The following is a 128,123-nucleotide window of genomic DNA, read 5'->3' as shown; positions in this document are numbered from 1 at the left end:
GGAGTAAAATTTAGACTAGCCATATCTATTCTATTCCAATTTAGAAAGGCCATGAAATGCAAGGTAATGGACAAATTTATGTCATTATGAAGGTCATACAAATTTTTTTTCTTCAAGAAGATAGATGCATGTAAACCACTGTGTGTTAATTGTGCTGGTTTAGTATCTCACATGTAATTTTCTAAATATCAGGAAGCTTTTCTTCCTAATCACTTGAAGCTAGACTATGGACCTCTCCTGCAGCAGTTCTTCCTTGACACTGCTTTCAAGGAAGCAATAATAATTTAGAGCAACCAGGGATGCTTGCACAGACACAGAAAATGGCTTGCAAAACAGCAGTGCTCGACTCTTGCTACTAGTCCTACTTTCATCATGAATACCATATAACATAGCACAGAGTTAATCCAAACTTCAGAAAGGCATCCCTGGAGTGTCTATTTGGAGACTGTCAAATTGTGGTTCTGCTGCTTTAAATTGTGGTCAAAAGTCAGGTTTTAAACCTATGGACTCTCCAATGATGACTCCAGCTTTTAGTTATCAAGGATCTTTATTCAACTATCCCCACTCTTCTTTCTCAGTGCATTTGTTCTTGATTGAGATAGATTTGTCCTGATTTATCTTACCACAATTCATAAATTTTTCCAAGGAATCCCAAACTGAATTTGATGCATGTCCTCTGCATCAGGACTTTGGGTACACCAGCACTTTCCTTATCAAAATTAGGAAGAGCAGCACACTGAAAAGTTGCAACATACATTTATCTTTACATAAAGAAAGTCTTTCATTTACACTGGCTCCAGCTATATTATTATTCATTCCAGATGCTGTGAGAGTAGTCCCTGGAGTCAGTGAAAATAGTCTTACCTGTGAGTGGCTTGACTTGCTTGAGATTCTTGTTTAGCTGTGGCTGGTGTATTCTTCAGCATAAATGAAAAGTTTTGTTACATGTCTGTCTTGCTCTGTTTTGATTTTTTAAAATTCTTTGTTTTGTTTTGTTCTTTTTCCCCAGAAATGTTTCTGCAGCATTTAAAAGAGCTACAAACAAACAGCAGGGATTGGAGGCAAAATAGTCTTTGTATACAGATCATGGCAGAACTTTCTTTGGTTCTTCAGTCTCCATTTCTGATCTTTTTCACCTTATTGTAGACGTATGCATGACAATAAACACTACACTCCTCCAGCGACTGTCTCTAGAAGGAAATTTGGACTCCTTCTATCACTAGATGAAAAGACACTTTGATGCTAACAGTTGCTATAACAGTCACTATAGGAACCAAACTCTTCCTTGTCCTCGGTATGCGAGACTGATTTTTCCCACACTGTAGGGAAAAGAAGTCTTTAGCTAATAATGTTATGCTAGTCCTATTTTAGAGGCATCTTTTTGCAGTTTCTTGCACTTTTATCAGAGGCAGTCTTGGTAAAAATTAAAATTAAATTTCAACACCTTCTCTCTTCTTTTTCCCCTCTTCAAAACAGTATTGAGAAATGTTCACACATTGCTACTCTTCTCTCTGTTGTATCTCAGAAACAATATGCTGAAGATAGAGAACTAACTACACAGTAATGATATCTCCTGACTTTAGGTCTCTAAAATATGCTTTCAGAAGGAAAACCTTTAGTAAATCTTAATTACCAATGAATTAATAACTTTGACATATAGATTAATTTTTTTTTTTAAGCTGCAAATGCATTTGGATGAATGCATCTTGTATAATCAATAATGAATACATTGCTGTGTAGAGAGAGGTCATGGATTTCATATACTACTCTGTAGTCCCTGAACACCTGTAAAACAGGGAAACTACAATAAAATCTGTCACACCAGGGAAAATGAGGAACAGGGTTAGAAAGCAGACTGAAGGTTTAGGCAGCTCTTCTTGGTGCTGCTCTAGAATAAGGGCTTTCTGTAGATGGGGTAAGGATTTTCAGAAAATGCATCAGCAGAAGCTGCTGGAATATTTTTCACTGTTCCCAGGTTTCTCTTCACCTCAGTGTAGTTTTGTTCAAACCCAGTATTTTCAAGTGCCATCCTACTTTTCTTCTAAACCAAAAGATCTAATCACGTCCCCTTCAATGTCAAGGGGAGAATTTTTGATCAAGGGTAATGGAATAGTAGATGAGCAATAAATAAATTTGAGAGGGTTAGTAGACTGAGTGCAGGTGTCAGTAGAATTACTGTCAGAGCTGACAGGCACCAGCTGACACACACCTCAATAAGGAGAACAAAAGGGCTGCTGAGAAATGGTGCAGAGGGATGGGCCACAGCAGTGATACATACAGCTAATTGTTGTAGAATAGCTTGTATCTACCCAGGAAAAAGTCTTTGAAGCCTTCAACTGTTCTGTATGTCAAGGGAGAAACAAGTTTCTTCTGATCTTTCTCTACATGTCAGCCAATAAACCCCTTCTTCCTGTTAGCCAGTGTCTGCTAAAACGCTTGTATAATCCTAAAACAAGATTGAAAGTTAAGGGTATTTTTGAAAAGGAAGAAGATGAGTCTTCTTGGGAAATCTGTTTTGTCATTACATCGCCTCAGACGTGGTGCAAAGTTGACTCTGTGTTATTCCACCTTGCTGGCAGCAGAAAGAACACAACCGAGCTGTCTGCAGCTCCATTTTGCAGGAAGAAGTCAAGGTCTGTGCCTGAACATGCCATGAGACCCATGTTGAGGTGCTCGTGGGATGAAATCCATAGCATGGCCAGGCATTTCTGTGCCTTTAGTTTAAACCTCGGGAGAGAAGCAGGATGAAAAGCTTGGAGGAAATATTTTAAGAATGTCTTAAGAATTCATGGGAAGGTTAGAGATACCAATTTGCTTAATGAGGACTAAAGCTATTAACCATTCATAGTGAGTTTCCCTCAAAATGATCCCCCCACACCTTGTAAAATAGACTTGGAAAGCCAACATACTCAGATTTCTGAGCATGTAAAACTTAAACTGTAAAACTCCAGAAATTCCAGCCTGATTGCATATTTTTGGTGTATTTGCAGGGTTTCACTGGGACCATGAGGGAAGACTCCCTCATAGTCTCACCATAGCCCTGTAGGGAGCCATGCTGGGGCATGGGTTGCTTCAAAGCTGTTCTTGAGCTCTGTCAGGACAGCCCTATGTGTGCAGGCAGCTGCTGAAAATCCAGGAATGGCTGTTGCCATGGACTGCAGAATAACTGCATGCAGCACTCTCATGGGATTTGAGAGACTAGGCTCTAAGCAAGTCCCAGACTCACACTGCCCTTTGCAGGGTAGATGCTCCAAATGCTAGACTATTACTAGACAAGTGGGTGGTAGCAATCTCACCTCCTGTTCTTCCCACTCAGAAAAAAAAAAAAAAAAAAGTATCATGATTTAAGGCATCAGGTGCTGAGTCCTGGTCTCACAAAGACGCCTGCCTACACCCATGTTCACATGAGAGGAACATCCCCATCTTCAGCATTTCTTAGCAACCAGCAGAAGTGCATCCACACTGAGTTTCCCTGAGGATCATGCTTTCAGTCCTCATTCCCAGGCTGGGGCCTTGCATGACCTGAAGATTTGATATGATGAAGTCCAGCTGCACACTCAGGGCTTGGGCTCTTGAGATATGAAGAGACATTGTGACTAAGCACATTGGCTAGAGATATGCAAAAGAAAACATCAGGCAAAGACAACTTGGTTGAGCCTAGGGTAAACAGCAAACTGAGGAAATTCCACAGCAAAAACTGTCACCTGAAAATATATTAAAATAGAAGGGAAAAACAAGGGCTCAGGAAAGCAAAGTGAAGGCTCAGCCCTTCACAAGGTGGAATGGATGCCTGTCCTTGGCCTGCTAAGAGTCATCCAGTGCTTTACTGGGGTGGTGGCTCAACAACTCCCCAGACTTAGCAATTAGACAATATTAGACAATAGTGAACTGTTTTGCAATTAGTCTGTGTGTGGGATATTCTGTGTAAACCCTGCTATTAGTTTCCATCTGCTTATGGTAAAAGCTGTCTGAACAAAGTGAGGGAGTCTGGGCTGCACAGTTAATGGGTCTTTTCTCCCTTTTCCATTCATCAGAGCTCAAGAAGCTTCAGAAACTCAGTCCCTCTAGACCCAAGTCTGCAGTGCAGTGTAGGATTTGCAGGACTGAACTGCTGAGGTTTTATTTGCAGCTGGGACTAATGAAAGGTGAGGGCAACATATGGAGATGCAGAATTTTCAGAGAGAAATGGAACATGATAAAGATGAACAGAAGTAGACTGAAGCAGACTTGAGTGATGTAGATTTGAAAAGATATTTTAAGTCATGCTTTATATTATATGACTCATCAATATATTGCTCAACATGTAGAATTTACATGACACATTTCCACACACTTTGAGATATAAATCAAACCTTAATCCAAAAATGCTGCCAATTCCAGGGCTCTAAATTTAGCCTACAGATGTCAGAAGGGCAGTATACGGAATAATTTATCATTTAGCACAAACTAACAAAACCTCTCTGCCAACATAATCCTTTGCAATGTTCATTACTTTGATAAACTTCCCTACGTAAAGAGTTTGGAGAAGGTTAACAGTATTCAACAGGGAGAGGAAGAAGTTGTCTATGCTATTATTGAATCATCCCACGATGCAATTGAACATGATCTGCTTTCTATACTGATTATCATTTTTCTAACTAAGATACACATTTAGCTTTGGTACAGTATGAAAACTGTTTTAGAAAAAATTAAAAAGAGAGGAAGATAACTTTCCCAAAAGCTTTCACAGGGAGTGAAAATTGAAGGATGAATGAGTGTTAAGAGTGTCAAACCTACTGCCTGATTCCCAAAACCTAATCAGTTGGTCTCTTTTGTAATCTGAAATGATCAAGAGACAGCCCTTGGTAGAGGACCAGGTGGAATTGCTTACACTTTTCATGGATTTTTAATTGCAGTCACAAGGAGCTACAAAGCTTCTTTGAAGTTCTGGGGCTTCAAGGCCTGTCCCAGTTGCTATCAAAGTCAATGAAAACTTCTTTTGTCTTACATATGCTTTGGTTTATAATCTCATTCTCTGAGGCAGATGATGCATTTTTCCATGTGTTTTGGCTCTGTGCAGCACAAATCCACCTTACTGTAACATAGGCTTTGGTACTACCCAGCTTTAATGCAGTTGACTTTGCAAATATGATGAACAGTTTTGCTTTGAAGTTTCTCTGCAGCTGATACTTTTGTCTTTAATGTGAGTTTAAAGACATATATTTTTCTTAGTGAGCCAGTGTCACTAAGTAAAAGTGAAATCTGCTCCTTTTGGAAGAAGTACAGACCTAATTCCTCTAATGGTATCACATCCTAGAGAGAGGAAATTAAAGAACATGACCAGGGTTTAAGATTGTTGAGAAAAATCAAATTCCTTTTGCAAGCCTTACACAAATTGTTAAGGATGGTTCTAACTCCCCTCTCTGCAGCCCTCTGAATAGAAACTGGGCTCTATTTAGACAAATGGATGGGAGGACACTCCTAAAGCAAATGACAGCAATTGCCTGTGGTGTGTGTGCCGTGAACTTTGAAGCTAACATTTTTAAATGGTGAGTCAAAGTCATCACCAAGAAAAGTCACCAATTCAAAGTGAAAGGCAGGTGGATGTTGCCTAGTGCCCAAGAGACCAGAGGATGAAAGGGAAGAAAGAGGAGAAGTTGGGATGCATATCAGGTGAGGCTATGGTATCTAGTTCAGGATAGTTCAGGCAGATGCCACAATGAATATTTAAAGAGATGTAGCAGGTGAACTGTAATGGAAGGAGATGTAAAGCTGATGTCAACATGAAACCAGGCAAATTTTGTAGAAGACCACCAGTTCAGAAGTTTTAAATTTTTAAAATATTTTTCACTACCCAAGGATCTCCAGCACAGCTTTGATGCCATGATTTTTACATTGGTGATCCATCACATGTGTTACACCACTGCATTTATAAATTCCAGATACTTTGTATATCCCTTGTAAGGTAGTCATAGGGCAGTCCCAATATATTACTGTAATATCTTAATAAATCAGGTCATGACTACAAATAAATCAGATTATGACTATACTGGAACATCAGAAATGAGAGGAACATACTAGGAACAGCCCTGTTTAATCCTGAGAGATGCTGTGCATGACTTACTACAGAAAAAGGAAAGGCAGCTGACCCAGAACTGGTACAATTCCAGAATGGACAAGACAACAAAAGGCAGCAAGCTGATCACCAGTGTTATTTTTCCTATCCCTACAGAGATCCTTCTGAAGTGCATAATTAACTTTATTAGGAAAATCTTCTTACCGGTCTTTGGTAATTCATCTGCCTATAGAGAAATTGAAAAGTTGAATGATTAGAAAGATTTTATTAGCTATCTGAAATTGTGTGAATTTGATCTGAGGTTTACTGATGGCAGTGAGACTCTTGAGGCTACCTTGTCCATAATCCAGTGATTTTTTTGAGTATTGTGCAGGTGAGAACACAAGGCATGTGCTGATAAGAACTACTGATGTGAGTATATTTAGTGCACTGGTCAGCAGGTAACAGAGGAGAGCATACTAATGACAGGCTAAACTAGAGAAAATAAGTTCACTTTGGAAAAAACCCTTTGCTCTGAAAGGAGCAGGTTATATATTCATTAATGCTAGTAGCTAAAACTGCAGAAGTATCAATTGAGGGAAGATGTGAACATTTGGTTTCAACCTGAATTTTACTGAGCACTGAGAAATATAAAATAAAACTAAGACCCTGGGAACAATGACAATGCCTGCACAGTGCTTCTTCCCCACCCATTTCTGCTTTAATTGTGAAGTTAAAAGGTCACTAAATGAAAAATGGATTTACGTGAGAATAAAAACATATCATATGAAAGATGCGTCACCAGAATATTTTTACACATTTTTATTTTTATTTTTGTATCTCAAAGGTGCTCTCTAAAATATTCAAATGAAACTGATTTAGTTTGCAAATCAGGACTATTTCTGCACTCCAGCAGAATACTCACTGCCAGCTTGAGGTGTAAGTGTATTGCAGACACAAAGAGGCAATCTTATAAACAGATTAACACAACATTAAGAGGGGGTGCTGTACCTGGTTATGCATCACCCTTTTGCTTCTTAAAATACGTAACTGAGAAAAGCAATCAAATATATTTTGAGTAAGAGAGTATAATTTTTTTTTTCTGTTGCTTTTCATAGTTAAATTAGGCTTAAATCTTGTATTGAAAAGAAGGATGAAAACTTGAATATAATTAAAATCACTGCAGTGAATTCAACTGTTGCCTTATTGAGGTTCTGCTTTCATAAGTCTTGCACTACACAGTCCATTCAAATGGAGTCCAGAAGAACAATAAATTGCAGATGTAAAACTGAATACATCTATAAAACCAAATTAACTGTGTTACCGTATAAGGTATGAGCCTATCCTTATATTTTTTTCCTAAAAAGCCTTAGAAATCTACCAAACCGAGTTTCCACACGGTTCTGGCTGAGTTTTATCTTGTCCTCATAGGTGGAGAGTACAACCACAGATTGTCACTCATCTGTGTTAGTCTTGTGGCTTAGGCCATTCTTCAGTGCATGCCTCAGACAGTCTCAGCATGCAAACTGGGTTCCTTTTGTAAGTAGCCAAACCAGAAAATGTGCTTCCAGAGTTGATCTTTTTATTGCTCCAGCTGCCTGCTGATGCACAGCCCAAAGGACCAAAGCAGACCAATTCTAAAGCAAGACAGGTAAAGCATCTGTGAGGCTGACACTGAATCCTCAGCTCTACTCACTTTGCTCCACTCACACTATGCCATCCCAGCTGTGCTCTGTTTTTCAGTATTAAGAAATCATTCCAAAATATGGATTTCTGCCACCTCATTCTGGTTTGATTGCTCCAAGGTCAGAGTGCAAGACAGAGATTTTACTTTCAGCACATTAATGTTGTGTCACCTATTTTTACCTGCATTTTATTTTTTTATTATTATTATTTTTAGTTGTTTTCTGATTTTAGATTTACAGTTCAGTCACATGATGGAAAGAAACTGAACACATAAACAAGGTTTCAAAGAGTTATATTTACTTCTTTGAACAAACCACATGAAGAAGACCTAAGGCCTATGTACTGGCTGGACACTTTTCATGCATTTATTTTAATCCTAACAGCAAGCCATCATTTATGAGATCATCTTGACCTTATGTGTGCATCAAACTGATGCCAAATTGACTTTTGCCTTTTTGCTTTTATATATTCTTCATATTCTTTACACATATATTTGTAGCTCTGTAGCCTATTATTTTATTTGTAGCTAACCCCAGTACTTTTCCCTACCCTGACAGGCAGAAAGACAAAATGCATTCCAGAGCCTCCAAGCCAGGGATCCAAGGCTTCTGTCCTATCTTGATTCTTCCTGGAAGCCAAGGTTGAAACCACCTCTTCAAGACACATTTTCATAAACTAAATTTAGTTCCTATGTAAAAGGGGAGGATTTAGAAAAGGGTTGAACAGTGTGGGAATTACCTCACCACTTACGTCTCTAATTGGGGATTCTTATCAATTATGCTAATTTGCTAAGCCTACAAAACTGTTTTCTTGTTCACCCATGCAGGGGTGGGCATTTTCTGTACTCACACCTGGAGGCCTCTAAAAAAGACCAGCCTTTATATCACCTCCTATATTAAAGTGTGTTGTTTAATTTCTAGGTCTCTTAGGCATCAAAGCCATTTTGGTATCCAAGATTCTCAGAATTAGCACCAGCTAATTTTCTTTCATCATCCTTCTGAAACCTAACCCTCTATCATTTAGTGAGTTTTATTGAAGTGAAGCAGGACTTGAACTGCTGACTTCTCAGGACTGCAGCTGTATTAGGTATGGGCTTCTGTTGAACCACCCAGTAGTCTGAGGAGCTGAAAGTGTTGCAGTGACATTCTCAATGAGAGATTTTGGCTGAATGAAATAATTTATTCTATTTGCTCCCAAGTCAATGACATTTCTCATGCCAATGAAAGATTAACAACAGTGGAGCAATGATGACTGTCTCAGAAGGACTGCAGTGCTCCCTTCTAGTGTACCACCTCCACCCCCATGCCTAAACTCAAGTACCAGCCAGCCAGCCAGACACCTGCTACAGTGAGATGCAGTGGGAGAGTAGAAAAGAAACAAATCCAGGGACAAATCTTGGTTTGAGAGAAATACAGATCCAAATTTTCTACACTGAGTAAATGGAAGGAGTTATCCTGCTTCACTTCTCCTTCATGCTTAGAAAAGGAATGCTGAATTACTTTTACTGGCTCCTTCACTGGGGAGAGTTTAGCATCCTGGCACAGCTGGTACCAAATGAAGCAGATCAGACATCTGAGGGCAGGGGACCTTGTGCACGGGCAAGGCTGGCACGGGACCCTTGAGCGAGCTGCCCTTGCAGTAAATGGGGCAGCATCTGGCATCATGGGGAGGGAGGGGGAGCCTGCTGCAGGGAGCTCATGCAGAGCCTCTCAGAGACACACAGACCTGGTTTTCTGCTGACACTCCAGCTTGACACCAGTCACTACCACAGAGTCCCTGTGGACTCCATGCCTGAACACAGGACACTCACCCTCATGTCAGAAATCACTGAGATTCCACTGAGAAGTTATTTAATAGCACCTTCCTGCTTCTTCAAAGCATTTTTACTTATTTTAAATCAACATCAAAATAGATCTGCTACCTTAGAACAAATTTCAATGGAAAAACATTTCCTCTGATTCATTAATTCCACACTTTGTCATTACAGGGATCTTGGGAAAAGTGACTGTACCTGATGAACATATATCAGAGGAAAAGAGTCATGAACACAAATTTGAATGGATCCATTATAATCCCAGCTCAATTTCTCTTTTGGTTGTGAAGTTGCTCTTCAAGTTAGCTGCACAAGTAGTAATGAAGATAAGCATTAGCAAAGAAATGGGCTATAGTTTGAAGAACCAAATACTGCAGCTGTCTTATGTCCACAGCAATTTCAGCTGCACAGCTCAACATTTTTGGAACAAACCTCTTTGTAACATATTAGAGGCAAAAGAAGATGAAATTCAGTCACATGCACAATGGAAGTTTCAATGGTATGATCTATTGGACCTTATATATAGACCTTCAGGGAACCTGTAGAGCGCAGCTTGGAAATATCTGAAAGAAGATTCTGGAATTCTAGTCAACATACTAGCCCATATTACATTATTTCAAGTGATTTTGGAGCTGAAAACCTCTGTCATCTACAACAGTCTCATCATTATTCAACTCAGGGTAAGCACAGGGAATGGAATGGAATGGTTCAGCTACAGTGACCATCTAGTCCCACTGCCTGACCATTTCAGGGCTTAACAAAGTTAAGAATGGCTTTAAGGGCACTGTCCAAATGCCTCTTCATCACTGGCACAGGCTGGGCATGGTCAGGGGAGGCATCGACCACCTCTCCTGAAAGTCTGTTCCAGGTTTTGGACACCCTCTGAGTAAAGAGGTGTTTCCTCACACTAAGTCCAAACCCCCCATGACAGACACAGTTTGATTATTCCTGCATGTCCTGGCACTGTGCACCAGGGAGAAGAGCTCAGCACTTCCCTCCCCAGGAAGCTGTAGGCAGCAGTGAGGTCACCCCTCAGCCTCCTCCTCTCCAAACCAGATCAGCCCAGTGCCCTCAGCTACTCCCCAGAGCACATTCCTGCCAGCCCCTCCCCTGCTCTGGTGCCCTGCTCAGGACATGTTCAAGTACCTTCAGACCCTTTTTAAATGGTGTGCCCAGAACTGCACACAGTACTCGAGGTGAGGCTGCACCAGTGCTGAATTCAGCACTGAGGATAATCAGCACTCTTGGCTGGCTGGTGATGCTGTGTTTGATCACCCAGGATGAGGTTTGCTCTCCTGGCTGCCAGGGCACACACACTGCTGATCCCAGTGAGTTTCCTGCCAGCCAGCCCTCCCAAACCCCTTTCTGCAGGGCTGCTCTCCAGCCACTCCTCTCCCAGTGCACACCCATGCCTGGGATTACTCCATCCCAGGTGCAGAATCCAGCATTTGGTTGGTCTTGTTCTGTTTCATGCCACTGGTGACTGCTCAATAACTGATAAAAATTGATTGACTGATCCAGTCAATCCAGATCTCTCTGCAAGGCAAGGCCTCTTGGAGAGTCAGCAGCACTTCCCAGTTTGGTATCATCACCAAACTTACTTACCATGCACCATGTCTTGCCACTAGGTCCTTGATTTCTAAAAATCCTGTTCAAGGATTTTAGCATGAGCTTCTAGATTTTTCAACTGTAAAAACACTATTATCGTCTGAATCACTTTCTGACAGGTTCATCAAGTCCTTCTAGAAACTCAGATGAATGGGAGGCATAACTTCTTTCTCCATTATCCACGTTCACTTTTCCCCATTGTAAGATATATATATCTATGTGTTCTTTTTTAAAAGTAGAACTTGATTCATCTAGAAATGCTGGTGGGCACAAGAGGGAGATGGCTGGAGTGCCCTGACATTTTGAAGAGGCCAGTGTCTCCTGACTGCCCCACAGTTCTGGTTCCAACTGTGCTGCTGGGCCTCAAGGAGGCATAACCATTTTTGGCACAGATAGATATGGAATACAGTATTTTGGGTTAGCCAGGACAGTTCTACATCCTACAAGGACACTGATTTTGATCACATAAAGGACTCTCTTACTAAGTGCCCTTCAGTTGTAGCATTCAGGTTCTGTGCAGCTCATCATCACAACGGATAAAAAGGGAAAGAGATTTTTTTTTTTTGTTTTTTGTTTCAGGTTTGGTTTTTCACCCCCAAAAGATATATAGAATTTTGCAGTACACCAGAATCAAATGATAATGAATCACACCAGAAATTAGTGACCAGTTTTGGATTTCATTTGTGGAGATCCATCCCTGTTAGGGATTGACACTGGCCAAGCATCAGTGCACCCACAAAAAAATCATTCACTCAATCTCTTCTGCTATAGTTGATCAGGGGAGGGGGAAAGAACAAGTAAAAAGTTGATGGGGTGAGATAAGTATTAGGAGAAAAACATGTTAGGGGAAAAACAGGCTCAAAACTTTAAAAGGTATAAAGAAAAATTTATTAACAGAATTAAACAAGGATGAGAACTAAAACTTCTAAAATACCTTTCCCCTGCTGCTCATGCCCTCACCTCCTGCCCCCCCAGGCCCTTCTTTCTTTCCCACCAACAGCACAGGGAGACAAAAACACGGGGTTTTAGTCAGTTCATAATTTCTAAGAATTTTTCTTCAGTTCACTTAGGAAGAAGAGTCTCTTTTGGTATGCCATGGGGTTCTTCCCACGAGAGACAGTTCTCTCTGAACTCTTCCAGTGTTCTAATTTTCACGAGTAGCAGTCCTGCCCGAATCTACTGCAACATGAAGTCCCTCCCACAGGAAAAGCAGTTTTCCCACAAAAGTTTTCCCACAAGTGCTTTTTTTTTTTGTGGGCTGTTTAGTTAATGGAGTTTTATAAGGATGAGCTATTCTAATATAAAAGCAAGGGTTTTCCTCTATCTCTGAAGGCGAGGGTTCTCTCTCTCTCTCTGTTCAAACCTCTCACTGAATCACAGCTTTTCAGCATCCATACGCTCCAGCACGAGTGCCTTTTTCTCATGGGCTGTGGGTGAATGCTGCATCCTCCCATGCACTTAATGAATTACAGGGAAATAGATTGTTGCATTATAGTCCTCACCATGGCTTGCAGAAGAATTTCAGCTCCAAAGTTTGGAGCGCTTCCTCTTCCCCCTCCCTCCTTTGCATTGTCCTTAGTGTCACCATGTTGTTCTCCTCACATGTCCTCACTTTCTCCTTTTCTCTGACTCAGGAGAGAATTGGTGCAGGTAGGCTCGTTTGTTCCCAAGTTCTGTTAATTCAAAAGATTTTATAGAGTTCTGCAGTGCTGAAAGATTGATCCCATCTGGACTCTGCATCAGGGAATCACTTGCCATGCCTCCTGCTGCTGGGCACGTGGTCCCTGCCGGCCCCACACGGGCTGCGCTGGCCACTGCCTCCACTCAGCACCTCTCTGCATGCAGAGCTCAAAAAGGAGAAGCTGCTGCTTTTCGCCTTTCTGTTTGCAGTGTGGCTGGCTAAAAACAAATAAAGATTATTGTGATCATGCTGAGAGAGCTGTGGTGGCATGGTGCAGCCCCCATCTTGTGGGCCATGGGTTCCATGATGGTCCCACATGGATTGAGGTGGCAGCCGCCGCTGCATTTTTAAGGAACTCAATGAACTCAATGCTGTTTCTGTGAATAACACTTCAGCCCAAGCCAAGCATTTAGGAGTATCTGCTCTTTGGCTGGGGAACATGATTTAGTAGTTTATACTGTCTTCATCTCTGGACTAGACTACAACATTATAAAGTACCCAGGCACAAAGCCTACAGCATGAAAAAAATGTTCTTGATTATCTTTGAAAGACCATGTCAATCAGAAGAGGTTTCTGAAGACTGGAAAGAAGTCAATCTCACTCTTCAAGGCTCTAGTTCTGATTTTAACCGTATTATCAATTTCAGAGAGCAAGAAGTAGGATCTGGAAAACCACAATCACCCTGGGAAGGTGATGGAGCAACTAGTGCTGGGAACTGGATGATCCTGAAAGGTCCCTTATGATCTCAATGATTCTCTATGCACCACAGAAAATTTTGTCCTGGAAAGTTTGCTTCTGAAGGAAAATGTTTTCCTTAGCCTGACACCAGATAATGAATTCCTTCAGGAACTGAGGATGATCAAAGACCTGGTTACCTTCCACAGGATATACAAAGTATATACTTTAACACATACAGAGCACAGCGTGTTTGCAGATAATGACTGAAAATCACTACACAATTCAAAAACAGGCTCTCACTCCAATGCATATATTCAGAGGGGAGTGCTGAGTGGTGAGGGGGAGAAGAAGAGAGAGAAAGAATGATTATGAAATAATGTAAATGGAACATACTTCTCTGTCACTGCAAAGTCTTTTGATTCTGCAGAGAATAAAAATCTGCATAGCAAAGAACTAAATTATGCCAGAAACATATTCTTGGCTGAAATGTTCAGGGAAACACAAAAAAAGCTTCCCAGCTTTGACCTTGCTCAACTAAAGATCTTTATGATTTTGAAGAAATTCCAAATGAAGACCCAATAGAGAGATGCTAAAGTTGGACATACTGAGAAGTGCTTCAGTCATTCTTGCGCCAGCACATGCAAAAATAGCTGCTACTGAATGGGTCCTACACAATAAAAACACTGTTTTCATCTGCACCTTCCCAGCTACTACTTCATTGCAAGCACAATATGATAAAATGTGAGACAATTACTCATTTTTAAGAACATTTCACTTAAACGGATCTTTAAAAAATTCTTATTTATTGTGGCTCCCATCCTTTGTTCTCACCAGAAACAGATAAATCTGTATCCTATCTGAACACTATTTGGAACATGTCATCCAGCTGACATCTTCCTAAATGTGATTTTATGGCTGTCAGACACCAAGATATCATTACCTTGTCAATCTAACTGGACTTATATTCTACTGGGATATGACTAAAAGCAAGGGCAGAAAAACCCTATCAACAATTCAAGTGCCCTCTGCAGCTTCTGCCACTTCCTAGCCCATAATTATACTACTACACCTCGACCCCTGGCAGCTCCCTCAGGCTGGAGGGGTGTCAGCCTCCCCTCAGCACATTTCTGACTCCTGCACCATGACTGGTCCTAAGCTCAATCCAGGAGCCAATGCCACTGGCAGCCTTATCCATTCACATTACAGACTCCTGGCTGAATGTTGCAGTCAGAACTTCCCAGAACCCCTAAGATCTGCTCTATTGCAAAAGCTTATTATGATCCCCGTTTATGGAAGGCTTTAAAGGCTAAATTTAGGTCATTCCCACTATGACTCATTAACTTCTCTTAGAATTTCTCACATACTCTATTCTCTTCTACATTTGATGCCTCAGACACTTCAGATGTCCTGTTTTCTGCATAATTTAATATTTGATTACCGTAAAAGAAAGTACATACTGTCTTGAACAACAGAAAAAAGCCACCATTATGGATATTTCTAATGCTAAAAGTAAATTAATCTTTCATGGCACAGTAGAATAAGAAGACAGTCCCAAAAGTATATAATTAAAGAGTCATTCTCTAAATGAGGTACTTCTTTTCTTATAGTCTTGTTTAAATTGCTTTGAAAGTACAGCAGTTGATTTATAGCAAGTATTTGGCAAATATGCACTCGAGGGGTAAGCTTTCCATAGAGGAAGAGACCCTGATGTTATGTCTGGCATTTACAAACAGGGGTAAAAGTTATACTGCCTGAATAAGAGGTCACAACTGTATGACAGGAGATGGAAAACTAGCTTCTCAGAGAGATTTTTCTCATTCAGATAACTGCCCTAGTTCAGATTTAGGTAAGAATTTTCCTGCAAGTAAAATTTCCAAACTGTTATCAAATAGCATAGGCAGGGATCAGTGCAACCAACCTGCAGAGATGACGTATTTCCAAGGCAACTGTAGACATACAATACTTGAATGCTAAATCACAACATTTCAGAAAGAGGAAATCCACTGTGATGTTTTTATTCAAGAGATTATTTGCAATTTCAGCTCCCTTGAATTACAGTCAGGAACTTTACTCACCAAGCAGAAAACCACTGTGGTAGTCTATCAACAGCAAAGAATAAAACAGTGCCTGCTTACAAGACTCCAGCTGAATAAACATTAAGCCTAAGATGGAAAGTGATTAAATTACTTATGATGAAAATTTGCTAGACCCACCTGTGCATTCTATATGGAATACCGACAGCCTCCACCCAATTAGCAGTCAAAATGTATGAAATATGATACCATATGGAATATGATATGGATCCAAAAATGGAGAAGCAACTCATTTTGTCCTTGGTCTTGCTCTGTAACACAAGATCAGTGTCAGACATTGAACTTAGTCATGTTCCAACCCACAACACCCAATGTGTTCACGGTTTCCTGTACTGCAGCTGTAGAGAACATACCTTTGTACACAGAACAACTTCTTCAAGTATTAACTGACCCACTGAATCATGCCAGGGTGGGCAGCAGACTCCTGCCCAATTGCCACTCACAGCTGATTAAAACATAGCTGATCCAATAGGACAATTAACTCCTCCTTTTGCAGAAATCATCCTGATGCTGTCTACTCTAACTGAGCTCTCATCAGGACTAAATAGCCTCATGCTTAGCAGGCACCTCTAGCTCCCCACTCTCTTGGGCTCCCCAAAATCTTCAGTGTAGCCCAACACTTTAACCAAGCCTATCACATAGCATTGAGGCTTTAAAATAATAAAACAAGGACAGATGAGAAAATCATCCAAAGACTCACTTTAGCCTGTCAAAGGATGAGTGGGAGCTTTAAACAAGCCCTGCCTTAGGCTCAGATTTTGACAATAGTTTAAATTTAAGAAATCACTTTGGCAAGTTCTAAGGATGGCAGATCAGGTCTACTTACAAAAACAAATTACTTTTTAAAGAGACAAGAGATAACAGATAAAGATCTTACTCCTAATTACTTACTACAAAGTATACAAGTACAGAACTACTAGTAGATTACAGCATAACATACAACACTGCACAATATCAAGGTACCTATAGTTAAGATACCAAAATTGATTAGGAGTTCAATGTAACTTACCACCAAAATGACAATAATGTTCAGAGATTCCTTCACTTCACCCCTGGAAAGTAACTGCAAAGAAGGCATCCCTACTCAAGGGAAAAGCTCCATATATTTCCAGGAAAATGTATAGAAGATTTCTGCTTTGTGAAAGTTTGGTGTGGTTTTTGTAGTTTGTAAAGTGAATCTTTGTCAGTAAGAAATCCAACTTACCTTGCCAGATCTCACTTGAACAGCAAAATACTTATTGGCAGTTGGGAGATGCCAGACCAGTGTTAATCCCATGACACTAAAGCAACTCTCAAAGTAACTCTCTACAAGACAGTCTGTTCTGTTTGAGTTACCTGACTGGTTAACAAGTTCTTGTGGGGGGTGAGATGTCCTGCCACAAGGCAAAATAGTTTTCTCTCTTTTGATATGACAAACCAATATATACTTACTTGATCCATCACAAATCCTTTCTGTTAGCTTTATTGGTCAGGAACTCACACAGAACTGGGTGTATCAGAGAAAAAATAGCTTTTAAGCTTACCTTAGAAGCACAAGAACATTGACACCTGAAGTAAGTGCAGGTGAAACTGATTAAGTGCTACTCTGTACTTTTCTGATAGGCTCTTTAACTTCTTAGACAAAATTCTTCTTCAGAAGAAAAACTCTAGGGTAGCTGAATGTTTTAGACTCCAATAGCAGATGTCTTCTATCATGTAAAGGCTTCTTAAAAAGAAGAGTGTATCAAGAGGTCTGTATATTTCTTGCTGAATCTTAATGAGCAAATTTAAAAAGGGTAGTAGTCCCTGAAGCCCAAATAAAAGATGCTTTGGATTTAGAGAAGATTTTGATTAGAATTTCATACAGTAATTTAAAATTAATTGCATAATGCAGAGAATATGCCAGGGTATAATGCAGTGTGGTTGCTGATGATGGCAAACTAGCAAACTGAGTCACAGAAAGCTCAAATGCTTTAGGGAATTTAAGGCCAAGATGAAGTAAAAAAATATACTTTCTTGAAATCATCATGTAACTCTTAAGCTACAGGACACTTTTCTATATACATGTATAGAAGTAATTTGACTTTTTCCTCCTGTAAGCTGACAGCTTATTGCTTTCTTAGGATATAACATAGAAAAGCTGCTTAAAGATACTGAAGAAGGGACCTTTAAAAAGTTTTTAAACTTTTACAGGCATGGCATGCAGTAACTCAAACATGGTCAAACAACCCTTGAGCTTACTGGAACATTTAATTTACTAGGAACCAAAGCAGCTTTCCTGAGCAGGGTAGTGAAGATTGGATAAAGGAGCAATATACATGAGAATGTGTACTAGCTGCTGAACATGAACAGCTGCAAAGCCAGGCATTAATTCTTTTGGGTGAAGCTTGATGTATGCAGACTATGCTCTGCACTACAAACTTCCTACCCTTCTGCTATTCCACCTACTCTATGCTCATTAATAATTTGCAATAATTTTTATTTTTCCCTCAGCTGTCTAATTAAAACAACATATCACTATGCTTTTGAGAGATCTATTCTTTTAATGATTGTTTTGCCTATGTAATCATGCAAAGTAAATTCTAGCATTTCTGAACACAAAAAAATTTATTCCAGTATTATACAGATTTGCAAAGTGGACAACAAAAAATAATTCTTCAGATTGCTACACCAACTGCCCAGAGGATTTTAAAATAATATTCTGAATATACATAAACTAGAAATCTAAGTTTCCACAGTATAAATTATTTTAAGGTATACTTATATGGGAATAAGGAAGAAGGTATTGCATTAGAGATACTGTATTTTCCAGTTTTACAGACACATTACAGTATATACCATTGTTTTAGAACTTAGTAGGATGACTTGTTTAAGCAGCACAATTTGATGGCAAAACAATATATTTTTACTTTCAAACTCAAGTTATTACAAGGCAGAAAAATAATTTGGGAGTTCTGAATATTTTCTTAAGGAAAAGATGCTTATATTGAATTTAGTCAGCATATATTATAAACAGATTACTGTGAAGACATTCTGAAAGATCACCTCCTCTGGATCAGCAAAATGCAGTTCAAATGAAAAATATGGTTTTGTTAATATCCAATTGACTTATTTAACTTAGCTGTTAAATTTCTAAAGCCAAAAGAAACTTTTAGAGATCTTACCTTTAAAAGGTCAGATAAAATTTTTTCCCCTTGCATTTAAATGAAACTATACACTTCCAATACACAAAAAATAAGTGTAAAGACCTACTGCTGACATTTAAAAGTTTCCGGATGAGTTGAACATGAGAAATGCTCATTTTAAACTATTGCATTGTGAAGATGAATTGAGAAATTAACCAGTTTCTAATGAACTATGAATGTGTAACCAAGGCAAATTGCCAATGGACTGAATTCACAGCTAACAAATTTGTAAACTGAAGGTATGTGCTGGCACACAGACAACTTCAAGTTTTGAAGCAATTCCACTGAAAGGAGTCAGACTCCCATGGGTCTCAAGGTAAACAGGTCCCTAACAGACTAAATCAGGACTGAAGTCTAGTGAGCTGAATTCATGGCAATACATTTTCTTTACAATATCCAGCCATAAGCCTGATATGATCCAAACTGCAAAGCACATTAACTGATAGCAAACACAAATGCCTAAATTGCATGTTATTTTTTTTCACGTTTTATTTTAATTTTGTTCCAGAATAAAGTAACAAGCTGAGCAAAGGAACCGTGACACATGAATTCCTTAACAAAGACTTACTGGAGAAATACTTTCACATTTTCTCATTACCCAAACTATTTAATGAACAGGATAAATACAGGAACCACTTTTAAATCACAATCAAAATTATATACAGAAATGATATCTAATGGAAAATATAGTGGCTTTTCATGGTCCTAACAGATTTGGTGTCACTGACAGAGGTGGAGAACTAGGCCACTGCTATTTCTTCATCTCCAGAACTGCACTTCCTGGCCCCCGGTGTTTGGCACTGCATATATTGCAGAACTGGACAGAAGATACCTAAATCAAAAAAGAAAACAGGAATCTCTTTGAGAAATGTAGCCACATCAGAGTGTGTGAAGATGAATGAAAAATGCTAATGCCCTTCTCAGCTGCTTACAGGCTGTTCTCAATCAACACAGTCATGGATAGGTGATGGAAGACAATATAGAAGAACATAGTAAGGCTGGCTGTTCTGGAGTCAGAGGGCAGCACAACTCACTACTCACTCCAAGAGTATTACCACCACCTGCCAGAAGAGTAACATCAAATTTCCTCCACACCAAAAATGAAAATACACAGTCAAAGGCATCATATCTTCATATATAAAGATAAGAATAAAGTCACCTGGTCAGCTCCCACTGGATGCCTTAGTCACAGCTGTGTCTTTGGGTCTTTGTGCTCCACAGATTTCCAACAACTGAGATCAGGGCCCAAATACTGCCATTTGACATCATGTGTTTATTGTTACTCTGTGTTTAGCTCCATGTGCAATTTGTACCTGCACTATTTTCCTTTCAGTATGCCACCAATAAACAATATCAGCAACATGACTGATCACCTAAGGTCACATAATACAGTGTAATGGGGAAATTTGGCTCTGTTACATGCAGACAGCCCTGTCTGCATACTGTCTATGAATATATATAATATAGTATAGAAGTAACATTTAAAAATCCCACATAACAAGTCACTGCCCCAGAAAATTGAGAGTGCTGGATAAATTTTAGATTATGTCTCACAATAAAATTTGTGGCAAATGTTGAAGAAGAATTTACTAGTTGTTGGGCTTTCTTGTACAAATGATCTAATACATTAAGATGTTCATGAGATATTTAAGTATACATACTGTACCATATGGCTACAAGCACTTTGTTTGTTTACTTACAGATGAAGTAATTCACTGAAGCTGTTTTTTTACTACATGTTAGTTTTCAGAGACAGATACAGAACCTTAAAGTCTTACATTTAATTTTCTATGTGATTTTGCTCAAATGCTTTTGTTCCTAAATTTAAACCCTGTTTAGAAGTTATTTTTTTGCTTTGTGTTAACTGAGCAAACAAATCAACCCCCCCAAACAACTTATAAAGAAAAGCATGTTTTGGACATAATGATGATTACAAAGATAGTTAAATATTCAGTCTGAAATGACTGATTTTTGTCTTCCAGGTCAAAATCATTTAACATGGTTCACTTAAGAAAATACCTTTATTCTTGGCTTTGAGTATGTTTAATTAAGATAAAAGCTGGAATGGAAAAGAATTAATTTAAAAATTAGATTGCATTCCCTACATGTCTCAGAGCTGCATTGCATATTCAGATTGCAGAAGGTGATAAAACACTGTTCAAACAGCAGTGATTTTTTCTAGATTGAATGAACTTTGGTTGCAGTATCCTTAAACTCCCTTTCCTTGGTCACATAGTACTATGTGGTATCATCACAAGTTCTTACTGTAATCATACAATTCCTCATAGACCCACGCCCTTCTCCACAGATGACAAAAGAAAATGCGTCACTTTATCTTTGGCAAGGTCTCAGACACATTAAGCCAGTTCCTTACTGTGTTAGATACAGGTAGGCACTCCCTGTGGAACATGTGTCTGCAGTGGAACACTACCACACTGAAGGACTTGGATGCATCTGGGAAACAGAAAAATAAATTCAACAGGGCAATGAAACAAATTATTTAGTGGCTACAGCAATATATGCCAACATTCTATTATACACAGAGAAACTTCAACCCACCTTTCAACTTTAACATCTCTCAAAATAATTTTCAAATTATTCTGGCTCATTCATAGAAACCATTAAGAGTGATGGTTTCAGATAATGTGTGCCAGTGATGTGGTTACAAAACAGTTTTATTCTGTTGCTTAAATGCTGTATACCTTTCCACCAGGAATTTTTCATCTCAATATATGCTACATGCTAAATTTGGGAAGGGAGAAGAGCAAACTATCACCAAATAATTCAGCTGCTTTGAAGCAGCTTTGAAAAATTCTTGCACTAGTGTGAAGAGAACCAGAACACTGAGCAGTTCTAGACCCTGCATGCCACAATCCTGAAATCTGACAACAAGCTGCCTAGGTGCATGATGTGGGGGTTTTCATTCCCACACGAATATTTAGCCAAATTAGAACCCTAAATACAACATCCACATATCTAAAGAATAACCATGTCACTTATGAGCATCATTTACATTCTACTTTGGCTCTTTTTTCCTCAACACACATACCTCAAAGCACCAGCACATTCAACTTTGCCAGATTTTCCTTGTCTGTATATTACTGCATGTGATCCCACTATAGTTGTTTCCATTTATTTACTTAAGTGAAAAATAGCAGAAGCCAGATAAACTGTAAGCAATTCTATCAGGCTAATAACACTTAGAAAACAAATAAAGGTCTGTATAAATGCTACATCTTATATATTCTTGCTTTAACAAGACAAATATTCTCTTAGTAAAAACTGCTTCTTTTTAAGACACCCAACAAATGCACTGGTATTTCTGGACTACAGTTGCCTCGAAGAATGTACATCTCCAAAATAACATCCTGAATTTCTAGTTTCACAACTAAATTTAGAAAGTGTTTTAAAGCTAGTCGGTTTTAACATATTTCCAATGTGGCACTCATGACTGAAGCCAAGAAATCTCCACCATTCAGACAAAAAGTACATTCCATAAACTTCTTTAATCTACAAGTTCAGTGTGAGTACTCCAGCAGAGGTGGACAAGATTTGGTGGTAGCAGCTTAGTTTTGTGGTTCTAATAATCTTTGAGAATACGTATGTTGATGGAATTAATGGAAATAATGAAGTCAAAGTTGAATAAGAAAGAATATCTGGGTTTACTGCAACAAAAAATGTTCAATTAGACTCCATTCCCATGCCACAATTAAAAAGCAAGCTTTTCTTAGGAGATTAAAATTCATACAGTGATCACTAAGGGAGATTACACATTTTTATGAATAAAAGAAAACAGTAGTTCCTCATAAAATACTACTAAAAAATTTACAACCTTTTTTTTTTCTTCTAGAAAAGCATCCTACCTGAAGGAAGTATTGGAGACAGACATGATTCACAGATATTCTCTTCTGAAAAACAAAACAAAAGAAAACTAAGCTTTGTTAGCAAACTCCATGTTTACTTTTTTATAAAGCAGGCACAGGCATGAACATACTGCTACTACAGAAATGGAGCTTGGTCTTCAAGCATTTACTTAAGATGCCTAACAGAAACTATTAAAAATTGAAGAGTGATACTGAAGTAGCATTTCTAATAACAACATGATAAATATTTAGATCTAATGATGGCCCAACTGCAGGATTGAGGCTGTTAAGAGACAAACTGAAAGACAAACTGAAAAAAGAGCATGGGATGGGTGGCTGTTAACCCTGCAGCATTTGGGAGCAGTAGCTCTGGTACTCTGTCCTGTCAGCTTTTGTCTCTGGCTATTAACTCTGAGCTGGTGTGAATTACAGCGCTGCTCACAAGCATCATTAGTGCCTTGCAAAGTATTTTCAGCTGTTTCTGACAACCTTCTTATATTTTTTGCTTTGGTTGCAGATTATTACCATCTGACTGCCTATGTTGGCACTAAACAGCATTTTCACCTTTACAGGCAAACTGCAGGACTCAATACATTACTGGCTATGCAGAGACTGATCAGGAGAAACAGCTGCATGTTGGGTCATGTAGGTTTTGAGATACAAGCAGTTCCTTTGCAAAGGGGAAGAGTATCTAGCATCCTCCTACACTCTACAGATAAGGTAAATAAAGCAGGCTTTTGGGCAGCTTCCAAAGCAGTCAGGAGGTATATAAATCAAGCTTGAAAGTCATCATGTTTCCTCTGTACCCACCATCCACTAGAACACCCTTCATCTGAGTTCGATGCATTTTCTTCAGTAAGGAGAGAGAATCTGCAACAAGTATCTTTTTGCAGCCTTCCCGCAGCAAGATCTGTTGGTGCAAAGAACATAAAAGACAGTGGCTGTTGAACAGGTGGGCATACCAACTATCTCAACAAGTCACCACTGCGTTTCTGCTGCCAAAGTGAGTGCAAAAAACATTTCAAGGTATTATAAAAGAGACAAAGGAAGAACCTTTTTTTGCTATCACCTCTACCTAAATGAAAAACCCACAATAAAAAAACCCAAAAGCCCACAAAACAAAAACAAACACAAACATCAAGAAATAAATTTTTTTACAAAGGTACTATTATAATAAATTATTAAGATCTTTCTATGAGATGCTGTTAACAAATTAAAACAGAGAATTTTTACAGTGCCCCTCAGAATTAACTTCCAAACCATTTCAAAACTTCTTCCTGTATCTTTTCTTTCTTCTTCAGAAAAGATATTTGATAATCATAAAACCTTCACAAACACTGTAATTCAAAAGATATTTTTGTTCAAACATATATCCTGCTGAGGTGTTGTTTAATAAGCAATATTAAATGTCAATGCAACTAATGAAAGGCCCCTAGTTCATTCCTCTTTAGCAAAAGTCTCAGCTCCCTTTTGACTTATTTGTTATTTTTCATTAGATTGACATGTCATTGCCTGACATGGTTTTGAAACACAGAAAAATCAAGGGCATAAAAGTTATACAGAGCCTTATTTCACAATACTTAACAGAGCAAGTATGGAAAGATGACAAATCCAGATATGTCTTTTGGAATTTTTTCTTCCTCCTCCCAAACTGATGTTTGAAAATTTGTTTTCCAAGACAACAATTCATTTGAAAAGGGCTTTCCAAAGATACTCACAGTCAATTATAATGTGACCAACTGTGCTAAAACAGAGGTATAAAGAAGCAATGTTCATTGTTTTCTTCTGATCATTTGTATTACAGGAGGGCTAAGATAGAGCAATGTACAACTAATGCAAATACCTAAGAAGAAATACAATTATAGATTTTACAGACAGATGGGCCCTGTTCAAAACTCTACCTTTTCACATACACATTCTGAAATAATGACACACTGCTAAGAATGATATGCAGATAAGACTGCAAATCTGAAGTACATTAAAAAAATTAACATTGAGTAATACTATGAGCATTTTAAATTTGGCATATCAATGGGTGAACTACACTTTTATAATATTAGGCACATTCAGCTATAAAACATTCCAGAGCACCAGCAACTGAATGCAAACCTACAAGACAAACACTCAGAAAATTAATCATTTTCATCTGTTGATAATCTCAGGAAAAATCTGGCTATGTCTTTCCCTTGCCAACTTTATCCAAAGGCAATAAAGACTGTAAAATTTTGTTTTAAATAAAGAAAAATGTTTCTAGGTTTTAAAAAAAATACAAGAAACTTTTAGCAAGCACAACTGAATCAGACTGTGTTTCAGAAAGAGTGATTACCTGATTCAAACTATTCTCAACCTATCAATTGTATTCCAAAAATAAGTACCCAACTTGGAGGGGATGAGGTCTTGGCTATATACTGGAGTCTCTGCTAAGTGCACTCAGAGAGACAGATGAAACCTCTCCATGCTGAAGTAAAAGGAGCAAAACGAGAATAGAGTCATAGAATATCCTGATCTAGAAGGGACCTACAAGGATTGTCAAATCCAACTCCTGGCCCTGCAGAGGACAGCACCAAGAATCACACCATGTGCCTCTAAACATTGTTCAAATGTTTCTTGAACTCTGACAACATTGGTGCTGTCACCATGTTAAATGAAAGAGGCAGAACAAAGATACAATGGGAAGATGGAAGTGTGTTCTAGCACTTTTTAATTAAAATACAGTATGCTAATAGGAAAAAAAATATTTAAAAAAAAAGAAAAATGAAGAGAGAAACAACAGACACCACTATGTCACTGGAAAACCTCAATACTGTTTGATGCCTTAAACCCCAGGAGTAACAGAAATACCTGATAAAACATATCTTTTAAGAAATATGCACTTTCTCCCATTATTTAAACAGCACTAAGATCTTTCCATACCACATTTAATGACTGTCAGACTTTATTTTGCTAGAAAGGGCATAGCAGGCAGCCATTATTATATAAAAGGAAAAAATCACAATGCAGAATGTCAAATGTCTATTCTCAAAGTAACAAATCTCAACACTTCTGTAGAAATTGCTTTGAAAACCTCAAAAATCATTAATTTAAGAGTTAGAGAAAGCAAAGGAAAGGGAATTTGGAGTCAAGAGAAGGAGCTTCACTAAAACGAGGTAGAAATAGGTAACTGTGCACCCTAAAGTTAAGTTGAACTAGTTAAAACTGACACTGGACATAAATCTGTGATGAAACCACTTTCCAAAAAGAAACAAAACTGAAGATGAAACTGAATTTTATTTATTCTTTAAAACATATAATTGTGAGCACAAGCAGGACAGCATCATGCACCTACAGAAAGAAGTTTTAGGCAGAAATAATGCCTTCCCTTACATTAATGAAACTGCTAAAACCAAAACAGTTATTGAAAAAAAGAAAAAAACCCGATTTATTTCTGGCTATATTAGGGAAGATATTAAGCATAAACCATTCTTGATTTACAAATGCCTAACATTATCTTTAACGAAAGGCACTGCAGTATGCAGTTAACCTGAAAGGGCATACTCAAAGGTCTGGGAATAAATTCAGGCATTGATTCAGCTTAAACCCCAAACAAGTCCAAGTTTCTCAAGGCCAGTTAACCAAATTATTTCAAATAGCATCAGTACTGCAATTAAAACCTCATTGTTTTCAGTCTGTACAGCCAAAAGGCACATGTTCCCCTGTGCAAGCTGCCACCTGACCTCTAGAGCCCCCAAGGGGTCTGAACAGCATTTTTAATTATGTTTGGGAGCATAACCTAACAATTTTTCCAGGTGCTCTTTCAAGCAGCATTCATTGGATTATCACTGGGTTCTGCTAGTTCATAAGCTCTATTATGAATGGATAGATGTGAGCTCTGTGAATGGATCAATGTCCTTTACCCATCAGAGTTACTGCAGGTTCAATTGCAAACTAGTAAGTCAGTATTTGAGTTAAACGGCTAATCGACAAAATCTCTAAGTACTACAGCTAAAAAAAAATTGCTTCTGTACTTTAAAGCTAGGGGAAAGGGAGTTTTAGAATACCAACATCTTTCAAAGATTTATTCTAACAAGTGACATAGAAAGGGTAAAAAAGGAAGCACTTCTTTTTAAAACAAGGGATGTATTTAAGCCTCTTCCAATACCACAAGCATTTCCTACATTTCATTCAGATATAAACCAAAGCTGAAAAGACATCTATTTCATACATTTGAAAAGTATAACAAGGTTATAATTAACTCACAAGCCTACAGGTAAGGATATTTTACTCTAGCCTTCTTTGGGAGACATGGGATACAATGCTTTAGAAACCTGGAGAATGCTAATTTATTTGCACTTTAAAAAAGCACTAGGAATGTGTAATTTATAATAAGTAAGCAGGTTTCTCTTTAAGCCAAGACCTCTAATTTATCTATAAATTTATGACAGCAATGAAGTAGATTTTAGAACCAGTAAAAAAGCTTTAGACTACACCTTATTTGATAAATTCTCCTATTAAAATTCAAACAACTGTAACTTTGTCCTTGTTGTCTATGTCTCCATAAATTAGTTGTCTGTGAATGCTACTGTGTATAAACACTAAAATAAGCATTATTTCAGCAGTAAATAAACTTCCATCACTACAATCAATCAGTGCCACTTGATTATGCACTATGGCTTTAATACATTAACTCAAACAATGACAAATTATCTTGGGGTGAAAAAAACAAAGAATAAAACACTTCAAAGATTAATCCTAATTTAAAAAAACACTGAGATATTTCTCTGATTAGTGGAATAGTAAGGAGTGTGCTCAGTTTTAAGCTCATGGCAGAACTGCATTTCATGAAGTCAGAAAATACAAATGGGTGTTCTGGAAGCCAGGTTAATAGATCCTTACTTGTAAAGCAGAGCTGTAATGTCAGAGAAAAAAGCAAATTAGTAGTACTTACTTCAAACACTAGCCTAAGAAAAAAGTTGTACATGGTCTATATTTTATTTTTGCCCAAAGCAATATCTAATTCTGCTTTAGTGCTATGCTTGGTTGGTTGGAACTGATCAGATCTCAACGGTTAACCACAAAGGTGAAGTGACCTTAGAGTAGCATGTAGAACAGTGGCAGCAGTTCATCTAGTGGGTGGTAATTTTTTAAAGTGAAGCAATCAGTCTGCAATCTGCTAACATCAATAAAAATTATCCAAGGAAGAGTCCATATGAAAAAACAGAATTACAACAAAATTTGCATTAGTAGACTTTTCTGGATTCTCTAATGCGTACTGTGAGTCACACATACTTTGGCAGCCACTCAGTTTGATTTACTTGGTTTTGCTGGGATGGAAGGGACTGTTTTCAAAAAGGCAAAAGTCTGTCAAAGGCACTGCTTTTAACTCCCACCCATATTTCACATCACTCCTAAGCAAAATTTACTGGTATGGAAACCCAAGAGCATAGTAAGAAAATTGCATCTGCAAGCTTATGTAAGCACGAAACAATCACACCAGGGCTTGCAAAAGGAGCCCACAATTAAACAATACAATGGCACAGCAGTAACATCTTTTGGGAAGTCATCATTATGAAAAGACCAGCACAGTTTTTGTGTTAGGCAGTCAAGCAGCAGGTTTTCTTTTCACCTGTGCTTCTCCTTCATGGATCTTAGCACAAGATTCTTTTTGCCTTTGAAAATGATCAATAAAACTTACATGTGTACAGAGCTTGAGATCCAAAAAGATAAAGATATAGAAAATCCTAGTCAATGAAATTTATATTTCTGAGTTCAAACTGTCTGGTATGTTTCATGCTACACATTAGGAGGTTTCTAGCAAAAGCCACAGTTGTGCCAGGCCAGAATAGAGGCCACTGACTTCTCAGCATGAACCTACACAACATACCTGCAAGAGAGCTATGTCCAGGCATCATACAAACACACCAAACACAGTCAATGAGGCAGCAATAACAGGGCACAACTGTCCTCAGCAAGGAGAGGCTGCTTAGACATTGACCCAGAGTCCCAGCCTGTCCTGAAGCACACTCTGAATGCAGAAACAGCCCCTCTATAAAACTATGCCAACTGGCTGCTTTGGTGAGTGTGCAAGACCAGCAACAAGATCTCTAAATTTCAATGTAGATACACCATCTGTTCATAAACAGTGCACTTCACATTGCCAGTATCACTTAAGGAACAGACTTATTTTAAACCATAACTTACATTTCTCTAATGAAATATTGCCTTTTTTTGGTTATACTTTTTTCTATCATATAAGCAAGCCAAGGACAAATTATATTAAGCACCCTAAATTTCTGTTATCCCTATGAAATCTAAATTTTAGCCCTAGAGCTATACAACTCTACTTCAAAATCAATTCATTTGAAATCCATGAATCATTTCAATGCTAACAGTAAATAATTTTAGATATCATCCTCAAGGTTAAATACATGTTTTTAATCCAAAAGTAATTCTGTTAAAAGCTAACTGAAGAAATAAACTTCCATCCCCAAAATATGACCAAATGATGCCATCAGCTTATTTGAAGCCACACAATGTATTCTGAATATGTGCAAAGCTGAAGCTATGCTTACAGCACTTTCTCATTCTGCCTGCAAACACAACAAATATTACATTTTGATTTTTCATGAGAAGGCAGGAACAAGAGGATCAATGGTGGTACTGACAGCAGCAAGATTAATATGCAACTGTTGAAATGCATGGTATTTAGCTAGTGTCATTTTGGAAGCATACTAGCACCCTATGAAGTCAAAATCTGAAATAATGGTACAAAATACATTATATGCAAACACGTATCTATTTATCTGGGGAGGTTCCTCGCATATAACAAGTGTTGGGAGATGAAGAAATGTAAAATGCTCCTTTGAAATAGCCAAAATCATATGCTGAAGTTCATATAAAATAAAAGAATGGGAAAGGCTTAAACCCTGCCCTGAAAGGAGATACAAGTTTTTATTGGCCTGGCACTGTGACCTTAATGTAACAATCAAGCCCATCCATTTGCTCAAAATGTTGAAAGACTAATAGCAGATGGGGAACAAATGTTTGAGGCTCAGAAAACTGGAGCTTCAGTTGCCTACTGAGCTATGTTTTCTTGGACTCTGTGTAGTCACACTGGAGACATTTGAACTCCTCTGTATCTTTCCTACAGTAGAGTGATGAAGAACAGCACAACAGAGAATTCAAGTTTGGGACTCCTTTTGTAGTAGGGAGATCTAAAATATGCAATGCAACACACTCTGCTGGCTACTTTTAGGGAGCACTGAAAGATATGCTTCTTACAAATTCTCACAAACAAATGTCAGAACCAACCATGTAGGGGACTGCACATATCTGTATAATTGTGCTGGGGTAAGAACTCCCATAATATAGTGAATAGTCCATATTTTTAAAAATGCATAAACAGCAACACATGCACAGAATACTCTGAGTTGGAAGGAGCACTGTGTCCAACTCTTAAATGAATGGTCCATAATACAGGAATCAAACCCACAAACTTGGCATTATTAGAATTATGCTCTAATCAAATGATTCTGCATCATTGACATGAATTTAAATTTAAAAGTTCATCTTCCTCAGTTAGTATGACACTTAACATATGGCTCTAACACCTGATGAATGTTTCAGCAAGGGTATGTTGCATTCTGCCTCCATTCTGCCTCTGCACTCATGTGAAACAGAACAAAAAGTACTGGCCATGAAACTTTCAAATACTGGAGAGTTGGGCAGTGTAAAATTGGCTGAAGCACTCTAGATGCTTCCAGTTCTACTTACCCACCAGGCTTGTGACAGTATGGAAGACATTAAGAAGGGCTAGAAGCCATCAAGAAATCTTGACAAATTTCCACTATTTCTGTCATAATTTTGTATCAGCCCACAGTGTCCATGAGCAAAGTCTGAACAATCACGATAGCAATTTCTTGTGCTGTTCAGTGACAAAGAGGGCTTGCTGTGTCTCTGAAAATTAGTATCCCATGAAGAATGCAACACCTACCTGCAAGTTGTAGTCCTGAAGAATCTTCACTAGTGAGTCTCTCAAATTAGGAATCTCCATGCCTTCCTTAATGCGGTGGATCAAAAGAATAGGATCAACATGGGTTCCAATATTGTTCAACAAACCCGTAATAAAAGCTGTGAAAAACAAGAGGCAAAGAAACTAAGATAAACAATTCAGCAAAATATCTGATTAAGGATACTCTGGTGACAAACTACAGGTTTTGGCTTATTTCTTGATAGTTCTCTACTATGTGAAAACACTAAATCTCTTTTACAGTCATTGTATGTTTCTTGCAACTGTATTTACTCGAATACAAGCCTTTGGGAAAGTGAGAAAGATACAGTTTGGGAGTTTACAGAACTTCCAGTGTATCCAGCAAAGTGGTAACTGAGTCTCCAGCACAAACTCACAAGTAAATAACACATTTTAATTCAATACAAAGAGCACTCAAGCAAATAGAGTGAAAAAATTAATTAATGTAGTAATTCCATACCCAGTTCCAGGGTTTAAAACCAAATTTTCAAGCACCTAACCTGATTTCAATGTGTTTTCTAAACATTGGTGAGAGTGACACGATAGAAGTCTTTTGCTTTTTGAAGAACATTTGGCTAAAAAACCCACTAGAATGATGACTCAAGGCTGTGTTTTTTCTTCAACCCCCACAGCTGAGAAATATCACTAGAGCTTCTCTGCATATAGGCAGAAACTGTAACATAGAGGAACTGAGGGAATTCTATATGCATTGAATCCCTTTCGCTCTAAAGATGTCACTGACTGTAGCATCACTTTTAGTGATGCATTCAAGTATGCATAATTTGAGAATGTAATTCTTCTTGAGGATTAGCAGATTCTGGTCACTTCTTACTGTCAAAATTAGCAGCCAAAGGATGTGAAGACACATATTCTAACACTAATTCTACAAGACTCCTAATCCCCCAGAGAAGAAATCCCAAGAGAGACTTTAAAGTCTTGATTGAAAGCCCCAGAAGAGGTTGCAAAAACTAATGGAATAGATAGTTAAGAAAATTCTGTTTTCTTAGTCATTTGAACTTCTTTGAATCTGCCTCCATGACAACACTGATGCTTATGTTTCAGAGTCCATCTAACCTTTTAACTTGGAGTAGTTATTCATATGACAAATGAAAGGCAAAATATATTCATTATTACCTCTTACCTTTGCAACAAAGAAACAAAATAAATTAGTTGTTTTACTGAGGGGAAGAAAGGTGTAGGCTCTTCATTTTCAGAATCTTGAAAGGAAACAGTTGTAATAACATAGTATGCAAAATCCTCCAGCCTGAAGACTGTGGTTTGGGTACTTTAAACATAAAGTCTCATTCTGCTAAAACTAAAAATACTACTGTCCCCTGCCCCCTTGTCATTAAGGACATAATTATGCAGAGCTTATTCAATGCTAAGCTTCCAAGAATTCACTGTGTAGCATAGCCTCACACTGCCTTACTGCAAGTTTTTATGCACAGTAAAGAAGAAGCTGTGTTGTGCTTCACAAACCAGAGCACCTCCCTGACCACACATAAATGCCTTCTCTAACACAAATGTGAATAATTCAATCCTTTAGTTGCAATAACATTCCACACATGCAAAGCATCCCAAAGACTATCCCACTTACGTGGTTTGTCAATGGAATATAATATGAGATCTTCCCAAAGTTCTCCATCATCTTGTTCCTTGGCAAATTCAATAGCTTTATCCACATCATGCAATTCTTCCATTATCATCTTCAAGGCACTGCGGCTATTACCCATCCTGCCTGCAAGGAAAAATAAAAGATTACAGATGCTAATTGTCCATCAGCATTCAGTAGTCTTTCAATAAGAATTTTGTGTGAAGTTGACTCAAACTAATTCGACCAAGACCAAATCTAGTCCATTCAGATGTAGGAATGCAAATCAATATAATCTGAACAAGTGCTTGGAGCAGTTTGCTGGACTGGGACCTGGAGGATTTCTCAGGGATGTGTTGGGTCATATCTGGGGTTCTGAACTGCAGCAACATCTAATGTGAGGGGGAGTCTGTGTATGTGTATGAATGCAAACTATAACAGGAAATACCAGCTCCAAAGGCCTACATGAGCCCTCTTAATTTGCAGTAAGTATAGCACAGCTTACACTCATGAAAAATAAAGGGAAACAGGAAAAGTAGCAGAAATTATGAACTATTCTTTAAATAAATTAATTAGTAAATCCTACACTCCACTGAAGTGGTCCACAGAATATTCTTCTTAATGAACCAGAAATTGTTTAAAAAAATGCTTATTTTTGTGTTCATGACTAATACATAAACATACATATAAATCTTCTAATGCCTCTCATTCAGAGGTAGAATTCTTGGCCAGCTGAAGGAGTAAATTTACATCTAATTTTGCAGAAAAAAATTATAGAAAGCAATATAAGCAAATCTTTCATTTCAGCAAAAGATAATACTAAGTTTCTGAGATGCATTCAGAATAAAACATTTGTTCAATTTCTCCTCTCTTTTCAAAACTGGCAGTATTACTCTTCTCTTGGAAATTCTATCAGAAATACCTCCCTGCTCAACTTCCTCCCCATAGCCTCTGCAACACTTCCAGAACCCCAGAAGAACACCAAGTAAAAAGCACAGTAACACAACATATGAAGTTAAGATTATATCCATCCAGTGCTTTATTTTCTAGATTGTATTATTTGGTTTAGATATTAGACAATATATTTTCACACTATAAACTTTATTACAAGTTCAAAAGTATTGCAACTGGGCACAGGTATTTATTTTTAGTTACTTACTCAGAAGATAGACTGTCTCTTCTACAAAGTTTCTCTGCTGGCAGATCTCAAGAGCCTTGAATGTAAGGGAAGAGAGGAGAGAAGATAATGCAGGAAACTATGCAACATAAAATTATTGATCACAAATGCTTCAAGAAGCATTGAGTGACCTTTCATTAAGTTACATTTTGACAGGAAAACAGGCTCCCTTAATAAGCACACCCAAGTCCTCTGGCCTTAATTAAGAGGAGAAACTCCATGACTTCCATGACTCTTTAAAATTCTTCTCTGAGGCTGAATAAATCTGCGGACAGAACAAGTATTTCAGCCTGAAGTATGTCAATCTCTGCCCTTAATTCTACCAGCAACTTCTTTATTCTGTCTCCAAAAGATGGTTAATGCAAAACACTGAGGTTATCTGCTGTCAAGACTTGCTTCCTGTGGGTGGACTTATGTGGTGTCTAGTGATGTAAGTCTGCTTGACATTCATTAATAACACAAGGCTGAAAATCTCTTCAGGGTAATCAGAACACTTTGAGGAGAGAGAGTGCCCTCCAAATTTTGTACCACGATGACAATGCAAAATAACAAATATGAAAGAACATGGAAGAAACATTTCTTGTAAATTTGGCTAAAAAATCTGAGGGCTAAGTATTTTTAGCAGGTATAGAATCAGTGCAGTTGTGTAATCAGTGTAATTGTGCTGGAAATCAGCATAATTATCAAAGCTACCAAACTGATTACCAAAAAGTTTGTAGTGACAGGAAATTGGCAGGGCTGGTATACCATAAAAAATGCCATGTCTGTTTCCAGTTTAGAAACAGCAAACTCAAGATTCATAGCATTCCTGTAAAGACAACTGTTCACCAACTTTCCCACTTGTACATCAAAACTTTAAATACATAAAGTATAGCTACAATCAAAGATGAGGTTGGAATTAACTTTTTGTTCCAATTCTCATTATTTCAGAAGAGTTACTATGAGAATTAGAGATATGGACAACGAATTTTGGGCTAGGGGTAAGTGAACTACCAATAGATACTTCAGGTGAATAAAGGTATAAATAATACTAATAAGTTATATACTCAGCTGGCAGCCTTCATTTTCCCTTTCTACTTAAAATGCAAACAACACAGCACCAGGTATTCACTTCTTTGCCATTTCCTGATTGTCATGCTCCCTCTAGAGGAAAACAGGGAACATTCCTGCTTCTCTTCCAGCTCATTTTTAAAATGTTGCTGAACTGCACTTGAATAAAAGTGGCTTACTTCTAGAGTAAATTATTTTTTCTTAATGAGTTTATAATTTCATTAGAGCAATAAAAAGAATGGATTTTTTAAAATAGAAATTGGTTTTTGCAATTTATACACCATGTTGGAACTTGCTTAACAGGAACTGAAAATAATGGTAACTGGGAAATTCTTACTCCTCTTTTCATTTTCTTAGAATAAAGATTTATATGTCACAAGAAATGTTACTATATGACTTGCATGGTAAGAAGTATAATTATGGAATTAGCAGTATCTTTTCCTCTCCTCCTTGGCTTCTTACTGAAAGATGTTAACATTTTAACATTAATTTTAGAATGACACATTTTTTCTGACATTCTTCTCGAGTAATCTTGATGATTACTGCATCACACCTTCCAGAAGCTGATGAGTCTCTGACCCATTCTTGTTCATAGCCCATGTCTCCAGCAAAACAGTGCCAGCAATGAGCATCAATTTCACACAGCACTTTTCTGCACCACCTGACACTAAAGATAGGAGGCTGGATGTGCAACAACTAAAACTAATTTGCCTCAAAATTTTAAAAAAAATGTAGGTAAGATTTTATACATGAAACCATGGTCACATGAATAAGGCAGAAACTAAGAAAGTTAAAAACAGAGTTTCTGACTGGAAACCTTTCTGGCTCACTGCCTAGTCAACTTAGTTTTAGGTAAAAATTAGGTAAATCCCAATTCTCCAATCCTAAGAACATATTTTCCAGTAGACAAAAGCATGCATTTCATTCAAAAGCATTTCCTTCCAAGGAAGGAAAATAGAAAAAAAAAAAGTATTAGAAGATGAAAACCTGGTAGTCTGTAAAGACCTAGGTGTATTAGCCAAAGTACAAAGACAAAATACCTTTAGCCCTGTTAGTTCAGTGGCTTATATTGTGTATATTGTTCAAGAGAAACTTATGGCCTTACAATAAAAAGATAGAATAACTATAGTTAGCTACTGTAATTGTTCAAGATCTAACACTGACAGCTCCTAGATTTGGCAAAATGATTGCCAGTTTCTTGAAACTATAACCTACTGTTCAGCCACTGATGAGTAATTTAAAATAGCATCAATTCCTGCCCTGTGAGCTGAGAAAGGAAAGTCTCAGGTGACATCAGCTCTGCAAACCAAACTGCAGATGGTCACAAACTCAAAGGATCCCTCACATGGGCAGTAGAGGGCAGTACCAGACACAGCTTGAAATTCACAAGACTACAAGCTACAGACCAGACACAAAAATCTAGGATCTAGGCTTAGATTTTTGGGGCTTACCTTCTCCAGTGGGCAATGTGTGCTGTCTCTGAGAAATGGAAGTAAGTTTGGTCGATCATATTCAGCATAAAGGCTGATCTGTTTCTCATGATATCGTTGGCCTTTATGGTGGTCTCTTTTGAAAAGCTTGTGTAAATACTAGGAATTAAAAAAAAAAAAAAATCGGAATTCAAATCCACTTATTCAATATTATTAATGGAATAACAGAAACTCCTGAGTTGGAAGGGAACCACATCCAATTCCAACTCCTGGCCCTGCACAGGACAGCCCCAGGAACCACACCATGTTCCTGAGAGCATTGTCCAAATGCTTCTTGAACTCAGATAGGCTTGATGTTGTGACCACTTACCTGGACTGGAGACCTGTTCCAGTGCCCAGTCACTCTAGTGGGCAAAGCTTTTCCTAACATCTAACCTAAATCTCCCCTGACATAGCTTCATGCTGTTCCCTTGGGTCCTGTCACAGGTGCCCAGAGAAAAGATCACTGCCTGCCCTGATGCTTCCCTTGTGAAGAAGGTGTAAATAGCCACTAGGACTCCTTTCAGTCTCCTCCAGGCTGAATAAAAACAAATTACCTCAGCTAGTCTTTGTATGGCTTCCCCTCTAGACCATTCACCACCTTCCTTGCCTTTCTCTGTATGCATCCCTTCTGTAAACTGATAGTCTGTCAGTTGCCTTTGCAACTTTGGCCGGCAGACTGCACTTCTCATAGATCTGCTTCCCATAATCAGATCTCTAACCCATAAACCACTTCTCCACTAGATGAATACCTGAGCCCTATGTGTAACCAGCAGCAAGTTAAACTTCCCTCTCCAATACACCCCAAGCCCGCAGTCACACACTGTGTACTCCACTGACAGCACATTCCAACCAAAGAGGAGCTTTTGGAATAGGAGTGTGGAGCCAGAGCCTTACAGCAAAATTGTAGTATTATATATTATAGATACTGTAATTTTGTACAGACAAGAACAATTTGACAGTGTATGGAAGTTACAGCCCTGGAAAGACAAGCAATTCACTTTCTCTATGGACCAGCAAAACATAGCTGCACCCACCAACCAACCTGCTCTGGGGTGACTTTATGATGCTGAATTGTATCCCCATTTGTCAGTTTAGCCCAGAAATAAGTTTTGCACCTTTAAAACTAGATCTGAGAGTGAAGGGGGTAAGAAGAAGTGGTGGAATGTCTGAGGTGGTTGCATTAAAAAACATAAAGATAACAGTTTTCAGCTTTCCTTCTCCTGGACTGTGCCATCTGCGGCACAAACAGGGGAGACGAGCTGTCTTTGCTTTTAGTTAGTTTTGTAGCTAGCTGAGGCAGAGGAGTTCCCTGGACTGTGGCTTTTTTTTTTTCTTGGAACTCTCATCCCTGCACTGACTGAAAACCCAGAAAAGCACCGGGAGCTCACACCTGTGTCCCACGGGGCTGGGACACGGCATTTTCCAGCAGGGGGACTGATAGAGACTGAGCGAGCCGAGCTGCACCCCATGACAGGGACTTTCTGAGTTTGCTATCTCTTCAGAGCAGCAAGAGGGTTTATTGCTTAATATTATTCTTTTTTTTTGTTTGTTTGTTTTTGCTTGTGAATACTTTGCTTGTTAAATAAGCAGGTTTTTTCCACTTTTCTAAAAGGAAATCTTTTCCTGAACCAGTAGGTGGAGGGGCTTGACTCTGCTTTCTAGAGGGACCCACTTTGGGGTTTCCTCTCAAATTTGCCCTAAACCATGACACAACCACATTTTTGGGTAAGGAAAAAGGAGAAATAAAATCAAGAAGTAACTGACCAGAAAAGACAAGTGCCTATAATGCCGTAAGGAGATGTTAACAAGCATGCATTATGTTATCAAATTCTCATTGGTACACATTTTAAGATCACTTAATTACTGTGAACATGCTATGGCCATGCTACAGAGGAAACTGGCAGAAGTAGCCACTTTGTCTTTGATGATTTTGACATTTCAGTTTCAGGTGCACTTTGTCAAGATAAACACACCTGTAACAGGTATGTCCAGCCAAGAGTTCATTCAGCTCAACGTGAAATCAACAGAATACAGGAATACTCACCACATGCTGTAACTCAGGCCTGTTTTCTAATTCTTCAACAACTCTGTCAATCTGAAAGAAAACAAACTTGTGAGAAACATCACATTTACAAGCCTGAAAGGAGGACAGGTAGTCAAAACTAGCATGGGACTGCCATGCCATGAACTTGTTATACTCACGGAAATTTTATCTTCATTATCCAAAAGCATGTCTACTGCTTTCTAAAACAAAGAAAGAGAACTCAAGTAGGAAATAGGTACACATATTTTCTCACACTCTATATAGAATTATGCTTATTCACTGATGGGTGTCAGATGGATATTGCAGACCTACTCTTTTCAGCAACAGAAATTCAGAGGGCAATTTACATAACACTAGCATATTCTGACAGTACAGCATTGCAGTATTCTTCAATAATACTTCAGAGTTTCCTCATTAATAGCAATAAATGCTGTGCATCTACACTGCAGGTGAAGTATGCCCACTGAATCATCATCAGTCACAAAAAGTCACTGCTGAACAATGTAGAAATAATATTTATTTAATTGCAAAAGGGAACTGCAGGGTGATGACTATGTAAGAGAAACACAATTCAATCTGCCTCACAACTAGATTCCTCCAAACTACCTGCACACCAACACCATTAATCATGCAGACAAGACCAAGTAAGCCAAGTGGCTACAGGATTCAGGTTTTGCTTCCTCTTTCAAGAGCAAACTTTTGCTTCACTTTCAAAAAATAGCAAACTACAGATTCCTGACATGACTTATTCTATTGGATTAAAAAAAACCAAACCACCTTATTTTTCTCCATATAGTTTAGAATGAGCATACTAAAGATGATCAACAGTAGAGATCCATATTTTGTTGCAGTGCTTAAACAACTATTGCACTCAAAAAAGAGATCTACTTGGTCATCTTCCCAGCAATCACACCAAAACTCATTTGCTCGAGATTTTTAGCCAACTGGAAAGAAAGAAGATAGAACTTAGCATGGAATAAACACTTGGTGATTTTTGGAATTTAGGTTAATAACCTTGTAAACTTTCAGAAGCAGATTAATTGCCTGTGGTGAAGGGAAAATGGCAAGTACATTTAATATTATGCCTAAATAAATTCACTATCCCATTTCTTTGGCTTATTAATACCATTATTTGATTCAAAATACAGAAAGAGTAACATGGTGAAATGATACTCAGTGTGAAATTATATTTAATTTTGTCACTTGAGAATCACAATGATGGCTTCAAATGATGTGGACATTCATTTTTCTCATTGAGAGTGACAAATGGAAATGGAAAGGAAACACTAATGGAAATACAAAGAAAAAAATAATCCTTGGGTCAATTATTTTGCAATCTAGGCAAACAATCTTCCTTATTTCTGAATGTATCCAGATGCAGCAAACACACTCTCTGCCTCTACACCAACTTTAGATCATTTATTTTCAATCTGTTAAATTACATCTAGAGGAATGTGAATATAAAATCATTAATATCATCATACCTCTGAATCAAAATCCATGAGCAGAACAATTTTGTCTCTGATAGAACTGAAAAGATTGTGCTTGTGAATCAGCTGGAAGACATCTTTGTGCCTCAGAGTTAGGTAGATTTCTAGGGCTCTGCCATAGCGCTGATCGTAAGTGTACCTGATAAAAACAGGATTATAATACATGTAAGGTTACATACTTCAGTGTAGGAAAATAACTTATGAGAGAAAATACAAACATACTCTAATATGTAAAACTTGTTAGGGTACTACTTGATTTTATAAATATCTAAATAGAGCTGTGATTCATTTTTGTAAAGGGAAATAAACATCAGGCAACATTAATTTCCCCTCTGTTTATACTGGCCTTCGTTTGTGTTCTGACCTGCAGCTTTCTGCTTTTCATTTTCCATTTTCAACTCACAGAGGAAGACACACAAAATGCTAGCCCTTCAACATCTGGAAACCAATTTGAACACTCTTCAGAGCTAAAAAAACATTGCTCTCCTAAAACTTTCAGGCAGATTGTAATATAACAATAGACAGTAACTTCTTTCTTCAACGAAGAAGTATGTAACACAGTGATCAAGCTGAGAAAATCAAAGAGCTTTATCCTTGTACAAAGTGACCAAGAACCAGATCAGTTTTGGCACATTTTCCAGTCACATATTTCCATCCATGCAGTAAATCTAAATACACTACTTCCTAAATAGTGGGCAAAACCCCCCATCATTTTATTTTCACATGGGTAATTCTGAAATGCACACTTCAGAAAAGAGGTTTCCTCTGACAGAATGAAGAGGAATGCTAGCTATTTACTTTGAAAAGAGGAATAGGAAATCCAATCTCATGCTTAAAAATTTGCTTTCCTACTCAATGTGAACTTTACAAGGAAGGGTAAAGAATTGCTAAGCTGTGCAATCAGCAGAGTGGAGAGGAGAGAAAGCCAATACTCTGTAGACTGCAACAAAGAAGATTTCTGTTAAGAGAGCTAAGCAAATACAGATAAACTGCAGTACACTATTTTAAGTGTTCTTTTTTGTAACAGGAATTTAAAATTGTACTCACAGTTCTGCAAGTGTTCGTAGCAAAGTCCTGTTCTGTGGATCTTTCTTCAGGTGATCCACTACAGCTTGAACTATGATTGTATTGTTGTACAGATCTCCAGGCCACTCTTTTATTAGGGTTGCAAACCCCTAAAAGTATAAGAGATTGTAACAGAAATAGAAAGAATGGCCTAAGGAGCATTTCAAAACATCAAAGCTTCAGCTAAGCCTCTGAGATGATACCTGCTGTCCTGAACCTTTAAGGAACTTTTACATGCCCACAGACATGTACAGTGCAGAACACAGATTCTTCCTTCTTAGGGCAATGCTATTAAGATTCATGAAGCTGAGTCTCTTTCAGATGCTGTAGGCTTTATGCATTACCTCAACTATTTATGCCACATTAAACAAACTAAAAATAACAGTCTAATAAATAATCAATCTTACAGTATTTGCATGCTCTGAAGAACATTCTATTTATTATCACAAAAATAAAATTCAACTTTTAAGTATTGCCATTATTGTGGAATTGTCCACTGCTAATCTCTTTGAATATATCTGAGAATTTGCTGTCAGAATTCTGCACTGATAAGGGTATTTGGCTGGCAATAACTATTGGACACATTGATGTGAACACATCAGGCTGCAATACCTCATAGTCACTCTCCAAAAATTCATGCAGGACCATTTCGTAGATCAGAGGTTTCAAAACCGGATCTCGTCTTGGCAAGTAACGACTAATTGCCTATAGGAAGAAAGAGAACAAAGTGTCAGATGGGGAATGCCAGGTAACATCCTGGTATACTGATAGAAAAAAAAAAAATGTTGTGAAACAAAAGAACAAAGCTATATGGAAACATGGCCCTGGTAATCACTGGAAGTCTTACTTGTAAGGAGCACCCAGAAGTTATTTACTTTAGGATTCTTCACAATGGAATTTTATAACTCATTTGAAAGAACTATCATTTGAGACAGAAGTGGCAAGACACTAATTAGAATGGGAGAATCAGCCATTGTCCTTAAGAGATCAGAAGTCATTTAGGAAACAAAACCCATAAAAGACCCCTCAAAACAAGAGTGTTTTCAGAATCCATTTTGTCAAGTCTTGGTCTCATAAAAGGAATAAGGATTCGCTTGCTGAAAAATGTATTGTAATGCGTTGACCCTGACTGGACACCAAGTACCCAACAAAGCCATTCTCTCACTTCCTTCTGCAACTGGACAGAGGAGAAAAAATATAATGAAGGGTTCATGGATTAAGGTAAGATAAGGGAGGGATCACTCACCAAATACCATCACAGTAAAACAGACTCACATTTGGGATAGTAATTGAATTTATTAATAACCAAACCAGAATATGATAATAAGAAGTAAAATAAATCTCAAAAACACCTTCACCCATCCATTCTTCCTTTCTGGGCTCTACCTCCTTCACCTCAGAAGCACAGGGAGACAAGGAATGGGGATTATGGTCGATTCATCACAGCTTCTCTTGCTGCTGCTCAGGTAGAGAAGTCCTTCCCTTTCTCCAGCATGGCATCCTTCCCACAGGAGACAGCTCTCCACAAACTTCTTTAGCAAGAGTCCATCCCATGGGCAACAGTTTCCCATGAAATCCTGCAACATGAGTCACTCTTCCACTGGATGCAGTCCTTCAGGCACAGCCCACTCCAGCATGAGTCTTCTCCACCGGCTGCAGGTGGATCTCTGCATCCCCCATGGATCCCATGGGCTGCAGGGGCACAGCTGCTTCTCCATGGTCTGCACCACAGAACGCAGAGGAATCTCAGCTCTGGTGCCTGGAGTACCTCCACCTTCTCCACTGATCCTGGTGTCTACAGAGTTGTTTATTTCTTATAGTATCACTCCATTCTTCTTCTCTGGTCACCATTACAACTGTGCAATAACTTTTTTCTTTCTTTTTAAATCTGTTATCACAGGGGTGTTCCTCTCATTCCTGATTGGCCTGGTCTTGGCCAGCAGTGGGTCCATCCTGGAGCTGGCTTGCATTGGCTCTGATAGACATGGAGGAAGCTTCTGCCAGCTTCTCACAAAGCCACTACTGTAGCACTCCCACTACCAGAACCTGACCACACAAGCACAACATATGTGTAATTTTGAACTATGGCTTACTTTGGGGTCACCACATTCTATGAAGGGCTATTTTTACATACCCAATTGAAAATTAATTTGAAAATATAGCTCTCCATGAAAAGGGTGAAAACGTGATCTGTTACTGTATAGAAGGTGTTAAGGAATTGCATTCCAGCAAGAAGGAGATGAGAAGGTGTCAGATTAAATCAGTTTATACCCTGGAATTTCAGCACAGCATCTAATTAGCACTACTATTCCATGCAACTAGAGGCCAAGATTATTTCCAACTGCCAAAATAAATCCTACTGCTATCAGCTGTCAGGGGATTGTAGGGCTTGTAGCTGAGGGAACCAACACCAGTGAAATTCCTCCAAACACTCACAAGTATTGCCTGTTGGCTGCTACTGGCACATGATGCAATAGCAGTTTGTTACTGAAGCTGCTTGAACAAAGTAGGAGAAAAAACAACTCACTACATTTTAGACCTCTCCTCTCCCTGTGCTTTTTGGACCTGGCCAGTTTTTGAAATGTAGTGCTGTCAACATCAGCTCCCACCAGCTATCACAGAAATTATCAGTTAACTCAGGGCACAGTCTTGCCACCTGCTCTGGGGTATCATATTCCTGACCCCTTCATAAAAAGTCTCTTTTGACTGTAGAGAAAGCAAGCTGGACATTAACTGGAGACTGAAAGGCAGAATACAATCTCCAATGGCTGTTTCCACTCCTGCTTTCTATCTTCCTGGTACCTCCTAAATGAACAATCTTCCCCAACAGACTGCTGCAACTCTTGGGCTGCAGTCTGGCCACACAGTGAGCTCTGGAGAGGTGCAGTTGCCTTGTTGTGTGTAAGCCAGGCTGCTTCCTGAAGGAAATTTCTCCTGCCCCATGTCCCATTGCTTTGAGGAAAAAAAACACCCACCTCCATGCTCAGGAAAGACTAGGCATACAAGAAGCATGTAAGAAGCATAAAAGTTATTTTTAAGCCTTGGCACAAGGTGAACTAAGACCCATGCTGGAGGTTACAAACTCTTCCTATTTTATTTTTAAGCTGCAGTTAGATAAAAAAGCTTCTGAATCAGACTGCCTTTGTACCAATTCTTGAACTATGTGGTAAAGTGACTTTAACTAAAAAAAGGATACTATACACGGAAATATTTTCTTCCCTTGTTTCTTTTCAAGATCTGCTTTCAGACTTTTCATCAATAAATGTAAGGATGAGGCATTCACAAGAAAGGCTGTATAAAAGTTGACATGAGATAGCTTAAACCATCTCACCAATAAGCCAGCACAACAATTACTCATTCCTCAAAGGATGTCTAAGAGATGAAAGAGCCTGTCAGGGTAGTGCTGCTCTCTGCTATGCCCACTACAGTCAAGTGAAGTCTTTCAAATGTCTTCTAGCTAATTTTTTGGTTAAAGAACTGCTGCTGCTAGCTGGTTATCCTGCACCACTGCTGTCACAGCAAACAAAACAAAACAAAACAACCAAACAAAAACAAAAGCAAAAAAACACAAACAAACAAAACAAAAAAAAAACTCAAGCCACAATAGCCAGGACTCACAAGAGTTTGAAACCTTCCTTTGAATCCACCCACCTTCCTCAGCTGCTTGAGCTGGGACATTAGATTTTATACTGAAGTGACATGAGCACAAGTGATGCTGTTTGGGTTTTGCATTTTTTCCTACGCTCCTTGTATTCTTCACACACATATTTGTAACTCTACCCCCTATTGTATTAGTGACTAGTTTTCCAGTACTTTCCCATTGCCTTTCCCTAAGCAGAAAGACAAAACAAAATCCAGAGCTCCAAGCCCCAGGAGATGCAAAGGCCCTGTGCTATCTTGGTTCTTCCTGGGAACCATGGTTGAGAACAACTCTTAGAGGTACATTCTCCTGGACAAACACAGCTAGTGCTGAAGGGAGGGCTCCAGAGAAGGGGCTTGACCTGGGGGGGGGGGAATTGCATCACCACTTGTCCTCCTAACTGGTGCTTTTTATCAATTATTTTAATTTCCTAAAACCAATAAATGTGTATTCACCCTGTAGGGGGTGGGCTTTTGTGGACATCTTTCCATAACTGCTCTTGAAGGCCTTGAAATAAAGAATCTTTTTTATATTACCTCCTTACTAAAATTATCTCAAGTTTCACTTCCAGGTTGGGAAAAAGGTAACACAAGCACATAACTCCCTCAAGCCACCACGGCTGGAGGAGGAGAGGAACTGCAAGGCTCTAGAATCTTGAAACTGCCACAGCTAGTTTTGCTAGAGGATATTCACTGAAGAGGAGAAACATCAAGATACAAAAATGCAACCTTTGGTGGCCAAACAGGACTGCTTACCACAGAACACACAAAAACCCCCTAAAATCACACATAAACAAACAACACTCACTCCACAGACTTTGACACTGAGGTATCATTAATTCGTCTGTGCAGGAAGGAAATTTCAAGCCTCTGTTTTACTGTCACCTTAGTTATTGGCAAATCATGCTTGATTTGAAACATCAGATTTCAGGCAACAACTTATTTACAGGGCAAATTCTTCCAAGACAATTCTGTTTTGAAATAACCTCTGTTTCCACATCTCAAATTGTGTCTTCATAAGGGCTTAAAGCCATTATAGGCCAGTTACAATATGGTGTTTGATATCTCCTAGTTATGTAAGTAGGTAAAAATTCCACACAAGTGATCCCAAGCATTACAAAGACCCCTTCACTTAGACCTGGCTTCATTTAGTCCATCCTTTATGATACTCAGACATCTTCAAAAATCTGGGAAAATTTATATGTGATTGAAATAGTGAAATAAGGCACGGATTTTAGAGAACTGCAACTTGAAGATGAATCAGGTAATGGACTGCAACTCATATTTCTGACAACTCCTGGGCCTAGCTCTAAGAAGAAAGAAGATACTATAAAGGCTGAAAACAGCCAACTGTTTAGAAAGGCAGTAATTGAGCAATGTTTTTGCAACAAACCTGCAAGTATTTTTATATTTTACTGTCTGCTGGATGATATAAGTGGAGACAAGACAAACATTCGTTCCAGACATTTGCAGATAAAAACCAAAATGAACCCAAAAGGACTAAGAAGCAATGTATCACAAATTCACCTGCACCTGCATTCAAGTCCTTTATTGGACTGAAATAAAGAAATAGAAACATTGGACTTTATCTTCCAAAGCAGCAAAGAATGCACCAAACCACAAAGAAGTCATACTAAAGGCAAGGTTTTTTTTTTCACTGGAGTGGCTCTGAAACAGAAGTCAGACATTTCTGAAATTCGTATTGCTGAAACACTTTTGGTCTTTGAACAGAATTAAATAGCTCAAAACCAGCAAGGGACTGCATGCTGTGAGATCTTAATAGTATGTCCTTTTTGGCTCATTGAGTTTGAATAGGACGACATAAAATTCAGAAGTAAATGTACACATGTTACCAAAGGGAGTGTGCATAATGTTTTCAATTGGTTTAGCAGTGACAGTACTAGGCTTTATGTCCTGCACAATTTATTAACTGAGAGTCTCACATCAAATGTGTACTGCAGTGGTAGCTGGCTTGCAACTAGGGAAAACACCAGACAGCACAGACTGCTCCTCTTTCTCACCACCATTTCTAGCACACAGCACAGGTCTTCACTGTTGCTTTGCAATTCTTTGACACTTAAACTGCCCAACAAAGTTATTGCAATGGACCTGGATTTTCCAGAATGACTTGCACCCACAGAGTCTATTTTCCTTAACACTTGGACTAGGATTTTTAGGACATACTGGAAATGAATGAGAAGTAAATGGAAAAGATGTATTTAACTGTGAGCATCTTTGCAAGTAAAAGTCTTGGGGGCAAGTCTTCCATGTGGAGACTGCCAACAAGTAAAATACATAGCACCATGCCTCCACTCTTGTTTTAAGACATACACATCCATCAGAAAGAGACAGCTGTCTAGGAACAAAAAGATCTGGGGCAGCAATACCAGAATAGGGCCATTAAATGTGATGCTGTAGATACTTGGTCAATATAAACAGTAAGTACAAGATACAAATTACTTGAGTATAGACACAGAAATTAACTTACTTTAAGCTGACCTATTTCTTTAAACTTGTAAACTTCAAATTCCCAGAGTTCTGTGTTTTTGCCAAGGATTTTCTGGCACTTTCTAGAAAGAAAATGAAAGAGATGAGAACAAAAGTAGGTACAGAAAGTAATACAAATGTGACAGTATTACTACAAGGATTCCTTTCTTCTTCTCCCTATCATGACAATTGCAAAAGTGACTTATTTTGGCAACCATCATTTTAAGTAGAGTATGCCATAGCTTCCATAGAATCATAGAATGGTTTGGATTGGAAGGGAGCTTAAACATCATCTAGTTGAAATCCACACACCATGGGCAGAGATGCCACCCTCTTGGACAGTTTTATGAGTGAAGTTTTAAAATCTCAGCTTAAAAAATTATGCTTATGTTTACACATACATGAAAACAAAAACCTTGGGTAATTCCTGGTTCTCACTTTGGATTCCTATATTTGACATTTTTGTTCATACCTATGTAAAATCAAATTATTTTCTGTTGGCCTTATGTGCAATGACACACTAATATACTGAGTTTAGCAAAATTCAAAGAAAACCTTAGTTTTGAAAATCCAGTGTGACTTCGAAAACTTGAGGCTTACTTTAAAAAAAAAAAAAAAGCCTCAATTTTACAGTAACTTTTAGGTCTCTAGAGGTAACAAAAAAAACCCAAAAAACATGGCACTGCAATACACCTCTATGTTTTGAAAATTCTGAAACTCCAGAACACACAGAAAATGAACATCCACAAATACTTAAGAATGAGTAATTTGTTTTTGCCTTTTCCTCCACACAGACACACTTTAGCCAGCAAAACAGATCTTTAATAATAGGTTACCGAGCAGCCAGGTCATATTCTCCTTTCTCCACCAGGTGATTTATATAGGCTAAGCCAATGTCCTAGGGGGAATAAAGACAGAAAATTATTTATAAAAGTTTGGAAGTGAACTACTCAACTACTGCAAGAACTTCCATAACAGCAGTGCATACAGCTAGAAAAATCGAGGCTCTAAATACATCCCCTGATTTTCCTTTACAAGTAGGGCCCACAGAACAGTCAATACAAAATACTTGCATAGACTGCTCACAGGTTCAACCAAAGGTGCTCTTTTAAATAATTCTCACAATCTCACTGAGAAGAAGGATTGTTTGAAACACATAGCTGATCTTGCAATGCTTGAATTGGTTCAAAAAGAAAACCACCAGTAATTGTACAAGACATACTCTTTGTCAACACAAAGTTTGCAGAGGAGGGAAAAGCGTTGGATGAGAATATAAATCCTAGTGCTGCTCAATAAAGTGCAGTAACTAGTAAAAACTTAGCAAGATTATTAGTTATTACATACAAAATTTCCTTTCTCAAGGTTCATCACACATGTCATTTCTAATGCAATCTCAAAACTCCATTTTGACACAACCCAGTGTACTCATTGCATAACTTAAGAATCACATCCCTAAAAAAAGCACACTATGCCTACAAAGAAAAAAAAAGTAAAAAAGCCCCAACAAAGCTGTACAATGAAAAAGAAGTCCTTGTTTCTTAAAAAAATAAACATTTGCATCTTCCAGGGCACAACATTTCTTTGATCAATATCAAGGACAGTACTGATCATAGCAGAATATAAACAGGGGTATGCAACAACTTCAACTGGTCAATGTAGTACAAAGTTAGAAAAAAATTGCACATACATAAGATTTTAGGATTTCATTACACTATAGAAACCACTTTTGTATTTTAAACTTCACCATTCTCAAGAAAGAGGTTGACAGAAATCTTTATTTATTACCAAGTGAGCAGAGATGTACAGGGAAAAGAGATGTAGGTCTGGTTGTTTAGGATCTCTGTGCTCTGCTCAAGAGGTGCAGAGGAGCAGTGATAATTACTGCCATCTAAAAAAAATCCCCAAGGCTACCAGACTTGTCAGGTATCCTGAGTGTGGTGTCACTAGGTAGTGAGAGCAGGAGTTGTTTTCATTGAATGTAACAATTTATTGCAGAGGCAAATTTCTGCAAAGCAAATGAAAAGCTGTGAAATTTTTTTAGATTTAGTTTGGTGTTTGTTTCTTTGGGTTTTTTTTTTCCTCCTAATGCATTGCCATGACCCCCTTTAACAATTCTTTACATCTTTTGCATGGGTCACAGAGCAGATTTGTTAATTGCAAACTCTGTGATAGATAATGGCATGGCATTTAAAACTTGATTCAATTTCTGTACTACACAAGAATAAAAGTTTTTTTAAGGCATACTGATATACAGGATTCTTATTACATGAGTAGTCTAGCCAAAAATTTAAACACATCTTTGAACACTTTGTACAAATTTCAGTTTAAAGCAGACTCAGTATTAGTATATTTAAACAAAGGCAAGCCAAGAAAAACTAAAATTAGTGATGCTTTTGTGTCTATTACACCATTCCCACTTTTGTTTTAAACATCAATATCCTTTCTTGCTCTGTGAGAGGGACTACAAACATGGGAAATGACTATATGTGAGAAAAGGAGCATCTCTTAAACTCTTTACAAAACCCTGTCACATGTGCAAGGCAGAAATTAAGGAGAAATTTGTCACTCCTGCTTGAAATCTCTAATAGTGCAATATTGTGGGTTACTTCAAACAACAGTAAATTTAATACAAAAGTAAAAGCAAACAAAAACCTCCATCAGCAATCAGAGAAATGTAATTCTCTTCCTTTCAATGCCAATAGCAACTTCATAAAATGCGGATCCTATCATGTTTCACACACTAACACTTGTTCTGCAGCTGAAACCAAGAAATCGGATGCCAGCTGGATTGGATGCCTAACAGTTATTGCCCAGTGTTATAAAAAAACAGGGAATGTCTTTGTTGCATCTTACAGCATTCTAAAAGAAAAAAGGTATTTTGTTTTGAGACTTACCAAAATCTTGTGCTTTTTTATGGTTTTCTGACTGATCTCAGCTGCCATCAAAGCTTCCTGTATTCAAAAAGGAGAAAACAAAGATACTAGTCAAATACACAAACTTTCAATACAGAAAGCTCTAGAAGTGTATAAATCAATTGTTTTTCAGAGTAGGGCGTTGGAAGCACTAGAATTTTTAATGCCATGGTTGGATGAACAACTTTGAATTCATACTCAAACAAAAGCAGTCAAGCAAAGAGAAGACTACTTTTGTTTCCATCTGGGTTCACTCCACATTATTATATTAGGATCAAATCACAAGATTACAACAAAACACACAATGCAGTCACATTTGATCATTTTCAAAAGATACCACTTCACTACCAAAACCTGTGAAAAAAATCAACAGGAAAAGAGGAAAATGGGGTAAGGTTCCACAGCCCAAATGTCTTCTTCAGTTAGAATGATTTATATTTGTCATTTGCTGTTCATTCTACTTATTCTACATTTTTCAAAATCTTTAAGATACACCATAACACGCCTCTCTACTAACTTGAATGTCTTTCATAAGGGCACACACAGCTGTCACTTGCAAATTACTGGTCTTCAGGGACCAAATGCTGTGATTTACATGTATTGCAAAACTGCACTCAATCATACAAGTTTGCTATTCAAATGCAAAAGCACCCACATGGATTTAAACAAATCTGCATGAGAAATATCATGATTATATTAGCAAAAGTAGTACATGCTGAATGGCTTTTCCACATTTTTTTTTCTTATAATGGGCAGACAACAAACATAAATAAGAATTTGCAAGTTAACTTCATGTATCGTAACATATGTTTTAAGTCAATAAATACAGGTTATTAGATCTCAGACCACTGTGTGCATGGGTTGATATGGTATGGAAGAATTTTATTGTTTTAGGTGTTCAGATATACTCAAACACCAATATTTACACAACCAAATGCTGAGCTGTTTTTTTTTTTTCTAAGATAGCTGAATACCCTTGTCTTCTAATATTGGATCAGCTTTATTGTGAGCAACACTACTTCCAGCATGCACAGCTACAGTTTGAGCCCACAGCATTTTTCTTTTAAAAGCACAGCTCATTAGTTAAATTTTCTGTTGTTCTAAAGCCAAAACCCAGCTCTAATGATTTCCAGAGTTACATTTCATAATTGATGATAAGAGCAGTATTTTCAGCATCTAATTCAGCTACCTCACTTGGGTACATGGAGGGATGTGTAGTTAACTCCCATCTCTTATAAGCATTTACTCAATGACAGTAGGAACAGAAACTGTCCAACCCAAATGACCCAGCCAAGTCCACTGTCCTACTCCAGTTTCCAAACAAGGCAAGTCTGAAGGAAAGAATGATGTTACAATTACTTCGTATTTCTTCTTTTCAAGAAGCCAGTCAATGTGGTCATCCTGGTCCCGCTCCTTAGCCACAACCACATCTCTTGGGCTGATGATATAAAAAAGTGATTCACCTTCCGAGTACTCTGCAAATGCATACACAGTTTTATTATTATTATATATTCTTTAAGTCAAGTTCTGCTTTTTAGTACACCCTTGAGGGGAATTTACAAAGAGGAGATGCAAGGAAGGCAGCAAAGCTACTCCTGCAGGACACACTAGTTTGGATGCTGTATTCTCCAATAAATTAAAACTGGTTTAAATGGCAAAATATCTTTCAAAAAACCACTACAGCTTATTGCAAATTCTGATTCATCCACTATGTGTAAACTTTATGATGGTTTAGAACCCATTATTATACTTTTAGAGGACTATTACACTACATAGCCTGCAATAAACTTATCCTTCCCATCAAGGTCAAGGCCATCAAAAGCATAAATGATAGATGCCATAACCCCTAGGGACACAGCACATCATTACAGCAATGCATTTGCAATGCTGCAAGTTAAGGCTATATGTATAATGCATTTTCTTATACCATAAGCCTTTATTTTTGAGTAAGCTCAAAGAAAATGTACTAAAAGGTCAAATCAAATGTAGAAGATGAATGTTCTGAATAGCTATCATTTGGATAGAGCCATGAAGAAACACCAATACTTTGTAGACAGAATACAAAACCACTCACTGTTCAGATCAGTTTCTATAAACACATACAAATACACTCTTGAATTGACAAGCAATTCGCAAAGTTATTCTTGTTTTAAAGCCATACAAAACATTTAGATTTTTTGGGTTAACCAGAATATTCATAAAGCATAAAAGTACAGCTGTGGACATTCCAAATGCTTTGGAAGATGTATAAAGAAACCCCAATCCTACTGATAGCAACATTGATGTTTCTGAGGTCAGGAGGAGATATACTATATTTCTAGTGGCTTAAGGGCACAGATGCACTCAAAGAGGTTTGCCAAGCCTATGATTTGAAGCACGTTGCCAGAGGAGATACTTAAAATTCAGATTTGTGGATTTTAAAAGCCAGAAGAAATGCTTCTGTGCAACACATGCTGCATAATCTTGACCAAGGAATTCTCCATCAGCTTTGCCATGCATTTTTCTGAGCTACAAAATATAGATGAGAAAACGATCCCATCTTTAAAAGACAGCATTTAATGTGCCAGGCCTTCTATGTCCCTTCGTGTCACATAATTAAACCTATCTTCTAGGTGGAACTTGCCAAAATCCAGTTCCTATTCATTCCATTTTACCATTTGAGGTCTGTAATATAACTGGCAGCTTTGTCAGTACAGGGAAGCTAAGTATCAGTGTGCCCCTTCTAAGTTGACCCATGTACATATTAGTGTTGAAATTATACTTATTCAATCCTTCCCTCTAAAGCAGCTTTTCCAGACATTGTGCCGCTCATTTCATTATTCCTGAAGCCCTTTGTGTAAAAAGAGCTCCTATAGATCACATGTTGAATAAATCTCCATCAAAGATATTGCCTTCCATTAGACTGGACATTACACAAGATATATACTTCTGCCTTCTCCAGTATGTCTGACCTAACTGATGGCATTAAAAATTATGATGTTTAAATACACACATTTGTTTTCTTTCATGTGACTGGCTCTTGTGGATTTCCCCTCTATACTTCAGTGTCATAAGCAGTTACAGGTATTCAAAGAGATGACAAAAATTGACATAAAAATGAAAAAGAAAGCTAATTACACCCAAATCTTTTTAAAGCAAGATATGAAAATAAAACAGAACAATATTGAGAACTCCTACCTAAATGATAATCACGACATTCATTTTCCTGAAATCCTCGTACTGTTAGTGCATCAGAAGAGATCTCCTCACAGGACTCAGGCAGGGGCTGTACAATGTCGAGTCTAGGCCTTGCACAACATTCCACTTCCTAGAAAAATGACATTTTAACCGTTTCCTTAGCACATGATTTACCTTAGCAATACCAACTGGTGGATATCTACAAACAAGGCTGAAAGTCTACAGCTGCAAACATCATAAATATCCAGTACTTTCACAGGGTACTCAGCTGCAAATCACACAAGTTGCAAAACTGTGCTCCACAGAGTAATTGCATCTGGAACTCAAAGAAAAGTAACTCCACGTACTCCAAGTTACTCTTTGATTACATCCCTTGAAGAGATGAGTCTAGAGGAGGAGATATAGACAAGACATATCCTTCTCCTGAGTTTGCTCATTAATTTTCTGCTCTTGGTCACAGAAGTTTTCAGGGCAATCACAGATGACTATCAATTGCTTCATTCAACTAGCAACAGAACAATTTAGAACCCATACCCAGCTGGGCTCATGCCCTGAAGGGAACTCTATGAATCAATGATATTCTGATATTAAAATGAATTTGTTTTTCAGTTTTTGGTTTTTTTTTTAAGCTGGTGCTTGATTTTAAGCAGCAGGGAAGAATTCATCTGAGAATAATAGAAAAACTTTGCTGTTTCTGATGAACTTAGAGTAAAATGAACTTTCAAGTACAATGCAGGTGGTCATGGGAAGATGACATAATGGATTTTCACCTTCTGTCCAAATGAAACTGCAGTCTTCAACTAGCTGCATTTTTAATTAAGTCAAGGTCCAAGACAATCCTGTATTTTCTACTTCAGGCTGTGAATTATAGTAAAATACAGAATAAAAGAGCAAGGACATACAGAAAGTGGATTTAAACAGCTCTAGCCTAGCCATTTTGAAGTAGCACCACTTGAGTTTTTTCTTAATGTAACTGTGCCATGAAAAAATAAAAAACCCAAACCAAAAAAACTTTCAAAGCAAGTTCAATTGTGATTAATTTGTAATAAGTAAGAAGCTGTCATTTGCAAGCTGTGAAATCAAGTGTAGGAAGACCAGTGTTCCCTGCAACTAAGGGATGTTTGTAGTGAGCAGCAATTCTGCCGCAAGATCAGTCAGTTTGGGCTCCACAATAACAAGACAAGTGGGCCAAGACACTAACAAAGGAGTTTGCATCATAACAGGACATAGATGCACCATCAGCTACACAGAGAACTGGGAAGCAAATGAAGTCCAGCACTTGAAGTTTGCTTAAAAGGCTAATTAAAAGCAAATATATGAAAAAAACTTCTTCCTATGTTCAATTATATCACCTGAAATTCCCTTTCCATCTTTCTTTCCTAAAGCAATTAAAATGACTTTGGCAGTCACTACCTCATTTACACTAGCTCCTTTCCTGTACTACTTTTCATTAGCAGTGGCATCCCAATTTCCTTGCTCCCTAGCATTTCAACTCACCTTTTCCTCCCTCTTCCTTATTCCATTTGTCTGCTTTCCTGTCTTTCACTGACTCTCCCACACTGGAGGACTACTGTGCTGACTCTTTTGGCAAACACTGCTGTGACATTATTCTTCTCCTTCATATAAATAAAGAAATAATAATCTGACCTCCTGACGTAGAACTAGAAGCTAGCCCCACTGATTTCAGAAGGCTCGAGCATCTGTTTGAACCTACAGCATTTCATTGCCTAGCAACTTGTGCACCCAGTTTCTTAAGGTTACTATGGTGATGGTTGTCTAAGGCAGACATGCTTATCAAAGAGATGATCAAGAGCATCTGCCCTTCTCACACCGCAGCTTCAAGGATTTCCTCCACTGCCTTGCCTTTTATTTGGCAATATGAAATCAATGCTGGAGACAGCCACGGCATCTGTCCACACACAGGAAAAATGGCTGACATGAATTCTAATTTCTACCTATCCACACATGGCTCTGGGTGTACACAACTAAAGATCTTAGAGGAAACAGAGACAGTGACGCCACTCGCTCACAATCATTCATTCTGCCCCACAGTGACTCTTATTGCTTGAGTTGATCAACTTCACTGCTCACATTTCTTCTGAGATGCAGTGTCAGCAAGCTCCTCTTATGGCTGAACAAGATTATTTATTTCTTCTGGAGCAGAAGAAAAAGAGAAAAGAAGGGAAAAAGGTGGGGGTTGGGGAAGAAAGGAAGAAAAAAGGAGCAAGAAGGGCTAGCTAGAGACCTTCTCTGTGCTCTGCACAAAACAAAGGAACCCAAACATGATTTCTGAAAGGTAAGCACATTAGTCTTCAACATCACCTCCACTGACCTTGTTTTATGGATCAGAGACATTTCAAGCACTGCTCACTACCAGAAGCCTACAATTTTTTTCTCAGATAATCACATTTATATGACTAGTTTAAGACACAACTCACAGGCCAAATTAATTTTGTGAGGAAACTCTGATAGGAAAAAACCTACCGTTTTTTCAGAGATCTCCTTTACATATGAAAGTATAACAAGCTGGTCACAGAGAGGTGCAAGTCCACTGATGTAGAATTCGGTGTCAAATTGGAAAACTGAAATGCAGGAAAGTAAGAGACTTAAAAACATGAATGTGTATGAACTACTACCTAAGAAAAACTCACTGATTTTCAGAGACAATCAACAACATAAAGTATCACTTCAGAGAACTGAAGACTCAACACATATAAAAAACTCGGAGATTTCCCAGTTGGATCAGATGAAATTCTACATTTAACAGATTAAATAACATTAAAGCTTGCAAAAAGAAATGCTTGTGCTCCAGGATATGCTAGAGATTAAACATTTTAAATGAAGGTGCAGTCTGATTTTCAGTAATTGCATTGAAAAAGGAAGAAAACAAAAATCAAACTCAATGAAATGGGTAATATGTAGTACAACTTCATTGGTTTGCATATTCACAGCAAGTTCACATGGCCATAAGAGAATCACATCTGTTACATCTATTGGTAAATAGGAAATTAGAAAGATCATTATTTACTTATCATCATTTTAAGCATCACAGAATAATTTACAGATACACTCATTACAAAGAAAACACAGTTCACAGTATCTTTCCTTGTTAATATAACTGAAAACATAATTTTCTAAAATTGAACTTGAAATTGAGATAGTTACATGAGACTTATTTCAAGAAAGAGAAAGAAAAACAGAGTGCTGAACTGTATTTACAAAAAAGGCTTACTAAATGAGACCTCTACCTCAGAAATTTATTTTTATTATGCTAGATTTGCCCCTTTTTTGTGAGGTCCTCTCTCATGGGGACAAAAAGAAGAATCATCCAAGTGTTTACATTAGCAAACCTTGTAATTATAAACTTTTAAAAAAGCACCAGATACTTCATTATTTTCTCCTGAAACATGGTTTTATGAGAATCTAAGCATAAGTAGAAACAATAAGTTTCCTTCCTTACTTTTTAGTATATTACACTACTAAAAGATATATATATTTTACTAAAAGTTACTGATTATTTTTGCAACAGAAAATAAAGATTAATGACATTAAAAATAAAGCTAAATTTTTATTAGCTAAGACAATAAGAAAGAACAGGAGAAATAATTGTCCTCTCACAAAATGAGAAAAAATACAATGAAACGGTATATATTTAACACCTGTCTATCAATGAATAAACAAGCACTGCTTTTCTTCTAATGACTGCTGACACTTTGGCATCACTGAAGGACCACACTACAGCACAAGGCTAGAGCACTCAATCCATTCACAGAAAAGAGGTTCACATCTGTAACCATGTGCATAATTTTTTTGTTTTAGCCTACGAGACTGATGAGATTACTTTGACTGTGTCCCATGTTGCTCTCAGTGATGATTTTAAACAAACCAGTACAAAAACAACTACATACCTTATTGCCAGTTTACAATTTAATAATCTGGCATTTTACAATAATATAGAAGGCAGGATGAAAAACATGGAAAAGAAAAAATAAAGTAAAATCCATAATACTGTGAAAAAAACTTTAAATTCAGCTTTATAAAAGAGCGAAGAGAAGGCTCTCAAAAACATATAAAATACTGTGGTTTGTATTTGAAGAGGAAAACAGTATGGTGAATTATCATTTATAATGGTTACAGAGACAGCTTTAAAATCCATGTGTGTTTTCTTTGACATATACTAGAACTTTAGTCCCTTTGCCAGTGAAAATCTTTGTAATGCCCAATGTAATGGTGTATTTAAGATCAAGCAGAAGTATTGATCTGCGAAACAAAAATAAACAAACAAAAATCACCACTTAGAGTTTTGCTTTTAAATAGAGTTTAGTTTCCTTGGTTTCACTATCAGCTTTCTCTGAGCTCATCTTTCTCAAGAGGCGTTGTTGAAACACAATGGTCTAGCTCTGCTGCTACAGCCTTGAACAAAGAATAACTGGCATAGACAGTGCTTCTTGACCTGATAAAAACCTTTGATGCTGCTAATCAAAAAAGTCTTACTGAAAAAAGAAAATGGAAGTTATAGCTGCACAGAACAATAATAGGTTAAACTGACTTACTCTCTGGACACTGTGTAGTGATCAAGGAGGAAAAGAAATACAACATAAAGACAATGCAGAAATGTTGTTAATTTGAAAAGGATTCAAAATAATTAAAACAAATGTAGTATTGAAGCAAATGGAAATGACTGAGATATGGCTATGTGTCATAGATGTTTATGCCTGTCATAGGAGAAGATAGAGGATAGGCTGACAGTGGATCGACTCCATGTTCGGCATCTATGTGCAGATGTCAAACAAATTACTAGGAAGCAAAATGAAGAAACATGTAAATCTTTTCTGTTGCCCTTTAAATGAAGTGTATGAAATAAATCAAAATGCAGAAATGAAACAATATATGATACATTATTTACCTAAACTGTATAAAACCACCTTCTCTGGGATTTAAAGAACCACACGTACATGACACACTGAAACTAAAAGGAGTCTATTTTGTTTAGACAAACCTCTAAAAGCAGCTCCTGCTTTATCACAGCAGATTTTAAAGAGTAAAATGTTGGTTATAGTCAGAGGTTTTTACCTCTGATTTCACCTAAAAGCACTGGTGGTGGAGATACCATCTTGAGAACATTCAAGGATATGCTGCACTGTGACCTATAAAAATGAATACAAATTTTGCAGATGTTTTTAGTGTGCTAGGTAATTTACGCAAACCAAAACAGAATACAAAATGGCTTTGATTAGCTACTATCATGTGCATGGAGCTGCACTTGATGTAAAATATAACCTTTTTTTTTTCCCCATCAGTATGTGAATTCAGTTCCGACTAGTGGACAAGAAAAGGCTCCAGATAAGTATCACTTAAGCTTCAAAGCTCATGTCCTGAAAAACTCTTTTTTTCCATTGAACTGAGAAAACTTCATTAACCAACAGAGGAAATATTCAGTCTTGAAGAACTTCGGGGCTTAGAAATTCTGAGATTTGAAGACAAAGAAGTCAAAACCTTGAAGAATTTTGACTCACTTTATGAAGAATATTATGAACAATAGGTCTGGCTTGTGGCAAAACAAATGAACAAAAGTCTAAATAGAATCAACTATATAACTAAGTTTGGGGTTTTTTTTTGTTTGTTTGTTGTTTTTTTTTTTTTTTGATTCCCAGAGTATAGTAGATTTGCTTCAATTAAATGTTTGCATAAATCACTTTATGAAGAAAATTTCCTGATCATCACATTCATCAACTAAGTCTTACATTCCATCAATATAAAGAGAAATATGTTGGTACGTTAAATTCCATTAATCTCACTTTACAAACTAAGAAAATAAATATTTCCTTATATTCAGACTGAAATGTGCAAACTCAATGCATGATGCTAACTTGCCATGCAGATGTGAAGCTACTCCCTTGTAAAACATACGGATGTGTTGTAACAAGCATAGCCTAGAAACATGCAATTTTTAAACCAGAAATCTGCTTTGTAGGAAATTTGGAAGAATGCAAAGGGAGACAAGTACTCAAGAGACATTGCTGCCTGGTTGGTACCCGGAATTCAACTGAGATTCCTCATATCAAATCTAGACAAAAGGAATAGAAATTCTCTAATCAACTTGAAGTTTTTTACATACTTCTGGCACTTATCTCTAATTTCTGCTATCATTAACAACCGAGTAACTGAGGCAAAGTACATACTACTAATGTACTTCATAGAAGTACATAAAATCCTGACAAGGCCAAGGAAGACTACATTACCTACTTTCTTTTGAAAAGGCACTACACTAACTCAAAAGTCTAATTAGTTATTTAGCAACCAGCCTTTCTCATGAGCTGAAGTTGAGGAAGGGTTCCCTGTTCAGACCAGAAGCTGTGCAGCATTACAGCTTTTGTACATGCTTCAGGAGTGAGCACAGAGGTCAAACACTCTTTAAGAAGGATCACAATAGCATTTAGTCCACGTTAAGCCTGTAATTCAATACCAATACTTTCTAATCAATACACTACTTCACAGCAGTAGCTGACAGAGCTAAACTGATAGGATCTGCTCAGCTAACATACGTTTAAACCTAAATAGAAACACTCACTTGGAATTTATCTTTGACACTGAATGAAGACTCACAGAGGTAATGAACTGTAGCAAAAACAATAGCAAGATTACTGAAGAAAAGCACCACTAATACACTGAAAGATGTAAATAAAATTAGCAATGCCACATGGATCTCAGTGCATGAGACCTGTATAATTAATCTATTTTCTCTTACCGGTAATTACACCATTATCTTCTTTAAGATTAAACAGCTAGAACAGTTTAGTGGTGTAACTTTTGCACATTATGGGGTTTAGCATCACAGCAGATACTGTAATTATTTCCCACCTTAGAATAAGTGTAGCTAATTCTTAAGACAGAAACAGAAGACCAGGTACTTTGTTAAATAGGATCCTATGCACCTAACCTGTAATGCAGGAAAAACTGTTTCCTTACTCACTGGGCTGCAAAGTACTGAAGAAACATTAACTAATACCATCACAGTTATCTAGGATACCACCATGGAACTTAGTGGCCCTCAGAATGGCTCTAAAACAGCATAAACCTGAAAAGTGGTGACACATGACAAAATGTGACACATGACACTATTTTATCATAGACTCCATATCTATTACCCTGATGACCAAAGAAGAAACTATGAAGTTTCCTGTTCCACTTCTGCTTTTCTTTCCAGGTGAAAAATTGTAAAAGGAGGGAGAAAAAAATTAAAAAACACCACACCACTAAACATGACAAAAGTAACACTGTTTTAAGGGTTTCATTTTTTGTAAGTCTGTTGACAAGATCTTATGAGTCAAAATAGCTGAAGGATACTCAGTTGTCCTTGCATTGAAGGATGATATTCTTGCCTTGTATAAATTTTTTACTTTAAGCAAGTATATCAACTTATGCATCCACTTTGGATATTAGTGACCATGCAAAAAAATTATACTGGTTGCAGGTCTGATATAAAATCAGCTATGCCTTTGAAAAGTGATGTTGAAATAAAATTGAAATAGATATTATGGTATGACATACTGCAGCCAAGAAGACCTTCTATGGGAATGTATGAAAGACTATTAATTTATACAGAGACTTGAACAAACAATGTCTCTCTCTTTTCCTTCCCAATCCTCCCAAGTTCTAGAGTACTGTGGACAGCATTCGGCTAAGCAATTTCAGTGCTTTAACCTGAAATAAGAAAATAAAATCTCAAGCACATCATTAACAAGTTAACTGAGAAAAAATACCACTCCTCTAGAATACAGAGAAAATCACAAGCCAGAAATTTTAAGATGAAGAAATTACTTCCATGAAAATCTTTATCCTTCATGTCTGTACCTAAGTAGCCCAATGACAGCTTTTTATGTTTTTTTAACCAAGTTCCAATAGACAGTCACCTAAGACTAGCACCATCCATATAAATGCATTAAAAATAGAAGTTACCTCTGTTCAATTGTCAATATGTGATCAAACCCATTTAGTTTTTTTTTTAAACCTACTTGCTGGTACAGAAAATATTATACACAAGATCTGAGGCTAAAACTCATGACAAAACTTTTTCTTAATAAAATTACTGTGAATATCCTAGAATCCTGCAGGTGTGAGTTTGTTTGGACTATGTAATCCTGAACAACAAATAGCTTTCAGGTCTCAGTTGATTTTCACGCAGACCACCAATGTCTCAGTATTCAGATTCCCTGCAGAGTTTAACAAGTTTGGCTGATTTTCAGGAGCTATTTTAGAACAGTCCTTTCCTGAAATCAGAAAACAGAGCATACATACACTTATGCCATGCACCATTCCAATCTGACATCCAGGACCTTGATTGAGCACCCTATTTACAATCTCAAGTTACTAGAGTCAAGGGAGCTTACAAACCCTTGCCCACTCTGGTCTGCAGAGTCAGAGGGCCTGTTTATCATCTTCCCAGCACTATCTGTTCCTAGATACTTCCTTTCCCAGCAAATACTTCTAGGAATAGTTGTGACTTTTTGTTTACATCCCTGTTTCCCTTCCAAATTCTGTTTGAATTCAACTTTACTTAATACATACATTTTGTCAAGAAATTTTCCAATAATTAGCAATAATAAAAATGTATTCACATCAGATTAGGTAGAAAAACAAGAAAACAAACGAAAATATAAAATTCAGAAGCCAAGAAAGGAAACAAAAATAAATTAAAATCAATTTCCTAGCACTACACCAGAGATTTTAAGGGAGAAAAAGGAGAAAATGTTATGAGTAGTGTAGTCAAACAACATATAATCAAATAAAGCAGTATCTATTTTCTCTTTACTACTACACTGACCATCAATCATTTAACCAAGATGAAAATTCAAGTTCTCTAAAGAAATCTATACAAAGGGAAAGTTACAGCATCCACTGTTAACACAGGTATCTCTGATTTTACATGATCACAGAACTTAAGGCTCTGTATGAAAATACCTCACACCCACGTAAGAGAGCCATTATAACAACCTCAGCAACTAACAATGAGGAGACATTTATGTTACAACCACATGTTGCCTCCAAAGTGTACCAGTTTCATTGCAGCTAGAATGTAAAAGACCTTTGAAGCTTTTTGGAAAGGAGTGAGTTCACACAACCTTACCTATTTCCACGTAGCGGTTTGGCAGGTCACGCATTTCACTGGCGTGCCGTTCTTTTACTGAGCAAATCTAGGAAACAAGAGATTTCAATTGTTACAGGGGAACTGCAATAGCTAAAACAATACTAACTTGGCTCAATAAGAAAAGGAATTTCTGGGAATTATCTGACATGGATTTCTTTATTTTGAAAAACACAAGCTGTGAACACAGTAATAATGCATCTGTAAAGAAAACCACAGAGAAAAGTTGTAGCTGTAGTTCACAGCTTTATAAATATGCTGGGAGAGAAGAGGACCATGTAAGAGAAATGTGAAAATGCGTGCCCACTATGGTTTCTACATAGAAGCACTTATATATGCGTTTGGTTTTGCTGTCTTCTCACACTTTGTGTCTCATTACCTTTCAAGGAACCCGATTCTTATTCATTAAGTTTGCTATTGCTTCTCCCAGTTACAGGAGAGGAGTACATACATACAAAGAAATGCAAATAACCAAATGTTGGGAAGCACACGCACATAGAAGGGGGAAGACAGATGCCAAACTTAGGACAAACCTCCTCATTTATAAAACTCTAAGCATAACGCTCCAAAAGCTTTTTACATGTCACCTACCTCACTTTACCCTCCCTTTCCATCTATTCCTATCAGTCCCTTTTAATTTCCCACTGTGCAGTGATGCAGCAGTCTGTTATTAGAAAACAGCTAACAGGCTTGTAACAAACTCATGTCAGGTGCTGGTCTGAGCAAATTATAATCAGTCTGCACCAAACAAGTCTGAAGTGCCAGTTTCCTGTTGAAAGATAACAAAACCTAAGCAGTCTGCCCTTCCACCCACCCATTTTTTTCCCCATGGCTGACTAAATCATGTGGCTGTTTTAGCAGCTGCAACCTCCTCAGCCCCCAAAATGATCCTCTCCAAAAATACCTCATGGTAAGTTGTTCTTCCTTAATGTTAATCGAAAGAAATTAATTCAACAGCACAATTCAACAGCACACTAAAAGCTTTCCAAAGACGAAATCTCTCCAAGGCACAGAGGAGGGAAATGTCCCTGAGGATTACATTCACTGCATGCTCTCACACAGAGATCTGTCTGACCACTGGGTGCCTATCACTCCTCCTCCTCCTGAGGGTCAGTCCAATGACATTTCTAAGGCAGCAAGAGTTCTGAACACTGGTCAAACCAAATTCCATTTTTTTCGATTGTCTTTACTTTTCAGAAACAATCCTCTGTTTGTCTGTGATAACAGCAAGCATTTATTACAAAGACAGGTAATTGCACCTTTACTGAATTTCCCCAGCCAATAATCAGCGTTAAATTATCCTTCCAGCAAAGGCTGCAGGGATACATATCGGGACGAAGGCTTATGTCATCTCGAGGCACATTGGTAATTCTTTGCTTGGAGATCATGTCAAGTATCTTCACGCCCTGGAAGTTGAAAAACAAGAGAACTTTATTCAGTATGACAAACTCCTACTCACCATTTTGTATGCTAAGGCATACATTTCAGAGCAGGGCTGAGTATGCCAACAGAAAACTGTTGATATAAAAACCCATCTAGCCCAGGAGGTGACAAAAGGAGTAAAGGGATCAGAGTAATCTAGATGTTTTAAATTCACATGCCAAATAATAATAAGTGAATGAGTGACAGACTAGCAATTCCACTCATGAACCAGTTTGGCTTATTGGGCTGGTACTGCTCCTGGAGAAATAAATAGAATCACAGCTTTTTCATAACAGCCCCTGCAGAGACACAGAAATTTCCACCTTGGAAAAAGAAAAGCACAAGCTCATTAAGATAAAGGAATGAAATCTCAAGATATGCATTTCAACTCAGATTAAAACAGAAAAGTAAGCATACTTAAACCATGCTTGGTTTAGTAAGCTGTGATTTTTTTTTTTTTACTCTCTCCTCAGTAACTCTCCTAAACTAATAGAACAAGAAGTTAAAAACCAAGAAGATTAAAGTCATTCAAGAGAGAGAGGAAAAAAAAGGAACCAATAATTAGATTTTTCTGTGTCATTTAGACATGGTAAGTTATAACCTTTCCAATAGCAAAATGGAGATTAATTTCATGTTAAGTAATGACTAGTTTTTGCTAATTTAAAACAAAATCTCTAAAATAAAATATTTTAGTAGGGACTTCTTTCCTGCTCACAGAGCTTAGAGAGTGAGTCTTCAAATCACAGAAAAGAGGATGCAAAAGACCTTGAAAGGTCAGCATCCATGATGGCATGCCATGTTAGGATTTTCCTAGTGGCAAAACTGATTTAAAAGATTCCCCTACCCATTTCTGTACCCCACATTGTGAGTTTCTATGTCTCCAGCTGTACAAATACACAGATACAGCTGTTTAAAAGTCATGGGAGGAGTCAGAGCCACGTTTTGCCTTTTTTAAAAATCAGGAGGAAAAGTAAGTGGTAGGAGGGTTGGTGATGGGATTTTTTTTGAGTGATCTTTGTCACTGAACAACTGGGAGCACAGAACACACTTCTACTGGCATCTCATCAGCTAGCAGACATTAAGGTTTCAAAAACAAACAAACAAACAAACAAACAAACAAATAAACAGCAACTTACATAGCATCTGTAATGTACAGAGCCCAGATCTCTAGGTAACATAAACAGGGATCTTATCATTTGTGTTTTCTAAGATCATCTGATAACATTTTTAATCTTGCTTGAGTTGCATTTTAATAAAGTTGCTTTTTACAAATCTTACTACTTTATCTCCAAGGATGATTTTCAGTGACCCATTATCACACCTTCTGCTTTTCTACATGGCAGCAAATCTTACATGGGATAGACCAGCTCCTGTTTAAAGTGGTTTTTAAACTACCAGAGTAGGATCATCTTTGGTTATAACTGCTGAGAGACAGCTGTTTAATGTATTAACTTTTACATAAGAGTAAGTTATTTGGAGTTATAATATCCTGTGATATAGTATGCTGTTTGCTTAGGTTTACTTAGCATGAGTAGCTGGACTTTTTGATGTCTTAAGCTGTAAGTTGTGAACTTACACCTAGATATGCTTCTGGCTGGTAATTAATTATTAATTAATTTTCTCTTTAGTAGCTGGTACAGTGCTGAGTTATGGATTTTCTGTAAGAATAATGTTGGTGACTCACTGATGTTTCAGTTGTTGCCATGTAATTTCCCATGCTCTGCCCATGAACAGGAGCATGAGAAGAGAGCAAGGAGTCAAAAGGGGCCCCTCTTGGTTCCTTGGAGCTGCCCACTGTAAAAGGACTCCAGTCCCTGAAGTCTGGGGTGGTGAGTATGTGACCCCTTGAATGGTGTGAGAATGCTGGAACAGTGGCTTCTCCTCTAACAGGTATGCCATTTGCATCATGAACTGAAAGGGCTGCCACAATCAACTTCCTGCCATGGAGGAGCTAAAACCTGTCCAAATGGGAGTCCAGCAGCCAAATGCCTCTAAAGATTTGTCCCTCAGATGTCTCAGTTTGTAAAACTTGCACTATTAGCCATGGAGGAAGGAGAAGAGGGCATAGCAGCAAATATGGGGTACCTATGCATCTGAAAAGCAGAATTAGACCTTGCCTAAATAAGAAACCTAGGTAGACATGCACACACAGTAAGAAGTAAGGCTATAAACATTTTCTCTGATTTGGAGAAAAAAAGTGTAATGCAAAACCTTGATAGAAGATGGAGTTTAAAAAGTTAAAGGGGAATGGAAAGGGCAATAACCAAATATATTAATCTTTAGGAGAGCAAGCGTCACTTCACTTTTCTTTGAAAGATAGGCCCTGACCATGGCTTTTTGTCTCTGACAGATGGCTCTCAATGTTTTATTAGTATTCTGTGTTCTGATGTGGCACATCATCTCTAGTGATAGCTCTTATCCTATCCATCCCAGCAGATACCTAGAATATGTATTTTAATTGCATGGATCTGAAAAGAACAGAACCTTCAAAAAACCTATTATGTCAATCAAGCCCTCAATGAAGCTTCCATTCTAATAGAGTTATTAAAGGGAAGTAAATAAACAAAGGTCCACCTCTAAGAATTTCATATCAAACTAGTTTTGAAAGATAAAAAAGAACAATGGTTTTAAAACATTTTAACAAATGCCTCCCTTTAAGATGGAAAAACAATATAAGAAGAAAATGCTAATGTTTCAGAAGTACTTTCACCACATTTTAAAAAACACTTAGGATTTTAGATATGACACACACTTAAAAACATATCCCTCACTGCTGAGCTTCAAAACAGAGCTTGACCCATCAGTTAGATATACAGTGAAAGTTGAAACACAACACTCAGAAGTATGAATGCAATGGTTTCCTCCAAAATTACACTTAGAACAAAAGTGGCTTATTTTCTCCTGAGTTTAACTTTTTCTAGCAGCCTAACTAAATGAGAAATTATGACTGCATTTTTTTATAATCTGCAACATTGCAAGTGCGTATGACAATGTCATTTCAGTAAAAATTACAAAACCCAGACAGTTTACTTTCTTTCATGGGGTAGAGGAGAGTGGAGATGTTCTGTTATTTATATAGAGAAGAGTTACACTGGCACTTCTTCCCCCATTTGCTTCAATAAATTGCACTAATCAAAATTCTAATTAATAATAGTGTAGATTAGTGACCAGTACAGTGGCATGTAGAGATATTTTCCTAATTTCTTCAGAAGTGGCAATCATGTTGGAGACCCTGACTATCTTAGCAGAAAACAATTGAAGAAATTTCTACAAAGAAATTACATAAACCACTATCCTTCAATGCCTTTTATACCCAATTCAAATGCACAGTTTTTCAACTGAATATTCTGGCAATTAGCATGGAAAAATTCCAATAATCAGTGCAAAACAGAGATATTTTTGTTCATGTAATGGAGGTGAAAAATACTTACCATATTATTAGCCCAAGCAATTAAGTGTCCTCTCCATTTTACATTTCTTATATTTCCTTCCCCTTCATGTAAAACTGAAGGCTTCCATCTATTCATCCAGCCTCTTTCATACAACAGCAACTATAAAGAAGTGCAACAATAAATATTTCTGTGACACAGTACTGTATGCAGACATGGAAATTATTTTTTCTTAATTATCCCTTACTCTTTTTGGATTTTAAGTGCAATGAAAAATACACACCTATCAGAAAACAAAAGCAAATACAATCAATATGCATTGAGCATCTTGTATATTACAGAATTAATCTTAAATTTAATAGTATTAATAAGAAGGCCTTTCATTAAGTTTCTCCAAAGAACAGTAAGTATAATTATTTACCTCTTAAACATAAAGAAATTAAAGTATTCCAGAACCTAAGTCTACACCACTAGTGAAAACACTTCAGAAAACTGGTAAAGAAACCAGGCTACCTCACTGATCTTGAGATCCACTGATCTTGTCATAGGTTCCTTCTATCCAAAAAAAACAGGCAGTCAAAGAAAATTAAAAGATCCCCAAGCTTGTGACCTTCTGGTTGGCTCTACGTGGAACTACATAACCTTCCACAGGGGTCTAGAGATGCTGTGTTTTAGTCCCACATGTGCAAACTGCACTGTACCACTGCTGATGTAAAACTTGTGTGATTGGTAATCTCATGTTTTGCAACTAAAGAAGGTATTTTAGAATATCTAAATGCATAAAAGATGCTATTAGATGCTTTTCAGCAGCAAAGAAAAACCCAATACATGCAGAAAGTCTGCACAGAAAGAGAGGTTGGTTGGAACATGGTGCTAATAATGCCAAGGTTGCAGGTTGGATTCATTTATGAGACATCCACTTAGGAGTTGACTTGATGATTCTTTGCGTCCCTTCCAAATCAGAATATTCTGATGCTGTATCATTGCAATGATGGATTCAATGACACAAGAAGACACTGTGCTCACATGGCAACAACCAACTTTTACTGAGTGCTGCTCCCCTCACATAGTTTTGAAAGCCTGCAGGGTCAGTCCTGATTGCCTGAATTAGTTGCCACCTGGCTAACTGGCCAAGAGCTGCCCATGTCCCCAGCAGCTGAGACCTGCTCCCCAAGGGCCCAGACTGGTTGAGTTGCATAATTAAGATAGTTATATATTTACTTATATTTCAGCTATAAAATTATAATTAGGATTATTTATAACTGTGAAGCCCCCAGGCCAGCTGTTAGCCACCACACTGTATGTCTCATTAAGTTACTCAGTGGGATTACAGGGAATCACTCTGACAGATGCAAAGTGCAGCACTTGGAGGGATACCTAAGTAAAAAGCTGAAGCATCCACAGAGATCATAGTCTAAGGTACCACTCCTGCACAACCTGAACCCAAGCTCACACCTCACACTGGAAGGTGTGAAATAGCTGCCTGCAAGGATTTCTACTATGCTAAAACTCAAATGGAATATTCTTCTTGCTAATATTTCCTATCTAAGATCCAGCTGTATGCACTCTTTGATATATGGTTTCCCACCATTTGCATTTGGATAAATACATCAAGAGTTAAAACACTAGTTGTTTAAAATAAGCAAAATATGAGATTTTAACCATAATTATCAGACTGTCTCTCTCCTCTAAAGCCACCAGATGGCACCAGAAGACAAGTATTTTCTCTAAAGCAAGCACCAGGTAGTGTAGTCAATTATTTAGAAATTTTTGTGTGAGTTGCACTGCAGACATCAAACTTTTCATTCAAGTAATGTGATCTTGTGTCCTTTACATAGGTCACATGAAGGCCCAACTTTTAGACAGTATAATTTTTTTTTCCGCATATGAAAAGGCTACTGAGTAACTCTCACAGAACATGTTATCTTACAGATACCAGAGCAAGCCACTGAAAGCAGTGTAACATCTATGCCCCTAAATCAGTGCTACATGGAGGGATTTCCATTAGAAGACTGGTAGGGAGATTTCAAGCACAGGAGCAGCCCTCAGTCCAAATGAATGATCTCCACTCAGATGCTAAAGATGTAAAAACTAAGTGCTATGCTGATCCAGTCTTGAAAATTAGTTTTTTCCTAGTTTACTAACACCTAAGGAGAAGCTGGGCAGAAGAAGAACTGCTGCTTGGATGTTTCTTTCAATACCATCCAATAAAGACAGTAGCAAATACTGGACAAAGCTCCAAAAACTGATGTGGATGATGTGAAAGGTTAAACCTAGCTGATGTCAATTATATTAACTGTACTTGGAATCTTTTCTGCTTATGACTGAATCATGATTTAAATTAATTTATTATATTCAAGATCCAGAGCAAACTTGGTATGACACTTTGCATCTTTTTTGTTATTCATGGTTTGTGAACATCATGCTTTTCTGTGACTCTGAGTAACAAACTGCAAGGAAAAGTAAGTGATCTGAGAAAGAACTCAGAAGATAGCAGAGAAGTTAATTTGGAAAACCCTGCCTCTATCTATGCTCAACCCTACGAACACACACATTCAGAACAAGGCAGTAGAAGACAACAGGCTGGTATCACCCACAATAAGGATGGAAATCTGAATCACTGAAACACCCCATCATTCCCCAATTCAGATCAGCAGTTGAAATAGGTCCAACACTGAGGTTAAAGGCCACTCCACACTGTGGCTTCAAAAAATTATATAAAATCTCAAAACATGCTTAACTAAGTTATCTTCAGGGCAATTATCTGTGTGCTATTGATATACATACACATATAAATAAATGTGATTTATTTATTATTTCTTAGAGCAATGACACTTGGAAGTTGAATTTATGAACCCAGAACTTTCCTATGTGTTTTGGAGCTGTTGTCTACTGATGACATCTCTCTCAAAATAAGCAGCCTAATTTCTTTCTTGGTTTTCCTTTCTTTCTCCACATTGAAATGTTTATTATACAAGAAAGTAATTTAAAACCTCAAAAGAAGACTTGGAAGAAGAAATCCACAGTTTCTGGAGGGAGCAGCTCTTCCTACCACCTTCCTCTCTTTTTGGAAGGGGAAAAATATTTTTTGACTTTATTTGCCATAAATCCTATATTATGGTAGTCAGCATTCACAGTACTTATATTTCAACAGCAGCCAAAATCCCACTTTCTTGGCTTCTCCACAACAGAATTTGTTTTCCCCATTTTTCATTTGCTCTCATAAAACTTTCTAGTCCTTTGTTACACACAATACAGTTGTCCTTATAACACTCTTCCAGTGTATCTTGCATGCACTGCAATTTGATAATAATGCTAAAATAAAATAACCTTTAGCTTCAAGGTCCCTACCCACACTGCTTCATAGTACATTGCAATCTTCTGTTAGCTCACTAATTATTTTGTGACTCTTTAACTGCTTATGATTGTCCACCAGATCATTAAGAAAAATGACACACTGAAATATATGAGACAAGAGGATGGAGCAGGACACCTTTTGGTTTTAAAAATAAGTGGATATATTTCTCTTGGATTAGTGAATACATCTCTTCATATCTTTCACTAACAGGAGATTAACCTACACAAAAAAGAGCTCAAAACTGTTTTAGAGTGCATTCACTGAAGAGAACAGATGAGTGCTTGGACTTAATGGAGCCTGCCATGCAATTAGCATTAACACTAATTACATGTAGTCCTGGTCCTAAACTATGTACAGAAATTCCCAATCCTCTAAACAAAAAGGTGAATTATTGCAACATTAGTAGTATCAAAATGGTGAAGTAATTCAATTTAATTTATTTTCTGTACCAATTACTAGCTTCAATATACTGAAAAAAGGATGGATGTTCTCACAGAAATTTCAAAGGAAACACTTTTAATGATGCTCAGCATCACTACTTTTTTTTCAACATAGCACCTTCTGTGTAAAGATTTGAAGAAGTTTTAGTGAAGTGAAGAAAAAAAAGGCTTAAGACTTCAATTTGTAACTGAAGAGCCACTTTTCCATTCCCTACTGCAGAACTGTTGGACTAGTTTTTAATTCACAAAATAAAAAATTAGGAAAAAGGTCCTTGTAATTTCCTAGTCCCGTTCTTTGTCTAAGTGTGGAGATGAGCCTACCTGTGGCATTTGTCCTGTGTTTTGGTGCCTCTGTCACCACTTCCACCTCAGCAAGGCAAGACCACAAAAATCTAAAATGCCATTTCCATGGTTACAAGTGATCACTACAGCTATTTATTGTTTTCAGCATAAAACCAATATTTACAGGCACAGCCAAGATTAACAGCTACCAGAGACTAACACAGAACAGCATGCTGCATGAAGACTTACTGTTTAATAGTTCATCCCTAGGCAAACATAGAGCAACAATAAAAAATTATACTTTGTATTTGAAACAGAGAATGGACTGGATGAGCTCAAACAAGGCAGAGAATAATGTAAGCCTCAAGCTTTCAGCTGAAGATGAGCTTTCAAGATTTCGTCACAAAATGTTGTCTAAGGAGCTGGGGTGTGAACAGAGAGGAGGGCAGCAAGTGCAGTCAAGGGAAATCAAGCAAGGAGGCAGAGGCAGACAGCAGCATCGGGAGGTCTGTGATGGCAACAGAGAGAGATGAAACTGGAGCTACTGCTGTAGCTCATGGATGGAGGAGCTGGAAATTTTGAGATGTTTAATACAAACAAATGCCACAGGACTTTCATTAGGCTTCACTTTTAATAACTCAGCTGCCACATTCCAGCTGTTGCCTATTCACAAAGAGCTACAGAATTAACACCTTGAAAAGAAATCCTGCAGTCTTGCAGGCAGAGAGACACATTTCATACACTTAGATCCTCTTCGCTTACCACCTCAGGCAATGAAAAAGTGTTCCACACAGACATTTGCAAAACACACAACTATAGATTACAAGCATATAATACTATGATCCATTTGCTTTACACAAACCAAATTTATTACAGTACAAGGAGAATTTTTGTTTTAGAGATAAAGAAGAAATGCATATCCAAATACCCATAAAGAAGAAACGTAAGCAAGAAAAAAACCAAGCTTATTAAGCAAACAGGACCATGCTACATATCAAAGTCTAATCTGCTCAACAGTATGGGATACATCTGTGCATTATACATTGCAGCAGGGAAATCACAGACCAGTTTATTGTGGTTTGCTTGCTGCTTCAGTTTGTTTTCTACTTATGGTAAATTATCCAATGCATGGACAGAAATTGCCACAGTATTTACTCCTTCTTCACTTAAATCAGACCTTCAAGTATTTACTGAGTGACATTTTATAGCTTACAAAGCAATCTGCCTTTCTTGTCTGGTACTCTTCTACACAATATAATGCCAAACAGCTGACTATCTGCTTTCTAAAAATGGACTGTGCTGCAAACAGCATCCTGACAATTTAATAATTTGTCAAAGTAGTCCAGATATTATGAAGTACATATCATAGGGTTCAGAGGTAAGGTCATCTACTTACTCACCACGCAAAGTGCAACTGCTGACACTAAAAAGCAACAAGTGAAAAAAAAGTATCTGAGATGTTCCTTGGCAGACTTGACTTTAACATACAAATTCCACTACACCTAACAGTGGTCACAGATCCCCAAGAATGCTATTTCTCTTCCCATTTGCATTGTTTGAAATCACCATCCTTTCTCTGTGTATGCTGTTGATCCACCTGGAGTGGAAAGGAATTTAGATTGATTTGTTTTGCATTTCAGAGTTAGCATGGGTCCAGAATTCTGACGCTGATATAGTTCTGGTTTTTTTTGAAGAGAAATTTGCCCCAGGTAATACTAAGTTCTCTCTGCTATTATAAAAGAAATACAAAAGAGTCTAATGTTTAAACACAAGCATTGATATGTTTAAATGTTAATTCTGGGAGGATAAAACATGATCAGACACATCTGTATTTAAAAAAACAGTTCTTACACTGTATCTTCAGCAGCAAAAAAACCAGACACTATTAAAAATGGTTTTATATATATTTCCAACATATATATATATATATATATATATATATATATATATATATAAACCTATGAATATACTACATAGCTATAGATACAGATAGATAGAGATTAAAGTGTTGACAGTCGCAGGGTAAATCTACAGTTTTATTGGTTCTCTAGCCCTTAAAATGTTTCAGACTCAATATGCAAATCAATATTTACTATATAAAATGGCAAATGAGGAGAACCAATCCTTTATGATATGGAATATCCTATACTTCAGAATACATTTGTTTAATTTGTGCTGGGTCCCCACCACCATGCTAGGTAGAGAAGACTCAAAAAATCCCTTTATAAGCAGATATTCAGCAGAGTGACTCTATCACTTCAGAGGACTCACTCTCCTCAGAGTTTCATTACAAAACCCTTTGTGTCTAGTTATTGACGTTAATAGGGATGATGTCTCTGCCAAGAGAGGGATCTCAAGCTGTCCTGCTCTCCTGAAGTTATCTTTACATAAGTCACAGTAGCTGATACCTTGACTTTGGAACTGAAATAATCTTCAGTCTTATTTCTTTGTTAGTTCTGTCTGTTTAACCCTCATGACATAATGGGTACTTGGACTTCACAAAAATGTTTATTTAGTTGATGTATTGGGAAAGACCAGGACTCTAAGAGTTAAATCAGGAACACCTTGTTTTCAGCTTTACCACCCTCATTTAGCTGGCTTTTACCCTGTTATTTTTTGAGATTGGACCCTTTTTTAAAAGGTAGAAGGTTATGGCCTTCAATAGCACATTATTTGTCTTTTTGCTTGCTCTGAAGCTCTATTGTCTGCTCTGGACAGAAATGCCCTGTCATTTACAATATACAGTATTATTATTTCAGGGTTACCATGATGCTGTAGTGCTGCAGTTAATTGCAGAGATGAGAAGGGGAATAAGGCTACACCACCTTTTAGTATAGTACCTACTGCTTCTCACTGCAATAGTGTCAATTTCCACAGTACCTGTCTTATTTCTAGGCACAGATAATATACATTCACTTAGGAAAAGGGGTGAAATAAGCTTTACCATCCCAAAACATCATCTCAAGCTTAACAGAAGTTCTTTTCTTTTAAAACCTAGTGCTTTAATAAGCAAACAATTTAATTAGTTCATAATACATTTTAGAGAAGAGCTTCTCTACATGCCTACTTAAGCAAAGTTAAGCAACCATATAAACACTAACACAGTAGAGTTAAGCTTACAACAATTCAAAATGATCACCCCAATTACCCCAGGGAGCACTGCTCTTAAGTCAGCTTTAGGTCAGGCTGAGCTTCTAAGATGTAGCAAATCCCAGCATTACACAGCAATTCACCCAAGTTCCAAACTCCACCTGTGTAGGGAACTGAGGACCTGCACTGTGCATCCTTGAAGCACGTCAGGCTTTTTCCCCCTTCTGTCTCTTGAACATTTCCAGGATGCCCTGAGTGGATCTTTGAACTGAAAATATATTTTTACAGATTTTATACTGTTATAAAGAAAATGTTTCTAAAAACATAAAGGGGAAGCAAACAAAAAACCCCACTCAACTTTAAAAATATTTATATACATAATGTCACCGTTTCCAGAAAGCAAAAATAATCCAGACCCAGCAAGCCTTTGGATTAAGAGTTCATATGATACATACCATGTTGTTTAATGAACCTCAGGCAAGGAGCATAGCATGAAAGCTTTAAGCAAAGCTTTTCTTTTAAGTTTGATCCAGAATGAAGATACTCTTACTGTTACCTTTACCTTGGTGTGGATGAGGACAACACCACTGCCAGCTATCAGGGATGAATTCACTGTATAAATGCAAAGGCTAAAAGTGCACAGACCTCAGGAACCAGAGGAGGACCTGTCCCCCTCCCTGAAGGAGCTCACCTTGGTTGCTTAACTTTGCTTAAGAAGGCACAATCCCCAGATACAGGGAGAGAGCAGTGAGATCCACAGCCTGAGCATGTGTGCTTCAGTCTGCTTCTCCTCACTCTTGTGTTCAGCTCCCTGTTGCCTGCTCTGTCCATACTACACTTTGACTTTATAGTTAAGGAGAGGTATAAATGTTCAGAAAAAGCAAAATAAAAAAAAAAAATAGTTTCATTAGTAGGTGGAATTTAGCTTCCTGAATTTTCAAAATCATTTTGCTGCTGCTTTATAAAAGTAAGTATGCTCCTTTTGGGTGAAAGAAGAGAAGGGGAAAGGCTTCTACCATAAGGGTAGAGTTTTTATTTGTTGGTTTTCTGTACCAATAAAATCAAATTACAGGTGTCAAGGGACATTTTTTTCAATGCTAAATACCTTACGTTAAGATGTCAATTAAAGTTTTTCTGAGGAGGAAAGTTTCTCAGCAAAGCATGAATGTATTAAGAATGAGTATACCATTCCCTAGAGGACAGAATATAAAACAACCTGTCAAGTAATCAAAGATAACCAAAGAGAATGTGTTAACTCCCTGATGTTTTTTTCTGTTCGGCATCAGGTGAATGCAAGATCTTCTACCACCTGACGGAGCCCTGTTCTATTAATTCCTTGCTCCTCTCTTTCCATGCCCCTTTTATCAGCACTAAAAAGCTTCACAAACTGGTGGCTGACACAGACACACACTGACTGTGCATTATTTTAAGGACAACACCAACTTCTACCAGCCAGAAAAAGCTGTCAAGCACACACACCACTTAAATAAATAAAGCACAGCTATGCTTTGAAACATATTGAACTTTTAATGAAAATTAAGATGTATTCAGCACTTGCAGTCTGTAGTTCTTACATGCTGGTAAGAGAGAGCATTTGGTTTGATCCATCTGTGAGGATTGTTCATCCTTAATTCATAAGAGAAGGCAACAGAAAATTCCATGATTTCAAGAAGCTGTTCCAAACAGAACTTTGTATTTTGACTGAAAATATGCAATATAAGATAAGATACCTGTAGGACCTGGAAACAGCTGCAATCTGGAAGTCAGAATTGTATCCTACACTAATAAGACACTTAATGCACATTCAAAACACCAACTGAATCCAAATAGAAGACTACCTAGAGATATAAGTGCTTAGAATAGGGTGATCTCTACTATACCAGGAACTCCCTCTAGTTCATTTCAAAAAACACAACAAAACCCCTTAGGACAGAAAAGAGCTGATGAAGATAACTTGGGTTTATTTCCTTAAAATAAAACCCCAAACAAACAAACAAACAAACAAAACCACACCCCAAAAAATCACCCACAGGTCAACATGCTTTGTAAAAGATCAGTTTTAATGTCTAACTGCTTCCACTTCAACAAATTAAAATGGAGAAAATTTGGCCTAGGAAACATAAATTACTTTTTTTTCAGGCTATGCAGACAGAACATTACTTCTACTCTGAATCTCAATATGGTGCAACATGTTTTTAACATTAAAATGCACCTTCTCTCCCCCTGAAATCACTTTTAATTAACAATGCTTTAGAATACAATGCATAAAGAGAAGGAAAAAAGCAGAAGTCTTTGTTCTAGGTGTTAGAAGTCACAAACACAGTCCTCTGAGCTATATCAAAGGGCTATTTAAAGGTAGCCAAAGTCCATTATGAATGCTTACCTTTTTTCCTCCTGTTACAAATTGCTTGAAGTGGGATCTTACAAAATGAGGATGAACAGCAACAATCTGGGGGTAGTGGAGGAAGGGGGGGAAAAGAGGATTGTGGCTTAAGTAAGAGTTTATAAGAAGCACCACATCACCTTTTAAACTAGATAGCCTTTAGTCAATTATCAAGTATTAGAGCTGAGTTCTTTCTCTGAAGTAAAGCCTAGCTGTTTCAGACATTTGTTTGTTTTTCCTAGAAGAGAAGATAATTCTTCTTATTATATGCTGTATGACAAGAATTGACACTGAGGACCATGTCACACTGAATAGCTACTTTCTTGTACAGCAGGCTGCAGATTCAAGTGTGGAGACCCAATTGTAGGAGCAGTAAGCCCTAGGAGGGAAGTGAGTCACATCTGGAATGTGTGAAAACTTAAAGACCTCATTCCTTTCCCCCACATCCTAAAGAGCAGCTGCACCATGGAAGACTCCAAGCAGCAAAATGGAAACATTCGCCTTTTCTCCTGCAAGAAATGTTTCTTGTTAAAAAGTACTAGATTTTCCCATACACCTAGCAGAAGTCCTTTTTTCAACAGCCAGGAAAACTCACTTCTTTAAAGCAAAGTTAAACTCAAATTTTCCTTTTATATAGTGTACATCACTGCCTTAAAATAAGGCAGGTTTAATGGCTATGAACTGATTGCAAAATATTGACCTCACATTTAGCAGAACCCTCAAAATTTGTATCACAAATCTACAAAGAAATAGGTTGAAATGGGCAACACCTGAAACAGAACAATTTCTCTTTCACTTTCCCTTCTGTATTTGAAAAACTCAATAATACTTCCTACAAAACCAAGATTGGCTTTCTTCCTACCTAACCAGATCAAAAGCTTTTATATTGAGACAGAAAACTATATTCTAGTGACTTGAATAACATTGTAAGGAAGTGGTATTACCCTCTCTAATTTAGATTGAATGTGACCTTTCTGTTATTAAAGACAACACCATCACAATTACTAAAGATTAAAACAAGCACTTACTTTAATAGGACAGTCAAACGTTTCATGAAACTCTTCTGCTGAATATAATCCAAACACTTGCACCTGAAAAAGTATATTGAAAAACCCAAATAATTTAACTAATTTACACTGAACAATTAACACAAAAGCAAAAAACCAAACTAGATTTTATTTTGAATACCAACAGTGACATCTTTTTTCACATAATTAACAATTCACAGCTAATTGATATGGCTTGGTCTTCTACTGTGACATAACTCTAATATTTGCAGTAGTACAGAAGTATTTCTATGACTCTTTTTCCTCCTTTTTTTTTTTTGTTGTTACAATTACAGTAAAAACAGTAAGTTCCTTTTGCTTTAGGCTGATCAAATCTGTTTAACAGACAGCAACCTAACTATGGTAAGTGCAACAGAATAACATTCGGGAGAAAATAAATTAAAGATTCTTCCTTTCTGAGAAAGAATGGAAGGATTTTTTTCCCTCCAAGCAATACAGGGTTTACATAAAAAAAGAAATTTGTGACAATAAAGCAAAACCAGCCTGAAATCCAAGTTCCATATATTTCTAGGCACTCTCTCCTCCTCCCAAGTGCATACAGTGCTATTTTGTTTTATTCCATGATCATTGGCAATGTCTTTCTCTGAAGATTCCTCTCTTCTCTTTTATACTGAGGTATCAGTACATTTAACAGCAACAGCACAACAACAACAACGTCAGCAACAGAGTTGCAACCATAGGCAATCACAATATCTATCAGAATTAATCCATCTGAAAAAGCATCAATATCAAATTAAAAAAAAAAAGTTTGTACTATCAAGAGAATTAACAGTTTTTTAAAATGTTTCCTTGACTTTAGTCCAGAACAAGTACAGAAATATCAAGTGTTTATGAAATATTATTAGACTCAGATGATAAGTCTACAGAATAAGGTATCTCAAGATTTTTTTAAGTACAGCCCTCTTTTGGACTCAAGTCTGTCTCCTCTTTCAATAAACATTATTCTCTCTCCTAAGTCTCAGATGAGACAGTTGATAACCCAGCTCCTGCAGAACTCAGGAATAAAATGGGGCTGAAAACTTATGACCAGGAATTAGTAACTGATTTACTAAATATGATTTCCAGAAAGAGTAATAACCAGTTTGCTTTTTCATTACATTTTTAAGAGGTCTCCACCCACTGTCAGAAACTGTTGAAACAAACTCATTTGAGGAGGTATGGACACCCACAGGAGGAAGGGAGAAAAAAGAGCATCCCATGGAGTGATCAGTGAGGAAATGTATCTGACAGCAAATCTACTTAAGAAGGCTCTCAGACAGGCTCTCATTATTTCCTGGAAAAATTTGTATAAAAGGTAATCACTTCAGTAACTCTGCTCTACATATTCAGAATTGGACTCAAAAGTTCTAAAAGATCTTCTAACCTTATTTCTTTCTTCCCATCATGATTCTTTCAGGGCAAAAAAATGAAAAAATAATAGTAAAGATAAAATGTAAATCCCTTTAGAGAAAGATCTGAAGAATAAAGTCAGTAAGTATGAGTAATGGGCCACAAAAAGTGAGGCTTAATTGTTCTATAAAGATCAATTCAGAGCACAAGAACCCCCAGAATTCCTGCAGACAGTCAAGAAGACAGAGTAAAATTATTAAACTTCAGGAAAACTACAAGAGGAACTAAGCCATCAGCAAGGAACCAGGACATCCTTAGAGTGGCTCAAAGTTCAGCAGTCTCAGTGAAGTTAAAAACATCTCCAACCATCTCATTTTCCTTTCAAGCTTGTCTCCTGGATACATCTCCTAAGCAGCATTATCAGCTCAGTCCATTACTCATTAGCGAATATACTGCCTCTAACAACACGCTTTAAAAATACTTCTGAATGCACTGTGCAGGGCTGAGCTACTGCTCCAAAGGATTAGAAAAATCAATATTTGGAGACTGTGAGATGTATCACAAAGCTGTGATTATGTAAGCCAGCCAAAGGGTTGTATTTGAATTGGACCTGGCTGTAAGCCTAGAAAACCTCTGGGCTGATGTCTAGAGGATTTTGCTTTCTGGGTTTTTGTTTTCATCAGTTGGCACATCATATTCAATACAACAGCCTACACAAAGTAAGAAACAGAGGTAAGAGAAAATACGACAGAAAAAAGAAAGGAGAAAAAAGGAAAATACATGGTTAAAACATAACACTGCAAATTCTGTGAAAGCAGAATCCTCAAAAATTACAAAACAGCCCTCTCAAATCAAAAGTAATTAATCAAAATTAGCATTGATGCCTTGAACATTTTCCTAATATATCACTGAATATGGCAATATGATATTTCTTTTATAGCATGACAGCAAAATGGAATGAGTTAAGAGGAAAAAACAACTCTGCAAAAATTACATGTTATCATGGTTACTCTAGGGACATCATCTAACAGTTTATTACTTCTTAATGTCTCACATTCTTCAGAAAGGAGTGATTCTTTTGCTATTACAAACCTATATTAGATTTATCTATTTCTACTTTCCATGCCCACTCTGTTCACGATGCTCTTAGGAAGCTGGAAAAAGGATTTTATGATTCCACTACATTTTTCTAGTCCTATCTGATTTTAAATATCCAGAACCCACCACTGCAGTGCATTCAGACTTAGCTGCTTCTTTGCTTCCACATGTAGAAGCAAACAACATTGAGGGACCAAAGGGCAGGAAAACAAGTCACATTTCTTGAAAATTTATCAATGTAATACTTCTTAATAATTCTTATGGATATTCTTAACATCAATGTTCTTACAGGCATTAGAGATGACACTAAAACATGCAAGCAAATGGGTTTTCAATATAATTCATGTTTCTTCATATAAAAAAAGCTACAATAAGGACACCAATTACACTCTTATGTAATGACATGGAAGTCTCAGTAAAATTGGGACGTTTTTCAAAATCCAGGTTTTTCAAGATAGTGTACAATTAATACATACAAAAGTAACACAAAAAACTAATCTACATATCTCCACAATTCTGAAGATGCAAGCCTGTTTCCTGTTCTATTTATTTGAGCACCAAAATTCTCTTATACCTTAACATCACAGTACCCAGGAGTTAGACTAGAGGGCTGGTGTTGGTTATGATTTCTGCTCCTTTCCATGCCAGTGGTGATGAGCTGCAGCTGACTTCATTAGAAAGGAAGTTTTCTAAGAACCAAACGTGTCGTACAGAAAAGTTGGAAGAGGCTCCCAAAGCATTTGTTGGACATGTATGACATCCATGTGACAGGTTTTGATATTGGGTCTGGATGCTGACTGAGGGTTAGAAAATTGTATTGTGCTTCTGTGCTCTCCCCCCAGTCCATACAACTAGATCAAATCTAGTCTGGGAATCAGAAAAAAGAAGTAGTAAAATAAAATATATTGTCCAGCAGAACAGATATGAGGAAGATGTTCTCATAAGAAGGCCTTCCCTTAAGAAAATAAATGGTTTCCATTTCTGTCATATTGGATCCACTTTGACATGTGAAAATACATTCTGCTTATTGCAAAAGAGAACATATCTTCATTAATTGGTTGAATATACTTGCAGCTGACTCAAAATTACCAGGTCACTTCATCACATCTGCTTTTTTGTTTAAATTTGATTTAAGAAAACTAAACTTGTTTTACTTTACTGCTTTACAGTTTCTTCTCTCTTGCTTTTTTAAAAAAGGATTTTACCACTTCTACATATTTAATCAAGTTAATAACAACTTTCTAACTACTTGTACAAGTATTTTAACTTCTTACAATATCAACACTCCCAATGTAGTAAAGAAAGAGCTATAAGGAATCAAAGTTACACTTTTGTTATTCTCAGAACCTAGAAGTGCTCCATTATCTGGCTGGGCATCTGCTATTTTCTTATACAGTAGCACAACATACAAGTATGTATTTTAATCAATTTTAGGAGTGCATTATTTCACAGACATGAACCTTTCTGGATCATGTGGAAAATCTAAAATACCCAGAGATCTTTCAAATTTCCAGATGAGTTTTTCACAAGTGTAGGATATGGTGAAGCATCAATGTTCCTGGACTCTCTGAGTGCAAATATGCTGAACAGTGTACCTGTGATACTCCATCCCTGTGGCCAGGACTGTATTTTAGACTGCCTTGTAAAGTATGTAACGTCACACACTGGATCCACAATCACTATTTCACTAAATGAAGACAGAGTCACCATTTCAAGTACGAAGTATTTTCAAACAGAGTCAAACCAGAGTAGGGATTGTGGGGTTTTCAGTATTTCTGAAACTAAGTAAGTATATTTAATATTAATTTAGTATACAAAAATATATGTATGGCTTGCAGTCTCACTGCAGCATAGTGGATTACTGATTAATTAGGATTATTAGTCATCCACGCCTGAGGAGCCCTTACAGCAACAGCAAGTGCTTGCTCCCCAACACCAAAGGAAAACCTAAACCAACAGTGCTAGCTCAACATTTTTATTAGCTTGCACAATTACTGACCTTTGCCTTATCTTGCTTAGACAAATAGGATACTCTTGTGGTGTTTCACACAGGATGTAAAATTCTACAACCACTTTGATAGGCACTAGTATCCTAATTACTGTGTCAAGATACTGACATCAAGATATCTCTCAGAAACAAAAGGCCTGGATACACAAACTGTCTGCCTGCCTGTTGAGAGGAAAAAGAAAAACCTATTTGGAATGAAAAAGCACAAATGCATACAGTCTAAAAAGGTTGGTTCCCCACTTTTCTAACTGCAAAATCCAGCTTAATTTAAAGAACTTCTACTGAATGCAACATTAAGATTATCTACACTCCTCCTCCCCCAAGTCCACTGTGCAAGAAATATTCTCCTAAGTAAATTGGATATTGAGAAATTATTTAAATTATTTTTAATGCACTGCACTTGTAAATGGGCACAATATTAAAATAGAAGTCTGAATACCCTCTGTGCATCAGAATGTTATCATTGCAAACCAACATTAGAAAACACTGTCATCGACTGAAAAAACAAAAAGACATTCTTATAACTGGAAAATCAATCACCAAAACCACTAAATGTCACAGCTCAACATTCCAGAGGAGCACTGATAATTGTTAGTTATACACTACACAAATGATATATGTCCTCAGTCAAGGAAGTAGGTGTCAGTTTTTTAGGAAACTGTACATATATTGATTTTACATTTATTTAATGTGGCTGTTGTAAGACACTTTATTCTTCTGATAAACTATGATTGTTTATCAAAAGATTCTGTAATTCAAGAGAAACATTCATAAAGTGTGTGAAAATGAAAACCACCAGCCCACAGAAATCATGTCCACAAAATCCAATTTTGTGGATTTATAGCAGAAAGGCATTAAACTACTGTCTTGCAGGAACAGCAGAGTAGTCACTGAAGTATAACTGGCACAGCAGTAATGATTAAGTTGACATGTCCTCCTGTCACAGCTGTTAATCAGCTTAATAGCAGTTACATTATTGACATTCTTGTAAATACTTCTCCTACAGCATACTTGTGCAAAATATATTTGACTTTAATTTTGAGTATTCAAAGGTGAGTTCAGTTCTCAAAATGCATGGTCAAAGTAGTGGTGCTAAATGCAGGAAACTTCATAGGTTATCACAATCATCCTAGTGTAATACTAGGACTACCTGCTACCTCATAAAATATATAAATAGATTTGTTGTACCTTCCCATCTTCTGAGCAAACACCCATGTGTTCTCCACTTTCATCCAGGCTGATCTGATTTATCTTCACTGGGCTCTAGGGAATGAAAACAAAGAAAAAAATATTTTTAAAATTACATCACCAATGACATGCTTTAACATTCCTTGCTCTTTGAAAGATTTACACGTTAATGACTGAATAATGTTTAGCTGCATGAATCAAAAAACCCTCACAGAACAGGATTTCTATGGCAAAGCCAAAAGACAGCCTTCTTTCCAGCCTTCTGCCCAATCCAAAATTTTTACTTTCTTTGGTAGTTACCTGCCTCAGGGCTCTGGAACTCTCATGAAGTGCCAGGCTCCCAGACCTTCAGCATCTGAGCCTGTGTTCCATGGCTATTAGTGCCCCTATCAAAACTTTGCATAAAATACGGTGATCACACAGGCATCAGGGCAACTGAAAACTTTTCTAGTTTGGTTTGATGGCTAGGCTTGCAGCTATTTCTTTCTTAAAATTCCTTCTCTTACTTTTCTTTTTGGCTCTAATGCTGCTCTCAGCAATATTAGAAGGTATTGAATTGCAACATAGGGTTACTCATTCTTAGACAAATACGGAGAAAAGCCTGAAAACTGTCCCAACTTAATAAATTTTCCCTTCCCTATTCAAATATAGTTTTGGTTCTGACCTCCAGGGTTAGACAGCATCTGCTACTGTTTACTTAGCTTAAACAGCTATTAATACCTGAGGTACAGAGGACGAACTTACAACATCATTTGGATAACGTGATGCATATTCTTTTGCATACAAAACCCAATCCAATTATATTCAAGTACCAAGAAACTTATGCACAATGATCCTGATTTCACCCTCGGTAACAAACAGCTCATCATTTCAAGAATCACTGAAGGATCTTCCCACAGGTAAGTCTCTCACACTTTTAAGAACAACTTTTCCTATTCTCATAAAATATTGAATGGATTGAACCACAACTTAGAACACTCCTGTGGTTCTGAACATGATAAAGGAAATCCATCATGTGTTTTTGCAAAAATAAAGTGTCACTGAAAGAGCACTGGAGCTGTGGGATCACATTAGATGTTACACAACTGAGTCAGAAGTAGGCCCTTATATATGCTATGGCAGTTGGAATTGCATTAAAAGTACATAATAAGTATATAAAAATTCACGGCCCACATGGGCTACCTACAGGAGATAAAGTGTTCTCACATCCTCTGGAAAGTTTTCACCCCCATAATCTTTCACACAAACAACAAACTCCAACTCAGAGAAAGGAAGCTTTCATCCACTTAGAATATAACACATGCCCAAATCATATTTTCTAGAAGCTTCTTTATAATCAAGGTTGAACAACTGAACATTGCACTGCCAGAGTTGCCTGATGAGCTGGGAAAAGGACACTGCCCTTTTGCTTTCCTGCTTTCTTGTGCTTAGAACACGAAATTCTTGGTCTCACCACAAAATGGCACCTGGAAATATTGCAATTACTGCCTATCACAAAGTGATCTTTCCACTGTGTGTGGTTTGCAGAGAAGTTCACTGGGAACTTAAACCGATTTTCCTTGACTTGTGTGCTCCAGAAGTATTTACTTTTGCCACAGACTGGTTATGGTGAGTGGCAACATTTCAAGAACACAGTATGAGTGCACAACTAGCAGTGTAGGCAGCTGGTGCACATTCCACAACTGTGTTCCTCCTGTCACATTTTGGGGATATCAGCACAGAAGTACAGCTCAAGCCCATCAACCTGATGGTGTGTGGCCAACATAAAGCTCTGTTCTCAGATATTACACACAGAATTGGCTAATTCCAAGACTGGAGGATGCTGAGTAAGGCAAGATGTATTAGTTGTCAGTGTGACTTTCTAGAAGCTTCATAACCAACATATATTTCTATTTTTGCCTTGCCTTGATACATGACTTTCTAAATTTCTGCTTTGCTCATCAAGGTGCAAGAGAAGACTTTGCTTCTGTCTAGGGGTGGGCACAGGGAAAAAGATAGCATGTTTGCATCATTCCCTCTACAACCAGGAACACCTCTGACACTCTGAAAGGACAAGCATAGAAAGTTTAACTGAGTTTATCTAGAAGTGGCTCTTGTTTTTCTTTTTTTTTGTGTTTTGTTTTGTTTTTTTGTTCTGGGCTCTAAGTTGCCATCGACACAACTTTCTCACTACGTTTCTTCTTTTCATTCTTACTTTGCAATTGCAAAGACAAAACATCTGTCTTCAATAGTCCTGTCTTGGCAGAGGGTCATACACTAAAATACAGTGTTCAACTGGTCATGTTCTTCTCATTACTCCAGCACCTACAACCACCATCAGGCTGACATTACAGCAACAGCAGATCTGGCAGCACTCCAGTGGGATGGGCCTCACTGGAGACACTACTGTAACAAAATCCAAGACAAAAAACCACAAAACAGGACACACCAGAGGAGCTGATGGCTCAGTACTACAGTTCACACTTTTCCTATTTTCCTATCAAATGGCTTTGAGAAAATTTGACTCTGAAAAAATGAAGTGTAGAAAGTAGGCAAAGTCGACTATATAGGCTATTTGCACATAAACATTGAAGAAAAGAATCAGGAAGATGGAATTTACCTCTTGTGATGTGTTTTGAAAGCCACATGGCAATACTTTGGAGATTAAATGTGTGACTATACTCAGGATTAACAGTGCCCAGCAAGGCAAAACCTCTCCTGCAGGATACTAAGGATAACAGGAAGGGCTTCTACAGGTATGTGACAAGCAAAAGAAAGACTAGGGATACTCTGGGCCCTATCTGGAAGAAAACAGGAGAGCTGGCTACTCTGGACAAAGAAGAGGTTGGGGTTCTCAATAATTTCTGTGCCTTTGTCTCCAACAGCAAGTGCTCCAGCCATGCCACCCAAGTCAAGAAAGGCAGATGCAGGGACTGGGGGGATGTAGATCCTGAGCCCCCTAAAGGAGAGGAGCAGGTTCCTCCTTAGAGACCATCTAAGGAACCTGAATATGCACGACTCATAGGACCTAATGAGCTACATCTGTGGGTCCTGAGGGAGCTGGCAGATAAAGCTGCTGAGCCATTATTGCTTTTGAAAAATTGCGTCAGTCAGGTGAAGTCCTTGATGACTGGAAAAAGGAAATACAATCCTCATTTTTAACAAAGGGAAAGCGGAAGACACGAGGAACTACTGACCAGACAGTTTCACCTTTGTGCCTGTGTGTGCAGGCAAGGTCATAGAGCAGATTCTACTGGAAACTACCTGGCCAACAAAGAGGTGACTGGTAATAGCCAAAATGGTTTTACAAGACGAAAATCACACCTAACAAATTTGGTGACCTTTTATGACAGGGCTACAGTGTTGGTGGACAAGGGCAGAGCAACTGACATTGCATTTCACACTCCTGCACAATGTCTTTGTCCCAGATTGGAGAGACAGGGATTTGATGGATGAACCACTCGGTGGATACAGAACTGGCTGGATGGCCACACACACAGAGTTTTGGTCAATGGCTCATTGTCCACATGGAGACCAGTGATGAGTGGTGTCCCTCAGGGGTCCACACTGGGATTAATACTGTTCAAAATCTTTGTTGTTGACAAGGACAGGGGGACCAAGTGCACCCTCAGCAAGTTCAATGATGACACCATGCTGTGTGGTGCAGCTGACACGAAGGAGGGAAGGGATAATGGCATCCAGAGGGACCTTGACAGGCTTGAGATGTGGGCTGAAGCAAACCTCAAGAAGTTTAACAAAGCAAAGCCCAGGGTCCTACACGTGGGTCACAGCAATGCCAGACACACCAATGGGTTGGGCAGAGAAGTGATTGAGAGCAGCCCTGCTAAGAAAGACCTGGGGGTGACAGGTGATGAAAAATTCCACGAGCCAGCAGTGTGTGCTCACAGCCCAGAAAGCCAATCTAATCCTGGGCTGGATCACGAGGAGCCTGGCCAGAGGGTCAAAGGAGGTGATTCTGCTCCTCTACCCTGTTCATGGGAGATCCCACCTGGAGTGCTGCATTCAGTTCTGGTGCCCCCAACATAAGGAGGACATGGAACTGTTGGAGCAAGTCCAGAAGAGGGCCATAAAGTTTGTAAGATGACTGGAGCTCCTTCCCTTCTCCCCAGGCTGAGAAAGCTGAGGCAGTTCAGCCTGGAGAAGAGCAGGTTGCATGGAGACCTCATGGCAAACTTTCAGTATCTGAAAGGGGCCTACAGGGAAGGTGGAGAGGGACTCATCAGGAACTACAATGATGGGACAAAGAGTAATGAGTACAAATTGAAAAAGGGGAAAATTAGGTTAGATATTAGGAAGAAAATACATACTGTGAGTGTGGTAAGACACTGAACAGGTTCCCCAGAGAGGCTGTGGATATCCCAACCCTGATAGTGTTCAAAGCCAGGCTGAATAAAGTCTGAGCATCTTCATCTGGGGGAGATGTCCGTGCCCATGGCAGGGGGGATTAAGACTACATAATCTTTACATTCTAGCCATAAAATATTCTAAAATTCTAAGATTCTAGAATGCTGTCAGTGGAAAAAAAGGGTGATTCCAGAGTATTTGCATTTTTCCTGCATTCAAAATAGCACACAATATTTCCAATCATGTTCTATTGTTAAACAGAAATTTGATGATACAGTATTCATAACGGCATATATAACTAGCAATTCATTACAAGCTTTCTGCATGCCCAACACCTCCATCAGTTGCTATTAACTTTTTCTTTTTCCTATTTTTTTTTCTTTTTGTCTGCACCATACAGAGATGACAATCAGGGAAAACAACTTAATTCCACTAAAAGAGACCTGCTGATTTGCACAAACCTCCTGCTAAGTTTCAGTAGGAAATGACATACACAAAGTAAAGCAAACACGGAGTAAATTTTTTACAGTACTCAAGTCAAACTAGGACATCAACTATTAGCCTGTTCACTGATTTTACAGGTCAGAACTTTCTGTGGAGCTCAGAAAGTGATGATAGATCATGATAACCCAGGCTAAATATTACATGTATTTTAAAATAAAATTCAGGAAGAACTCTGATGCCAGATTCCTCTTAGTCAGTTACATAACAGTTTGGCCTATGATTTCCAGAGCTATGTTCCACTGGAAAGCTGTTTGAGAATTAAGACCTCAATCTATCCAGGAAATCAGAAAGAAAAGACCACAGATAAATTGGTACATATATTACCTAAATCAAAGTGTTTCTTCCAGAATCACCTCCAATTTTTCCTGTCCTAATCATCATTTGTTTAAATACACTTCTGTGCCAGTCAGTAAAGCTACTTACCATTTCAAATTTAATTGCATCTAATTAATTAAATTAAATTGCATCAAAGTTAATTGCATTTAATTGCATCCAATACCCTGTGGATAATTTTGATATTTCAGAAAGGAGGAACACAAATAATATTGTGAGTCACCCCCTCTCCACCTGCTTTTTTTTTTATTATTAAATGTTATAAACTCAGGCATGAAGTTACAACTGTCTTTCCCTTGTGGTTTTTTTTTTAAGTTTTGTCCAGCTAAACCACTCAAGAGTTTATTTGTCTGACAAAAACCAACAGGCTTTGGATTTTACAATAAAGGAATAAATGCCCTTCCTGCAAGATCTACATTTACATGTCTACAAAAGATGAAGAATCACTCAATGTTAGCGAAGACACAAGTAATCACTAACTCATCATAATTTGAAGGACTGATTATTTAATACATTTGGAACCATGATACACACTGGGGTTCGGTCACTTGATTGTTTCAAAGGTATTTTAAATGGATGTTGGAAAAAAATCTGTAACATGTATGAGAATCTAAAATTTAGAACATATAATGCATGCAAATATCACTCAGTTAAGAGATGATTTAATCTTAAACCTCATGTCATAAAACCAAAGATAGCTGTATTTAAAATGCTAAAAAAACTACTATTTATTATTTTATTAGCACTACATTTGGTAATCTTTTTTTTTTTAACCTAATCAGGATCCCTAGCATTAGGCCAATCAAGTAAAAATACACAACTACTTTGTGATCAGAATAATACTTCCAGTACTGTACAAGTAAAAATAATACACATTGAACTTCTCAAGCAACATAATTCAAATCTGGCAATAAGGTAGATCCTATTAGTTAGGAATGGAAATACACTTATATGATTTACCTGGGAACAGCTTCAGAATTTTACACTGTTGAAATGCAAGCAAAGAAGGAAGAAATACCTTCAGCTGAATTTCCATTAGCTGCAGTTTTCCTTCTGATGGAGACATGTTTGGAATTCTGGACAACATAAGTAAGTTTGACTGTTCAAAATCAATAATGTCAAGCTGACACTATAGAACAAAAAAATGTTACCTTAATGGACAAAAGAGAAGTTTAGGTAGCAGGAGAGAAAGCTAGCAGACACTTGCACATAAAGATCTAAATGCAGATTTTTGCAAAATCCTAAATTTAAAGGAAAGGAAAATAAAATATCTAGCAGCAAATATACCTCATGTGATAATCAATTACCTAATGTAAAATGCTGGAAAGAAATGCTCTTACTATGGATTAAGTCAGCTCTTCAATTAGGAGTAAATTCATGGCCACTCAGAAAGCTTCTTTTAATTGTGTTCTTTGTGGCAACTCCCTCTCCCCTGACACTCATCATCAACCCACCTTATACAATCAGTCCCCCAATGGTGAACCTGAGAAATCAATCTGCTAATGTATAATTTGTAAAGCTCCCCCGACTAACAAATGGATAATTGATTCTTTCACAAATGCTGCATCCCAATGGATATAAAGTGGATGAACATGAAACATAAGCCTGGATTTCACTCCAGTTCTGTGAGAAATGCAATATTTACAAGCTAGGAATCTAAACATTTTAATAGTTGTCTGTGACTTCATGCCTTTTAGCCATGGTTTGCAGGCAAGCCACAAGCACATTAGGAGTGTGAAAAGCAAAGCAGTGTTCAATCATACTTACAGCAAAGCTCATTTTACTTCAAGAGGTGCCCATCACTTCTACAACCCTCTTAATCAGTGCCTTCATCCACTCTTAAAAGAATTTTCAGAAACTTTTCCTAAATTAATTTAAACATTATTATTTATCTCTGTGTGACGAGCCAATTTAGCTGTGATTTGTCTCAACGCTGATTGTCAGAGGCACGTGGGCGAGGGGTTAGACGTGTGTCAGGTGCAGGAGGCAACCAGAAGAAGCTTTGTCTTTGGGAGGACTTCACCTGGCAACACCTCCCATGGGACAGACAGCAGGAGACACTGAGCCACCAATGGACTGCCATGGAAGGCTGGACTGGGCCAGTGGTCTCCTGTCAGCAGGCACACTCTGGGAGCAGCCAGAGGGCATAACAAGTAACTGCACCATGACCTGGAGAAGCTTTGGAGATTGTGCTTTTTGCTTTTGGGGGCTTTTGGTTTTTATGCTTTTTGTGTCTCTTTGGGGACTTGTCTTCTGGCTGGGAGCTTTTCAGACTAGATTTTTAGCTTTGGCTTCAGCCTGCTGCGGGACTTGCTTGCTCTCTCCTTTGCCCTGGTCCCAGGCTGTCTTTGGCCCTCCCTCCTGTCCTGCCTCCCCGTGTCCCTGACCGCCGCCCTGCCCTTTGCCCCATGTCCCTGCCGAGCTCCCTGCTTTCAGCCCGGCCCCGGATCCTCGCGGTGTCCCTGTCCAGGGTCCTGCAGCTCCGCTCCGAGCCCTCTGGCAGCTGCCCGCGCTCTCTCCGAGATCCCCGCGGGCTCGTTCGGAGCATCCCGGGCAGGGCGGGCAGCGAGCAGCGCCCCGAGCTGGGACACTGACTGCCCTTCCCAGCTCACAGATGGCAAAGCTCTTCACTTTCCCTCTCTTTCTCCTCTCCCTCTCTCTCTCCCCCCCCCCCCCCCACTCCTTTTCCATTTTCTTTCCTTCTTTCCTGTCTTTTCTAACCCTCTTTCGTTTGTCAACTCCTTTTTAAGTTTCCAATAAACAGTTCTCAGATACAACGTTTGCCTCGTTTGGCTTAATTTACTTCCTGACCATCCATTCCTAAAGGAACTCGCAGTTTCCCTCAGGAGAACGTGACACTATGCACACACACACACATCTATATACCAAAAGAAGAAAACCACCTAAGGGTCTTTTCTGCTACACGAGTATCAATCTGGATCTGCATAATGATTATTATGTAGCTGTTCTCCCTACTAATGCAAATTGTATGTACACAGTTGCATTGTAATAAAAAACCTGTCTCCTAAAAGTGCCTTTAATTTATTCATGTTTCATCTGCATGCCATTCACATAAACAGCCATGTAAAGCTCCAATGTACAGCAATATGATCAATCAACCCATGGTTTTATATGTTAGCCTACTGGAGTATGGACTACCATTACTATGTTTATATTATTTCTACCATGGTGGAGGTATCCAAGTGTAAAATACGACTGGCAAACAGAAACCACCTTAGTTATTGTCATAACTAAGCTAAGATCCTCACAAGTCTTGCTCTATGTAGGATGAGGAACTTGCTTTGAAAAGCACCCTAAATCCTCAGCAAAAGCCAAACACAAGTGTATTACACGTTGTGTCCCATCTGTTTCAACTTCAAAACACTCATAACTGGTTCTCTTGCACAGAGGAACTTTTAAAAGAAATGAATTCATGCACTTTTTTTGCCCCAAATGCTTCAGTGTTGCACTGACTCACATGTATTTCAGATATTTGTAGAATTTTATTGATACAGTACAGGCAAACTCAAACCCCAAATTCTGATGCTGTACCGTGATTTACTTATAAAAAGATAAAAGTACACACATGTACTTATACATAGCTGAGAAATAAAGCACAGTAACACAGAGGTAAAAATTGAAAAGGCAGCTGAAGGAAAAAAGATGTTCACCACTGCCTGCAACAAAGTAGCATACCCTATATTCACAACATCTAAAGTTTAATTTGCTGAAAATTTACTAATATCCACACCAAAGAGGTTTAGTACAACAATACTAACAGCGAAATTCTGGTAAGTGAGAATTCTTGCTCCATTGCATTTCCTATAACACTCTTGAATCTGTCACTCTCCAAATGAAAAATAGGAGATTATGTCGGTGAGAAGAAAAGGGAGGGGGGGAAAGCTTGGGAGAGCGACAAGGTCTGGGACACAAAATAGTAACAACATTAACTTTTATTTTGTCTGCAGGAAGGCAGACCTTACCTACAACAAACAAAGATCTCAAAAGCTTGTGTAAAACTAAGGGAATATGAGGACAAGAAGTCTCTCATATAAAGTCTAAGACAGTGAGGAAGAACAAAAAGCCTACAGTGATTTCAGTATTTTCCACATCAGTGAATCCCTTAACCTTGTTTGTCAATTGCAGGGACTAAGAAAAAAAACAACCAAGGGAAAAAATATTAACAAGGGATCTCTCTAAATCTCTAGTAGTTACTAGATAATCAGAATGCTTGTTTAGGAATGACAGAACTATTACCAAAACCGAATCTATATTAAAAGCCTAGACTGCTTCCTAGCAGAATTGAACTGTTAGCTAATTCCTGATGCATCTGAAGAAAAATCTCTTTTCTGTTAAAACACTGCTGTGTAAGGAGATATCCTCCTGGGAACCCTGTGCCAAAGTAAGCAAACTACTCCCATTTCCTTCTCTCCCCAGGTGCCCTTTGCCATCCTCTGTATAACTGTAGGGCTCTTTAACAATGTTATATCCTAAACCTTCCTCAACCTCTTTGTTGTTGTGTGTTAATGTCATCTGAGACTATGAAGCAATATTCCCCATCACACATCCATGGGGAATGTTGAAGTACAGGGGGAGGGCTGAGGAAAGTCTGCTGGTGATAGATATACCTTCCTTGGAAAACCCAACACCCCCTGGGGAGAAGGACTATTTCAGGCAATGTGGAGGTTCACCTCACCAATTTCTGTAATTGCTTTCTTTTCAGGATAGTTTTCCAAACACAATGAACTTGTGAGAATTCATCTTTAAATATAAACTTTCAGGAGAGGCTACTGAATTATTAAAATGGGTTTTGAAGGACAATCGCCAAAACATATCTAAAACTCTGAGGATGTAACTTAAGGGGCACTTTCATGCTTGTTTCTAACAGAACACCACTGCCACTGTCATTAATGTATTTAACAGAATTTTGTAGAATTCCATCCTTGAAGTGGAAAGTATGAGATTTTACTCCATTTCTTGATAAGCCACATTCCAGAAATGTAACTAATGAAAAAGGCCAAACAGGTCATAAAGTTAAAGTTCTTGTCAGGAGAGGTTTTCTTTCTGGAGATTATTTCACTGTTGCTTCCACCAAGTAACTTTTGAAAAAGCAAAGGAGGTGTTGACTGTTCTACTCAGGGCTTATGTACTGTTATGTTAACATCATTTCCAGGAAGGTTTTCTGAACAGCCATGATGCTCATCCCACTCTCTGATCTAACACAAGATAGAGGACATCACCCCATGAAGCCTAGAAATCCTGTTTCTCCACACATTCCACACAAGGACAGTATTTTCCTCACAGTTCTGTTTTTCCTATAAGCTCCTGCAATGAAAAACTACAGTAAGTACTTTTTCCAATTATTTTAGCTTTTCAACCACTCTGCTGTAGACAATGATCCAAACCCAGGAGCTACTGAAATCAGTGAAAAGATCTCCACTGATGGAACCAGAGAGATGCAGAAATATTATGTGGGAATGAATTCCCTTTCCTGTCTGAAAACAACATAAGTAGTCATATTCCTGGCATGGTTAAATATTACAGTGGATGATCAGTGCTCAAGCTCAGCCAACACCTACACCTACAGTGCCATTTTCCATGTAGACTTTCAGTTATCAACACAGATACAGACTGGCATAAGTCAGAGCTATATGCAATAATAACCACATTTTCTGATTACTGAAAGCACTGTATTCACTTTGGACACCAAATCAGGAACTTTCTTTATTTGCAGTTATAAACATCTGGCAAAGTCTCACAAGTCCACCAGAGATACTCAGTCAATACTGGGTGTCTGATTCTTGTCAGGATCCTAAAAACATATGCAAACCAGAAAGATGGAGGGAGATAAAGAGTACTCACACAAGTAGAAACTGTGTATAATGAAGTGCACTCTAACTTTCTGTAAGCAGTATATTGTATGCCATATCCTCATTGTGACAGTGCGATAGGGAAACCTAAATATAAAGATGAATTGATCCTCTGCAAGTTTCTCAATGCATTTACATACAAAGAGGCTCTATTTCAATACCAGTGAAGTGTACATTTGATTGCATATCATAAACCTTATTTAAAGTAGATCAAAAAAGCAAACAGATTCATTCACTCCATCTTTACACTGCTCACATTTCAAAGCTCCTATCTGTAAAACTGCCAAGACCTTCAATAACTAGACTTCAATTAGCAGCCAGTTTAGGACTACAGTGGTGAACCTTCCAACACCAAAATACAGATTTCTGACTTTTTTTATACTTTTATTTCTCTATGTCAGAGGACACTGAGTGAAACTAACTTCTTCAGCAGCACCACAGTGGAGATGGCCAGCTTGATAGTAGATACTTTTATCAGCAGCCTCTCTAGAGGTATTAATACCAGACACTGGTCAAATCTGTACTGTAGATGCTTAATATTCCATCATGAGTGCAATAAAGTGCTATGCACACTGACATGTCTTTTAAAACAAGTAAGTCTCATCCTTCAGAAAGGAATCTTTATTAGAATTTTTAAAATCATTATCAATAATATCTTCACCATAGGAGAAAGTACTTGGTTTTACCTTCATGTTTTGCTCATCATATTATGCCCCTGTTATGTCATTACCTATTTTTAGTAGTGCTGTATTTTTATTGTTAATGGAAACAAAGGGATGTAGCTCTGTCATTAATGTCAACTTGTATAAGAAAACATTGTCCTCCAGAACTCAGTTTTTCTAACTAGGAAAACATTTTCTAATGTAAATAGTATTTTATTAATGCTTGAACTCTTAATAATTCTGACAGGCAAACAACTATTTTTCCATACATGCACATAAGTGCCTGCGTTCCCTATGGACAAAAATGCCATCCAGGTATAATACCCCTTTTGAAAGGAAAACAGCCCTAGGAATCAGCAATACACTAGCTTCTTACAATCAAACTTGTCCAAATCCTCCCTTTGCTTTTAAGTGTTATTAGGTTTTAGAAAACGCACACCTGAGTTACCAGTCTTCTGTGAAAGTACTTAATCAGTGCTGCCTGAAACTAGCTGCTTCACTGGTGCCAGTAAAACTCCAGAGCAATTTGGCACAGTGGTCCACTTTCTAAATAGCAAATGTTACTAGACCTGGATGGTGAAAGAGTTAATAGGGAAAAAAAAAAAAGTTTTCATGATTTTGATGTATCTCAATAATATATAAATAATTTTGTTCAAAACTTTTTGAAAGTTATACACGTAAATTCATTTAGCACTATTATAGTAAGGTACTCTATCTGATCCCCCATAGAACCAAGAGGCAACAAGGTCTGGTGAAAAAAGAAAACAAATTGGTTACTTTGTCCTTTCATTGATCAACAATGCTGCATTAAATACTACAGTAGTAATGTCCTTAATGACTTTCATGTTTAGCATTCTCCCCTTTTGAAAAATCTTCCCTCTAGAATACTCAATGCTTCAATTAAAAAAAACCAAAACAAACATTCAGAATATGACAGCACCCTACCAAGTCAAGAGAAAGTGAACTATTTTCCATGTCTAGATGCTTGTGATAGAACAGTATGCAATCACAGTCCTTCACCTCATTAAAAGGTGACATAACAGATTTCTACTGAAATCAGTGACTTTAAAGAAGGCTGCTAAGGTACCTTAAATGGAATACATTTAGAGTTGGTCATGAAATGCAACAGACAAACAACAGGATACACACTGAACAAAAGTGATTGATACTGGAGAATAAAAAAGGAGAGATTTTCCAATACTGCTATGTTAAAAAAAAAAAGGAAAACAATATGCATATGAAGGGTAATGAAGTTGTAGAAGGACCATTTGGTCTAAAGATGGGGCTGTAATCCTTCTCTAAAAAAATCCATGGCAAACATAGTGGCTAGTAAAGAATTCAAAAGAGAAGCAGAAACAATTCCAGAATCAGCTGATAAAGTACTTAGATTTAATACTTTAATTAAAATGAATTAGATCTACAGCATACATTACTGTTTGCTGCAGTACAAGCACACATCTGACTTGTATAAGCTAACAACATTCAAGGAATAAATGACTGGACCATACAAGACTTTCTGCAGCTGAACTCATACCTCCAGCTAAACTTTTTACATTATTCTGCTCTAAGCCACAGTTATTGAAGCTACAAGCTTGAAAGAATAATTGAATGAAACGGTCACACTTGCCTCAGTTTGTGAGCTATAAAAATTAATCATAAGTGATTCTAAAATTGTTTCTAATTCCCACATTTCATCCATACTCCAAGCAACATTTCTATCAATAACAAATGCCTTCCATAGCCCTTTGATCTTTTTGGTTAACTAAAAATTTAAGCAATACTCCTTTCAAAGGAAAGTCAGGTACAATGGTACAAAGACAATATTCAAAATATGTGCAAGAAGTTGTTTTTTCTTGTTTCAGTTTTGTCAGAAATGAAGCTTTTCCAAATCTATGGAATAATGGTCATGACACCACAATTTCTGCCAGTCTAGGCAAGATACCACAAGTATACCATGATTCCTGCCAAAGATAATTCTGAATCTTCAATAGCTCCACAGCTCCCATTGGAAACAGTACCAGAATAAACATATAAAACATACTTTCCAAGCCTTTATACCAAAAGGCCAGATTCAAAAGCCATCTGAGTTATACTGTAAAAACCTCTGGATTTCCAAATCCTCTAGTTAAAATGAAAAGACAGATAGACAGAAGAAGACCTGATATTAAATTGAGTGTAAACTCCCAAGACTTAAGACAAAAATCCCAAATTGACATTTTTATCTAGTTTTTCCATTTGAAAGAGCTAGGAGTTGGCATAAAGCATTTAAGACATAAAAATCCAACACCCATTTGGATGGGAGGTCCCAGCGTGGAGAAGGAAACCTGTCCTTTGCACAGACACTTCCTCTATCAAAACCTTAATTTTTGTTTAGATTTTTGATTTTAGTCCATTTGGTTTTGTAAACAAAAGATGATTTTAGCTTCAAATTTAACAGGCAAAGTGACACCATGCAAATACTAAAACAGAGCTACACAGACCTTTAAATTCTGTTGCTTCACTTCGATTCCTGACTAAGTTTTCTGACATAGTCTGACACTAACAACTAAAATGATGTAGTTAAAGGTAATAAACTGGGAATTTTAAGTAGCCTGTCAAAATGACATTTACATCATCTTAGTCTCAAACTCTCATGCAAAGTTCCATCCAAAGCAACTTCTTCATTATGCAATGAAAAGCAAATTTACCTTCCCCATCAAAAGATGTTGCATAATCTCCCACAGCAGTCAGTAGGTTTTGCATCATTACTAGCAGCAGTACTTAGTGCTTCAGAACAGCTGTTTCTTTGTTAAAAATCTTTTTTTCTTGTTAACAATTAAACTCTTACCAAGAGGTATCAAGTCAACTGAAACCTCTGATGTTTTCTTCACAACCTGCTGAGTTACCGGCAAAACCAACAGGCCACAGACTGACCTTCAAGAAGATCTTGCTCCAGAGGTTGGTGAGTGCTGTAATTTCAATACACCCAAAGGCAATAATACCACCACAGAAGGAACTCTCTTTCAAGTTTTCAAGGTAGCAGAGATGATGTAGTGATTTTGAATTACTATCACTCCAATAAAAGACTGATAATTAAATTGTTAGTGATACACAATGTGAGAAAATCAGGAAAGAAAGCACAATGCAAGGAAAGAAATACATTTTATAAAGATATGTTGAGGAGGTTTCTTTCTGAAACTCTAGCAGTCTTGACTAGCTCACAAATGTTGCATGCTAAAAGGACTTCAATTTCTTTCTACTAAGAGAAACTTAAAAACACTATTTACATCATTTCTTAGACTCATGCATCACCACTGAAACACCTTCAATGCATTAAAGATTTAAATCCTTGTTACTTATAAAATAGGCAATCTTTCCTTTCTAACAGACTATTACTGGCAACATCCAAGACTTCATACCACTTCTGTTTTAAGCTTAATGTTTAGTAGAAGACCAGAATGGGGACAGGTTTTCTTGCCCTTTGAAAGCTTTTTGATTTGTTACGTAACTAAATATGTTTGTACAGCTTTCTTCATATCTACAAATCCTTAATCCACAGGATGTCAGTTCAGGCAATAATTATATTAATAAATTGTAGACAGTCTAAGAAGGAAAGAAAGATGGAGAGACATTTGGAATTAACGTGCTGTGAATCAGTCCTGCATCATCCTTTGTCAGTGGAATTAGCAGGCTTTTCTTCCCTCTTCTTGTTGCCTTTTAGTAATAATTTTCAGTGCATTTGACACATTTCATCTCACTCAATGCACTGAACCCTAATACAAGAGAACACCAGTTTGTCAAACATACATTATTGAGGAAGCATACCAGTTAATCTTAGGCAGCTGACATTGTCAAAGACAAGCCACCCCAGCAAGAGCTACAGAAATGCCAGGCAAAGAGGAGAGAGGGATAACAAGAGAACAAGCAAAACTGCTGAGATACCAAGCAACACAAAAGGCCAAAATCTGCTAATTCCTGTCTCAGTTACCCCCAAACCACAAATATCTCTCAACAGTTTCAAAGCACACATTTCCACTGCTGTTGACAAGAGGAGTTGCAAGCCTGAAAAGACTGGTTGTCCATTTGGCACAGGATTCACCATCAGATACCTGAAGATCTGGATGAGAACAAGACTTAATTCTGCAAATAATTTTTAGTTTTTTACATGAGCTTCACAGAAGTCTCTCTCAATATTTATGGGTCAAAGTTCCAGGATAACCACATTGATTTCCCATGGACATTAAGAAGTGTAGTCCTAAAAGGTTTTTTAAATAATAATAATTTTTAAAAAGCGTGTTACAATGACAGAACTTGTAGGAATGCCAAGCTTAATATTTTAGTGTTTCTTACAGCTGTTTTTAGCTGAAATTAAAATGATAAATGCATTGAGTTTTCAAAAGGAGTGCTGTCATTCAAAACTTAGACATTCTGGAGATAATACACTAATTTTCAAACTCATTTTGCTTCAAACCCTCTGATATCAATATATATTTATTTTTTTATAATTTGGCTCACATGCAAAGGCAAGTCATCATGGAAAATAAAGGATTTCTTATAAAAGCAAAATTCTTATTTCTTCAATTTCCAAGCTCATTCATATTTTTGAACATGGCTTCCTCTTTCCTTATATACACTAGGAAAGAAAAACAGAAATCAAGAGAAATCTATGAGAGCTGTAATGGTATTTTCTAAGCACATTTAATATCAACTTGTCATTAAAATGAGTTTTTTAAAAATGGTTAAAAAAACCCACTCTTGCTTGATTCTGGTTTATTTTACACACTAACTGTTTCAGATCCAGTAGCATTTAAAGTTTCCCTTGTATGGTTTGTTTTTGCTAGTTACACATTTAACAGATGTATTGAAAAGTAATTACTTTTTTAATTCCCCAATTTTTTCTTAAAAAAAAAACCCAAATCAAAACAACACCCTGAAAAATAGACTCAAACAAAGTACAGTTTCTTGAATTATGTAACTGATTTCTTTCACACAAAGGGCATCATACTGCTATCCTTACTACTAATTTCTGCAATGTCACAAGACAGAAAACATCTGATGATAAGATCCTTTCAAAAAGAAAAATACATAAAAGACACTCCTTAGATGCACTGTTTATTGCAAACAATTAGAATATTGCAGTGGTAATACTGCTATTTTACTCACAAAAAATTCTATACAATATCAATTTCCAACAATCAGTACCAACAGACACTTCCCTTATTAACAATTTCAAGATAGAACCATATATGCCATTCCACCAATGGAAAACGTTCTGAGAAGGAATTTGTTCTTTTTGGATCAGAGAAAAAGAACCCAAAAAAATCCACTAGTGAAAACAGTCTTCACCAGCACATTTACAAGAAATGCTTTGTCCCTGTCTGACTTCAGGAGGTAATTCCTTTTCTTTTCAGGAAAGGGTTAGGTTTTATTTGGGGCTTACAACATGACAATACTTTAATGCAAATTCCCCAGGAGAAACAATAAAGAGGCATTAGTAGGAGAGAACTGAAGAAGACCCCACTGAATGTTTTGATAGTGATGTCTCTAGTCTGAAATCCAACATCTTGAGAAGTTCAGGTTAGAATGAATATATTCTGATGTACAGTAGTCAGTTCAGAATAAAATGTCTGTGGATTCAGCAGTTGACATTATTAATTCAGAAAACTCCTAAGCTTAAGCAGCCATCTACATCATAGAGCTACTTTCTTCTCACATAGGCAGCCTGTTCTGTTCTAAAACAAATAGTTCCTTGGAAAACTTTTCTTTAAAAGAAAAGTGGTGCTAGAGAAAAATCATTCTTCTTCAAACTAGGAAAAAAGAGAAGAAAAAAAAGAAAAAAGAAGCACCATTTCCACCTAATCCATGATATAATCTATTGCACCACAGACATGTACGTTATAAAAAGAGATATAAACATTAAGAATAGAATCCCAGAAACATTTCTTTTTCCTATTCTCCAGTTCAAAAAGCAGTTTATACTCTTAATGACAGTTGTAAAAGAAATCACCGCCATCTTTATAAGGAGACACAGCACAAAAATCATCCTGAAGCAGGCTAACTTTGGAAAAGTAACATCTTTGAGCACAAAATAACTATATGGTCCAACAGTAATGTTATAAGAAACCACCATCTCAGCAGGCACTGGTAGGACTTTTTAGTAAAGAAAAGGGAAGAAAATAACATCAGATTTGGAAGGGTGGATTAAAGAGAATGCAGGGATTTTGTTTCATAGACTTTAGCAGGTAACAGGTCCCCTTGTTCCTTGCTCTACACATAGGCAGTCCCCTAAGTCTTTACAGAAGGAGGATTTCATTGCTTGGAACCAGTGTGAGACAAGGCATTGGTGGTGGACAGCAGAAGACTGCTCTACAACCAAAATTTTCCCAGCACCTTACACTGAATGGAACAAATACAAATTTAGGACAGTTAATGCCAAATTCAATACAAAATTTCCACTTCATTTGACTGAGTCTCTGTCTTCTACTGCAGCAATGAAAGAGAATAATTCAGGTACATTTAATCTGACCTTCCTGAAATAGAGTTTCTCCTACTTCCCAGAGAACCTCTATCAAGAAGCATGCATGTCAAGCAATCAGAACTGCAAGGAAGACACCAAAAGCCCTTCCTCTTTTGAAATTGAGCTAGCATTCTCAGCTGCAGGGCTGATGAACATACAAAATTAAAAGAAATAGAAGCACATAATTAGCTTGATTTTAATCAATCCCCAGTAAAGTCATTGTCAATCTTACTAAAATTAAATCTAAAAATTTCTTCAAAAGCTGTGCCTTAAAAAATTGTGCCTTGCACAATTCATAATTAGATTTTTTAAAAATATACACAAACTCTTGACCCTTTCCATGCAGCTGTGTCATCTTTAGAACGTATTATTCTCTTTGCAAACATGTCCACACCTTGTGATGGTTTCTATGGCTAGTGCATACACTGCTATGAAAAACCAGTGCCTGGCTTTGGAAATTTTGATGACCTGAAGAGAAAAAAAAATCTCTAGTTCTCTTCCTTCCACCCTCCATGAAAGACAGAGAATTCGAAACTAATGAACTAATATCCACAATAAAAAAGAACATTTAATACTCTAGAACAGAGCTTTAAATTTAGCATTCCTCTGATACCACGAACCACAGTAAGGAAAAAGGCTTGTTCTTTTTCTTCAATCAAAACAATCCCTTAATAATTCAAAGTTCAAAACATTTACGTAAAATATTAGCATTATATATTTGTGATTGATAAACAGAGCCAGCAGGGTAATCAATCAGTTTTCAATTACTTGTGGCAACTAGATAAGATGATAGCACACAAACTAATAACTGACAATAGTCAACTAATGAACAGGTTCACTCCTTATGGAAGTAATGAGCTCCTGAGTTCCATTTCTAATAGCCACTTGCAATCATAAACATGTATTTCCTCTTCTGTTTCATGAAGAAGTCTATTATATATAAACTGAGATGTGCCCAGCACAAAACCATCCAGCATATTCTTTTTGCAAGGATCATACACTGCTTTCTATGTTATGGAATGCATTAGTGTACTTGCAGGTGTACAAGAGTGTTAACTGACTTACTGGTACATCAGCAGCAGTTTTATATCCCTGTAAATGGGTTCTGAATAATGTCATACTTACAACATCAAACTTCTGTGTGATGTTCCCTTGGACATCCAGTAAATAAACTTTGCCATAATGTGTTCCCAGTGCCAAAAACTGTGAAAGAAAGAGATTGATTACATAAAGACACCACAAGAAATACTACAGCAATGCTAAATGAACAGGATTAGGAATACTGGGGAAAAGAAAAAAGCCCACCACTTTCTATAGAGAAAGGTTATTTTAACTGTGCCCAAAGAATAAAGCAGGGCTTCAAGCCCATATTACTGTGATAGTGCAAGTTACCTGTCAGAATGAGTCATGAGGACCCTCATCCACTGACAACTAATGGTGTGTCTGCAGTCTGTACACACCAGCTGATGGACTGTGGCAGCAAATTAAAAATGCAGCGTGGGAGCAAGAACCAACAGAGATCTGAAATAGTTCCTAGATCCTTTCTGCAGCTTTGTTTCAATCCTAATGGTTCCTTTGAGCTTTATTTCAATTCTCCTTCATTACTAAAATAAAACCAAAGTGTTCAAACACAGCAAAAGGCCAGCTGTAAGCCACTGGTAAAATACAGCTGAATTATGGAAGGTCTCTGACAGTGCATTTAAGCACACAGATAACTCCTGAGTTTGCTTTCCTTCACAGAGTAACATTCCTAAATAGAATACTCCCAAGACAAATACAATTCCTTGGAAATCTCAGGAGTTTCATTCTAAAAAATTGTAGCAAAATAAAGAAATCTCCACATAAATCCACACTATCACAAACTTATTTTGATACAAACAGGAAGGGAATTGATTCTGAGAGATCTGCTGTTAATTGAACCATGTGAACTACACCTAAACAGAAAAGATAGAATTTCAGTACTACTTGATTTATGACAGAGGTTTCTTTTATTTGCCCCCTCCCCCACCCTCCCACTTTCAGCATTACTGAAATAGTCTAGGCTACTCAATTCTCTGTATTTCACTGCATGTGAGCATGCTTCATTGCAACCTATAATGAAATGCTCAAATTTACAGGCACTGCTAAGCGTGTCAGTCAGGCAGCACAATCTTTAAAAAATAACCTTACAGAAAGTCAAGGTTTAAAAGGATTTATCAAAATGGAATTGCTTAAAATGAAATTTCAGTTCAAGCACTTAAAATATGAAGCTACATTAAAAGGAGTCAAGAAAGGGAAAGAAGGGGTTCATTAGAAATTCATTCCCTGCAATGCCTTTCACTCCTGCAAGGTTGCCTTTTTTCAGGAAGAAAAAAGTCCCCCGGGTAAAAAAATCAATACTGGTTAATAAAACATCAGGTGTGCAGACATAACTAGGTATGACTATTCCACTGCACAGGCCTGCTTGAATGCACCAGGTGCCATGACGATTAGTCATCCAGTGCAGACAGCAAGCCTGGTGAAAATATGATGCTTTAGTAGCAAAAATGAAAAAAAAATTCTGGGGGGAAATTAGTCTGAATGCAGAAGCCAGATCTCAGGATTCCCAGCAAAGGTAAACTGTTTAGTCAGAATCATTTTACGTATTACTGTATAATTTTTCTAATGATAGCATTTAGCAGGGCTTTTCCTGTTCGTTCAGGGAGAAATTCCCAAAAAAACCAACCAGAATGAAACAGAAATACCTTTGCAAAACCTATAACCCAGCTTCATTTTTAAGCTCTCTGTTGCAAGAGACCTATTCCTAAAAGACTGCAGTACCTGGCTTCTAACAATATTGATTCTTCTCATAAATAGTGTATCTAGTTTGCTGGAAAACTGAAAGTGCTGGGATACTTCAACAGTTATCCTGTATTGTCACGCTTTGTGACACTATAGTAAAAGCTGTATCTATGCACATCCTCATAGAAAAACCCTGTTAAACTCTTGGCTTTCAAAATTTACCTGAGATGCAGGAATAAAAGGTAACAGAAACAGGCCACAGACAAAGAGGAAATGCTTGCCAATTTTCCAAATATTTGTGTAATTCTAAGTTGTCAAAAACATTTATAAAAGACTTATTGTTTTCATTCACACAGTTAAAATACAAGCTTCATCTTAAGAGCCTCTTGAGCCATAGCAACAGTCCTCTGAGGAAAAGAAACACAGCACAAGTCAATCTAAAAATATAGCCGAATAACAAAGATAGATCCCTCAACAATAACTGTTAAGGAGATGTTACTGGCTATGAAAAATTATACATTCAGAAAATAGCTACTATGTTTTACTTAGTAATAGTTGACAAATCATTAACTCCACATTCTCAGATGCACTTTAGCATGCCTCAATATTCTAAAATGTTTTTCAATATTTATAAAAGAGAAGAAAATTGAAAAAATACAAAAGCAATTGTTTAAGTCACTAAAGAAGCACATGAAGTTTATTCCTTTTAAGAACAAAATATTAATTATTCTTAAAATTTCTTTACTTTGCATTGTCTATTACTTTATCCCTATCTTCCTCTAGTACATCAAAATCTCTACGTGCAGTTTCTTCTCTTTGTTTTTAACATACTGAATCAGAGAAGGGACACAGGGACATGCTAGTATGTCACCCCCCAAAAGAAAAACCTAAGCAAACAAAAAATATAGCAATTATAGCAATTACTTTCTTCTACACTGTATTAACATGTCTTCCACAGCTGAATATATACTAAGGTCCTGGCACGATCAAGTTGGTCTTTACTGACACAGGCTGTACAAATAAGCACAGTATTTACAAACTTCCTTTCTGAATAAAGAAAAGTTAGGACTGTATTCTGATTGCAGTCCACAATACTGTTCATAATAAAAACTGAGTGAATATTTTTCTAGTAGCTTATGTAAACATCTCATCAAACAAATCACCACATTTTGAATTCTCACCTCATTTCCTCATTGAGAAAATGTGTTTCTTACTGAAAAAATGCTTGATACAAACAAGAAGAGAATTGATTCTGAGAGATCTGCTGTTAATTGAACCATGTGAACTACTTGTTTTATCACAGGAGAAAGTGTGAATTGTTCAATACAGGTTAATGGTGAATTTTATTTACGTTACTGTTGCCAGTGCAACTCTAGATTTGGCATCACTTCTACAAAGAAATAAACTGATGCATTGTAAGCACAGATAAATATATAAAACCAACCGGAAGTGATATCTCAGCCACAAAGCTACATAATACCTTTTCATGCACTGTCATACAGCTGGCTGCATCCTTCTGGAGAATTTCAGTCACTCCATTAGAAAGTCGTTCATACTTGAGCTTAGGTTCTTCTTCACTCTCATCTTCCTAAATTTTTAGGAGTGTAAGAAAAAGGGAGCAAGAGAGAAAAAAACAACAGAAATATTTAGAAGTTTATTTTAGATAAAAAACAAATTAAAAGATATCCCAAAACTATCACACAGCAACAGGCGAAGATGGATCACTGCGATCTCTTCACAACAGCCATTACAATCAAAAGCCAAACTTCCACAGTTTAATCATCTGAAGGGGCTTGGGCTGTGCTTTTTTGTTACTGGCTTTTCTTTTTACTCCAAAGTTTTAGGTGCAAAGACTCTATAGCAGCATGTCAATTCAGCTGTAAGAGGCACTTACTTGATATCTAAAAAGCAGGAAAAAATGTGCATGTGTACTTTGTTACATAAAGTTAGTCATTTGCAATTTAGAAGTAAAATAAAAAAAGGATGGATATGATAACAAATAATGATAAAATAAAGTATGCCACTGTAGCCACAATGAACTGAAAGCTGAAGCATGCACGTTACAAGAAACTTCACGACCTTTACAAGATGCTGCACCTCTGTAGGAAGGATAGAGGCAAAATGCTGTGAACAAAAATAAGAAGAATCCACTAGGAATAAGTCAATTGTATAGAATCCACCAATGGGCTTATGGTAAAAAAAACACTTATAAATACACTTTCTGGGAAAAGGATCTGGACACAGTATATTCCTATGAATCACCTTTATCTTCTGTAGGTTAGGATCTTTTTCTGGTAAATACTGAAGCTTTCCTCTCTTTCTTTTCAAGTGTGTTAGGTATTATCACCCAACCACTACTTAAATGCAAGGAAAGATCATGGGGCAAAGAGTAAAGAGAAAGGAAACCAAGCTAAAAAAACCAAAACAAAAACAAGCAGCAAATTTATTGCTCAAAGAAGACCAAACATGTTTATCTCTCAGGAAAAGAAAATCCCAGTTGCAAAATTGCTCTTTGGTCATAGGTATCTATCTGAAACAGATGGTCTACAGAAGCACAATGCCAGAGAGATTCCACAGGCTTCAGCAATTCTCAGTTAATCTTATACATGCACAGACACACACAAACCCTTACAGATTCCTTGGTCCTCACTGGGAAACAGGATACTTGCAATAATATTCTCCTACACTCACTATTGACTGTAACAGATATATCAACACTGAGTGTTTCCCACATAAAACATACCTTTCATTCTTAAGCAACCAGAATATACCAGTGCTGTTCTCTAGTTAAAGGAATGCCTTGACTTCCCACCAACCACTGCCTTCCAATGCTTAAAAATGCACAATGTAGCCTACAGCAGAACTGTATTTGTGCAACACTTTCTTGTAGTCAATGACGCAAAAAATAAATTTGGAAGGGAGACATGTTAACAGGTTAATAAAATGTATTTTGTTTAAACTGCCTTTGCAGTACTAAAGCCAATCTTTCCCAAGTTCAATAGTATGGCCATTTACTATGTATGCTACCATCATATATGGCAACATGTACATAACCTCATAAACACAAAAAAGCCATTTATACCTATGGAAACCCAATCTTTAGCCCCATGCTTACAGAAATATGCTGCAAAGAGAGTCTGTTTTAAAATGTTACGTGAGAGTTTTATAACAGAATATAAAAGAGATTAATACAGGGATGTCAGCAGCGCATGACGTAGGAGTATGAAGTGAAGTGTCAAAATGTCCACCAAGAAACAATTTTATTCAGTAAATCTAACACTGAACAAAGTTGTTACTAGACAGAATGACAATGTCAAATTACAGGTCTGTATATAAATCAGTCAAGTTCCTCATGCCTACAGATCGTTAATAAATGGCTACAAGGTAGAGGGAGGAGGTAAAGTCAAAGTAAAAAGCACACATGGGATGGAAGGAGGGTGTAAGGAAGTATGTGTCCATTTTGTAACAATTAATATATTACTGCATTTTATACATTGCTTACAAAGATTACGCTTGAAATGCATGGGCAATCATTGAATAAATTCATAAAAGTAAAAATTGAACTCCAGTCATCTAGTTTTTATAAGATCCCACATGTTGCTGGGGCCTGGACATCCAATGTGCAACCAACATGAAAAGTTAATTCTAGTCTCTTGAGTAGTTTGCATAAAATCATTCATCCACGAACCATTAGATAAAGTTACTGAAAATAAGTTTTGCCTGTCTTATTTATGAGTGAAAACTAAGTAATTTTTTCTGCACATGCATATACAAAAAATATATACTTTCAAAAGTCAGTGCACCGAAGCATTCTGCCAGGATTCAAAGTAAGTAAATAAAATGAAAACTCCCAAATATTAGGCATGATGATGTACCTATTTCACGCTTTCCTGAGAGGTATCTTCCATGTTAAATAGAAGTCAAGCTAAAAGGTGAATTGAAATAAGGTTGGGGCACTTTACTATAAACAAAATGAAATAAAAAGGTGATTTGCAAAAATTCAAGATTTCTCTATGGCTTCAGACTCTGATATATTAAATGCATTTGATGATATCTTATTTAGAGTATCAGGGTTTAATAATTGTATAGGTATTTTTCTATCAGGAAAAGCTTTTATGCAGTTTGAACTTCTAAAGTAAACACAAGCCAGTGTTAATAAAAGCAAATCAATAATTTTTGTTAAATTTTAATAATCTTGAAAACCCACAAATTAAACCATGAGCAGGCTGAGTTGAGATGTCAGTTAGCTGCGTTTCTATGACAACCTAGAGGAATAGAACAAGTCCTGACTTGCAGCAAAGCCAAGATATAAACAGAGTGACATTTACCCCATACAAGGGAACTTGCAGCTTTCCTTTTTTAAGGGAGGAAATAATAAAAAAATCAATCGCTGATATTACATGGATTTTTACTAAGTGTATGACACTTTTAATTAAATCCTCCTAGAGGATTCTAAAAATTTGAAAACCATTTTTGTAACACTGCTTTTTGTACCACCACTTAATACTACTTCAATATTTATTGCCTAAAATGATCTGAAACAACAATACTGAATGCTGAGATTCTTGACAAATGTTTTAAGAGAAAAATAAATATTTACTGCACAAAATGTGTAAAGCACTCCACACATGGCAGCCTTAAATTCTGAAAGGGAAGGAGACCCACAGAGCTGTCAAGAGGAAGGTACCTTGGTGATGTTGTAAAATAAATAATGACCATTTTTCTCTGTTTGGTTTTCTACTTGCCTTTTAAAGCTAAAGCTACTAGTCATATCACTAAAATATGCTGTAAAGAACAGGTATCCATAAACATTTCCACTGAAAGCACATTTCCAGCTGAAAGAATACACTAATTAGCCCCTAATACAAAGACTAATACAAACCCCTTCCTACTGAGAGTTCTCCCAGTTGTCATTGCTGAGCACTCCTGAACTGAAAACAAATTCCTTTTCATTCACCCAGCACCTACTCAATACCAACTCTTCTGGAATGGATTTAATAAATTAATGAGAGCTGCAAATGTGCAACAAGCTCTGAACAGGCCAGTGCCACTGCAAGGGCAAACCCAGGTTCACAACCTTCTTCAGGTATTCTGCCCCATCTTTCCTAGCTTTGCCTACAGGAACTACTGTGCTGGAACCATGAGTAGGAAAAAAGAGAAAAAAATCTGAAATCAGTCCTCGTGAAGAAAATTTCCAGAAGGAACCTGTGGGCAGTTCCCAGAGTTATTCCATTAGCCCACATTTGCTCCTGCAGCAGAGGATCTGCCCACAGGACAGCCTGTCACATGAACTACATGCTCTATTGATTACAGATACTCTAATTATGTTACAGGCGCTGACAGCAAAGTGTCATCCTTCCCAAACAATTTGCCCTCAAAGTTTTTCCAGAGCCTTTATGGAAATAAATGTTGCATACATTATAAGACAAGTGTCCTTCCCCTTTGCTGCATATCTTCTGCTCAGTCCCAGCTAGAATTGCAGTTACTCTAAGTGTCCATTCCAGCCTTGTTTATGCCTGCAAGTTTTGATCCTGTAAAGCATTTGCTGATGTCCATCACAGAAGTAATTTCAAAAAAGACCCACTTACACCCTACTCCAACCAGGCCCTAGTGTCACAGGCTGTTTTACAAGGCTACGTGTGAAAAAGACAAAATAAACAAAAAGTCTACAGTTAATTTTCTTTTTCAACATGCTTAAAATGTTTGATTACCTCATTTGTTCCTGGCAAGGACAGGGTTAACTAGTTAGAGCTCTAGAATTACTACTTTACACTCTATATGAAAATCTCCAGTAGAACAAAAGAAACCAACTCAAATTATTTTTTAACTAAAATAAAAGTTCATAGAACATTTTTAAGTTATGCAAAAACAAATAAATGCATCCTTAGTGTTCTGCTGGGGGCAGCTTCACTTTTTACAGAAATTCAATGATAAATATAAAAAGAAAAATAAGCCAACATAAAAAGACCTTACGCCCCAAAATGAAGTCTCCAGGGACAGTTACTTATTTCTCTTATATATGTGCAGAAGCACAAAGTGCAGCAAAATACCCAGCAGAACTCAGTTGCCAACATCATCTATTACCTTTCTTGGTTTTGACATCTTGACTTGATCCATCTCCAACTTTTAATTTTTTAATGGAAATAACGTCTTAATCAGGGCATTGACCGATTGTCTCAGCTTTAGTTTTGAGGGCCTGTGAGGCTGGCTGGAAATAATCTCTCATTCATAAATTCCCTATTTGACCTGGGAGTAAAGAGTACTTAGCTGAGTGGCTGGTGTGTGGCTGAGAAGCAGAATAGATGACATGTAGCCAGACTGCTATGAAAGGCACATAATCAGTGGGGTTTTACACCACCATCTAACCCCCCAGGTGTCTGCAAACCCTTTTATCACCAGAATTGCTTGGAAGGGCAGGATTGCACTCAAGATGCCTGTGAAAACCTTACTTTGCTCAAGGGAGCCCAACAAGCACCCTACAAACTTAAGGTTAATGGCCACAAGATTTCCACAAGACAAGTACTACCCAACAAAACATACAGATAAAGCTTTTTTATTTAAACCTTCACAGCATTTTTATACCTGGGAACCAAATGGGTCACAATGCCTCCTTCGGCCCAATAAAGAAATTAGGACTATTATCCTTCCCAGTTCAGCTCTCAGACCTTTGCTAGGACCCAACTATCTCCATTCATTCAAGGTAAAGAGATACTGATTTGCAAATGAACCTTATTTTACATGTGCTGAATCCCATTCCTCAAAATCTACAAGGAAAATATCTAACATCAAGTCCCTCAGACAAGCAGGTTCACTTATCTGTCATTTCTAGTTTTCTCTACCCACATCATATTTAGGCTAAATTGGCCCAGAGAATCTGGTACTCCAGATAATCAGACAGAAACCTCTATATTCTCAGTCTCACCCCCTGCATAATTTCTCATTTCCTTCTTTACCATACTTCACACCAAAACATTTTCTAATAGCTGTATGCTAAAACACTGAGACTTACCATACTTCCCTTGTATCTAATAGCAGTTATTAAGCTTGACAAATCATAGTTTCTTCACCCTGGAAATAATGCTTCAGTTTAGACACCCTTGCTCAGGTAGGACTACGAGCAAATTCTACAACTTTGCTGATTTGGACAGCAAGGCAAAATGCAGATAGAGCAACCCTCTACTACAGCTCTGCAAGACTAGGTCTGCTGACAGGGTTACTCAGTTTTGGGACACAAATGGAAATGGAAAACAGTGACTGTCTCACCACAATATTATGAAGGTTAAAGGACTGAAGGACTCCTTCAAAGTACCAGTCAAATCTGCCTATATTCCAATTACACAAAACACAAAAAGGGGCTAGCTCCTACTCTAACACTTAGCCTCCACTTTTAAACTGCAGTCTTGAAGGCTCACAAGCCTTCCCCAAGCTCCTACCCTTACACACATCTCCTCTGCTCCATCCCCTTGTAATCCTCAGATGGACCTTTGCTGATACCGTAACTTCCCTCAAACACTTTATCAAGCCCTCTCAGCTCAGACCAGAAGTCCAATTTCAACACTTTTCAGTTTGCATGCCAGGAACCTCATCTTCTTCCTCTTCAAAATCACCATGTCCTCAGTTGGATGGTCACTTCCAGCCAGGCAACCCTCATGGCATAGCTTTTCCATATGGAGTTTTTAATGACTGCTTATAGTCTGACATGAAACAGCTAATCACAGGACACCAGAACCCAGCATGAACAGCTCACCAAACATACTATAGATGGTTCTTGGAAAAGGCAGACCACAGCTCCCATCTCAGCAGCACACCCACACCAGCTCAGAGATATTCAGAAAAGACTGACCACTGAGGAAATGGATTTGGCAATGCAGACAATTACCATCCTGTATTTTCATAACCTCTTTCCATATCATAAAAGCACAGATATTCTTATAATACATAGAAGGAAAAAGGAATTTTATTTACGAATTCAGGGTAGACATATGCAAATGAACACACTGTTCATTTGCAATACAAGGGAATATGGTAAATGAATAAAAATATCTAGCAAAAAAAACTAGTGCAAGTAAAAATATCACATGGGAGCAATACATGACAACACATGCAGGAGGGTTAATAAAAGTAAAAAATATTAAACAGACAGCTGTAACAAATTGCTAACATCTGTTGATGAATTTAAGGATGTAACACCATCATGTCACAACACATTAGGAGATTCCTTTGACTTCCACCCCAGACCACATCAAAGTTCCTGTAGTATTTGGTAAAACCAGTGAATAGGTTCTTTTGTTTGTTTTTTGAGAACATGAAGACGAAGAAAAACTCTTAATCTTTACTTACTAAATGGCTAACCCTGCTCACATCTTTAACTACAGTAACAACTGGGTTATACCTGTGATGAGGTAAATTTGCCTGCTCCTCATCTTCCTTCTTATATTCCCATTTGAGTCACAAAATAGTCAAGTCTTCATAAATCCTACTATTGCCTAATGACTACAGGCACCAAAAGATCACTTGTACTTTAAAGATGAGGGGTAGAAGTTTTGAACCCTACAAATTGGTGTTTTATCTATTTGGTACAAGAAGGAACCCAGAAATATTTCTGGGCATCTGTCCACTACCTTCTACCCTAAAAGCAAATGAGTCCATCTTCAATTAATCTGACTCACTACTGACTGCATTATGTGCATTATGTGCATACTAGCAGAGTCCTATTCTTCCCCAGCTTCACTTGGAAAAATTTATTTGAAGATGATGACCAGTTCTGGACAGAAAAGAGATAGGAGAAAGGCTTGTCTTTGGAAAATTTTAGAAATCAAAATTGTCAAAATACGTAAATTACTGAGGTGGGCAATGAGGATGTAACATTTATCATTGTAAAGGAGGCAGGTATTTACTCCAAGTTCTTCCATGGTAACATCAGGCTTTGTTGTTGGGCTCTGATGCTCCCACTTTTGTAGGAAACTGCACACAAGACAACCTGCTGCCTACCATTCTGACATGGAAGCCAGAAAAAAACCCTAGCCCAAGTCCTGCTTCTTTTCACACCAACTGGAACCCATATTTTAGTTTAGAAATAATTTAAATAATCATTATTTCTGAAAAAAATACTGGAAATTCACAACAAAGATTTAATTTTTTTTATTTTAATTGCTGCGAAACCCCTAGAAGATTGCTACTCTGTACGATCAAGAAGCAGAAAGTATAATTTAGAATGTAATCTGGTCCTTAAAAAGATAGCACTTTGTGCTGGTTTTGCAATAACTGATTGTTGGTGAAGAGGGAAGAAGTCAGCCATGGAAGTGATTCTTTGTGAGGAGCTGCTAGTGGCTTCCTACGTGCCTAACAAAACCAATCTCTGGCTAGCTCTGAGAACTGGCACACTGCTAAGCCAATGAGGAAAGTTGGAAATGCCTCTATGATAACACATTTAAGAATGGAAAACCATGGGAAGTTCTCTTGCTCCCTGCTCTCTGCAGAGGAGTAGGAGGCCAGCCAGGGCCCCTTTCCCAAAGGGGGCTGCTGGACCCTGGTGTGGCTGCAGCTCCCTCGACATGGCTCACAGTGGACTTTATTTACTTAGCTGCTTTTAGCCAGCTGTGCTGCAGACAGAAAGGCAAAAGCACAGGCAGCAGTTTTTCTTTTTTTGGCGTCCTACATGAAGAAAAGGTGCAGAGTGGAGCCAGCAGCTGGCGTGGTTTGGGCAGTGCCAGCAGAGACCAGGTGATCAAGAGAGACACGTGGTGAGCAATTCCCCAATTGTGGAACCTGGACAAGATCAACCATTCAGCACTGCAGAGCTCCATAAAGACTGTTTCAACTGATAGAACCTGGGAACAAACGAACCTACAGACACCAATTCTCTCCTGAGCCAGAGAAAAGGAGAAAGTGAGGACACATGAGGAGAACAACATGGTGACACTAAGGACGATGCAAAGGAGGTGGGAGGAGGAAGTGCTCCAAGGCTGGGAGCTGAGATTCTTCTGCAAGCCATGGTGAGGATTATAATACAACAATCTGTTTCCCTGCAATTTAAGAAGTGCATTGGGGAAAAGGTGTTCCAGAAGTTTATTTTAGTTCTCATTATCTTCTTCTAATTCTGTTAATGTTTTTTTTTCTGTTATACTTTTTAAAATTTTGAGCCTGTTTTGCCCTTCAAAGTGTTTTCTCCTAATCCTTATCTCATTCCATGAGTTTTCCCCTCCTCTGCTCAACTATAGCCAAAGAAAATTAAAAATTATTTTCGCAGGTGCACTGGCATTTGGCCAGCATCAACCCATTGCACATCTCAAACTCATTTACTAAAGCTCCTTAAGTATCTGTTTTTAAAAAAAGACTTCTGTGTTCTAAAGTGATGCAAACACACCTTCCCTCATGCCCATTTCTAGGTCTTACCTGGCCTTTTTTCCAATAAAAAATTAAAAAAATCCAGAAGCAAGCAGAAGAAAGCACTCCATCCACCACTATTTTGGGTGATATATCCACTTCTGCTGAAGAGTCAAGTGCCACAGAGCAAACAAGGATAATTATTGTAATAGGATGTGCCACTATTACGAAGTGCAGGTTCATCATTACTGTTTCTCTATCCCTAGGATATGGCTTCCAGACTTCTGCTCCTACCTCAGTGATGAAAGGACTACCACCTATGCTATTTTCAGAATTAGGACTGTAACTCAGTTTCTTTCAATGCAATCAAATCTTTAACACGAGCAGAATGCAAAAAAAAAACCTTCAGATTAAGGCCTTTAACCAGGCTGCTTGACAGTACCACAATTGGAATACAATTGTATTTCAAGTTGTTGTTTTATTTACTGTGCTGAATATTTAAGTGAATATTTGCTGTGCTAAAAATATTTCCCCCTAATTCTATGGTGAAAATTCAGTAACATTAGTTCAGTGAAAAACATGAATAACCTCTGATCTCATTCCTTTTCAACTGTTCATAAGGCAAATCACTAACACTTTTCCAGTACCTAGGTGTAAAATTGGTAAATATGGATTAGGATGGTAAAATTTCACACAGCAGCTTTCTGTTCTCCCCATGCATTTTCCACAGGGATTTATTTAATACCCTGGAAAAATGCAGATATACACCAGGAGCACGAAATTAAGATGATATGGCTGCCTGTGAATATGTCTCAAAATGGGCTGCATTAACAGTATGAAACAGCACACATATGAAAGACAAAAAAGAGAGTCTTTTATTTCTTTGTAAAACTGTTGTGACATACAGAATATTAGACTGTATTTGCACACCAGTTGAAGATTTACTCCTACAAGTTTGAAGGACCTGGGCACCAGCCAAGTTTTGAAGCATAAATAACACAGAGATAACATTCTGCTTATGACCAATCCTCATAAATGATATGTTTAAAGAAAAAAAGGTAGGAAAAAGTCCTATATATAATATATATTGTATTGTATATATAATACAATCTGGTTTCATTTCAACTACCTCAGCTTAATTTTGTGCATGACAAAGAACACCTGAAACTTCCAAATCCACCTCAGTGTTCACAAACATAGGTAAGTCCATCCACACCAAGTGCACCACACACAGGCAGCACAGGATAGGCTGTTTTATCTTCCATGTCCAAATCCAATTCCAGCACAGAAAATCCAAACTCAGTTTAAATCTCAATGAAGCTACGTATTTCTACTTTTGCTGAGTAAGGAACTTGGGCAAACATTTGTTTCCCCTGTGAACACTACTCAAGCAACCCAGTTGCCACCTTGTGATCTACTGCATGTGAAAAGCTGACAGTGCAGTTTTGGGAATAGCAGTTTTTGAAGCTCACCTACCCACCACTGGGGAAGAGCTGATTTTCACCTTTTCTCTCTTTTTGCAGACAAGAGTGTTACTCCACACAGAGAAATACATCTAGTGTCTTGGAAAAGCTACAACTGCATACTCTGATAATGCAGTAGCTTTGCAATTGCATTTAATTTATGTAGGAAGCACAGCAGCATTTTTACATTTTATGTATTCCACAACACACAGACAGAAGAGGCACTTCTGGTTAATATTAATAGCTCATTAAATGAAGTATTTAATTTTCACTCAAAACCAGAACATCTTAAAAGAATATTGCAATAATCCATTTTTCCTGCAACTCAATCCTCTAATAATGTTTATTATAATGTTAGTTACTAGTCACTGCAAACTTGTTTTTTAAATTTATGTATGGAAAATTCCATTTAAACTTCAATAAATAATTTACTATGCTCATCCTACTGACTCAAATTGATAAATTATTTGCATGATACATTTCCTCATCAATAAGGAGAACTTCGTACTTGGAATTTATGTAACTTTTCTTTCCATTCTCACCAAAAGGCAAATTTAATTTAAAGCCATGCAGAGGGAAGCAATCTCTCTTCCAGCTTCCCAGATAAGTGAAACAAAATATACTTTTTGAGCATTTTTCTCTAATTTTACATTTTAAAAAATTATCTAGAGTACAACTGTTCAATAATAAGGAAAAGTGGCGTGATTAAAAGAAGTACTTTGAAAAAGGCCAGACTGGAGACAAAAAAAGGCAACTCAGACTCAGGTACAGTAGCCACATCTACTTTTCAAACATCCATTTTTCTTGCAGTAGTGATGCCCCTTCAAATGCTACTACCCACAGAACAATTTACCTCTTCCAGCCCAGTGCTCCACACCCCATGTTAAGAGAACATTTTGATGGAAACACAGCATGACAAGGAGCCTTTTTCACCAGATGTTTATTTACTTGAAACGATTTAATTGTTTTGACCTAATCCAGACCTAACCCACAAGACTAAAACTTGGAGTGCACTGAAAAGAGAAAGAAAATATCAAGGCTTTTTAGTTGCCTCTTTTAAGGGCTTACATGTTTTTGTAACTGTGTTCCTGTTCTGATCAGTTTTCAAAACCTCATAAAACAAAATCACTACTAATTTCAGCAGTAAAAGTGTATCAGAGAGGGATATTTCTAAACCACAAGAAATCGTTTGAGCACTGGATTAACCAGGAATTTCTACAATACCTGTCTCTCTACAAACAATCATGGAATTTACTAATACAGTGTTTAAATAACTAAACAAGAAACTAAATGAACAAATGTCCTTTTCACAGGGTAACTAAAAGTGATCAAAATAGCAAAAAAAAAAGTTAAGAAGGGGACAAAAAAAATACAAGTGCTAGAATGAAAATATATACAATACTGATGACTAACACATTCATATATCTAACAAAAAAGCAGGAATACAGATATCAGTGCACCTTTAAAAAAATACTATTCTAATACCTCTTTGCAGAACATGAACATCTGCATCCACATGGCTTTTTTTGGTGGTTTAATAAGAAATTGCAAAACAAAAAATTTCTGCTTTAGTGCAGCATCCAAACAAAAACCCAAACCAGTGACATGCCTTACATAATCAAGGATCATTTCTTGGAACACATCACTTATTTATAATTCCAGGGATATTTGTTCTTGAAAGGGTGCTTCCTGTAGAAAGTCACATGTTGGATCAGCACAATCTACTCATAATCCCTGTAGTAAATTAGAATGGAGGAGAAAATTTTAAGTCTTTCATCCTTTGCTAATTATCTGGCAAAACATAACTATCTATCTGAGAGAAAACAGCTCAACTGAGAAAAGTAAGATTTTACAGAAACAAATGCATTGCGAGGAAGAATAATTTGGAAATAAATTCAGATTCAGGCTGTACATAATTTATGGAGGTTTTTTTCCCCTCTACAGTTTCCAAATAGCCAAAAGTCAGATTACTTTACTATCTACTTTTTAGATCACATCAAATGTGACAGTCCAAAATTTTGGTTCAGGTGCTATAAAATAAAATTAAATAAACCAACGAAACCACATTGTACTAGGACTTTTCAGCCAAACAAACATGCTCAGATCCAGCCTCAAATCTGGCTGCATATCTGATGATCAGACAAGGTTGGGATAAGTAATACGAATATACTCCAGAAAAAAAAAAATTAAAATCCCAATAAACAAAAACACCATCAAAAACCAAATATATAAAGCCAAACGCACAAAAAGAAAATACTTGTGCTTCAAGACTTCAGTAAAATTACTTCACAAAACAGGGAGGTTTTCCCCTAAAAATCAGGGGACTTTTAGATAAACAGTTTCCTCATCATACCATGGCATAATATACAGCAGTCTATGGGAAAAGAAAAGGCTTGTAACACCCCACATCACATATAAGAACATGATAGTAAAGTGTCAGCTGTACTGTAGTTACCAGAAAAGATCTATCACATTTCTACATGTGCTACAAGTTCTACAAATTTTACAACTACAGCTATCTCTATATTGAAACAAAGGTCTGCTTAATATCTGAAAAAATGTACCAATTCTGCTAATTGATTCCTTTGCATTTTACACATTCTGACTTAAATAGCTAAAATGTATTTTACATGGGGCAGCCTTAGGAACTCAATTTCCTGTGGAGCCATCACTGGAACCAAATTTAGACTGATGAGCTTTTAGATGATGTATATTCAAGACAGTCAATTTTTTGCAGACTCCCACATTTGAGACCTACTGTTAAGATCTATCACCAAGTCTGTGCAAATAAGCATCCTGGCAATTGTTAAAGAGACCGTCATTCAAAAAAAACCAAGCAGGTAGCAAAAGAGCACTGGAATCTTATTTGCTAGAAGATGCAAAAGGAATGATAGTAAGACAGTTGCTGCATGAGACAATGTATATTTGATTCTTTGATAGGATAATGGCACAGAAGTGTAAAAACATCAGAAAAAAAAAAAATCCATACTTTGTTTACACATCCAGTCCAGACAGAGTCATAATTTAGTCAAAATCAGAAATTTTAATATTGCACTCCTCCATAACAGAAAACACATCTATAATGTAAATTGGATATTTGTCGTGTACCCTCTGGAACCAATAGTAACAATGTTCAATTTTTCACAAATAATTGAAATTAAATTAATTGCAAAAGTAATTGCATATGTAAAAATTTTTAGTACTATGGTAAGATGTCTATTAAGTCCATGCCATAAATATATACTTTTAATGGCCATAACTAAACACAGGCTGCAAGAATTAGAGTCTCTGATTCTAGAACCACCACCATTAAATACATCCCTGATTATTCAAACTATAGGTCATTCATTTATGATCACAAGAGCTAGGAGTGTAGCCATTGTTTGATCTGAGCTCTGACCATTCTTCAAATAATATAAGCAAGCACTGAGAACATTTACATTTTGTGCCTTTACCATTTTGGTTTTATCTGAACCATTAGAAATAGCCTGATCAGTTTCATTTCATTAAATATTTACTGATGATCAAGATAGTAAAGACTGGACTTAATACTCAAAGACAACTAATGCAAAGCATTTTCACAGACATTAGAATGACAATTGTTCTTTAGATCCAGTATCTACATTCTCAAAACACACATTTTCTTTTCACTTCTCTCTGCATGTGAAATTAACATTAAAAATAGACATCAACTTTAATATAGGTCTAGTTGAAATTTTAAGACTTTCAATTTTGTGAAAGATGACTGATGCCTATTTTTCCTTAAGGTAAAAAACAGTACACCCCCACCAACCTGGCAATCCATTTATGATTAATTCTGCTGTAAATACTGTTTTGCTACAGCTGAAATCTTGAAAGGCCATTAAAAGTCCCATTTTTTCATTGCAATTGGCTTTAAGAAAAAAAAAAATCATCTCAGTAGGTATCTCTGTTCACTATCCTGTGAATGTCAAGCCTTGAGAGGATTACTATTCTACTAAGTACTTAGTCTTGCCCAATGATTGCTTATCTCCACATCACAAAGCACTATTCAGAATGAAAGCATTTCACACTGGGCAAAAAAGTCTGGCACAGGCAGCTGCTTCTCAGAGCAATGTTAAAGGGCCAAAGAACCCTGCTTCTCACCAGCATTGCCACTGTGCCACTGAAGACAACCACTCAATGGGAGAAAGGAGAAAAATATCTCAGTAGAAACAAAGCCACCTTCCACTGCAAAAACATTCTTTTTCAGAATCTACCACTACAGTCTCTGCTATCCACAGCAATAGAAATTAGGATTTCTGTCTGCTTAGTGCTTAAACCCAGATCTCAAGCATGGAGATTTGTCCCTTGGTAAAAAACAAAATCTTCCTAATAGCAAGTCCATTAAAGCTAAACAAATAATGGATGAAAATACTTCAGGTAATAGTCTTCTCTGTTCTTGCTGGTGTGCCACAATTTAAGCTGCTCAGTCACCTTTATTTCTTCCTTTCTGTAGCCATCCTAGACCACCCTGATGTCAATTACCTCTTTCATATCTTTTATGGCTCCTTCAGTGATGGCAGGTTTGGAGTTAGTACATTACTGTTCAGGGACAAATTCTTGAACTCTTCATAGCTTCCTTCTCTTCACCCCCAGCCCCCTTTTCCCATCACCTACAGCAGTATAGGCAGATCTCTCCAGAAAATGAGATGGTTTTTGACAAAACATCATCTCAAGAACAGAGTCTACAGGACCTGATTAAGTCTAGACTGTGAAGCTATTACTGGATTTTACTGCATATAAAATTACACTTACAAATTTTCATTTTATTAAAATAGAAACAATTGCACTTGAATTTATCTCTCAACATAATTAATTTTAGTACAATGGAGTGACTGTGGGGTTTTTTTAATATAAAGAAGCTTCTATCACCAATTCACAGCTTCTTTTAAATAATTTAAGACCAGATTAACAATCCCTGCTACATAATACTGGCCAAACTTTTAAAAACAACCAGGGAAATAGTATTTTTCACTCCATATTGACAAAAAACCAGCACTGACCACACTGACACCGATCTGAGCATGAAACATTTTAAGAAGGGTTACCTCAGATTCATCTGTTGATTCCTCATTAGACCTGGTTTCCTGAAAAGGACACAAAAAACAAAGGGGTAAATAGCTAAGTATAGACATAATTGAGCAGTATTTCCCTCTAAGAAGTACTTTAAAACCCTTATTAAGAAATGAAAGACAAAGAAGAAGCAACTCAACGTTCAGAGTTTCCACCCTTGTCATTCACACTTGATTTGTGCTCCCACTTGCATTCAAGTGCTACAGTGATACTCAGCAGCAGGACGGACACTGTGGTCAGTCACCCTAGAGAGAGAGAGTGACTGGGCCATCTGAGAATCTGCCCCTGTGGTATCTTCCCCTCTTCCAGAAGCAGTGGCAATTTGCAAGGAAACTGTGCATATCTTGACTCCCATGGCAGAACAGCATTCTCAACTTATCCACAAGCCAGTTTTGCTATTCAACTATTCAGCTGTTAACAGGCTTATTTTAAAGTTAAATAATTTCAAAACAATTTCCATAGAAATCCAGCATTCAATGACTTTCTCCTTCCCATCTGATGTTAATGCAAGACGTGGCTTTCTCCTTTGGCTTTTGAAACAACTGTAGCTTTAAAATATCCCTCTCTGGCAAGATGATTCTTTCTACCCTACAAAAAAAAATTTTGTAAGTCAACTCCTGCTCATCTCTCGTCTGTCCACTGAGAAAATCTGCTGATGCAATGCCTCCTCAAAGAAGTCAGCAAAACGAAGATTTACTTAACGTATTTATCTTTATCAATAGCAATAAAGGATTACTACCAATACACCAGCAGTGAATGTAAGCATTTTAACAATAAAATACGATATAAACAAAGAACAAGCAAGAGAGAAGGCAGCATTTCAAATCTTTGGAAGGGAGTCTTTGAAGAGTAAGATTAATAAGTAGAGAATTCCACCAGACAAGACATAAAAAAAAAAAAAAAAAAAAAGACACCCTTACCAACAGCTTAGAGAAAAAGGGAAAAAAAGAGAAAATTTAATATGCTGACAACCAGTGTAATTTTTCATTTTTCATATTTATTTATTTTTGATGTTTATATAATGCACTGATTGGGACCCACACACCAAAAGCAAAGGCTTCCTTTTTCATTAGTGGAGGCTCACATTGATATCCCATAATGACCATCACAGCTGATGAGAGAGAAGCAAAGCAGCACTTCTGCCTGCTACTGGAAGCTTCATGCAAGGTGTTAACCACAATTACTGACACCTGTTCCCTCCATTTCACTCACTACAGAGAGGCCACCTCTAAAATACACATCCCATAGAAGAATTATCAGTGTAGTCCATACTTCTGACATGAGCTGGGAAACTGCAAGTAAGAAGCACATGGGAATCAAGGGAAGATGGAGTAAAATCTTGGCATCCTTTGAAGTTTAGGTTTGACTTTGCAAGCACAACTCTTTGTCAGTCTCCCAGTCTCTAATCACAAACTCCTGTAACTTTTCAGGAAATTACAATTTTGTTACATACAATCTTTGTGCTTTCTAAACTCTACTCAACAAGAGAGAGCTGACCTAAAACATCATGGTGCAATACTGCCAGCTGATTGGATGAGCTAGAACAACAAAGTCAAATGCAAATATCATCAGATTCCTAGTTAAAAAAATGTGATTTTCTCTCCCGAATACCCAGAGCTGCCTATTCAACTCCTGAATAAACCAAAATTAATAGCACTACTGTTATGATATTTTTATATAATTCACACAGTATGAAAAAAAATTAAAAAGCTCTCCCAAACAAAAGAATTACAGCAAGTGACATTTCTGCTGGTATACATGAGACTATTCACTCAGCACACATGCACGGTGGAGCTAACAGCCCACTTACTGAGACTGCAGCTGGTCCTCACACCCACCTGAGCCCCTTAACTGAGCTGCAAGTTATGGGCCAAAGCATCCCTGAGAATACTGACATACAAAATTAGGGCATGCCAGAAGCTGAATTCAATAACCAATCCATGTGAAGTAAGAAAATATCTATCTGTTTTTATTTAGGACATCTACCCTGGTACCTCTACTGTATTCACAAGGTACTGCAACCCCAGATACTAAATTTCACAAATGGCATATAAGTACAGGTAAATGCTTCACGGTCTTTATGTTTTACTGCAGAAAATAGCATTCAAAAAATTCAGAGGGAGCCTTGGCTTAGGAAAACAATTGTATACTTTCCCTGACAGGAACTTAGCTGAAGGTGCTTGGGATTGATACTCACCTACAAACTCACACTGGTAGCAACATACTATGAAAAGCTTTTTCTCTGGGTTTTCCCACTTGCTTAGGCAAACTGGAACAGTAAACTGCAGTTATGATTGCCCTGGGGTTTTGTTAGGTTCCTTTGCCTCCCCTCCATAAGCATGAACTGAGAGGATTATCCTCCACTTCCACTTTTAGTAGCCTTGTAACTATGGAAAGGAAATCCCTAAAAAGGGATTTGTAGACAACCGAAATCCAAAATCATGTAGGAATAGCAGTCTCTAGCAATCTCAGACTCAGGGGAAAATCAGCAGTACACTTCAGCCAGCTGACAAACACTGTTGCCTAACTAGCCTAGAATGCAGTAAGGGAACACAGATGAGGAAACCATAGAAATGTGAAGTTATCTCTTACCATTATAATCTCTCACTTAACAGATCCAACATCTCAATGTGATGGGTATAGGGTTTTCCCTTTCCCCTGGATGTTTGATTTCACAAACATCAAATGTAACCTACTACATATTTAGGCCTTATGAAAGGTGAAAATCACAAAACTTGAGTTTTACAGAAACACAATGCACCACACACACATCCCTTTCAGTAGGGGTGTGCGTGCTATCCACAGGACATAAACTGAAATGAATAAGGGAACTCTCCTATCATAGTCCAAAGAGAGCAAAATGGGCTATTTTTATGTTTTGCACTGTTAGAGAAGACTTGTCCGAGTTTGTTTCATCCTTCCAAAGGCTGCCACAGTAAAATACTCACCAATCCTCAGGAAAAAATGCCTCCCCAAGAAAAACAAGCCCTCCCAACAAAACCCTGTCAGCAGGGAAGGTGGAAAGGAGATGCCAGTCTCCAACTCTGGCCGGTTACCTTGAAGGAATTCTGACTTCTCACTTTTAGGCATCCAAAACTGACAAAGATCGCACAGCTCAGCTGTCTGTCCAAATACTGGTTCAGTAAAGAAACACTCAGAAAGTACCTGAAAGGGCCAGGAACTGCACTTTTGCTTTATTTATTTATTTTTTTTTCCTGGGGAAAGAGCAACCTAGGGACGGGAAGCTCTAGGAAAACACCCGATTAAGGGAACAACAGCATCAAACTCCTCAAGTTTTGTCTCAGAATAAAATCCTTCGTTGAGATGAACCTGGCCACGTCTCCTATGTCCCCCGGTAGAGACCCTCAGGTCTTTAACCCTGGCTCCCCAGTCAGGGGTTCTAAACCCCCCCCGGGCCGGGCCCAGGCCCCGCTGCCTCCATGTTCCCCCCTGCGCCTGGCGCAGCCAGGCTGTCCCGGGGCTGTCCCGGGGCTGTCCCGCCGGCCCCGCTCCCCGCAGGGCTGCCTGCCGGCCTCTTCCCCGGGCACGGCTACAGCCCTTCCGCCCCTGCACCGCGCTGTGCCCCCGCCCCGGCCCCGCGGTTCCGCTCCCAGCCCCGCTCCTCGCCGCTGCGCCCACAGCGCGCTGCCAGCCTCTACCTTCTCCCCGGCTTCCGCCATGGCGCGGCCAGGCAGCTGTCATGTGAGGGGCAGGAAGCTGCTACTGCGGAGGCACTCTGGGAAGTGTAGTTTGGCAGGGAAGGGATTTTTTTTTTTTTTTTAAATTTTTTTTTTTCCTTTCGCACTTTTTTCCTTCCTCAGCCCAGCTAAGGTGTGCTGGCGGTGCCGTACAAAACGGAGGGCAGACGCGAGGCTGGGCCCATCGGGCAGCCAAGCAGCCTCTCCGCCCTCCTTAGCTTTTTAAAGCTGAAATCCATCGATTCTCTCGGGGAGAGCAGCAGGATCTCCACGGTACGGCCTGCTGTGATGAGACCGCAGGTAGCTCGATGAGCTGGCCCCTGCTGAGCGGGGGTTCGTCTGTAGCTGAAGCGAGAGCCATGGGCGGCCTGCTGCCCGTGCTCCCACCAGGCCTCCATCGACACCCCTGTGAGCAGCGCCTGGGCACAGATCCTCCGGCTTCCATCAGCCCCTCCGGCTTCCATCAGCCCCTCCGGCTTCCATCAGCCCCTCCGGCTTCCATCAGATCCTCCGGTTTCCATCAGGCCCTCCGATTTCCATTAGATCCTCCCGTTTCCATCAGTTCCTCCATGTAGCGGCTTCTGTCCTCTTTGTACCTTTCACTTAATCATCCGTATTGAAATGGCCTAATGTCTTCTAGACAATTCTAGAAGCTGCTGCGTTTTGGTTTTTCAAAGCATGAAATGAGACTTGAATGTCTTGTTTACACACAAGTGACTTGCTTTATGTGTTAAAAACATAAAGCTAAAAAGCAGTAGGCAGAACTTTCTACCATTTGTGTTTTGCCTTTGGAGCTGTTTAAAATCTAAGGTGGAGCTACAGTGTTATGTATCCTTGGGTTCCAAGTCATGAATTTAAAAATGTGCCGTGCAGATCACCTTTGGCAATAAAAAAATAAATCCTATAATACCACAATGCAAAACCTTTAGACCATATAGTTAATTGCAAGACAGTATCACCTTGGCTATGAAAATAATGTATATCATTGCCATACCTTTAGAAGCTAATTGCCAATATTTTGGCTGAGAAGGGAATGTCCTTTAAAATCACACTGAAAATGGTACACCAGGTTGAGAGAGAGCTATCAAAGTTACAGTTTCAGTGTAAGGACATATGAAAATAGCTGTCCTGAAGAAATTCAATTTGCAAATGATAAAAGAAAGTACCTTTTTAATGGTTTGTTATGGACTATCAAGGTGCCATGGTGAAGAAGTGTGTAAATGTCATCCAGGCCATAGAAACCATGGGATATCTACAGAGAAAGATGTTTGGCTGCCATTGTACAAAATATTGTTGAGACCACACCTGGATATAATTGTAAATTTGGAGTCACCTTTGTTACAATAAAAAAAAAAACTAAAACAAAACAAAAAAAAAAATTGAAACTGGAAGGGACCAAAGGACCACATTTAGGGTCTGATCTGTTGGAGAAGACTGAAAAAAGAAGGGCTTAGCAAGTTCAGTCTAACAAAAAAAGGGATCTGAAGAGCAAGAAGAACTATTAAAATAAAAGGTACGAGATGAAATCAGTATCAGATATTTTCAGTGCATTTGGGCTGGAAATGAGAAGTAGATTCCCATGTGTCTGACGTGTATGGTCCTTAGAAGAATCTTGCTGGCAAGAAATTTAACTGATTTAAGATGAAACTTAATAAACTTTAATAGGAGATGTTTGATGACAGCTGTGTGGCCTGCCCAAAATGCTGCTCATTACAGGCCCATTCAGTCCTGCTTGAATCTTAGTCCTGTTCAGATCAGTGAAAAAATATGCCATTGCTGTCAATGGAGCCAGGATTTGTCGTTTAATATGTAATGAACTTTATTTTCTGTTACTTGAAACTGTGTATATTTTGCAAAAGGAAATTTTTCTAGTGAAGTTAAAAAAACCCACCTCAGTAGGGGTTTTGAGCTACAGGGTTTTTCTTCTTTTCTCTTTCTCCCTCCTTTTTTTTTTTTTTTTTTTTTTTTTTTTACATCCAACAGGTACTTTGTGGCACTTTTTAAACTGGAAAGAACATTAGTAACTGACTTTTCAAGTGCCAAGAAAAACAGAGTGTAAGAGAAAGGACGGCAGATCTTGTAAACTTTAGTATTATAACAGCTAACAGTGCACATTTGTTCATTTTTCACAAACTGAGCTGTCAGAAACAGCTGTTCTTGTTTTCATTGCACACAGAATAAGTGGTGTGTATATATATATATTTAATTATATATGCCACACACACACATATATATATATATATATATATATATATATATGGTATATGTAATTAAATCAATGTGATTTACTTACAGTGTGCTGCTTATTTCTGGCAGAATGGTGCAGAAATGGTGCTTATTTCTGGCAGAATTAGTTGTTTTGATTTAAGGTATTAATTCGATCTGCCATGATTATAGGTTTTTATTATGTCAGGAAAATTTAATACTTTGGCATCTGATTCTGCCACTTCTTCCACAGCTGCCCTCCCGAAGAGCTGAAAGTCATGTAGAAGCAATGCCACCAGTAAGTTTTAAAAGCTTTCTGCCCCTCCCACAAAATGCTCAGCATTCTACAGATTTGGGCCTGAGAACAGTCAGCTTTGGAGATAGAAAGCTTAAGCATAGTTCAGCATAAGTGGGAAATACAGCACTGCCTCAGGGAGGTAAAGGTTCTGTCCTAACCCTTAAACCTACTCTCACTCTGTCTGCAGTGCATAGAACTGAAGTCTGGGTGAAATTACTTCTTCTAGAGGTCAAGATTTGGGATATCTGGTGAGATTATGGATGCTTTGAAATGTAGGTAGAGCATTTTGGCTCAGATTCATCTCATGTGATAGGTGACTGTAGTTTATAGCTTAGTTTTAATTTGGTTCACCAAAAATAGCACTCTTCATAAGCCTTAAAAATAAATATTTTAGCCATGCCATAATGCCTTTAATGTTCTTAGTGCCTATTTAATGCAAAGCTTCCAGTGGATGGGAATTCTGCAGGACATATCTAACAGGATGCTGACATACTAGCCAGTTTGAATTTTAAAAATTTAAGTGTGTCAGGAATTTCTGTTGGTTTTTTTTTGTTTTCTTGGTTTTTTTTTCTCTGCAGAAATCAGAATTAGCACTGAACTTAGACCTTGACCAACATTCAGAGTTGAAATAGTGTTAAAATTTTTCTGTCTTGCTTTAAGACACTTTCTCTCTGACTACTGTGAAACATAACAAGTAATAAGTATCCTTCGGTATATTACTGTATTTCAGTCTCTGAGAGCTCTCAGTTGCTTTCAAGTAGGACTGATTCATCCAACAAAATGTTCAGATGAATTATCTCTCACCACTCTCACCACCACTTCTTCAGTTAAAAAAAAAAAAAAAAAAAAGGTGGTGGTCTATAAGCTAATAGTGTTGAAAAACACTGTGCTGTATAAAATATAAATAATGTCAGTATAATGGAAGTTCAAAGATTTTCCTCTTTCTGTTTGTCTGTTTGTAGAAATAAACTTGCAAAGACTTTAATTTTTTTATCATTGCAATTCAATAATTATTTCTGATAGACACTTTCAATTTGTACCATAGCTTACATAATTATAATCTTGAATATGTTCAGGAACTTTGTACTTTAATAACAACCCTTTTTGACTTGATAGCATTGTATCATTTTGTATTTGCTTAA

The 128,123-nt window shown here is 37.6% G+C and overlaps 1 protein-coding gene across 1 annotated transcript; it reads right to left on the bottom strand.

Annotated features, from left to right (window-relative positions):
* Nucleotides 1–18,160: 18,160 nt before the first annotated feature.
* VPS41 (VPS41 subunit of HOPS complex) lies at nt 18,161–124,500 on the bottom strand. The gene is made up of 29 exons (XM_079301917.1): nt 124,440–124,500; nt 120,756–120,794; nt 105,378–105,485; nt 102,263–102,340; nt 82,929–83,003; nt 77,267–77,329; nt 76,239–76,304; nt 66,728–66,847; nt 63,134–63,280; nt 61,857–61,923; nt 55,214–55,311; nt 52,730–52,859; nt 50,912–51,027; nt 49,535–49,591; nt 47,477–47,538; nt 46,642–46,723; nt 41,127–41,219; nt 40,497–40,624; nt 39,444–39,588; nt 38,118–38,159; nt 37,960–38,010; nt 35,895–36,032; nt 33,376–33,430; nt 32,223–32,363; nt 30,590–30,726; nt 23,431–23,530; nt 22,621–22,665; nt 21,132–21,211; nt 18,161–19,589 (listed from the first exon to the last, which is right to left on the bottom strand). Exons 1-29 carry the CDS (start codon nt 124,458–124,460, stop codon nt 19,509–19,511), a joined length of 2,565 nt encoding a protein of 854 aa, XP_079158043.1. The 5' UTR covers nt 124,461–124,500; the 3' UTR covers nt 18,161–19,508.
* Between the last annotated feature and the right edge of the window lie 3,623 nt (nt 124,501–128,123).

This window comes from Erithacus rubecula, assembly GCF_903797595.1.
Source record: "Erithacus rubecula genome assembly, chromosome: 3".
In the NCBI taxonomy this organism is placed as follows: domain Eukaryota; kingdom Metazoa; phylum Chordata; class Aves; order Passeriformes; family Muscicapidae; genus Erithacus; species Erithacus rubecula.
This window is presented reverse-complemented; position numbering and strand designations above follow the sequence as displayed.

Coding starts and splice junctions, on each gene's coding strand:
- VPS41 (XM_079301917.1), bottom strand. CDS start 124,460: ATGGCGGAAGCCGGGGAGAAG. Junction 55,312..61,856: donor AAACCGCTACGTGGAAATAG/GTAAGGTTGTGT, acceptor CCTGCATTTCAG/TTTTCCAATTTGACACCGAA. Junction 38,011..38,117: donor ATAATGAAGATAAAATTTCC/GTGAGTATAACA, acceptor GTTTTCTTTCAG/ATTGACAGAGTTGTTGAAGA.